Source organism: Bos javanicus, chromosome 10 (genome assembly GCF_032452875.1).
Source record: "Bos javanicus breed banteng chromosome 10, ARS-OSU_banteng_1.0, whole genome shotgun sequence".
Taxonomy (NCBI): Eukaryota; Metazoa; Chordata; class Mammalia; order Artiodactyla; family Bovidae; genus Bos; species Bos javanicus.
Window position 1 is genome coordinate 11,803,974 of NC_083877.1, and position 144,179 is coordinate 11,948,152.

A 144,179-nucleotide genomic window follows, 5' to 3' on the forward strand; every position below is an offset into this window, starting at 1 on the left:
ACTGGTTGGATCTCCTTGCAGTCCAAGGGACTCTCAAGAGTCTTCTCCAACACCACAGTTTAAAAGCATCAATTCTTCGGCGCTCAGCCTTCTTCACAGTCCAACTCTTACATCCATACATGACCACAGGAAAAACCATAGCATTGACTAGACAGACCTTTGTTGGCAAAGTAATGTCTCTGCTTTTCAATATGCTATCTAGGTTGGTCATAACTTTCCTTCCAAGGAGTAAGCGTCTTTTAATTTCATGGCTGCAATCACCATCTGCTGTGATTTTGGAGCCCAAAAAAATAAAGTCTGACACTGTTTCCACTGTTTCCCCATCTATTTGCCATGAAGTGATGGGACTGGATGCCATGATCTTCATTTTCTGAATGTTGAGCTTTAAGCCAACTTTTTCACTCTCCACTTTCACTTTCATCAAGAGGCTCTTTAGTTCTTCTTCACTTTCTGCCATAAGGGTGGTGTCATCTGCATATCGGAGGTTATTGATATTTCTCCCGGCAGTCTTGATTCCAGCTTGTGCTTCTTCCAGTCCAGCGTTTCTCATGATGTACTCTGCATATAAGTTAAATAAACAGGGTGACAATATACAGCCTTGACGAACTCCTTTTCCTATTTGGAACCAGTCTGTTGTTCCATGTCCAGTTCTAACTGTTCCTTCCTGACCTGCATACAAATTTCTCAAGAGGAAGATCAGGTGGTCTGGTATTCCCATCTCTTTCAGAATTTTCCACAGTTTCTTGTGATCCACATAGTCAAAGGCTTTGGCATAGTCAATAAAGCAGAAATAGATGCTTTTCTGGAACTCTCTTGCTTTTTCCATGATCCAGTGGATGTTGGCAATTTGATCTCTGGTTCCTCAGCCTTTTCTAAAGCCAGCTTGAACATCAGGAAGTTCATGGTTCACATATTGCTGAAGCCTGGCTTGGAGAATTTTGAGCATTACTTTACTAGCGTGTGAGATGAGTACAATTGTGCGGTAGTTTGAACATTCTTTGGCATTGCCTTTCTTTGGGATTGGAATGAAAACTGACATTTTCCAGTCCTGTGGCCACTGCTGAGTTTTCCAAATTTGCTGGCATATTGAGTGCAGCACTTTCACAGCATCATCTTTCAGGATTTGGAATAGCTCAACTGGAATTCCATCACTTCCACTAGCTTTGTTCGTAGTGATGCTTTCTAAGGCCCACTTGACTTCACATTCCAGGATGTCTGGCTCTAGGTCAGTGATCGCACCATCGTGATTATCTGGGTCGTGAAGATCTTTTTTGTACAGTTCTTCTGTGTATTCTTGCCATCTCTTCTTAATATCTTCTGCTTCTGTTAGGTCCATACCATTTCTGTCCTTTATCGAGCCCATCTTTGCATGAAATGTTCCTTTGGTACACACCCACAAATACAACAAAAAAGGACTGATTGGAATTGCATGAAATTTATAGATAAATGTGGTGGGACTTGATATCTGTACTTTGAGTCTTCCCACTCATAATATATCTTTACATTTAGTGAGTCTTTTATGTCTCTCAATTAAGTATGATAATTATCTCCATAAAAGTCTTTCACATCTTTTAATAGATTTATTCTGAATTTTGTTGTTCATTTTTTAAAATTATATATAATTTATTTAATATTATATATTTAATTTTTTTAACTCTATTTTCTCTTTGTCATTTTTCTTTGTCTATTGTCAAAGCCTATAGGAATATAGGCTTTTCCAGACTAATCATTTTTTTCCCAGGAAAATTGCTGAACTTTAAAATAATTATTCTAATAATTTGCCTAAAATGCCTGTTGGATTTCCCATATAGGTAATCATTACCTACAAACAATGTGTCTTCCTTTTCAATTCTCATATTTCTTGTTTCTGTTTCTTGTCTAACTACATTGGTCAGGCTTCAAAGCCAATAGAATAGGGTAGTGATAGTACTTCATTCTTGTTCTAGTCAACTAGCTTTGTAGTTATATATATATTTTCCTCTATTTTGAATAATGAAACAACATGTACTGTTCTGGTGATAGCCTGTCCAAACCATGGAGATTAGCAACCTCTCTTACACTATCAGTTCTGTAAAGATCTCTCTAGAACGAGCCTCCATCTGTCTACCACTTGTTTTCCTCGGTTCAAAAGACAGCCCTCTTGGGAAAGTTGATTGGCTCACCCTTACATACTCTGATTATGGTATGAAGTTAAAAATATTCCCAAAGGAAGTCAGAAGCCAAATAAATCTTAATTAGAGTATTATTATTTTAAAGGATCTCTTTTATCAGTGTAGGAATCTAGAGTAGATATAATACCTTTTGTGAGGGGTTTCCCCAGTGGCTCCAAGGTGAAGAATCCACCTGCTATGCAGGAGACATGACAGGAGTCGCCGGTTTGATCCCTGGGTTGGGAAATCTCCCGGAGAAGGCAATGGCAATCGACTCCAGTATCATTGCCTGGAAAAAACTGTGGACAGAGGAGCTTGGCAGGCTACAGTCTATGAGGTCATAAAAGAGTCAAACATGACTTAGGGACTAAACAACAATACCTTTTATGGGGCTCCTACCATCTTCTCAGTGATGTGCATGACATGCAGAAGACCTGTGTGCTCTGGAGCAGCACCTGAGCTTGGCCCAGGATTTGAACAAACTGAATAAGGAAATCCAGCCCTTTGTTGGAGGCACAGTGGGTCCAGCCACTGCTTTTCCATGCCAACAAAGTGAACCGGCAAATCCTCAGCAATTGTGTGACCTGTAATGGTGTCTGACCCAACAGCAACATTCCGAGCTTAAACTTGGCTGCTGCATCACTTCTGCCTTTCATATTTGGCAAAAAATTTTCTTGTGACCAGCCTGACAACAGAGTCGTGAGGAGAAGGGAAACGTGGAAAACACTTGTAGCTTAACTACATTGACAATAAAAAGCCACCACAATATGGGCTTGCTAGGTCATCGAAAAGTATCTTACATATACCACATCATCTGGGCCAAATTTTAAAAATTTTTAATAAAAGTCTATTAAGGTTTCATTTGAAAAATATTTTTTGTGTTCCAACATTGGACATTATCTGTTATTTTTTCCAGAATCCTAAAATCCTTTTTGGAAATACAGTGGATAAAAAAAAAATAAAGTATTCCTACGAGTATGTTTGATTTCCACAGGACTTTCCAAAGAAAAGTCTAAAAAAGAATCCTCTTAACCAACATTTGCATTTCCAGAGAAGAAAGCTCTCAGTGAACACGTCTTATTTACTGATGTTTGGAAACAAGATATACAGTCATAATGATCTCTTCATGAAGAAAACAAGTTACTTTCTTATGTATGCAGTTCCTAATTTTTCTCTCTCTCTCTCTTTTTTTTTTTTTTAGCCAAAGTTAAATGTCCATGTTGATCCTGATTCTTAGTTAACAATTCTTCTCTCAAAACAGTCTGAGTACAAAACAAAACTTTTAGATAAAGATTTAAAGTGGAAGCCCACTAAAAACTTTTTGTATATGGTATCTGGCCTAGTTCATTATTTATGTCACTATTCTGAGATTGAACTCATTTAAGAAATTCAAACCATAGCTTCTAGCTTTAACCCCTGGGGTATTATTGTTCTTTGGCATAAGGAATGCAAATGTTTATCAGATATCAGTTTTATGTTATGCCTTGAGAAAACTTCATATAAAATAATTTGCCAATGCAGGAGACCCCGGTTCAATTCCTGGGTCGGGAAGATCCACTGGAGAAGGGACAGGCTGCCCACCCTAGTATTTTGGGGCTTCCCTCGTGACTCAGCTGGTAAAGAATCCGCCTGCAATGCAGGAGACCTGGGTTTGATCCCTGGGTTGGGAAGATTCTGGAGAAGGGAAAGGCTACCCACTCCAGTATTCTGGCCTGGAGAATTCCATGGACTGTCTAGTCTGTGGGGTCACAAACAGTCAGACACGACTTAGTGAGTTTCACTTTCAGGACATACTCTGAAGATCTTCCTGGAGTATGTAATTTTGAAAGTGAAAGTGAAGTCACTCAGTCGGGTCCGACTCTTTGCGACCCCATAGACTATAGCCTACCAGGCTCCTCCGTCCATGGGATTTTCCAGGCAAGAATACTGGAGTAGGTTGCCATGTAATTTTGAGGGTTCCTTATTTAAAGTTATTGCTGAGTTTGGATTCTCAGAGATTTATCTGTGAGACTGAATTGGGGTTAAGTGTTTTTTGTTTTTTCTCCTCAAACTTGGGTACTGTTTGTAAGATTATTTGCAGGGGAACAAACAACTAGTCTCGGGTATGTTTTTCTATCCGTATTCAGCTTCTTTTACAGATTTGGTTTTGGATCATGATACGATTCCACAGGCAGCAGTGAGATGTATATTACCCTAACTGGGATCTTGCAAACTACAGTTGGGGCTTCCCTGGTGACTCAGTAGTAAAGAATCCACCTGCCAATGCAGGAGACACAGGTTCGATCCCTGGGTCAGGAAGATTCCTTGAGAAAGAAATGGCAACCCAACCCATTCCCAGTATTCTTGCCTGGGAAATCCCATGCAAAAGAGTCAGACATGACTCAGCAAATAAACAACAACAATAAAACTACAATTGATGGAATGTGATGGATTTCTTTTGGTAAATTAAAAGAAAATATTACAAGGCATGCCTTCAGAGGTATATTATAGTTTTAGAGAAAAAGCAGAGGATGGGTTAGTTTTAGTTATTACTGGGTTCGTTTAATTATTACTGGCTTGGTTAGTTATTGACCATTATGTTGAATTAGTTTGATTTTCATTAGTGTCATGATAGGAAGAAGAGGTCAAGAATCCCTTCCTCAGAGACTTCAGGACAGGAAGACAGCAGCGCTGCTGATGGAGGGGACAGGTCAGCCAAGGTAGGGAGAGGAGAAGCTGGAAGTACCTCAGCCCTAGACAGGAGTCAGGGGTTGTGTGAGTAAGAGAAGCAGCAGACCCTGTCCATCCTTGTTTATCCATTAAGGAGCTTGGATCTCACCTTCAGGATGACAGGGAGCCAATGATGTAAGGAAACTGGTGACTTAGGAACGAATTGGTTCTGGACTGTAGTCACAAATTGGACTCCTAGGTCCTACCGTTACGTTGTAGAGTAGGTTCTATTCATGGAAATGTATTTCATGAGAAGAGAAATACCAGCCATGAAAATAAACAGAAAAGAAATAATACAAAAGATATGCTTTTACAAATGTGTGTAAGAACTATGTAGTGAAGGTTACTTTTAGGGGTTTGGGGCTTTGTTTGGTCTTTTTGCATGAATTGTGCTAAAGTTGCCTTCTCTTCTTTGAAACTCTCTGTGTAGCGAGCATGGGAATATTTTATTTTTCCAAAGACCTTTGGCCTCAATTAAAAATTAGGGTTCTTTGTGCCTAAACTGCTAGCTGACAGATTCATTCACTCACTGAAGAAGTATTTATTGAACCCCCTGCTATGTGAGATATTGTTTTAATGATAAAAAAGACAAAAAAATTTCCATCATGGAGTTTTTTTCCTACTTGAAGAGAAAGAAAATAAACACACACACACACACAAACACACACAGTAATGCTAGTTAATGAGAAGGGTGAATAGACTTGTAAAGAAAAATGAATAGACTGTGGGGAGGAGGAAGAGTGAGAGAAATACATTAGAAAGTTATTTTATTTAAGTCCAGAAAGACTTTGCTGTGGAAGTGACATTCGAGCAGAAACCTGAATGAAATGAGCCTGTCTGGGGAAAGGCCTGCGCCAATGCCTCCAAATCTGAGTGTTACGGAAACAGGTGGGGCAGGTGCCCAAGTCACTACTTCTTTGGTGATTCTCTGCTGTGAACACAGATGTAGTTCCAATCAGCTACATCACCTCTGACTTCACTGAACTCTTCAGGGTCCCCAGTGAACCTCAACCTTGTTGGTAACATCTGTCAAAGTCACGAGTGGGCACAGATAAGAGGACGCTGGGTTGGCGTTGGTATTGGTGGCGCTGGCGGTCTGCATGCGGGCGCGCCTCATATGATCAGAAAGCTTTGAACAGCAGAGGGTTGGAACTCAATATTCTATTAATATGGGATCTTAATAAAATGATTATTTAAAAAGTCAGTAATGATAATAATCACCAGCATTTTTTTAAAGCGTGTACCCTGTGTTAGACGTTATCTTAAGTATTTTACGTGACCTATTATTTGATTCTTTCAGAACATCTGTGAGGTGGCAAGTACCTCATGAGAGAGTGAGAAAAGAGACTTAGAAAGTCTTTTAGTAACTTGCTCAAGGTTACACTGTAAGAGGCAAAGGCGGGGTTTGAAATGTGGTCTGTCTCACGTCAAAGCACAAACTTTATACCAACCACTGTGTAATTCAGTCTCCAAGGGCAACGTGCTGGCAGCAGCGTGGAGGGTGGGTAGGCGAGGGTGTGAGTGCTAAGCAGAAGGAGACAGCACTCCTCACTAATTTCCTGACAACCTCTTCCCTCACCTGGGTATCCCGCTACACAGTCCAAGAGTAAACACAGTCCTTCTATACTTTTGAATGGAGATTTGCTATTGACAGGAAAATTGAACACAGATTTCCCACGAGGAGAAGGTCTTGTGGAAATTCATCTTTAAGAATAATTAATATCCATTTGTGCAATTCCAAACCTTATTGCATTTGTGCAGGTTGAATCAAGAAATAAGAAGTATGGAGGGCTACCCTATATATAAGGATAAACTTGTGATCCTTAGGAATCTAGGAAAACACACAAAGTCAGATAATCACAGTATGAAGCTGGACCTCTGATGGATGAACCGTATCTTCTTTGGGGCAGAGTCACTTTCTTCTATGACACTTAAAATTGTCATTAGGTGATGCTGAAATAATTTCATTTTCCTTCCAAATAGCTCATATACATTTAAATAACAACAGTTCACAACTGCATATATATTTGGCTTCTTTTTTCCTAATGGGAACAGGATGATAATTATATACATTCTTTACATCAAACCATTAGCATTATATTACTGTTTAGTCTGACTTGTTGGTGTGCAGGTTGAAAAGGTTAAGATAACAGTTCTTGGAAAGAGCAGCTTTACAGACCACATCAGTCTTCAGCCTGTAAGACAGCTGCCACTAACATTCAGTATCATTAGTCTTCGTTTTGGTTTTCGTTGATAATTACTCACAGCTCAAAAATAGAATATATGAGGAAAAATGAATCAAAGTGATAGAAATTAGATTCTGATTTTAGTTTGCCTTGTTAATGTCTCTCTGTATACAACAAATAGGACAATTTTTTGTTTGTTTTCTTCCTCTTGCAGGGAGTGTGGCTGCTGTTTTAATTTTTTAAATGTTGAAACAACTGTAAGCTCACAGAAACACTGAAAGTATAGTACACATGACCTTTTTCCTCTGAGTTATCTGAGATTAGGTTTTGGAGGTGATGCAGAGTAAATTTTTAAAATAGAAGTAGGCCCTGAAATCTGTAAGATGCCATTCCAAATATATGGGATGTTTGGCCTCCATAAGATACCGTAACATTAGGCCTCAAAACAAAATAGACAACAATCTCTCCCTTCTGGAACTCACATTCTAGTGCAAAAACACAGCCCATGAACGTTATAAATATGCTAACTAGGTATGTTTGAGGTCATTTACACCAGAAAGTGATCGAGGAGGGTAAAGGGAATGGGGAGTATAAGGCGGGGTAGGAGGGACTTTAGGAAGGGGGTCAGTAAAGGCCTCACTGAGAAGCTAGCCCTGGGTTAGCATTCTGAAGGTGAGGAAGAGAAGGGAGTCATGGCTGTCTGGGGGAAGAGCATCTATTCCAGATGGAGACAACAGCCAGGGCAATGAGCCTGAAATGGGAGCCTCTGGTGTGCGCCAGGCACAGTACATGGGCTGCTTGGTTGGAGTTAGCAGGGCAGAGAGGTGGGAAAGGGGCCTCGGGAGGAGGGGGCTGCATCCTACAGAGAGAAGAGCTCATTGATCAGATATCTGCATTCCAATCCCAGCATCACCACTCTTACTAACCTTTCAGGCTGTTGGTTTAAAAAATAGTAATCAGGTTTTTCCCTCATGTTATTTGTGTCTTACTCCAAAATTCCTATTGCAAAGTATTTTTTTAAGGGTCTTTTTTTGTGTGGATCATTTTTAAAGTCTTTATTGAATTTGTTACAATACTGCTTCTGTTTTATGTTTTATTTTTTTGGCCATGAAGCATGTGGGATCGTAGCTCCCAGAGTGGGCATTGAACCTGCACCCCCTGCATTGGAAAGCCAAGTCTTAACTACTGGACAACCAGGGAAGTCCCCTATAGAGCATTTTAAATAGCAATATTTTAACAGGCTCAATGTTTAGATAAACTAAAGGCAGGACATTCTTTTTAAAAGGCTTTAATACTGATAACACAAGCTAATTGTGTTTCCTCAATTTCTTAGCAGCCACTGTGGTTCCCTATAACTTAATCGAGAACACAGAAGAAATTTGTAGAAGGAAGACAGAAATCTGACTCTCCCCACCTTCCTCAGTTTTCCAAACTGGTATTTCACAGGAAGATGTGAACATCTGAGTGTTTCCTGTCAGAAATGGGCCTCTGACTCCCCAGTCGCCATAATTGGTAGTAAATAGAATGAGGATCTCTAGTTTATAGTTAAGCTCTCCTTTTTTCAGAACGCCTACTCACACCAGAAGGATTCATTTTTACGGGTCAAAGAGTAGTACACCACAGTACTCAGCCTGGCGTGTTTTGGTTATTGTGTCTTTCATTTTACAAGTAACACGAGGACATTTATTTTTAAAAGCATAAAAGGTTAATGTTGGGTTTTCATAATCTAGGGCTTTTCGGCTTGTTCCTCTGAGCTCTTTACAATGTGGACATGTTGAGTTTTTTAAGAGCTGAAAGATAATCTCAACTATGTCTTTAAAGGTTTAATTGTGCAGCTTTTGAATTTTTAAATGTTTACTTTATCATGACATATCAGGCACTGAGATGAGCATGAGGACTGAATCTTAGAACTGAGATGAGTATTGACCAGTTAATTCTAGCAAAAATAGCTTTTGAGAACTAAAAGTGTGAGTTCCATTTTCAAGGAAAAAATTCTTTGGCAGCACTGGCAGTTAAGTTCCACATCATCTCAAGGGCCGCATTGTTAACGCAAAAGACAAAGCTCAACCAGTAAGTTCAAAGCTCTCCATCCCTAGTCTACAGAGCCAACCCAAGAACCATAGGCCAGTGACTAACAAGAAACCAAGGACTCTGTGGTTTCAGGCAGCAAGATCAGCACCATAATCACAATTGTAAGGGTGTCTAACAAGGATGTCCTTAGTGAGCAGCTCACTTCCCTCCTGCACACCCACTTTTCCTCTCTGTAAAGTAGAAAGCCAGTACTTCTTCCATTTGTTGAAGGGTATAAAGCTATGACCCAGTTGCTCACAAAGCTTTGTGGTCTCAGTTTGCATTAATGGAAAGATAATGTCCGGATCAAGCCGGCAACTGACATATCAGCACTCAGTGCTGGTAAGGCTGGTTTAGAATTATTTCTTGGTATTTGGTTCTGACCCAACACATCAAGAGGGACATTGGTAACTTGGATATTAGGAGAAGGGCACCAAAATGATGAGCTGTCATGTAAGGGAGAGTTGAAGAAAGCAGGACTGTTTGGCCTAGAGAAGTCTTGGACGCCGGCTTCAGGAACATGAAAGGTCAGCTGTGGCCCAGGGCTGGATCTGGGGATCTTGAGAACGTGATGTGTCAATGAGATCTGCTCTGTTTCCGGTTTGTGACCTCGTTGCGTCCCCCAGCACCTCGAACACCTTGTTTGAGTAGCGGGTCAGGTGCTGTCCCCTCTCGCCTCCTCCCTGGCTGCACTGAGAGGCAGGGGCCATGGTTTGTGTCCTGCTGTCTTTCTGTCTCTCTTGGTCTCTTTTATGCTCACACTTTCCTCATGTGTACCAGCTGCTACTGCATTCTCGGAAATACAAACTCATCCTGCATACATATTATCGTCTTCATTCTTGACAGCTGCCCAGAGTTAATAAACAGATACCATGACCAGCCAAGAATGAGCAATCTAAGTCAGATGTGTGTGAAGAGGTCAGAGGGGACATTCAACCAAGCATCTGAGAAAATGCTAATCCCTAACCTTATTGCACTGTGCTGAATGTCCTGGTTGCACTTACTCATTTAATCCTCAAAATAATTACAATAACTACAGAGATGGATAACTTAATTGGGCTTCCCCAGTGGCTTAGTGGTAAAAAAAAAAAAAAAAAAAAAAAAGTATCCTCCTGCAATGCAGGAGATGCTCAGAAAACTAGGGTTTGACCCCTGGGTCGGGAAGATCCCCTGGAGAAGGACAATCCACTCCAGTATTCTTGCCAAGGAAAATCCCATGGGCTGACAGACTACAGTTCATGTGATCACAAAAGAGTCACATACAACTTTGCAACTAAGCAACAACAATAATTTTATTATCTTTATTTAATAGACGAGGAAACTGAGAATCAGAGAGGTTGAGCTACTTGTCTGAGAAGACCACCAGCAGTCATACCTGTCTAATATGCCCAGATAAATCTAAAGTTTGCTGAAAGGGGAAAGGTTGAATGTGTGCATCAAAGATGACAGGACCCAGTGGAAGGGGGAAAGGGAACAGTCTGCTAGGAAAAGCATGCTCCAGAAGGGGATGGAGGGAGGAGAGTAAAGACAGAATAAAGACAAATCCTGTGATAACAGAAAGGGCAACGTGGACAGATGGCCTTGGGAGCCATGCTTTGTCCAGATTTTTTTCCATTTTATTGAAATTTGCTTTTTTTATATATATTTTTACCAGCATTTTAAACTATGCAGACTTGCTGAATTGTTATATATACTCTTTCTCTATAACAGCTGTGTAGACACATCCCAGCTTATGTTAGGTTTGGGGATATGGCCTACCTTTAGCACTAACTACTGGTATTTTTCTAGATTTTTCTCACCCCTCCACCTCTGGGCTTTCTTAAAAGTAAGCTTCGGTTCCTTTCTAAACCAGTATGTGTGACTATTACCGTTTGTTCTGCTTAAGAAGAGCTATTAGGCTGTACTGCTGTGGCTGGGGAAAGCAGAACAATGCTTCAGCCTGATCTCCTTTCTCTCCTCCAATCATATAAACCTCCTTCAGGCTTGGATAAATGTAAATGCTGAGCCTCAAGGGAGCAGGGCCTAGGACAAGTATTTTGGTGGGGGAATCTACAGGATTTTGCCCCTCTCCATACACTTGGGGCTGATGCCTATTCCCCAGGCTTGCTGGAGGATATCTGTTTGGAGTAGAAGGCAGGAAGAAAGGCTCCCCGTGTTGTGGTTTCAGTTTTGTGTTGGTGTAATTTTATTTTATTTTTTAGTAATTTTTATTGGAGTAGAGTTGCTTTACAGTATCGTGTTAGTTTCTGCTGTACAGCAAAGAGAATCAGCTATGCGTGTGCATTTATCCTGGCTTTTTTTAAAGACGGTTATTTATTTATTTAGCTGGTCCAGGTCTCAGTTGCGGCACAAGGGGTCTTTTCGTGGCAGAGTGTGAACTCTTAGTTGCGGCATGTGGGATCTATTTCTCTGACCGGGGACTGAACCCGGGCCCCCTGCATTGGGAGCGCAGTCTTAGTCCCTGCACCACCAGGGAAGTCCCCAAGTATCCCCTCTTTTTTGGATTTCTTTCCCATTTTGGTTACCACAGAACTGTTGGTGCAATTTTTAAAAGAATGTATTTTTAATCTCCTTACACTGGATATTCCCCATCTGCCTCTAAGCCTACTCTCCCCCTGCACTGTGGCCCTCATGATTTTTACTGTCTGGGTTACACTTGGGTTTGGCCAGTGGGAGGAACAGGCCGAAGAGCAGGAAGATCTTCCAGGAAGGTCCCTTGCTGCTTCTCTCCCTCCCTCCCTCCAGGTGGTTCCCTGGCAGCTGTGCTTCCCTGCTTAAGGACAGCTTCTGTTGGGTGGGACACAGCTGTCACGACTCCTCCCTTGTCCCTTCAGCCCTGGGAGTGGTAGCAGCTTCCAAGGGCTCCTCCACCATCTTTGTTGATTCCTTTAACCCTGCCCTTCCCTCTGTAAATATTTCCTTCAGTCAATAGTCCTCAGTTACTCTTTTGAATGTGCCAGCTGTTTCTGCTGGAATGATCATTTGATCTGTTTGATTTGGCATATTTAAAAGAAAAATGAAACACCCGGATCACAGAGTTAAACCACCCAAATCAATTTTTAATAGTACATACCTTTTATAGGAAATACAAAAATATAATTCAATAAAATTTACTTACAAATAAAAGTCACAAAAGTTACCAGGAAAAAAGTAATTATTCTGAAATAAAAATTAATGCCCAATACATGGCCTTGTTCCATGTATACACAAGACTGTAGCTTCTGTGAATTGCTAAAATGACATTTATTTCCATAATGTGTATTTCAGGTGATCAAACGTTTTGTAAATTTAAAAAGAAAGTCAATGATAATGCTGTTAGTATAATGATTATAGATATGTTTTAAAAGTGCAATCAAAGAGGAATTCCAACAGAGTCATGTCTGATAAAGGCAGAAGATGGCCATCCTGAGCAGGCATGGCAAGTCCACATATAATAAATGTCTACAAAGACTGTTTCTCTGTGAATAATTCAAGTAGGGGCGCTTCTCAAATTCAGAAAACCATTATTTTTGGCTTAAAATATTAGATTTGACTAAGGGAAGTAATGGAGAAGGAAATGGCAACCCACTCCAGTATTCTTGCCTAGAGAATCCCATGGACAGAGGAGCCTGGCAGGCTACAGTCCTTGGGGTCCCAAAGAGTCAGGAATGACTGAGCAACTAAACCAAGGGAAGTAAACAAACCTCTACTTAAATGTGAACTAATTGTCTTCCCCTGCCTTTCAAAGTCATCAAGTTCTGAACTTGAAGATGTTAATTTTTCCTTGGTTCAAAGCAGAGCTGACATTACATTAGCACAAGGGCAATCTGTCTCTGAAAGTGCACTGCTGAGAGCAGGCCAGGGCACCAAGAGCTGAACTGAATCACACTGAGAATGTAGTGATGAGGCTCGGATTTGCCCTCCACCTGCCCAGGACTTGTAGTCTCCGCCAGTATGGCGGTTAGGGGTCGGTGCTCTTTCTGGCTCTGGGTTGTCGTGGGTCCAGACCACTTTGAGAGTCAGGTCTTTCAGAGGCTTTCTATAGTTTCTGAGAAACCACAGGCCTTATTAGGATCTTAGGAAATTCAAGGACACAATTTAGTACCAGAATTTCTCAGTTTTCTCTTGGAAAAGATGATCCAGGGCCACAGTGAAGCGTGCGTGCCAAGTTGTCTCAGACGTGTACGACTCTTTGTGACACCAGGGATTGTAGCCCGCCAGGCTCCTCTGTCCATGGGATTCTCCAGGCAAGAATACTAGAGTGGGTTGCCATGCCCTCCTCCAGGGATCTTCCTGACCCAGGGGATGGAATCCCCATCTCCTGCATTGGCAGGCGGGTTCTTTATCACCAGTGCCACCTGAGAAGCCCCACAGTGAGCCACCCAGTAACAATTCAGCTCAGAACAGAACTGCTTCAGCCCATCCTGTTTCTGGACACCTAAAGTTAGGTGGAGCTGCTTTACAGTATCGTGTTAGTTTCTGCTGTATAGCAAAGGGAATCAGCTATGCATGCGCATTTATCCTGGCTTTTTTTTAAAGACAGTTATTTATTTATTTAGCTGGGCCAGGTCTCAGTTGTGGCATACTGAGTTGAATATCCACAATAGTTTTCCTCTCTTTTCATTCCACTGACTGTCAGGGACAAAGAATAAAATCTAGGTCTTCCTTTATTATAATTCAGTTTTCTGATATACCAGACTAAGTTCTGTGTTTTTTATTTAACTTGAAAATGAGTCAACAAACTTAAACAGGTACGTCTGATATGATTTTTAAAAAAGAAATATTTACATATCCAATATAAGTAATTTTTCTATTACCTTGAAATTTCCATTAATAGTAAGTAATTTACTATTACATAGGATTTTACCTTTCAATTCCTTCTATGTAAATATCAGTGCAAATAAATTTCAGGATTTAGTCATTTAACACAGTTCAAGGAACAGGAATATACTAGGAAACAAAGCTCTGGAAATCTTGGTTCTTAAATGGCTTAAACTCATATTTGGGGACCACAGAGTGAATAATTTTGTTTTCACTAGTGATATTATATCCAAGTTTGTCCTTTTTTTTTTCTTTTTAAATTTCTCAGGCATTATTCAAAAATTTGGGGGGATGATGAGGTAGGGTGAATGATTGTAGGTAACATTTTTATTTGGAGGAAGAAAAGTCATCTGATAAAAGAAATTAATCTTCCAGATCCAGAGTAACTTTAGCATTTTATGTTCAGGAATTACCCATGAGCCTAATTAGTCTTCTTTAGAACAATTTCTTATCTTGGTGGACAGGGAAGCTTTATTTACACATCCAGATTTTAGCTAAGTTAAACTTAGCCTGGTTTGTTTAAATTAGTACAAAAGCAAACCATTCACTTATTCTTTTTAAAATAAGGGATAATTTGATATAGATTCTGTCATAATACACTAATTTCTAAATTGGTTTGGAATCACTCTTAAGTGATCATCTAGTGTGATAACTACTTATAGGAAATAGTTTTGTGTAAGCAATTCAATGAGACTTTGAAAAAACTAATATTCTTTTTTGGTTTTTATTACAGCTATGTTGTAATAACACTCACTGCAAAATATAAAATAAAATAAATAAAGTGTCCACTATATTGAATATCATGCTATAAGGGGAAAAATTTCCTCTAATATCAAGTATTGTACTGAATATCTCAAACTCTAATTTGCAATGCAACCACACTTTAAAAATCTGCTAAATTAAAATTTTAAACTCCACTTTTATCTAATTTTTAAAATTAGTATATCCACACAAACTATAAATTGCTATTTGGGGGGAATTCATCACATACTATTCCATTTTCAAATCTTTTGTTTTATAGCTTATTTTTGTAACATTTCAGATGAGTTTATACTATAACTAAGATTTAATTAAACAGTGCAAATTCACTGAAATATTTTGATGCTGAATTTATACAATGCCAAACATTTAGATTTAGAAATATATTATGGTATGACTCACTGTATGATTTCCTATAGAGCATGAGTCAAGCCATGTTTCCCAGATAAACATACAGACATGAATTTTGCTACAACACCATCACCCTACAAACTGTGTCAGTCACAGCCTCGACATCAGCATTAAAAGAGTTCAGTGTAGCTGAAGAACTGACCAGATTTTTCAGTTTTTAATTCTAATATTTGCCTCAGACGTAGCCACATACACCCTTCCCTGGAAATAAAAAGTAAAATATTAATGAGAATTACTTCTCTTAATAGTCTACTATTTATCGCTGAGAGGAAAATTCCTAAAGTCCTTTTCGTTACCATTAGCTTGACAGATGTTATAAAATAAATAACCTGACACTCTGACACACATCTTCTCATGGATGGTGAAAAAAGCTGACATTAACCAACTGAGCCTACTCTTCTGTGAGTAATACTATCGTGACAAGAGCATGCTCCCACATATACAAACATACAGTACAAAGTACTTATGATTTTCAAACTCATTGTCCAAAGAAAGGGTTTGATAAGCAATCACAAGACACCAGGCTTGGTTGCTTGCCCAAATCCACTTCCTAAAGAACACGTAAGTTTTTATCTGGTTAGACTGTACACTGTTATGTTTATAATGGTACTAGCCTAGAAGATTAAAATGGAAAACACAGTAACTATTTAGGGTTTTAAACAAATTACAAAACTACATGCTTTCTCATTCAACAAGGACGCTTAAATCCAAAGACACGGGATCATAAATACACTCGGTTGTTCCTCAGAAGACCATGAACATGTTCCTTGAGGGTAGGTTTTATAGATCCTTCCGACACCTTGCAAGAAGTGCCTTGTCAGCACATCTATAGCCCAAACCACTCCTGAAATGTTTGTTTGCTCTGTTTCATCAGGGTAACGTCATTGCCTTTATAAATTTTTTTCCATTTCTCTAAGGAACCATTTCAAAATGATCTTCCAGATGGTGGTTAACTAGCACTTCTTAACTACCATCCTCAAAGGTCAATCTGTTTACTGGCATTTGACTGTGTAGAACAGGAAGTTTGTGTTGCTTCTTGTGTTCTTAATGAAACCCGACAGCAGAGGACTGAACGCATTAGTCTCAGAACAGGAGGTCTCAGGATGGCAAAGACCCAAGGGTCAATTATTGAGTTAATTGATAAAAATCTAAGAGCTTGGAGGTCCCACTTTTCTTTCCGGGAAGAGTTTTCATTCATATATGCAAAAATCTGTAAGAAGCAAAAGGGGGGAAAGACGTCAGTTTTATATTGTAGCAGTAGATAGGCTTCGACCATGTGCAATTTCTTAAGGCTGAAAAGCAAAATGTGTTTTGTGTGGTGGCTGTGGTGCTGAGAGGGAAGTTGCAAAATCTCACCCCTCTCACACAAGTTTATGCCTTAGGGACACTCTGAAACAGAAGTATTGTCTCCTTTTGATAGACGGGGAAGTGAGGGAATAACAATGTGTGGCACTGACTTTCAAATACTGAATTATGATAATTCAGTGACAGAGGGCACACAACAGAGCTTATGTTCTGGCCACTGGGCTGCCTGGGTTTGAATCCTGCCTCCAAAAATAGCTCTGGGACCACAGGTAAGAAAACTAACCTTTTTGTGTCTCCCTTTCTACATCTCTAAAATGAATGACAATGATAACAATACCTATTCTTGGGATTGTTGGGAAGATGACAGGAAGTCATCCATGTCAGCTACCGAAAACAGTGCTCCCTTAAAACGTGCCCCACAATGATAATCCTTATTATCTTCATTTTACCAGTGAGGACACCATAGGGCAGAGACAGCAAGGGATTTGTCCAAGTTCCCAGGACTGGTTAGTGGACAACTCAGGACACAAAGGTTGACAAAGGTCCGTCTAGTCAAAGCTATGGTTTTTCCAGTGGTCATGTATGGATGTGAGAGTTGGACCATAAAGAAGGCTGAGTGCCGAAGAATTGATGCTCTTGAACTGTAGTGTTTCAGAAGACCCTAGAGAGTCCCTTGGACTGCAAGGAGATCAAGCCAGTCAATCCTAAAGGAACTCAACCCTAAATATCTATTGAAAGGACTGAAGCTGAAGCTCCAGTAATTTGGCCATCTGATGGGAAGAGCCGACTCATTAGAAAAGACCCTGATGCTGGGAAAGATTAAGGGCAGGAGGAGAAGCGGGTGACAGAGGATGAGATGGTTGGATGGCATCATCAACTCAATGGACGTGAGTTTGAGCAAACACAGGGAGATGATAAAGGACAGGGAAGCCTGGCGTGCTGCAGTCCATGGGGTCACAAAGAGTCGGACATGACTGAGCTACTGAACAACAACAGGACACAAATTCCAAGTCCCTTGACACCGAGCAGTGCTCACTGTTTGCGACATCCAGGTCGCCTATGTAGGCCAAAGGTCTTCAGAAAAGTCTTAAACACTGGAAAGCTGACACATCATTACACCTTGGCCAATGTTCTCAAAGTGGTATACCAGCTCTCATCTGATTCCTTAGGTATTTAGGGAACACTCAACTTTTGGATCAGATTGCAGAGAATGGAACAGCACATACCCGATAAAGATAAAACACTTCCACATAGCTTACAGAAAAGAGTGAAACATGTAAATCACACCCAGTCGTTTGAAGCCAGTTCTTTATAGAGCTCCAGGGCCTTTCTTACCAACTGCAGAGGGTGAGTTAGAGACCTATTTCTTCTTTCCTCCACTCTCCCTCACCAGAAGAAGGAATAGTTTCTCTCCTATCCCCCTAGTACTTAATTCTGCAGGCATCTGGCAACTGCATATACAAAGCAAATTGCAGGGAGGGAAAGAGTAGTCATCTTCGGGTTGCTTATGTTAGGACAATATCGGGAAGGTTTGGCAGCCGTAGGTGTTTATGCCAGAGAATCTTGGCCTAAGGGAATGGAGAAGAGACTTGGCAGATGAGCAAAGGGAAAAAAAAAAAACTGAAGGTGGATGTCCCTGAATACAGAAAGAAGAAAAAAGTTAGGTGGAGATATGCAAGGGAGCAATACTTGTCTTGTCAGCTAAATTATTTTAGATGAGAAATTTACAGTACTTCTATGGTATATTTAAAGAGCAATTTAAATATTGCTCTTTAAATTGTGACTCTTAAAATTGTGCATCTAATTATGGCACAGAATTGACTATAAGGTCTTGAATCCGGCTACAATTCAGTGTGTGTGTGTGTGTGTGTGTATATATATATATATATATATATATATATAGAGAGAGAGAGAGAGAGAGAGAGAGAGAGAGAGAGAGCTTCCCTGGTGGCTCAGATGGTAAAGAATCTGTCTACAATGCAGGAGACCTGGGTTTGACCCCTGAGTCCGGAAGATCTCCTGGAGAAGGAAATGGCAACCCATTCCCATATTCTTGCCTGAAGAATTCCATGGACAGGGAAGCCTGGTGGGCTACAGTCTATGGGGCTGCAAAGAGTAGGACACAACTGAGCGACTTTCACTCACTCAAAGAGCCATTTTGGAGTTTTGGAATTCAGGATGATATTGTACATAAACCTGATAGATTAAAATATATTAGTCACTACACACACATACAACTGAGTGTTGTGTCATAGAAAAAGTTTGTAGCTGGGTTTATGACCTAATCTCACCCAAAAACTATAACACTGGATTGTCTAATGAGCCACATAGAGAGGGCTCAGCATTCCAGTGTCACAGGTCACATGTGCAGATGAGTCAGGTTTTCAGTGGCAAGATCAGACCATAGTTTCTGGTCTCTTTAGAGTGTGACTGACCAATGAGAAGTAAAAAATGGTTTCAGAGGATGAAGCAATTCTGTACTTTATTTCCTTTTCATCCACTATACTGAGTAATTTTTAGAAATGCTTAAAATTTGCATTTTAGGAGGTGACCAGTATGTGCATGCTTGTCTAGGTTGTGTCTGACTCTTTTCGACCCCATGGACTGTAGCCCGCCAGGCTCCTCTGTCCACGGAATTTTCCAGGCAAGAATACTGGAGCAGGTTGCTATTTCCTCCTCCAGGGGATCTTCCCAGCCCAGAGATCAGACCTGCATCTCCCACATTGCAGGCAGATTTTTTTATCCACTGAGCCACCTCTGTACCCATTAAACACTAACTCCTCATTCCCCTCTCCCTTCAGCCAATCCTGGATTTTCATTACAGGCTTACACAATGGATCTAGGTCAATTAATTAATAATGTTTCATTTATATTCTGGAATTCAGTTTCAGAGGCTGGTAGACTGTATACATGTTTTTGTACATGCTACTAATAAATTTGCTATGAGAAAAATATCAAGGACAAATGTAAACCAGTCAAGTGAGTTTTAATTCCTTAGGACAGACTCTCTACAGGGCTTTGCTAAGAACAGAGAGCTTGTGATACCTACAAAGCCGCACCAATGAAAGTTAGTGTCCTTTGGATTTGTCTTCCACTGAATCCCCTCAGCCTCCACGTAAAACTTCATCTTGGCACTGACCTGGCGCTGTTTGTTTTAGCTATTTCCCTACCTTTAATGCAACTACATAGCACGTTCAGAATTTTAGAGCAAATAAGAACCTTATTTGGCTGCTCATTGAAACCACCTGAGGATCATTAAAAATACTCTGATGGAAAAAAATAATAAAGAAATAAAAATATTCTGATGGCTTTCTCCCTCCCTCAGAGACTCTGATTTTATTAGTCTGGGCTATAAGCTGGGTGTCAGGGCTTTTAATGTGCCCCAGGAAACTCTAGGGCTTCCCTGGTTGCTCAGTGGTAAAGAATTTGCCTGTCAGTGCAGGAGACATAAGAGATATGGGATCAATCCTGGGTCAGGAAGATCCCCTGGAGTAGGAAATGGCAACCCACTCCAGTATTCTTGCCTGGAAAATCCCATGGACGGATGAACCTGGAGGGCTACAGTCCATAGGATGGCAAAGAATCAGACGCCACTGAGCATGAATGCATACACAGGTGACACTAACACAGTGCAAAGTTGAGGCCCACTGCTTTAGACCCTTACCCAGTACCTGAAATAGTTTACAAGTATTCATCCATCACACTTAACAACAAAAGACCTACTGAGGCCTGGCCAATTAAACATGACTTGGAGTTTCCAGAGTTCAGTTCCTGATTATTAATATACAATGATTTCTTTTGAAAATGGAATCTTATGGGAAAAGTAGCTAATATTTACTGAATACTTTTGTGTCAGGTCTGGTGCTAAACAATTTGTGTCTTGTTGTATTTAATCCTTCTACAAATCTGTAAAAGTGTTATTAGTCCCATTTTTGTAAGAAAGAGATCAAGGCTTAGAAAATTAGTTACACTGACCCAAATCATACCATGGGTAAGCAGGGAAGCCTTGCAGCCACAGAAGCAGGACCAGACTGTCTTCTTAGCCACTACACACTCTAGCACCATCTGCATAAATACCCTATGATGTGAAGTGTTACATGACATTCACCACTGACTGATTATGGGTTTGTAGGAGATTTCTTTCCAAATGTGTCACAAAGATTTATGGGTATTACTGCTCCTGTTTATAGATTTAAAAACCATGGCTATCTAAGAAGCTCTTGGCTTTCTTTGGGGCTTTTCTTTCCTCCACGCTTTCCACAGCCAAATGGCAGGCAGTGACAATCACCTTGCCCAAGAGGGCAGACATAACACATCACTTCTCTTTAGGGAAATGGCCTGTAGTTCTTGCTGTCTACCTTTTTAAAATTCAGTGTGATCATATCAGTGTTCACAACCACCATTTCATATCATATGCAGAAGGAAAAGGTGTCAAGTGAAAATATTCATGTAGAAAAACTTTCTCTTAAAAGGTAAGGAGTATTACAATTCTTTAACAATCCCCAAACAGGAGAATGGATACATGTACAAGTGTGGCTGCATCATTTCACTATACACCTGACACCATCACAACATTGTTAATCATCTCCAATATAAAGTAAAAAGTTTTTTTAAATCCCCAAATACATCACTGATGATGTTTGAATGATAAAGGGCCTTCTAGGATTGCGTGCGGGAGAAGGCAATGGCACCCTACTCCAGTACTCTTGCCTGGAAAATCCCATGGACGGAGGAGCCTGGTAGGCTGCAATCCATGGGGTCGCAAAGAGTCAGACACGACTGAGCGACTTCACTTTCACTTCTCACTTTCATGCATTGGAGAAGGAAATGGCAACCCACTCCAGTGTTCTTGCCTGGAGAATCCCAGGGACGGGGGAGCCTGGTGGGCTGCCGTCTATGGGGTCACACAGAGTCGAACACGACTGAAGTGACTTAGCAGCAGTTTTGCGTGCATATTAACTCAAAATATCACCAGGCAAAGTTTATCATGGTTATGCATAGAGATTTCTGAATTTCTCTTTCATTACTACTAGAATTCTGATATTGTGCAAGTATGTAATCAACAAATTTCAAATCAGTTTTACAACCCCCTTCATGTTAAATTTTACATAAAGAGTACCAGGAATAAATGAGGGAAATTCCAGTACTGTTTACTTGCATTTGTTCTGTATTTGAAAGATCAGATTTCCACTAATCAGATTTACCTAAAAATTAGAGCCCTAAAGAATTCTAAAGATGAAGAAATTTTTAGAATGAGTCAATGGTTCACTCTTGAAATTTTAGAACCGAATAAAATGCATAAGTACTTTATCCTAATGACATGAGGAAAACAGTTTAAAATGACCAGAGGCTATTAACAGTTATTAGGAAAGTAGTGAGAAAGTGGCTAAATATAGGTTGGAAATTTAGAGACAAACAGTATCTGAGTCAAGAATGGACGTCTGATGTGTTTCCTGTGTCCTGTCTCATTTCAGGAAGAAAGAAAGTTTCCCTCTATCTCTGTGAAATGATAATAACATGTGTTTAATATGAGGAATTTATTAATTTATACAATATTCCTTTAATGCAAAAACCATATGGAATATGTTATCGGTCCTATGCATGATTTTATATTGGATAGCCAAAATAATGCTTTTTTAAAAGATCAATTAAGAAATGTTTAACAACAAAACTTTATGTGAGGAGTAATCAGATTATTTCTTAATTTAGACCAGTATTTACACTAGTGAATCTTCTAAAATCTCAGACTCAGCCTTTTAATGCATAGGTCTGTGCAGAAGCAAAAAGAAACTGCACCCTCGGTCCCAGCTCAGGCCCCTTGATCTGCTATGGAGAAAAAGGTCTTTGCCACTGTATTTTTACAGCTAAAAGTCGAGATTAAGAGACAAAGTGGTGCAGATATTTATAACATCTTCACAACTCTCTTATAAATCTTGGGTTGATCTTTTCATGGGCTTCCCTGATAGCTTAGTGGGCAAAAAATCCATCTGCAACCCAGAAGACACAGAAGATACAGGTTCAATCCCAGGGTTGGGAAGATCCCCTGGAGGAGGAAATGGCAACCCATTACAGCATTCTTGCCTGAAAAATCCTATGGACAGAGTAGCCTCGTGGCCTGTAATCCAAAAGGTTACAGAATCAGACATGACCGATTAACTAATCACAAGAACACAATCTTCTCATATGTTACCCCCGAATAAGTATTTTCTCTCTGATGGTATTGTGGTTAAAAGCATAGGCTCTGTGTTTAAACTGCCTGCCTTTGAATGCTGGCTCCAGTATTCACTAGCTTGGGACCCAGGGTAAGTTATTTGCCTCATTTGTAAAATGAGAATAAAAATGCTACCTCTATGACAGATTGTTGTGAAGGTGATGGGTTAATATATGTAAAAATTAGCACTCAAAAATGTTAGCAATTTTGATGATGGTAATAATGACCTGAACTTCATTACAGCGTACCGAGCATTTTACATTCTGAGTTTCACTTCCCAAGCTTCGGAAGTCCTAGGCTGGCATTCTTGGAGGAAGCAGTAATTGTAACTTGCCCATACTTTGGGACAATGGTTGACATCAGCAGTTCAGGTTTCCTCAATGTCCTACCCCTCTTTCCTCATTCCTGGGTTGCTGAGCAGGCTGGAGTCCCACTGGGTACACAGCTATGAGTTCTCCTTGTCGGGCCAATGGTGTGGCCCACTTCTTGTGTGTTGAGTTAGTTGCTCAGTCATGTCCAACTCTTTGTGGCCCCATGGATTGTAGCCCACCAGGGAAGACCTGTGGCCCACTTTGAGGGCCCAGAAAGCAGTTCTGTTATCTCAAGGAAGAAAGAGGCAGAGAGAGGGCAGATTGCTAGCATTTTCTGGAACACAGGAAATTAGTTAGAATAGTTCATTAATAATTATTTTACATTGATTCCATTTTTCACTGATGCTATTTGGGTATGTTGGGTTAAATAAAATATTTTAGTTAATAATTAATTTCATCTTTTTTTTAAGCTTTTTGTTATGTGGCTACTAGAAAATTAGAGAAACGCTGGACTGGATGAAACACAAGCTGGAATCAAGATTGCCGGGAGAAATATCAATAACCTCAGATATGCAGATGACACCACCCTTATGGCAGAAAGTGAAGAAGACCTAAAGAGCCTCTTGATGAAAGTGAAAGAGGAGAGTGAAAAAGTTGGCTTAAAACTCAACAGTCAGAAAAATAAGATCATGGCATCTGGTCCCATCACTTCATGGCAAATAGATGGGGAAACAGTAGAAACAGTGACAGACTTTATTTGGGGGGGCTCCAAAATCACTGCAGATGGTGATTGCAGCCATGAAATTAAAAGACATTTGCCCCTTGGAAGAAGAGCTATGACCAACCCAGACAGCATATTAAAAAGCAGAGACATTACCAACAAAGGTCCGTCTAGTCAAAGCTATGGTTTTTCCAGTGGTCATGTATGGATGTGAGAGTTCGACTATAAATAAAGCTGAGCGCTGAAGAATTGATGCTTTTGAACTGTGGTGTTGGAGAAGACTCTTGAGGGTCCCTTGGACTGTAAGGAGATTCAACCAGTCCATCCTAAAGGAAATCAGTCCTGAATATTCATTGGAAGGACTGACGCTGAAGCTGAAACTCCAATACTTTGGCCACCTGATGCAAAGAACTGACTCACTAGAAAAGACCCTGATATTGAGAAAGATTGAAGGTGGGGGGAGAAGGGGACAACAGAGGATGAGATGGTTGAATGGCATCACCGACTCATGGACATGAGTTTGAGTAAACTCCGGGAGTTGCTGATGGACAAGGAGGCCTGGCGTGCTGCAGTCCACGGGGTCGCAGAGTTAGACACAACTGATCAACTGAACTGAACTGAGAAAACTGGAGATTCCTTCTGTGGCTGGCATTTGTGGCTCACGGGGTATTTCTGTTGGGCTGTGCATGCTCTCTTAGAAAAACAGGAGAATTTCTGGAGGCAACCAGAGGCCTTTGCCTTGTCCACCAGAGCCCTGGTTAGGATGTGTGGAAATGATTCCTGCCTTGGGTGGGAGATTGTTGTAGGCCATTTCTTTTTCTATTATTAATTAATTACTTTTTCATTGTGGCAAAAAAGCATATAACATAAAATTCACCCTCTCAACAGTTTCTAAGTGTATAATTAAATACTGTTACCCAATGCACATTGTTGTGCAAAAGATTCCCCAGAACCTCTCAGCCCAATCCTACATGGCTGAAACTACATCTGCAAAACAACTCCTCCTACCCCTCCCCCAGCCCCTGGCGTGCACTGTTCAATTTTCTGTTTCTATGAGTTTGACTACTTCAGGTACCTTCTCTAAGTGGCATCATACAGTATTTGTCCTTCTGTGACTGGGTGTAGGCCGTTTCTGAGCACAATTTTCATGTACACCAAGTAGAATAAAAGGACACGGGGGAAAGCACCCCCAGAGACCCATGCCAAGCATTCTGAAATAGCAGAATGTAAAGCACCATTCTGTAGCCTTGACTTTTGAATTGTCAGATAAGCCTTCCAAGAAATAAATTAATTCTGGACAGTGTAGCATTTCATAACGTTTAAAGCACTGTATAAATGAAAGTTACAAGTACCAATAATCCATAGATAAAATAAAATTAGTTAATGGTGCATGTAAATGTCCTTATTAAGAGATGACTTGATACTTCCCGTTTAAGGTACAGTTCAAATATCTGTTTTGTGACAGGCATCATCTCTTTCTTTTCACCAAGACTGTGGCAGGTTAAGAGTCAACTGTTTATTCCCTGTAGGAGCAATCCTGTGCTTCTGAAGATTAGGAAGTGGAGATGCTAAAACTCAGAGTTCTCATTTCTCTGTAAGAGGTCAGCACTTGCTCAGATACATCCCAGGCTCTGCTACCCATGTTACATCTTAGGAGGTTCAAACTTACAGCATCATGGAACTAACTGCTGGTATTGCCTCCAACCAGGGCAGCACCCAGCCCAGAACCTAGGCAAGGGGTTTCTCCAAGCAACCAGTCTTTCCTCTACTTATTATCATGAACATATTATGAATTTTAATGGCAACCAAGAGTTATACTTCCAATATACATGTAATTTGGGAATCCTGTAAACTAGATTTTGTTGAACAAGACAATGAATGTTCTGGATTTCTGCAATGTGGACCCTTCTCACCTGGGACCGTTCTTAATGGCAGCTGGAATGCTACTGGTTGGGCATCACATTTTGCTTTGAGAGAAACAGAAGGCAGAGCCTAGAGAACTGGCACCAGCTGATTGGGGTGGCCTGGAGGACTGGCCTGGAGGTGAACTACAGCTCAGGGAAGTCAGATTGTAACTGACAACTATCCAAAGGTAGATGGGAACTGCTTCTTCCTCAGATAGGAAGCCATTCTAGCCTTGTAGACTGGAACTGGCTCTAAGATGGGGTCTGGGCTGGCTTAGTGGAGGACCAAGACTCCCTTTCAGGGGTGCTGTGTCACCGTATGAGAAACACTAGCATGCTGCTGCTGCTGCTGCTAAGTCACTTCAGTCGTGTCCGACTCTGTGCGACCCCATAGACGGCAGCCCATCAGGCTCCACCGTCCCTGGGATTCTCCAGGCAAGAACATTGGAGTGGGTTGAAACACTAGCATAGAGATGCCCATTTGCTGGGGTTAGGGAAGCAGGAAGTGGAGTAAAGGTGAGACTTGAGAGGGGAAGGCAATAGACCTTTACAAATTAGGTCATATTTTTACAAGTTGTGAAAATCTGTGTGGTGGTGGAAAGGGTGGGAGTAAGAGGAAAGCGTTTAAGAAGGCTGCACCGAGCTCGGCTGTAGAAACCAAGTGAGTGCCTTACCGTGAAAGGCAAGGAGCAGACGGCGAAGGTGATGGTCATGATAGCCAGGAGAATAAGATGGTCCGTCTCCTCCGCCATGGATACCCTTTCCGCTCTCCTGTGGCTGCTGCCCAAGGAGGGTCCGCAGCGGCTTCTCCTGCCCCGGCGGTGCATGTGGATGAGGTTGACGATGACACTGAAGTTGCAGGCCAGCACGGCGATGATGAGCAACAGCAGCAGAGTGGCGTAAAGCCGCAGGTACGTGGTCTGCTTGTGTCCGATGAAGCACCACGTCCCCGGGTTGTACTGGGCATACTTCCAATGATCCAGCAGCGGCAGGGAGCAAAAGAGCAGGGAGACTATGTAGATAGTGGGCAGCACAGCCAGCCCACTGCGGCGGGTGACTCGGCGCTGGTAGAAGTAGGGGTGTCCGATGGCTAGGTAGCGCTCCAGGGCCATGGCGAAGAGCATGAGCATCGTGGCCAGGCTGAAGAAGGTCATGGAAAAGGCAAAGTAGGTGCACACGCGCCTCTCCGGCCCCAGGGCCACCAGAGTCCGGTTCTGCGCATACGAAGCCAGCACCACGGGGCTGATGAGGCAGGTCCCAAGCAGGTCGGTGAGAACCAGCTCTGTCACCAACACGTGGAACAGCGAGATGGAGTTTCCGCGGCCCTCGCTACGCCCTGAGTCCCCCCGCCAGCGGCGCACCAGGAGCGCCAGCGCAATGAGGTTCCCCAGCACCCCGGCCGTGAACATCACGGAGCTGATGGCCGGGCTTTCTCCAGAGGGGAGCCACAGTGGCTCTTCGCGGTTCTCGGACTGGGAGTCGTTGGAAGTATTGCCCATGGTGGGGTGCCGGGAGGAGAGACGCGTCCTTTCCTCCCGCCGGCGCGCACCTGGCGGGAGGTGGGGTCTGAGAGCCCAACTGCTACGAGACTCTGAGCGAAGGGGAGGGATCCAAATCCAGAGCCCCCTGCCGGTCCCCGGCGCTCACCGAGGGCGGCCTCGGCCCGGGTCTCCTGCGGCTCCCGGAGAGGCCGCGCGGCTGTCGCATCCTACGGTGCCCCGGGCGCCTCGGGGGACCCGCCGGCGCCTCCTCCGCGTCTCCCGGGGTGGCGGCGGTCCAGGGGCGAGAGCCGACGAGTTGCCAGGAGGTGGACGCGTCACGCTACGAGTCTCTCCGGGCGCGCGGGGGCGGAGACCGGCCAGGCGAGGGGCGTGGGTGGCCGGTGAGAGCAGCGGCCCTGGTCCCTAGCTCAGGCGGCTGCTCGATGCCCACAGGCTGGCTGACCACCGCCGGGACGGTAGTCCTTTAGCCCTGGCCGAGGGCCTGGTGGGAGTGCGGGGCACAGTGTGGGGTACTGTGTCGGCACAGCGTTCACGGAAGGCAACGCCAGGGAGAGCAAAGCGACTCAGCAAGCAATAGAGAAGTTGGGAGGACCCAGTACCGTGAGACGTGAAAAAGGGAGCAACAGACACTAAAGACTGCTGACAGTAAGACCAATGTGTTTGTTTGTTTGTTTGTTTTTAACATTCTCAGGAAGACACATCAGGAAGGCGGGGCCAAAATTAGGAGGAAGTGAAAAGCAAGCCCGCGCATTCGAGCAACCGAGCCATGAGTGCACGCCAAGCTGTCTGTTGCACCGTCGCTTTGATTCGGTTCCCAGCATTTCTCCTTTTTCTATGTCAACACGGTAACGGATAACCACTTGTTTAAGCAACCATTTTTTTTAAGTTCTTTGTAATTGTGTACAATTTGTGGGTACAGCTTAAAACCACATTGTTCTCTACCCAAGCTCAGCTGCGAAAGAGAAATGTTGTTCAGCCATATATATATATATATATATATATATATATATATATATAAAATAAGTCCCACGACCCATGCCTGGTAGAGTTTATTGGTTGATGACAGTTTCAGAGACTGGAGATGACAAATTTGGTTTGGTAGTTTCTTACTGCCTACTGTCATTTATTCAGTCATGAAAAAGACCTGATGTTAAAAACAAACATCAGTTTGACAGCCAACATGTGCTGTGCTGTATTTAGTTGCTCAATCCTGTCCAACTCTTTGCCACCCCATGGACTGTAGCCCGCCAGGCTCCTCTGTCCGTGGGAATTCTCCAGGCAGGAATACTGGAGTGGGTTGCCGTGTCCTCCTCCAGGGGAATCTTCCCAACCCAGGTCTCCTGCATTGCAGACGGATTCTTTACCTTCTGAGCCACCAGGGAAGCCCGCATGGATAATTACATTCTGTAAGGAGGGTCATAGGCAATCTTTCCTTTACTCCCACAGAATGGCTTCCCATCCCTGTCCAACCCAACCCACCCCCCACCCCCGACTCGGCCAGTTCCCTAGGCAGATCCATCCCCCTCCCAGGCCTCCTCCCTTCCCCAAGTGCAAGGATATGCACTCAATGTCCTACCATTGAGAACTGGTCTAATAGATTTTGATACACCTATGCAACACAATAAAAAATCATTAGAAAGGATGAGGTGTATCTGTATTTACTGATAATGTGGAGTTAAAAGCATGTAAATCATTCCATTCATATAAAATTATATGCATAAGTATTTGTACAGAGCAGCATCTAGAAGGATGTTCAGCAAAATATTAATGGTAATTTCTCTGGGTAGTACTTTTTTCTTTATGCCTTTCTGTCTTGGTGAATTTTTCTATGTATTACCTTTATATCAGGAAATGCAAGGAAGCTGCTTTTTATTTAGAAAAAAATTAATTATTGGAGGACTCTTCTACTTGGTGGAAGGCAGGGGGTTAAATGCTAATGTTTTCAATTCTCTTTCCATTCTGTTCCTTAATGAATGGGAAGGTCTTATCAGTTTCTTAAAACTGATCAAGAAGATTGTCCTTATTTGAAAATTGGAAATCATCACACATTAGGCAGCATTTCTAATGACATGGAGCCCTGCCCCACTTAAAGTGACTGCTTTGACAATAGACTCTTGGTGTCTGTCAGCTAGTGTCATTGCTAGCTCAATTCTGACACTACCATTACCAGGAAGTCATAAACACGTAGCAAAAAGTCAACTAAAGGATCAAAAAAAAAAATTAAGTGAACAGAAACTAACTTCAAGACTGATTCACAACATTAAGGAAAATTGTGAGGGGGCAGGTGGAGAATCTCAATAGAGAAATGGAAACTATAAAAACAAAAAAAGAACAAAATGGAAATTCTAGAACTAAAACTTACAGCAGCTTGAGGTTGACAGATTAAAGGGTGAAACCTGAAGACTAATCAAACCTTCCTTTTCTGTCATCATGACTTTTGTGCTCCTGGGAAATATTCTCACTTTTTCCATACCACATACCACAAGGCTTAGAGAACACTCGTTTCCTGCTGCTTGCCCTGTTTTTACCCAAGAAGTGAAGCATGGGTTTCCTATGCTCTCAGATCCCTCAAATCTCTAAGAGGTACAGAGCAACCTTATCCAGGAAACCCCGTGTTAACATCTAAGCTTCCCCAGTTCTCCTAAACTTCACCTTCCCTCATTCATATCCCATGAAACTACTAGGGGAGAAGTGGTGAAACTCTGCTCTTCCTTATCTCCTCTCATCTAGGTCTTGACTTTTAAAAGTCATAAGCTAAGAATTTATGCCTGTGTTCTGCTAAGACTGTCCTTTCTCTGAGGCAGTCAGCATAGAACTCCCTGCTGCTGCTGCTGCTGCTGCTGCTAAGTCGCTTCAGTCATGTCCGACTCTGTGCGACCCCATAGACGGCAGCCCACCAGGCTCCCCCGTCCCTGGGATTCTCCAGGCAAGAACACCAGAATGGGTTGCCATTTCCTTCTCCAATGCATGAAAGTGAAAAGTGAAAGTGAAGTCGCTCAGTCATGTCCGACTCTTCGAGACGCCATGGACTGCAGCCTTCCAGGCTCCTCCGTCCATGGGATTTTCCAGGCAAGAGTACTGGAGTGGGGTGCCATTGCCTTCTCCAAATTTTCAACAGAGGAATGGGTAAAGAAGATGTGGTACATATGTACAATGGAATATTGAGTTCAGTTCAGTCGCTCAGTCGTGTCAGACTGTTTGTGACCCCATGAATCGCAGAACCCCAGGCCTCCCTGTCCATCACCAACTCCCGGAGTTCACTCAAACTCACGTCCCATCGAGTCAGTGATGCCATCCAGCCATCTCATCCTCTGTCGTTCCCTTCTCCTCCTGCCCCCAATCCCTGCCAGCATCAGTCTTTTCCAATGAGTCAACTCTTCGCATGAGGTGGCCAAAGTACTGGAGTTTCACCTTTAGCATCATTCCTTCCAAAGAACACCCAGGACTGATCTCCTTTAGAATGGACTGGTTGGATCTCCTTGCAGTCCAAGGGACTCTCAAGAGTCTTCTCCAACACCACAGTTCAAAAGCATCAATTCTTCGGCACTCAGCTTTCTTCTCAGTCCAACTCTCACATCCATACATGACCACTGGAAACACCATAGCCTTGACTACCGACCTTTGTTGGCAAAGTAATGTCTCTGCTTTTGAATATGCTGTCTAGGTTGGTCATAACTTTCCTTCCAAGGAGTAAGCATCTTTTAATTTCATGGCTACAATCACCATCTGCTGTGATTTTGGAGCCCAAAAAAATAAAGTCTGACACTGTTTCCACTGTTTCCCCATCTATTTGCCATGAAGTGATGGGACCAGATGCCATGATCTTAGTTTTCTGAATGTTGAGCTTTAAGCCAACTTTTTCATTCTCCTCTTTCACTCTCATCAAGAGGCTTTTGAGTTCCTCTTCACTTTCTGCCATAAGGGTGGTGTCATCTGCATATCGGAGGCTATTGATATTTCTCCTGGCAATCTTGATTCCAGCTTGTGCTTCATCCAGCCCAGCGTTTCTCATGATGTACTCTGCATAGAAGTTAAATAAGCAGGGTGACAATATACAGCCTTGACGTACTCCTTTTCCTATTTGGAACCAGTCTGTTGTTCCATGTCCAGTTCTAACTGTTGCTTCCTGACCTGCATATAGATTTCTCAAGAGGCAGGTCAGGAGGTCTGGTATTCCCATCTCTTTCAGAGTTTTCCACAGTTTCTTGTGATCCACACAGTCAAGGGCTTTGGTATAGTCAATAAAGCAGAAATAGATGTTTTTCTGGAACTCTCTTGCTTTTTCCATGATCCAGCAGATGTTGGCAATTTGATCTCTGGTTCCTCTGCCTTTTCTAAAACCAGCTATATTACTCAGCTATAAAAAGGAATGAAATTGGGTCATTTGTGGAGATGTGGATGGACCTAGAGACTGTCAGACAGAGTGAAGTTTAAGTCAGAAAGAGAAAAACAAATATTGTACATAGACGCACACATGTGGAATCTGAAAAAACTGATATAGATGATCTTATTTACAAAGCAGAAATAGAGATATGGATGTAGAGAACAAATGTATGGATACCAAGGGGAAAAGGGAAGTGGGATGAATTGAGAGATAGGGGTTGACACATATACACTCTTGATACTACGTATAAAAGAGATTAGTAAAAGAACCTATTGTACAGCACAGAGAACTCTACTCAGTGCTCTGTGGTGACTTAAATGGGAAGGAAATCCAAAAAGAGGGAATATATGTATACATATAGCTGATCCAGTCTGCTGTACAGTAGAAACTAATACAATATTGTAAAGCAACTATAGTCCAATAAATTTTTTAAAGTATAATGAATACCTTATACTGAAATATGTATTCAGTTCAGTTCAGTCGCTCAATCATGTCCAACTCTTTGCAACCCCATGGACTGCAGCACTCCAGGCTTCCCCGTCTGTCACCAACTCCCAGAGCTTGCTCAAACTCATGTCCATTGAGTTGGTGATGCCATCCAACCATCTCATCCTGTCGTCCCCTTCTCCTCCTGCCTTCAATCCTTCTCAGCATCAGGGTCTTTTACAATATGTCAGTTCTTCACATCAGGTGGGCAAAGTATTGAAGCTTCAGCTTCAGCATCAGTCCTTCCAATGAATATTCAGGACTGATTTCCTTTAGCATTGACTGGTTTGATCTCCTTGCTGTCCAAGGGACTCTGAAGAGTCTTCTCTAACACCACAGTTCAAAACCATCAATTCTATGGCACTTAGCCACCAGGGAGGCCCAAGGGCTTATTATATTCCTTAAACTGTTAAAGACTTAGTACACATTACCTCATTACTTTTTCTATCAATTCTATAAGAAAGGTCAGAGATATACTCCTCTTCATATGACCAAACTGAAAGGATAAATGCTTGAAGTTCTATGTCTAAGGAAGTTCCTTTCATTATTATTTGTATGTTTTTCTTAGGAACTAGCCTAAATGTCTGGAGAAGGAAATGGCAACCTACTCCAGTGTTCTTGCCTAGAGAATCCCAGGGACGGGGGAGCCTGGTGTGCTGCTGTCTATGGGGTTGCACAGAGTCGGACACGACTGAAGTGACTTAGCAGCAGCAGCAGCAGCCTAAATGTCAAGGAAAAGAGACATATAAATATGTTAGATGTATCTGTTCAATGGAATATTTTGCAACTAAAACAAATTAAGACCTTGTAAATCCCCACCACCCCTGCCCCTGAGTTTCTACTTTTTATTCTCTCCAGTATCATATCAAATCCAAGAGAAGTAGGAGGGGGAAGAGTATTGACTTAAGAAAGACAGCAGATAAAAATGTGGTTAATTTTATCATGTGGGCATATATAGATATATCCTACAATTTGATTTGATATTATTAAATTTTTTGTTACATAGGGTGTGTTTTGTTATGATGATATCTGTGTGTCAAAGGGGAATTCCACAGGCCATGGCTGAGTTCTGTGGTTTCTCTTCTCCATAGCCCTACTGCCTTGTAACACACCATGTGATTTTGTTATTTTTTGTCATTTGCTTGTTGACTATCTCCCTCTGAAAGAATTTCAGTTCCTAGAAGGAAGGGATCTTGGTCACTTTAATTCAGTGATGTATCATCCCAGGAACTAGAACAGTGCCTGCCAGAGAGTAGTGAAAGTGAAAGTCGCTCAGTCTTGTCTGACTCTTTTCGACTCCATGTATTATACAGTCCATGGAATTCTCCAGGCCAGAATACTGGGGTGGATTGCCTATCCTTTCTCCAGGGGGTCTTCCCAACCCAAGGATCGAACCCAGGTCTCCCACATTGCAAGTGGATTCTTTACCATCTGAGCCACCAGAGAAGCCCAATAATACTGGAGTGGGTAGCCTATCCCTTCTCTAGCGGATCTTCCCGACCCAGGAATCGAACCAGGGTCTCCTGCATTGCAGGCCGATTCTTACCAAGCGCTTGATAAACATGTGTTGAATGAACAGAGTGGAGCAATGGGCTGAGCCGGTGCTGCTGAGGGTTTAACCTGATGGATGCAGAGAAGTGGTCACTGACTTTTGCAGAAGGTACTCCATTGGTGACCCTGCTAAGAGCTCTTTTGGCAGAATTGATGGAGAGGAGAAGGAGGTTGTCCAAGAGAAAAGGAAGAAGGGATGTGGGCAATTTCAAATAGAAACAGTGCATAATTACTTCCAGGAGTTGGAAAGTACGTTAACTGGGAAATTGTGGCCTTTTAGATCCAAATTAAGACAATCTGCCATGGAGCTTGGCATTTATAAAGGCAGGCATGTTTCAGTAAAAACTACATTTTATTGTGATTCACATATACTGTGGTTTTTGTTTTTGGGGGTTTTTTGTTTGTTTTTTTAACAAATCAAAGTTTTATGGCAACCCTGAATCAAGCAAGTCTACTGGCACTGTTTTCCCCACGGCATTTGATCTGTACCACATTTTGGTGATGCTCATAGTATTTCAAGCTTTTTTGTTGTTATTTTATTTGTTATGGTGATCTGTGATCACTGATCTTTGCTGTTACTATTGTCATTGTTTGGGGTTGGTCCGAACTGCTCCCATATAAGACAGTGAACTAAGTGGATCAAATGTATATGTTTGGACTGCTCTACTGACAGGCTGGTACCTTATCTCTCTCCTTCTCCTCGGGCCTCCCATTCTGAGACACAGCATTATTGATGTTAGGCCAGTTAATAGCAATGGCCTGTCATGGCCTGTAAGTGTTCAAGTGAAAGGAAGAGCTGCAATTCTCTCAGTTTAAACAAAGCTTAGTGAGGAAGACATGTCAAAAGCTGAGATAGGCTAAAGCTAGGTCTCTTGAGCCAAACAGCCAAGTTGTGAAGGAAAAGGAAAACTTCTTAAGGAAGTTAAAAGTGCTACTTCAGTAAACACATGAACAATAAAAAGCCAAACAGCATTATTTGCTGATATGGAGACATTTTACTGCCTAAAATAGAAAATCAAAGCAGCCACAACATTCTCTTAAGCCAAAGCCTAGTCCAGAAAAAGGCCCTAATTCTCTTCCATTCTGTGAAGGTTGAGAGAGGTGAGGAAACTGCAGAAGAAAAGTCTGAAGCTAACAGGGGTTGATTCAGGAGATTTAAGGAAAGAAGCATCTCTATAACATAAAAGTACAAAATAAAGCAGATCTAGCTAAGGTCTCGGAGAAAGCAATGGCACCCCACTCCAGTACTCTTGCCTGGGAAATCCCATGGACGCAGGAGCCTAGTGGGCTGCTGTCTATGGGGTTGCACAGAGTCGGACACGACTGAAGCGACTTAGCAGCAGCAGCAGCTAAGATCTGATAGAAGATCTAGCTAAGATCATTAATGAAGGTGGCTACACTAAACAGTGATTTTCAGCGTAGACAAAATAGCCTTATATTGAAGGAAGATGCCATCCAGGACATTCACAGATGGAGAGAAGTCAATGCCTGGTTTCAAAGCTTCAAAGGACAGGCTGTATTTTTAGGAATTCATGCCTGAATTCATGCCACTGGTGACTTTTGGTTGAAGTTAGTGCTCATTTATCATTCCAGAAATACTAGGGATTTTTCTTAAGAATTTCCATAAGAATTCTTAAGAATCCATAATAATTGTGTACTATGCCTGTGCTCTATAAATGGAACAATAAATCATCAAAGCAGCACATCTGTTTGCAACATGGTTTATTTTAAGAACATTCGTGATTCATGGGAAGAGGTCAAATTATCAACCTTAATAGAAGTTTGGAAGAAATTGATTCCAACCCTCATGGATGATTTTGAGGAAAGCTTCAGTGGAGGAAGTGACTACAGATGTGGAGAAATAGCAAGAGAACTAGAATTGGAAGTGGAGCCTGAAGATGTGACTGAACTGCTGCAATCTCATGATAATAACCAACAAGGACCCAGTGTATAGCACGGGGAACACCGCTCAATACTTTGTAACAGACTAAATGGGAAACGAATTTGAAAAAGAATAGATGCATGTATATGTATAGCTGAATCACTTTGCTATACACCTGAAACTAACACAATATTGTTAATCAACTATGTGCTGCTGTGCTTAAGCGGTCAGTCATGTCCAACTCTTTGTGACCCCATGGACTGCAGCCCCCCAGGCTCCTCTGTCCATGGGATTCTCCAGGCAAGAATACTGGAGTGGGTTGCCATTCCCTTCTCTAGGGAATCTTCCCAATCCAGGGATCAAACCCAGGTCTCCCGCATTTCAGGTGGATTTTTACTCTCTGAGCTACCACTATTCCCAATATAAAATAAAAAGGTAAAAAAAAAAAAAAAAAACCAAAACACCTGAATGGATAAGGAGTTGCTTCTTATGAATGAACAAAGAAAATGGTTTCTTGAGATGTAATCTGCTCTTGGTAAAGATGGTGTGAAGATAGTTGAAATGATAACAAAGGATGTAGAATATTGCCTAACTTTAGTTAATAAAGTTGCAGCAGAGTCTGAGAGAATTGATTCCAGTTTCGAAAGAAATTCTACGGTGAATAAAATGCTATCAGCCCTGCATACTACAGAGAAGTCATTTGTGAAAAGAAGAGTCCATCAGTATGGCAAACTTCACTGTTGTCTTATTTTAAAAAATGCCACAGCCAACCCAACCTCAGCAACCACTGCCATGATCAGTCATGAGCCATCAACATCAGGTAGAGATCCTCTAACAGCAAAACAGTATGACTTGCTGAAGCCTCAGGTGATGGCTAGCACTTTTTTTTTTTTAGCAGTAATGTAGTTTTAAATAAAGGTATGTACACTTTTTTAGACATAATACTATTTCACATTTAATAGAGTATAAAATAGTATAGACATAACTTTTATCTGCACTGGGAAATAAAAAAAACTATGTAACTAGCTTGAATGACTGTAGGTTAGGAGTCTTCTCACAGGTTTTCCAGACTCTAGCTCTGTTCACCTCTGTTCAGTTATTTATATTATGGCCTGAGTGATCCTTGCAAAAAGGAGACGTGATCATGATGCTCCCCTGTTTATAACTAGTCACTGTTTCCCCACTGCCTTCAGATTAAAGTCTAAATTCTTCCACTTTGCATAGAAGACCTATCATTCCCTGGCTCCTGACTACCCTCTGTGAAGACAATGACAGTGGGAGGGATAAAAACAATAAAAGTTTAAAAACTGGAAAAAAAAAAAAAAGCAAACAACAAACTACTTATTTGGTAGGCCAGGGATAAATACTTTTTATGGTCATGAATTAAGTTGAAAATTAAAAGGCAAGAAGTTGTTTATATTAGACAAAAACACATGGAAATATGTATAATAAAGATTTCACCTAAATTGATGATAGAAAAGAACATTAGCAAAAAATTATTAAGCACAAATTAAGGCATGGGATGGTGTCCAGAGGCGGGAACATTATCTGTAAATCTAAGTTCAAAAAATAGGGAATCCAGCCACTGCCCAAAGTTGAAACAATTTGAACAAAAAAAAAAAAAAAAAAAAGGAAAATATTTAGTAGATTTGAATCAAACTGAATTATAAAAATTCATGTGTCTATATAAAGATCAAGATAGAAAGAACTCATAAGTCACCATTGAGATGGCTTGTAAATTGACTTTTTACTTTGACAATTGGTAGCTAAAGAGAAACAGTAAGCATTTATACACTCTTCCTATAAGCAATAGATCAACTGGGGCTATTTGGCTATGTAGTCAATAAGGGAAAGTGCTTGAGCTTCCCTGATGGCTTAGACTGTAAAGAATCCGCCTGCAATGCGGGAGACCTGGGTTCGATACCTGGGTTGGGAAGATCCCCTGGAGGAGAGCATGGCAACCCACTCCAGTATTCTTGCCTGGAGAATCCCATGGACAGTGAAGACTGGCGGGCTATGGTCCGTGGGGTCGCAAAGAGTTGGACATGACTGGGCGACTAAGTTGCTTGCAATTCCAAGACTACAGCGAGCTAGATGGGTTTGGAGAGAATGTATTTCAAGTACTTCTGCTCCCTCTAGAGGAGAAATGTAAATAAATCAGGTCTGTCAGATTTTGTTAAGAGTTTTGAAGTTAAATTTTTGTGTCATTTAAAAGAACTCATTTGGAAGTAGTGAGGAAAATCTAGCTTTAATTAATTATAATTTTTTAATTTAAAAGTAATAATTTTCCATAATCATATCACTTTAATATGACTCCTGTTTCTAATCTGAAATATGTCCTTCCAGTTTAGTCTGCTGTGCAGTATTACACGGGGCTTCCCAGGTGGCGCTAGTGGTAAAGAACCCACCTGCCAATACAGGAGACATAAGACACAGGATCGACCCTGGGTTGGGAAGATCCCTTGGAGGAGGGCATGGCAACACACTCCAGTATTCTTGTCTGGAGAATTCCACGGACAGAGGATCCTGGGGAGCTACAGTCCATGGGTCACAAAGAGTCAGACACGAATAATAGAGATTATTAACCCTTGGAGATTTTTTCCCCAGGACTGTCTACTCTCATATTTTAACTTTTTTTTTTTTTTACATAGAGAGCTGCATATAAACTGTAACTGTAAATACTTTACAAAGCCAAACACATACCTTGGGTTTTAATTTGGTCATATGATGGCCATTGGAGATAATAAAAAGATAAGACATGCTTGGTTTTCTCTAAAGACTAATTAGGGCTTAGATTAGTGTGTTCCAAATTGTTAAACAGTTATCCTACATTCTATTTTGATTAATCTTTCTCTTCCTCATTGATTTGAGATGCATTCTTTGTCATGTATATAGTAAGATCTATTTTGGGGGTTTTCATTAATTGAGGGTTTTCTTTGTCATACATCACATTGTTTTAATTACCATATCTTTATATGATTAAAATAGAATAGAATTGATCCTCTCACAACTAATTTTTGTTCAGTACTTTCTTCCTTTTTTATTCTCCAAGTGAACTTTACGATCATTTTGTCAATGTGGGCAAAAATTACTGTTCTTTTAAAGAAGTAATTCAGAGCGGTAGACATTTTGATTAAACCTATAAATTAGTTCTTTTCATATTCAGTCTTTCTAACTAGGAATATAACTAGGAAAATTAACTGGTCACTTTTCCAAGTCTTACTTTATATTTTTAATATAATATGCATTTTTTTCTTCATAACATCACTATGTACCTTGTTAAGACTATTTCCAGGCTGTATGCATGTTATTGCAAACAGGACCTTTATTTGGCTTGTTTTTGTAGAGCTTCTGGTACATAAAAATGTTGTTGACTTATATTGCTTTTATTTTAAGCCATACTTGTAAACTTTTATTCGTTTTAATAGTTTATCGGATTATTCTTTTATATTTTATGTATATACAATATCAGTTTAGAATGATGCTTCTCTTTCATCTTAGAAAAGTTGTGTGTAGAAAAGAGCTAACAAAACAGGCCTGAGCCTGCTATTATTACACAGACCTGCTTGCATAGCTGGCCCTTGGCTGGTTTCTGGAAACTTGGACTTTGGGAGGGTTTCCATCATTCTCTAAGTGATAAGGGTGGTATAATATTTTTAGACTGTGCAAAAATATGGCTTCCTGAGGAGACCAGGAAAGCCGTTTTGCACCCGGCAGAATCAAAGTATAGATTATTTTACTTCAGAGTTCCTTCAGTATATTTTGGGAAATTGTGGATCATCATGTTCCCATGCATGCATTACCTGAAGAGATCCAAAAGATCTTGTCTTTAAGATATCTAGGCTCGATGTTTTAAAGCAGAGACATGGGAGAGAACAAGATGGCAAAGGAGTAGGTGGATGTGGAGTACATCTTTCTCCATGGATACATCAGGAATACACTTTCAGACACAGAAGTGCATGCAGAACACCAGCTGAGAGCAGACAGGAGAACCTGACCCATGGAAAAGAATATATAGAACCACGCAAAACTCGGTAGAAAAAAGCAACTAGGGGGAAAAACAGGAGTGTTAGTAGGACCGGACCTGCCCTGGGCGGGTGGGGAACTGAAGCAGGGGTCCAATCCCCACATGGGGCAATTGTCTGAGTCAAAGGAGAAACATTTAAGGCTGAGAGTGAAACAGCTCATCTGTGGCAGCCTAAATGGAATGAGAATCAGACAGTCCTTGCAGCAGCCATACATTCACCGGGGTGAGGTGGGGCAGGGGGATGTGGGTCTCCTGGAAGGGGCAGTGGCTGGGAGTTGGAGTTTAGGAATTGTGGAGCAATTCCTGGGTGAGGGCTGCTGTTGAACGCAGCGGGACAGATCAAGGGGATGTGAGGGAGGAAATCGTCTTGGGAAATGGCAGTGGAGGAAAACCAGGCAGCCATGGAAGCAAGGAGATACTGCTGAGTCACACGTAAGGGGTGGAGCCAACACCATAGCCTCTCTCTCTCCACATGCCAGCATCAACAATAGAGAGGCTGGCCCATCAAACACCTGACCACTGAACTACAGACTAGGACTCCACCTAAGGTGCCCCTTTCAGTGCCTGACACGCCGATCTACAGAGTAGGACCCCAGTCAGGGGGGTCCCTCCACGTGCCTGACACACTGAACAACTGAGACGGACCCCAGGCAAGGGAGCCCTGTAAGTGCCTAAACGGGTGGGGCTACGAAGAAAGACTGGCCAAAGAGGCTTTCTGATCACCAGCTACAAGAGGCTCGAAAAAAGCCTCTGATAGGGCCATAACTCCTGCGGCAGAGGCAGTCCATGTCCCTGCACACTTGGCGCCGCCAGGGTCCCCGCAAGCCAAGCAGTTGCACCACCTTAATGCTTAACTCTCACAGGGGCAAAACTGCCACAGGCAAAAAAATAAAAAATCTCATGTCTCTGGGCGCAGAGTCACTGCAGGCCTTGTCTGACTCTGCGACTCTGTAGACTGTGGCCTGCAGGCTTCTGTCTCAGAGAGGGGGTTCCCCAGGCAAGAATACTGGAGCGTATTGGCCAATACTGGTTGTCATACCCTTCTAGAGCACTATATTTGCTACTACCCTAGCTGCCAACCCTCCTGAGTACCTGGTGCTGCCAGAACCCCTGTGACCCAAGCAGTTGCACCATCTCCACACCTGGCCCTTACAGGGGCAAACCCAAGCCCTCTAGGGCAGCCTCAGGAGCTAAACCCCAGTGGATGACCCACATGTAGAGGTGGAAATAAAACCACCCCTGAAACCCAAGGGCAGTATAGCTAAGGAAGAAGACCCAAAACCTTCTCACCAGTTGTACAAGCTGCAGATTAAAACCACACGATCAACTAAGCAGACTCTGTGTCTATGGAAAATATAAAAGGTCATTGAGAGCTCCCACAAAAGAAAATGCACTAGCTCTGACAGCTGTGGACATTGGAGGCAAGAACACACAGGAGTAGGACCAGATTAGAACCTGAGCTGTCCCCACAGTGGGTCCAGAGATCAGCAGTGTTGGAGGGCATCCTAGGGAGGTAAGGTGGACTGTGACTCCCAGTGCGGGAAAGTACTCTGACAGAAGTGACTCAAGACAAACATTTATTCTTATATTTTGACTTGTTCTGTAGATTCTTTTGGATTTTTTTTTTCTTTTTCTTCCCCCCTCTGTTGTAGTTGTCAATTTTATTGGCACTAAGAAATCCAGTTAAGCTTTATTTTTTTCCCCCCTCGGTCACATTTTTCATTATTGTCATAAACTTCTGCCCCTGCGTTAAGCTTTTGCAGTTCTGTGGAGTTTTCCTCTTTTTTTCCTTTTCTCTTTTCTTAACTTTAATTTTTAATTTTTTAAGCCTATTATTTTTTTTACATTTATTCCTTTGTTTGCTTTTCCTACCGTTGTTTTCCCTTTGCAGTTAATCTTTAACGTATATAAATCTTCATCTACCTCTATTTAACTCTGCATATCTATTCTTTCTTTCTTTTCTTTCCCTCCTTGCCTCTCAACATATTTGTTAGTTTCATTTTCATTGCTTCATTCCCCAATTGGCACTTTGCTTTAGTTTTGTTTTTCAGTTTGTGCTTTAATTAGTTTTGTTCTGGTAGATATAATTTTTGGTTTCCTTTGTTCCCCAGGTCAATCTATAGTACTTAATTTTTGTTGGACTGTTTTGATTTTGCTTATGGGTGTATATGTATATATGTATATTCAGTCACACTTCTACTGTTGTCACAAACCTCTGCCTCGACATTGGGCTTTTGCAGTTCTGTGGAGTTTTCCTTTTCCCCCCCCTTTTTTCTTTTTTCTTCTGGTTTTTTCTCTTTTCTCTTTTTTATAATTTTAATTTTTAAAACCTATTATATTTTCCCTACATTTATTCCTTTGCCTTTCCTACTCTTCTTTTCCCCTTGCAGTTAATCTTTAACGTATATAAATCTTCTTCATCTACCTCTCTTTAACTTTGCATATCTATTCTTTCTTTCCTTTCCTCTGAACATATTTGTTAGTTTTGTTTTCATTACTTTGTTCCTCACTTGTTTTAATTTTGTTTTCCAGTTTGTGCTTAAGTTAGTTTTGCCCATAACTGATAAATATAATTTTTTATTTCCTTTGTTCACTGGCGCAATCTACTGTACTTTATTTTTGTTGGACTGTTTTCACTTTGCTCATGGGGGTATATGTATACATTCCATTATTTTAATTATTATTTGCCTGATTTTGTAACTGCCATTTGTCTGTGGTTCATCTTTGGTTTCTCATTTGCTTTACTTTCCATTAATGCCATAGCAAGCCACTTGTGGAATCTTCACTTCTGGCCAGAGATCAAGCCCTGAGCCTTTGGAATGGGAGCACTGACTCCAATACCCTAGACTGCCAGAGAACTAACCCTCCAGTTCCAGTTCAGTCGCTCAGTCATGTCCAACTCTTTGCGATCCCATGAATCACAGCACGCCAGGCCTCCCTGTCCATCACCACTCCCAGAGTTTACTCAAACTCATGTCCATCGAGTCAGTGATGCCATCCAGCCATCTCATCCTCTGTCGTCCCCTTCTCCTCCTGCCCCCAATCCCTCCCAGCATCGGGGTCTTTTCCAATGAGTCAACTCTTCGCATGAGGTGGCCAAAAGTTTCAGCTTTAGCATCAGTCCTTCCAGTGAACACCCAGGATTGATCTCCTTTAGAATGGACTGGTTGGATCTCCTTGCAGTCCAAGGGACTCTCAAGAATCTTCTCCAACACCACGGTTCAAAGCATCAATTCTTCGGCGCTCCGCCTTCTTCACAGTCCAACTCTCACATCCACACATGACCACAGGAAAAACCATAGCCTTGACTAGGTGGACCTTTGTTGGCAAAGTAATGTCTCTGCTTTTGAATATGCTGTCTAGGTTGGTCATAACTTTCCTTCCAAGGAGTACGCGTCTTTTAATTTCATGGCTGCACTCGCCATCTGCAGTGATTTTGGAACCCAGAAAAATAAAGTCTGACACTGTTTCCACTGTTTCCCCATCTATTTCCCATGAAGTGATGGAACCAGATGCCAAGATCTTAGTTTTCTGAATGTTGAGCTTTAAGCCAACTTTTTCACTCTCATCTTTCATTTTCATCAAGAGGCTCTTTAGTTCTTCTTCACTTTCTGCCATAAGGGTGGTGTCATCTGCATATCCGAGGTTATTGATATTTCTCCTGGCAATCTTGGTTCCAGCTTGTGCTTCTTCCAGCCCTAGGGAGTATCAAATAGTGAGAACTCACACAAAGGAAAAACTTGAATACAAGACCCAGCATAACCCAGCCACCAGTAGCACCCTGTGGAGGACATTTCATCTAAACAGCAAACAAAACAAAAATACAAACCCAATCATCAGCAGACAGGAGTACCACCTTACTCAGCCTCGCCCATCAGAGGAAAAACAAACAAACAAACAAAAACTCAGCACAAATCTCACCCTATAGGAAGCTCACACAAACCACTGGACCAACCTTAGGAGGGCAGAAACCAAAAGGAAGAAAGAATTCAACCTTCTTCAAGGAAAGAAATCAATTTTCCTTGAAGCCTGGGAAAAGAAAACCTTTTAAAAAGGCAGAGAAATACTGCACAAATGAAGAAACAAACTAGAAACACAGAAGTCCAAATAAATAAAGAGGAAATAGGAAAATTACCTGAAAAAGAATTCAGAATAATGATAGTAAAGATGATCAAAAACCTTGAAAACAAAATGGAGGAAATGCAAGAATCAATTAACAAAGACCTAGAAGAATTAAAGAATAAGCATACACAGACAAAACAACACAATTACTGAGATTAAAAATACTCTAGAAGGAATCAAAAGCAGAATATCTGAAGCAGAATAACGAATTAGTGAGCTGGAAGATAAAATGTTGGAAATAATTTCTGAAGAGCAGAATAAAGTAAAAAGAATGAAAAGAGCTGAGGAAAGTCTCAGAGACCTCTGAGACTTTGATATTTGACCATATCAAATGCACCAACATTTGAATTATAGGGGTCCCAGAAGAAGAAGAGAAAAAGGAAGGATATGAGAAAATTTTTAAAGAGATTATAGTTGAAAATTTCCCCAACGTGGAAAAGAAAAAGCCAATCACGTCCAAGAGGCACAAAGAGTCCCATACAGGATAAACCCAAGGAGAAACATGCCAAGACACATACTAATCAAACTAACAAAGACTAAACACAAAGAAAGAATATTAAAAGCAGCAAGGGAGAAGCAACAAGTAACATACAAGGGAAACCCCATGTGCTTAACAGATGATCTTTCAGCAGAAACTCTGCAGGTCAGAAGGAAATGGCAATATATATTTAAAGTACTGAAAGGGAAAATCTACAACCAAGATTACTGTAACTGGCAAGGATCTCAAAATTGATGGAGAAATCAAAAGCTTTTCAGACAAGCAAAAGTTAAGAGAATTCAGAACCACCAAACCAGCTTTATAACAAATGTTAAATGGACTTATATAGTCAAGAAATACAACAGAAGAAAAAAGATCTACAAAATCAACCCCAAACAATTATAAAATGGCAATAGGAACATAAATATCAATAATTACTTTAAATGAAATGGAGTAAATATTCCAACAAAAAGACATAGACTGGCTGAATGGATACAAAAACAAAACCCATATATATGCTGTCTACAAGAAACCCACTTCAGACCTCAAGACACATATAGACTGAAACTGAGAGGATGGAAAAATATATTCCATGCAAATGGGAAGCAAAAGAAAGCTGGAGTAGCAAACTTCATATCAGACAAAATAGACCTTAAAGAAGATTAGAAGATATAAGGAAGGACACTACATAATGATCAAGGGATCAATCCAAGAGGAAGACCTAACAATTGTAAATATCTATGCACCCAACATAGGAGCATCTCAATACATAAGACAAACACTAACAGACATAAAAGGAGAAGTTAAAAGTAACACAATAATAGTAGGTGACTTTAACACCCCATTCACACAAATGGACAGATCATCAAAACAGAAAATTAATAAGGAAACACAAATCTTAAATGATACATTAGATAAGATGGATCTCATTGATATCTTCAGGACATTCCATCCAAATGCAGAAGAATACACCTTCTTCTCAAGTGCACATGGAACATTCTCCAGGATAGACCACATCTTGGTTCACAAATCAAACCTCAGTAAATTTAAGAAAATTGAAATCATATCAAGCATCTTCTCTGACCACAACGCTATGAAACTAGATATCAGTTACAAGGAAAAAAAAAAAAAAACTGTAAGAAACACAAACACATGGAGATTAAACAACATGTTTCTAAAAACAAATGACAATGAAAACATGACAACTCAAAACCCATGGGATGCAGAAAAAGCAGTCCTAAGAGGGAAGTTTATAGCAGTACAATCCTACCTCAAGAAACAAGAAAAACATCAAATAGACAACCTAACTTTATACCTAAACCAACTGGAAAAAGAAGAAGAACAACAACAACAAAAAAAACAAACAAACAGCCCTTCTCCCCGGCGGTTAGTGCTGAGAGTGCGGAGTGTGTGCTCCGGGCTCGGAACACACATTAAAAAAACAAACAAACAAACAAACAAACAAAAAATTGGTAGAAGGAAAGAAATCATAAAGATCCAAGCAGAAACAAATGAAAAAGAAATGAATGAAACAATAGTAAAGATTAATAAAACTAAAAGCTGGTCCTTTGAGGAGATAAACAAAATTGACAAATCCTTAGCCAGACTCATCAAGAAAAAAGAGAGAAGAATCAAATCAACAAAATTAGAAATGAAAAAGGAGAGGTTACAACAGACAATGCAGAAGTACAAAGGATTATGAAACAATTATGAACAACTATATGGCAATAAAATAGATAACCTGGAAGAAATGGTCAGTTTCTTAGAAAAATTCAATCTTCCAAGACTGAACCAGGAAGAAATAGAAATTATGAGCAACCCAACTACAAGCACGAAATTGAAGCTATGATCAAAAATCTCCCAAAAAACAAAAGCCCAGGACCAGATGGCTTCACAGAATTCTATCAAACATTTAGAGAGGAGCTAATGCTTATCCTTCTAAAACTCTTTCCAAAAACTGCAGAGAAAGGAACACTTCCAGATTCATTCTACAAGGCCACCATCACCCTGATACCAAAATCAGACAAAGAGAATACACACACAAAAAAACTACAGGCCAATATCACTGATGATCAGATCAGATCAGATCAGTCGCTCAGTCGTGTCCAACTCTTTGCGACCCCATGAATCGCAGCATGCCAGGCCTCACTGATGAACATAGATGCAAAAATCCTCAACAAAATTTTAGTGAACAGAATTCAGCAACACATCAAAAAGCTCATACACCATGATTAAGTTGGGTTTATTCCAGGGATGCAAGGATTCTTCAATATGTGGAAATCAACCAATGTGATACACCATATTAACAAATTGAAAGATAAAAACCATATGGCCATCTCAATAGATACAGAAAAAGCCTTTGACAAAATTCAACACCCATTTATGATTAAAATTATTCAAAAAATGGGCAAAGAAGGAACCTACCTCAACATAGTAAAGGCCATATATGATAAGCCTACAGTAAACATTATTCTCAATGGTGAAAAACTGAAAGTATTCCCCATAAGATCAGGAACAAGAAAAGGGTGTCCACTTTCACCACTATTATCCAACATAGTTCTGGAAGTCCTAGCTATAGCAGTCAGAGAAGAAAAATAAAGGAATCCAGATCAGAAAAGAAGAAGTAAAGCTCTCACTGTTTGCAGATGACATGATACTGTACATAGAAAACCCTAAAGAGAGTATCAGAAAGTTACTACAGCTAATCAGTGAATTTAGCAAAGTTGCAGAATACAAAATCAATACACAGAAATCACTTGCATTTCTATATACTAACAATGAAAAAATCAGAAAGAGAAATTAAGGAATCAATCCCATTCACCATTGCAACAAAAATACTTAAATATCTAGGAATAAACTTACCTAAGGAGATGAAAGAACTGTACACAGAAAATTATAAGACAGTAATGAAAGAAATCAAAGACAACATAAATAGATGGAGAGATATTACATGTTCCTGGGTAGGAAGAATCAATATTGTGAAAATGACTATACTACCAAATGCAATCTACAGATTCAATGCAATCCCTATCAAATTACCAATAGCATTTTTCACAGAACTAGAACAAAAAATTTCACAATTTATATGGAAACACAATAGACCCCAAATAGCCAAAGCAGTCTTGAGAAAGAAGAATGGAGCTGGAAGAATCAACCTTCCTGACTTCAGGTTATACTACAAAGCTACAGTCATTAAGACAGTATGGTACTGGCACAAAAACAGAAATATAGATCAATGGAACAAGATAGAAAGCCCAGAAATAAATGCATGCACCTATGGTTCCTTATTTTTGACAAAGGAGGCAAGAATATACAATGGGGCAAAGGCAATCTCTTCAATAAATGGTGCTGGGAAAACTGGACAGCTACATGTGAAAGAATGAAATTAGAACACTTCCTAACACCACACACAAGGATAAACTCAAAATGGATTAAAGACCTAAATGTAAGACCAGAAACTATAAAACTTGTAGAGGAAAACACAAGCAAAACACTTGATGACATAAATCAAAGCAAGATCCTCTATGACCCACCTCCTAGAGTAATGGAAATAAAAACTGAAGTAAACAAGTGGGACCTGATTAAACTTAAAAGCTTTTGCACAGCAAAGGAAACTATAAACAAGGTGAAAAGACAACCCTCAGAATGGGAGAAAATAATAGCAAATGAAACAACTGACAAAGGATTAATTTCCAAAATTAATTTCCAAGCAGCTTATACAACTCAATGCCAGAAAAACAATCCAATGAAAAAGTGGGGAAAAGACCTAAACAGACATTTCTCCAAAGAAGATATACAGATGGCTAACAAACACATGAAAAGATGCTCAACATAGCTCATTATTAGAGGAATGCAAATCAAAACTACAATGAAATATGACCTCACACTGGTCAGAATGGCCCTCATCAAAAAGTCTGCAAACAATAAATGCTGGAAAGGGTGTGGAGAAAAGGGAACACTCGTACTGTTGGTGGGAATGTAAATTGATACAGCCGCTATGGAGATTGCTTTAAAAACTAGGAATAAAACCATATGACCCAGCAATCCCACTCTGAGGCATATACCCCAAGGAAACCAAAACTGAAAGAGACACATGTATCCCATTGTTCACTGCAGCACTATTTACAATAGCTAGAACATGCAAGCAACCTAGATGTCCACTGACAGATGAATGGATAAAGAAATTGTGGTACATATACACAATGGAATATTACTCAACCATAAAAAGGAATGCATTTGAGTCAGTTATAATGAGGTGGATGAACCTAGAACCTATGATACAGAGTGAAGTGAGTCAGAAAGAGAAATACTGTATTCTAACGCATGTATACAGATTGTAGAAAAATGGTACTGAACAAATTTATTTACAGGGCAGCAATGGAGAAACAGACATAGAGAATAGACTTATGGACATGGGGAGAGGTGGGGAGAGGGTGAGATATATGGAAAGAGTAACATGGAAACTTACATTACCATATGTAAAATAGATAGCCAACGGAAATTTGCTGTATGGCTCAGGAAACTTGAACAGGTGCTCTGTATCAATCTAGAGGGGTGGGATGGGGAGGGAGATGGGAAGGAGTTTCAGAAGGGAGGAGACATATGTATGTATATATATGTATAAAGTAAAGTCACTCAGTTGTGTCTGACTCTTAGCAACCCCATGGACTGTAGCCTACCAGGCTCCTCCGTCCATGGGATTTTCCAGGCAAGAGTACTGGAGTGGGTTGCCATTTCCTTCTCAAAGGGATCTTCCGGACACAGGGATTGAACCCAAGTCTCCCGCATTGTAGGCAGATGCTTTTACTGTCTGAGCCACCATACCTGTGGCTGATTCATGTCAAACTTTTCTGTTGAGGCTTGACAGAAAACAGCAACATTTTGTAAAGCAATTATCTTTCAATAAAAAATAAATTTTAAAAATATATGACTTCCTGTTTTCTTTCTAAAATTCTGAAATTTTGTTACGTGCCAGGCAGATGCTGCTTATGTGACCAACTCCAACAAAAACTTTGGGCACTACAACCCTAATGAGCATCCATGTGGACCACCTTTCACAGGTGCCCTCACAACTCATTGCTGGAGAAATTAAGCACATCTGTGTGACTCCACTGGCAAGGACTCTAGGAAGCTTGTGCCTGGTTTTTTCTGCACTTCACCCCATATGCTTATTCCCAATGCTGACTGTGCTTTGTAGCCTCCCACTCTAACAAACCATAGCCACAAGTACAACTATGTGTGAATCTTGTGAGTTCTTCTAGAGAATCCTTGAAACTGGTAACAATTTGTATCTTTTCTGTGTGGTAGTTTTTATCAAGTTTAACAATGGCACCCCACTCCAGTACTCTTGCCTGGAAAATCCCATGGATGGAGGAGCCTGGTTGGCTGCAGTCCATGGGATCGCTAGGAGTCGGACACGACTGAGCGACTTCACTTTCACTTTTCACTTTCATGCACTGGAGAAGGAAATGGCAACCCACTCCAGTGTTCTTGCCTGGAGAATCCCAGGGACGGGGGAGCCTGGTGGGCTGCCATCTATGGGGTCGAGCAGAGTCGGACAGGACTGAAGCGACTTGGCAGCAGCAGCAGCAGCAGGTATCGTCTGCTGTGAATGACACAGATGGAGAGAGGTTTGGATGCCCTACGTGTGTGCATGCTAAGTCACTTCAGTTGTGTCTGACTCTTTGCAACCCAGAGACTGTAGTCCACCAGGTTTCTCTGTCCATGGGATTCTCCAGGCAAGAATACTGGAGTAGGTTGCTATGCCCTCCTCCAGGGGATCTTCCCGACTCAGGGATCTAACCGGAGTCTCTTAGATCTCCTGCATTGGCAGGCGGGGTTTTTACCACTAGCGCCACCTGGGAGGCCCCTTTGGCCCCCTAACTGATCTGATTTCTTCTCCTGTATCCTCCCTCCCTGGGACTCTGGAAAGTGGATTATGGAAACTACTGGTGCCTAGTATCTTTCTACAACTGCAAATATTTATCGGTGTCATATCTCTGTGATCTTTAATTTCATTCCATGTTATTTTTCCAGTTAGTTAAATTTATCTCTCCTACCTCTCCTCCTTCCCCAAACAGTCAGCTTTTCGCTCACTTATATTTCTTATCATACTTTCATTTGTTTATCTTTATCATTTTAAATCCCATTTTGCTTAGGAATTGTGTTCTTTTTATTAAATTGTAAATAATGTAATTTCTTTTCATAATAAAAAAAACTTGCTGTTATAGCTTTCCCTCTAAAATACAGGCTCCTATACTCTTTTTTACATTCATTCAGTTCAGTTCAGTCGGAGTCATGTCCAACTCTTTGCAACCCCATGAATTGCAGCACGCCAGGCCTCCCTGTCCTTCACCAACTCCCAGAGTTCACTCAAACTCACATCCATTGAGTCGGTGATGCCATCCAGCCACCTCATCCTCTGTTGTCCCCTTTTCCTCCTGCCCCCAATCCCTCCCAGCATCAGAGTCTTTTCCAATGAGTCAACTCTTCACATGAGGTGGCCAAAGTACTGGAGTTTCAGCTTTAGCATCATTCCTTCCAAAGAACACCCAGGACTAATCTCCTTCAGAATGGACTGGTTGGATCTCCTTGCAGTCCAAGGCACTCTCAAGAGTCTTCTCCAATACCACAGTTCAAAAGCATCAATTCTTCGGCACTCAGCTTTCTTCACAGTCCAACTCTCACATCCATACATGACCACAGGAAAAACCATAGCCTTGACTAGACAGACCTTTGTTGGCAAAGTAATGTCTGTGCTTTTGAACATGCTATCCAGGTTGGTCATAACTTTCCTTCCAAGGAGTAAGCGTCTTTTAATTTCATGGCTGCAGTCACCATCTGCAGTGATTTTGGAGCCCCAAAAATAAAGTCTGACACTGTTTCCCCATCTATTTGCCATGAAGTGATGGGACCAGATGCCATGATCTTAGTTTTCTGAATGTTGAGCTTTAAGCCAACTTTTTCACTCTCCTCCTTTACTTTCATCAAGAGGCTTTCATTGGTTTGCTTTAATTATTTACCAAAACAATTTTAGTTATTTCATTTAAGGGATTCCCTCCCTGTTCCAATGATTGTTTGATAGTCTGAAAACTTAAAAGAAGTCATATTTTGAGTAACGTAGCAGACTAGACTGTTTAGACTAACTCTCCAGATGAAAGCAACTAAAAAATGTTGTTCAAAGATTTCAAGTCTGAAAAACATAAAAATGATAAGATAGTTGGGATTTATCAGGCCAAAATCTGAATGAAAAGGGAATTTGGAGGGAAAGTAGAACACTGATGTTGCTTTTGCCTCAAAAGACATCTGCCAATTAAGGAAACTTGGTTGTTACTGTTTAAGTCTTCTGACGGCCCTTGAGTTTAGAAATTAAAGGTTTAGTTGTGCAAAACTGGAGAGCATAAGAGGAAGCCTTCCCCACTAAGTCTAGGATCCCAAAGGGTTATTTCCTCAGGTTAAGAATGAACCAGAAGAAAACCTACTCTCACTATCTAATCCTCATCCCCAAGAGACACAGGGAAAATAAAGTCCTTTGATGCCGAACAGTGCAGAGGGAGTAAAGAAAACAAAAACCCTGCCCCCAGGAAGTTAAAACCATGAGCTGGTAGAGATTGCGAGTTTGTAACCCCGATTCACATTTCCTGGTTTGTCCAAAAAAGTGTTATGCTGTGAACTTGTCTAAAGTAGTCCTGGACTGACTAGGTGCCCGGCAAATACAAATCCTCTCTGGAGGAAGGCACCATCATCCTAGGAAAGGATGAATTTTTTTTGATAACAGTTCAACTGGAGACAACTGGTTATTTACATGGTAAAAATACAAAATTGACTATATCACACCATACACAAAATAAATTATAGGTGGGCTAAAACCCAAGAGCGAAGGCAAAACTATAAAGCTTTTATAAAATAATGTGGAATAATATTTCAGGTTAGGGAAAAAATCAGGACATAAAAAGCTTAACCATAAAATAAAAGCTTAATAAATTAGATTCCAATAAATACAACTTCTATTCATTAAAAGTCACCATAAAGAGACTGAAAAGACAGATTACAGAATGGGAAAATATTTTTGCAACACATATAACTAACAGTAACAGTGGATAGGACATTTACAAATCAGTAAGAAAAGGCATCACGTGGCAAACCTAGGCAAAAGACTTGAACAAAAATTTTATAAAAAGAGAATTTCCAAACTGCCAATAAATATATGGAAAGGCATCAGATCAGATCAGATCAGATCAGTCGATCAGTCGTGTCCGATTCTTTGCGACCCCATGAATCGCAGAACTCCAGGCCTCCCTGTCCATCACCAACTCCTGGAGTTCACTGAGACTCACGTCCATCGAGTCAGCGATGCCGTCCAGCCATCTCATCCTCTGTCGTCCCCTTCTCCTCCTGCCCCCAATCCCTCCCAGCATCAGAGTCTTTTCCAATGAGTCAACTCTTCGCGTGAGGTGGCCAAAGTACTGGAGTTTCAGCTTTAGCATCATTCCTTCCAAAGAACACCCAGGACTAATCTCCTTCAGAATGGACTGGTTGGATCTCCTTGCAGTCCAAGGGACTCTCAAGAGTCTTCTCCAACACCACAGTTCAAAAGCATCAATTCTTCGGCACTCAGCCTTCTTCACAGTCCAACTCTCACGGCATCATTAATAACAAGGAAAACACATTATAAACCTCAGTGAGATATCGTTACAAAGGTACCAGAATGGCCAAAATAAAAAGTCCAAAATTACAAATGGAGTGATAGGAGCTACCAAACAGTGCTGATGGTGGTGTAAATTGGAAAACAATTTTTATAATATAATAAAATAGATGATGCACATACTCTACAATCCCAAAATTCTACTCCTAGGCATATGCCTTAGATATACTCTTTTCATGTCTGATGTGTCTGAGATTGACAGCATATGATATATTCACACAATAGGACATTATTTGGCATAGATATCATATGAACTGCAGCTATACAGTGAGGTGAATCTCAAACATAATATGTAGTGGAAGCTCCCCAGATTTTCCTTTCCAGGCCAGGGCACCCACTGGCCTCTGCTCTGGAAAATTGCCCCCTCTTTAAAAAAAATAAATAAATAAAATTATGTATTTATTTATGGCTGTGCTGCGTCTTCATTGCTGTACAGGCTTTTCTCTAGTTGTGTGAATAGGGGCTACTTTCTACTTGCAGTGCTCAGGCTTCTCATTTTGATGGCTTCGCTTGTTGCAGAGCACAGGCTCTATCTAGGGCACATGGGCTTCAGCAGTTGCCACATTTGGGCTCAGGATTTGCAGCTCCCGGGCTCTAGAGCACAGGCTCAATAGCTGTGGTGCATGGTCTTAGTTGCCCCGTGGCATGTGGGATCTTCCCAGATTAGAGATTGAACCCGTGTCTCCTGCATTGGCAGGCAGGTTCTTTACCACTGAGCCACCAGAGAAGCCCCTGGAAAATTGCCCTTGACCTGAAGGTCCCCCTCCCCCAGTAGACCCTGGCCAAAGACTGCTTATGACATGTGGGCCCAGCACAGTGGTGTTTTCCAGGCTCCAGGGTTGTGCAGGGAGCAGGCTGCCTCTGAGACAACATCTTTGCTTGGAGCTTGGAGCTGCCCTGTCCTGGCTTCCTTGACTGCCTTACTTCTGAGAGCACAAGCTTTACAAATCACACACACTGAACCTTTGTCTCTTGTTTGCGTGGGAGGAATCTGATCTTAGATGTAGTACTAAGCTAGGGAGAAAGATACAAGAGTACTCATTTCATGATATACATTTAAGTGGTAAAATAACAAAAAGTGAAAGCATGGTTATCCAAACATCAGGATAACGTTCACCTCTGGTTCTGTTTCTTGACCTGCATGGCATTTACTTGAATGTTCACTTTATTATTTAAACAATATATGCACATTTTATGCACCATTTTAGTGTGAATGATACACACAAAAAAGTTAACATTTCCAAGCAATTGGAGAGTCTTGGTTTCTTCTTAAATATGAATGTGTTTCCTAATCAGAGAAAATGAGCTATTGGATTTCTGCCTGCTTACCTTTATTGAGATTTCCCTTGTAGCCTAATACACCATTGTAAGTGTTTCATGTATCACATGTGTGTGTTAGGTGCTCAGTCATGTCTGACTCTTTGCAACCCATGGACTGTAGTCTGCCAGGCCCCAGGCTCCTCTGTCCATGGAATTTTCCAGGCAAGACTACTGGAATGGGTTGTTATTCCCTTCTCCAGGTGATCTTTCCAACCCACGGATCAAACCTGGGTCTCCCGCATTGCAGGAAGATTCTTTAAACATTTATCAACAAAGTATGCTATGGATTTGTGTGTGATTTGTATGTCCATTAATTTAATAGTCACGATTGCATTAATTACCTATGACTGCAGAGAAAATCACCCCTAAATTTAGTGACTTGAAACATTTCTCCCGCGTTTCTGGGTGAGTCTGGGTCTGCTTAGCCACGTTCTCTGGGTCTCTCTCAAGGTCACATGAATTAGTCATTATAAGGTCCTATAAGAAGAACTAAAGAACCTCTTGATGAAAGTGAGAGTGAAAAAGTTGGCTTAAAACTCAACATTCAGGAAACTAAGATCATGGCATCTGGTCCCATCACTTCATGGGAAATAGATGGGGAAACAGTGGAAACAATGATAGACTTTATTTTGGGAGGCTCCAAAATCACTGCAGATGGTGACTGCAGCCATGACATTAAGACGCTTGCTCCTTGGAAGAAAAGTTATGAACAACCTAGACAGAATATTAAAAAACAGAGACATTACTTTGCCAACAAAGGTCTGTCTTGTCAAGGCTATGGTTTTTCCAGTAGTCATGTATGGATGTGAGAGTTGGACTATAAAGATAGCTGAGCGCCGAAGAATTGATGCTTTTGAACTGTGGTGTTGGAGTAGACTCTTGAGAGTCCCTTGGACTGCAAGGAGATCCAACCAGTCAATCCTAAAGGAAATCAGTCCTGAATATTCATTGGAAGGACTGATGCTGAAGCTGAAACTCTAATACTTTGGCCACCTGATGTGAAGAACCGACTCATTGGAAAAGACCCTGATGCTGGGAAAGGTTGAAGGCAGGAGGAAAAGGGGACGACAGAGGATGAGATGGTTGGATGGCATCACTGACTCAATGGACATGAGTTTGAGTAAACTCCAGGAGTTGGCGATGCACAGGGAGACCTGGAGTGCTGCAGTCCATGGGTCACAAAGAGTCGGACACGACTGAGCAACTGAACTGAACTGATAAGGTCCTATGAGCTTGAATAAAAATATACTTTCTATAAGATTTGACTTGACTGTGCTCTATTATTCTCACTGGTTTTAGGATTTAAATAGCAAAAAGTAAAAGCAAAAAACAACCAAGTTCATTCCTTCTCTTTATATTTGATTTCATTTTTCTATAACCAGAGCATGGATGGATACACTGCAAAATTTTTAAGGCTGGACTGACTTCTGAGTTCATGTAGTTTGTTTTCTCTTTTAATTGTCTGGCAGATTGGAAATTTCACCTCATTGTTATCAGCTGAGATCTAATGACTTGTTTCAATAAGTTAGGCAGCTGTGAAGAGGCAAGGAAAGCAAGCCCTGATCACATATCACTTCATACTGTAAGCTCAGATTTCCTCCACCCAGAGGCTGTACTTGGAATCCCCAGATGGGCAATAGCAGCCTCATTCCTGAGAGGAATTATAAGAGAAGGCACCAATCTTTTCACCAAACTGTGTCAGTAAGACAAAGTTGTCTTTACAACTTTTAAATTGCCTAATAAACTTTTCACATTGTTCAGTTCAGTTTAGTCACTCAGTCTTGTCCAACTCTTTGTGACCCCATGAATCACAGCACGCCAGGCCTCGCTGTCCATCACCAACTCCCAGAGTTCACTCAGACTCATGTCCATCGAGTCAGTGATGCCATCCAGCCATCTCATCCTCTGTCGTCCCCTTTTCCTCCTGCCCCCAATCCCTCCCAGCATCAGAGTCTTTTCCAATGAGTCAACTCTTCACGTGAGGTGGCCAAAGTACTGGAGTTTCAGCTTTAGCATCATTCCTTCCAAAGAAATCCCAGGGCTGATCTCCTTGTTAATTTTTGAATTTCTATTTTCTGGATAAAACTAAAATGTTAATTTCCACAACATCTATGACAATAGGAAAAATATAGAACAAAAATACTTCCTCCTCCATTTTATTATTTTCACCTTTGGGTAGCCTAAGAAAAAAGTCTTTTTTTGTTGAAGTAAGAGTATTCCTCTCAGATATAGAGGAATCTCTGACCAAGTTATAGCAGCCTCTTATTGAGTATACATATGTTTTTGGGAAATCGTGGAGGAGAGAACCTTTTATTTAATGCATGTTTATAATCTACTTTTGCCCTTCCACTCTTTATGGTATTATGGGAAAAGACCAAAAAAAAAAAAGGTGAATATCTATTCCTCAAACATTTTGAAGCCTAGAAAGGAAGATGAAAAATAGAATGTATTTCTAAAAATATATAAAAGTTCAAATTAAAAAAGCTTAAAAATAGCTTTACATATTTGAATGGAGATTACTATTCTATAGAAAGCTAGAAAGATAATTAATTCCCTAACGAAAGCTTCCCTGTAGACATAATCTCTGGTAATGCTAGTCTGGGAATGAATGCCCTTTGGTTGGCTTTCTTTCACAACAAAACAACTGTCAGGCTGAGGCCCAGTAAGCATCTGCACGAGCATAGAGAAGCAGCTCATCTCGGGGAGCATCTTCCCCTCGTGGGCCAAAGGCTCCTCACTGCCATCAACACTCTGAGCACATGAAACAGAGACCCGTGATGGCTGTCTGAACAGAAGTGTAACTGCCTTGAGAACATTACAGATAACATGCTTTGGGGAATTAGATGTCAGGGATTATGCTACAACTGAAAAGATCTGAGAATCAGAGGTCAGAGAAACATTATGAATGGAGGTTTTTTTGGCATATTTTTTGGTCATTTGGCCGGTATTTTCTTTCTTTTTTGTTTTTTTGGTGTCCTCTGTCGTCCCCTTCTCCTCCTGCCTTCAATCTTTCCCAGCATCAGGGTCTTTTCTAATGAGTCAGCTCTTTGCATCGGGTGGCCAAAGTATTGGAGCTTCAGCTTCAGTATCAGTCCTTCCAATGAATATTCAGGGTTGATTTCCTTTAGGATTGACTCATCAGTTTTAGAGTCTGACTATCCAGGTTAGATAGAATCCCCTCACTGACTGTGACACTTCAGGCGAGTTACTCCATTTCCTTATCTATATTATGGAGACAATTGCACCTATCTTCCAAGACTGTCACGAAATTTGAAAGAGATATAATGAGTAAAACCTTGAGAACAGGTCCTTGCATAGAATAATAATTCAGAAATTAAGTAGTATTATTATTTCATCAATTAGAAGTTAATCCTTTCCTTTTCTAAATTCTCTTCTGGCCTTAGTCACTCCCTGTCACCCCCAGGATTATAGCTTTGTGGGCAAATGTGATGCTTTTCTCACTTTATTTCCCCACGATGAATTATAACGCCTGGAATGTTGTAGGTTCCAAATCCGAGATGAATGAATAAATGGATAATAGCAGGGATCTTCCCTGTTGGGTCGGGAAGATCCCACCCATGTCTCCTGCACTGGCAGGCAGTCTCTTTACCACTGAGCCACCAGGGAAGGCCTCACAATGCATTTCCTTATATATAACATGCATGCTACACACCTCACAGTGTGTATAGATGCAGGATTTTTAAATTATTATTATTGCCTTAAATGACTATCTTTAAAATAAAATATGGAGAAGGAAATGGCAACCCACTCCAGTATTCTTGCCTGGAGAATCCCAGGGACAGCAGAGCCTAGTGGGCTGCCATCTATGGGGTCACAGAGTTAGACACGACTGAAGTAACTTAGCAGCAGCAGCAGCAGCAAAATAAAATATTTAGATGAAGAGAAGGGTCTCTTTATATTTACCAAACAATATTTACCATTTCGGGCTTCCAGGTGGCTGCCAGGTGGATTCTTAGCCACTGGACCCCCAGGGAAGTCCAGCTGCCAGGATTTTGTTGGCCATAGTGGACATGTCTGACAGCCCGCAGACAGCTCCCATCTGAAGGATGTCCCTAGGTTATCCGCCACAGGATCTGAGCCAATAGTGTAGGGGTGAGAGAAGGACCCTCAGAAGGCACCCTGTGAAGATACCCAGATTCAAGTCTAGTCCTGGCTTAGCCTTAGAGAGAATCTCAGTGTTTCTGGGAAATCCAGTAGCTGTCAAGATAATATTTGCTATCAACACAGAATGAGCCACAGTGTTCTAGAATGAAGGAGTTGAGGTCTTAGGTATAAGAGGAAAGCAGGGTTCTGAATAGTGGGATCTTCTAGTTAAGCAGATCCACTCCATATTACTTATCTATTTTGGGGAACAAATCATCCTAAAATGTAATGGCTTAAAGTAACAGTGATTTATTATTTTTTATAACATATATTTTTATATTTTTTTCCTCTGGCCTTGCCTAGGCTCACTTATGAGAACACAGTCTCACATGTCTGGGGCCTCTGCAGGGAGGAGGAATGTCAGGAATGGTATGTCTCCAGGTGGTAGCTGATATTCACAGAAACTTCCTTCTCTGACCACCTCCCTCCCTCTTCGCCCACTAATAGGATATCAAAAAAGCAAGAGTGGAAGTCCCAAGGTTTCTTAAGATATTACTTCCGCCCTGTTCTACTGGTTAAAGTCCATCACAGGGTCAGCCTTATTTCAGGGGGAGGAAAATACCAGATTCCTCCTCTTGATGAGAAGAGTAGCACAATCATGTTGCTTAATCTTGTGACAGTTTCTCAGAATGTCTTGTTTTTCATGACCTTGCCTCTTTTGACAAGTACTGGTCAAGCATTTTGTAGAATATCTTTCAATTTGGCTTTGTCTAATGTTTTTCTCATGATTAAATTGGGTTTATGGAATTTGGGGAAGAAGACCACAGACAGAGGTCAAATGTCCTTCTCATCACCTCCTATCAGAAAGCATTTGATACCATTGTGATTTGTTACTGGTGATGTTCTCTTGAGCCAGTTCTAACACCAATTCTGATGTGTGTTTTTTCACCCAGCAGTTAACTCAATTCCCTGTGGACATTGACCGGGAGTTCACAAATTTAGTTCTGTTCTGACACTACCTGGAAATAGTGTCAGATTCTGCAGGTTAAGGGCTCAGTCCTACAGGACTGCCCCCACTTTATTTGTTTATTTATTTTGACTGCACTGTGCAGCATGCAGGGTCCTGGTTCCCCAACCAGGGATTGAACCTGCGTCCCCCCACCCCGTACCCACTGCATTGGAAGATGATGTCTTAACCACTGGATTTCCAAGGAAGTCCTAGGACTGCCCCCACTTTAGATAGCAATCACAAGTGCAGATGGTTGCCTGGCTATATGATAGCCTATAAATCAGAAGTTCCCTTGACCTCCTCTCTGCTGCTGCTAAGTTGCTTCAGTCGTGTCCGACTCCTAGTAACCCCATGGACAGCAGCCTACCAGGCTCCTCCGTCCATGGGATTTTCCAGGCAAGAGTACTGGATTGGGGTGCTAGGGCCTTCTCTGGACCTCCTCTCTAGGTTCAATTAATTTGCTAGAGCAGTTCTCAGAACTCAGGTAACCATTGACTTACTTTATAACTGGTTTATTACAAAGGATATTAAAGATATGAATCATAAATGGCCAGATGAAGTGATGCATAGGGCAAGGTCCCAAAAGCAGGTGCTTCTGTCCCCATGGAGTTTGGGACCTGGCCCATGGATGTGACCTGGTTCACCCACCTGGAAATTCTCCAAGCCCTGTCCTTTTGGGTTTTTATGGAGGCTTCATTATATAGACTCAATAGATTAAATTCTCAGCCCTTGGTCACTGACAACCTCCTTCCCCTCCCCTCTTCCCAGAGGTGGGGAGGTGGAACTGGAAGTTCCACCTCTAATCACCATTGGTCCCCTGGGCAGCCAGCTTCCATCCTTAGGTTACATAGGGGCTTCTGCTGCTGCTGCTGCTAAGTCGCTTCAGTCGTGTCCGACTCTGTGCGACCCCAGAGACGGCAGACCACCAGTCTCCCCCGTCCCTGGGATTCTCCAGGCAAGAACATGGAGTGGGTTGCCATTTCCTTCTCCAGTGCATGAAAGTGAAAAGTGAAAGTGAAATCGCTCAGTCGTGTCCGACTCCTAGCGACCCCATGGACTGTAGCCTACCAGGCTCCTCCGTCCATTGGATTTTCCAGGCAAGAGTACTGGAGTGGGGTGCCATTGCCTTCTCCGATAGGGGCTTCAGGTCACCTCATTAACATCATAAAAGACATTTTTTATCACTCTGGCCATTTAGGAAATTCCTAGGGTTTTTGGAGCTCTGTGCCAGGAACCAGAATGAAGATCAAATATATATATATTTTTGTAAATCATAATATCAAGCTTGAGCACTTGGTTAAAATGGTGCCAGCTTTCTCCACTGGAATGTTAATATTTTTCCCTTTCGTATTCTACTGTTAGAAACTCTTTGTGGTTTTAATTTCAATGAAGACTAACAACTTCAGATATTTTTTCATGTGCTTACTTGTCATTCCTATACGTTATTTGGTGTGCAAATTATTTTTTAATTGGGATAATTTATTATTGATGAGTTTTTAGAGTTTTTTTTTAATACATTTTGGATGCATTTCAAAATAAATTGCAGACATCAGGGTACCTCCCTCTAAACACATCAGCATATTATTAACTAGAGTTCAAATTCTTTGTATACAATGAAATACACACTGAGATTTAACAAATGCTACTTCCCTGTGACCCAAATCACTGTCAAGATGTAGAAGACTGTACTATTGATTTTTATGACCCATTGATGGTTGCAATCTATTTCAAAAACATGCTTCAGACAATCTAGTGGTAATGCAAGACCAGGGTAGAAGCTCTGGGCTATAAACATAGGATCTGCAAACCTCCCTCATCCCTCACTTAAATATTACTTCCAGGGCTAAGAGACCTTCAATAAAGTGAAACACAATAAGCCTGTATTATCCTAATTTGACCTACTAGGAGTTCGGAGAGGTACAGGTAACATGCCCAAGACAACATAGCTGATAAATGCAGGACCTGGGATGTGAACTCTGGCATCCTGCCCCGCACCAGCCCCTGTGAGGCTAAGTGGGTGCTGTGGTTGTCCCAGCGGCTCATCCCCATTTTCAGCGTGGTTTCCTTTGGAAAGCTGTTCCGATCACAAATATTCACTGTTTGGGAGATAGCCAGTGTGTGAGCAGGGCCTCCCTTCACAGACTACAGAGACCCTCTGGGCTTGTTTCGGGCTGGCCTGACCTCACTGCAATTCGCAGTCACAAAAGGCCATGTGCCAGCGCTGCCGTTCATAATGGAGGACCCAGAGGGCGTGGCGCCTGACCTGAACAGGGCGAGTGTGGCCACAAGGCTGTGTGTCCTTCCCCTGGACCTGGGATTCCTGCAGCAGGGCCCTCCTGTACATTCCTTGAGTGCATCTTTTGAGCCATGGGTAGTGCAGACTGGACCCTGCCTCAAGGAGCTGCTTGTCTAGAAGGGGCTTTAGGGCACAGGTGAGCAGGACACCAGCAGAAATGGTCAGTTCCCTCAGAGAGACTCTGACAAGAACTAGACATATCAGAGAAGGGAGCCTCTGCTTTCTGCTTCCTGGAGGATGTGGCATTTGATGGATGTACCAGATCATGTCAGTAAGATTAGAAAGTAGGGGACATTCTAAATGCAGGAGAGACCATTGCTAGAGTTTTTGAGGTAGAAAAGGGCCTTTTGGTAGAAAAGGGCAGGTGGATTGAAATCTTGGGAGTGAAACCCTGAGAGGTTCTTGGGGGCTTTTGTGAAGATCTCAGGCCCCAGCCTCAGAAACGGGTCCTTCATTGAACTGTCAGCAAGGAGCCACAGGAAGATTTCAGTGGGGGAGGGGCCCTCCCAAGTGGGGTGTTGCTGGGAAGTTGGGTCTGGGCTTTCCAGGCAGGATGTGTAGGGCAAGGGGAGGGGAGAGTGTCTGGGGCACTGCAAGCCCAGAGTGGCTGGGGAAACTGAGGGCAGGGCAAGAAAGGTTCACTTTCTTCTCCCTGGCCAGCTAGGAAGAGCTGCGTTTCACTGGGCTGCAGAGCACAGGCAGCTGGATGCTCTGGACCTCTCCGTGGGCTCTGGCTGTGGCCACAGTGTCAAAGACAAGGAATTGTGACCATGGGTCCCAGGGCAGGGCCAGGCTCTGGGCTCCTGAGCAGGGTGGTCACTGGCAGCTCACCTGTGTCTACTTCTGACTCTAGTGTGCTGCAGGGCCTGATGGCCCAAAGACCAGCGCATGTCTGGTTTTCATCTAGCCGGCACTTTTTGAACCCTGTGCTATGGGTGAAGAGCACAGATGCCCAAGACACAGTTTCTTACTCAAGGAATTCAACACCACAATCCTAGTACAGAACTGTGACCAAATGTGGGGATCCAGGATGGCAATCTGATTGGTTGGTGGTGATGCCTGAGGTGGGTTTGAGCAGGGCTGTGATTCACTGGGGATGTCTGTCGCTGCAGGGAATGGGGAAGAGTGAGGGGCATGGTAGCCACACATCTGCTGGTTATTTGCTTTCTTTGTTGTTTTAGTAATCTACTATGATTATGGCAAAAGAGGGATAAGAGCACTGAGGAGGGAGCAGTTTATTCAGGGTAGAGCTTACAACGGAGAAGGCAATGGCACCCCACTCCAGTACTCTTGCCCGGAAAATCCATGGATGGAGGAGCCTGGTAGGCTGCAGTCCATGGGGTCGCTAAGAGTCGGACACGACTGAAGTGACTTAGCAGCAGTAGCAGTAGCAGAGCTTACAAGCAGAATTTTACCAACCTGAGAAGCGATGAGGGGTGGGGACCTAAGGTGACCACTCTGCAGATGACTTGTATCAATGGACCATTGTGAATCAATAGGCAAATACATTGCCGCAAATTCTAAACAGTGCTTCCAACAAAGGGAGGAATTCCATTGTTAATTTTCTGATAAATATGCTTGGCCAGGATACAAGGAGTCCTATTTATAAGCCAGTGACAAAGCTCACAGACCAATGGACCACAGGATCTTAGAGCTGGAAGATGTCCTTGAAGGGCCTGTTCAACCTTCTCATTTTACTGATGAGGCCCAGAGAGGGGGATACTTTAACCAAGGTCACACAGCAAAACTAGAGTCAAGCTGGGGTTTGCAACCAGCATCCTGATGCCTGCCCCTGTGCTTCTCCCTCTCTCCATGCTGCCTCCTGGGGCCCTGAGCCCTGGGGATCTGCATCAGATTTGTCTGCCCACACTCATCTTTCTAGGATAAAAAGGCCAAGTCAGATTCCAAGATTCAGGTCAGGCAGATGTACTTCATTTCAGAAATATGGGCTGTGCTCTGGGCTAGGCCCTGAGCCAGGAAGGTGGAATACAGAGAACAGTAAAGGACAACTCTTGCCAGGACACATCTACCCAGGAAGCCAAAAAAAAAATGTTTTCAGGGCCCCAGGAGAGCAGGAACACCAAAACCAGAAAGCAAGAAAAATTCAGCTTTGATGAATTTACACAGAATCTTGCAATCAGAAATTCTAGAAAACAGCTTTTAAAATTGCATGCCCTGTTAAGGGTAGGGCTTCCCAGGTGGCGCTAGTGGTAAAGAACCCGCCTGCCAATGCAGGAGACATAAGAGACATGGGTTCAATCCCTGTGCCGGGAAGATCCCCTGGAGGAGGGCATAGCGACCCACTCCAGTGTTCTTGCCTAGAGAATCCCATGGACAGAGGAGCCTGGTGGGCTACAGTCCATGGGGATCACTAAGAGTCAGATACGACTGAGCATGCATGCACGTTAAGTGTTGTATTAATATTTTCCACTGAGGAGTGCTCTCATTTTGAATTTCATTGGGGGAGAGGGCACAGTCAGCTTTTCAAGACTTTGAGCCCCTGGAGGTCTGACTCCTGCTACAACCCCCGACCCCCACCCCCAGCCTGCATAGCAGGACAGACCTGTTAGAACGGATGACAATGCAAGTCACACTGCAGGTGCTGTGGCAGAGAGGTTTTGGGAGCCCAGAGACAGTGACTAATTCCCTGGGAAACAGCAAGGAGATGCTAACAGGGCCCCATAGAGGAGGAGAGGCTGGACGTCCCCTCAGCGGGAGGGGAGAGTTCAGGCCCAAGGCCATGGCCTCCTTCCGCCCAGCTCCCTGCCCTGCCTGGGCAGAGGGTGAGGCCCTGTTAGGGGTTCCCTGCCACCTGTAGCTTCAAAGGACAGGAAGTAGATATTTATAATCCAGAAGGAAGAGGGAAGCCCTGGCCTGTCTCCACAGGGCACATACCGGGCCCCCACAGTTCACCCACTTCCTTCCTGCCTCTTTGAACACAGAGGCTTCACACTGCGGCTACATCACCCACAGCCTGGTCCTCGCCTGCGGCAGCAAGTGGGAAAGAAGTAGAACCAAGTGGTCAGGGGATTTTCTAAAATTAGTTTTACATATTAGTATAATCTGATGACGATCATAAAGGAAATGTAAATGTTTCATCTTTGACCCCGTAAGATAGTTTGTGTATGTGTGGATCTATCATGGGGGTGGGGGATGGCTTAACTACTTTAAGTCCGTGTTCACATCTTCACTGGGTCCTTAAAAGATCTGTGCCTAAACTGAATGTCTGTTTTTGTGTGTCTTTTTTTTCCTGTTGGCTGATTTGGGTCTTCGTTGCAGTGCGTGGGCTTCTCTGGTTGTGGTGCATGGGCTCCAGAGTGTGTGGGCTCGGTAGTTATGCCACTTGGGCTTAATGGCCCCATGGCATGTGGGATCTTAGTTCTTCAACCAGGAATCGAGTCCTCTGTATTGGAAGAAGGCAGGTTCTTAACCATTGGACCACCAGAGAAGTCCCTAAATTGACTTCCTTCCTGGGGCCAGGGCAGAGGGGAGCCCTTGAGCCAAAAGGCCCCCTTAACTGGTTCAGCTCAATTGTTCTCACCGCCTCCTGGACATGATGAATGGCTGAAGCTGAGTCTTCCCTTTGGGATGCTTTTGTCTGTGACTCCAGGGTCTTTGCCCTGGCTCCCTCTGTGGCTCCCCTGTAGGGACATACCATGTCCCGGGCTGCCTCCTCTTCCCTGGGGCCTCTTACCCTCCTGAAGCAAGATCTCTCTAAGGATGACCCCCAGCAGTCTGCCCTCAGTGAGGCCACTTCCCACACAAGGGACACTGTGTCCTTTGCCCGCCCAGTGGAGTCATCTGCCACGGCTCTGTCACTGTCACCTTGAGACTTCTCAAGGGTGAGGCTGCTCTCAAGTTCCAGGAGACACAGGTCAGGTTCTGCGTGTCCGTTATTTACTATTGAACAAACATCTACAGAACAAATATCTCCCGTGTGCCCCAGGCCCTAATCTAGGAACTTGGGAAAACTTTAGAGAATAAAATAAGACAGAAATCCTTGCCTTTGTGGCACTTCTGTTCCAGCCAAGAGGTTCAGACAATAAACAATAAATATAATATACAAGTAGCTGGTAGAGGGTGTTAGGTGGTCAGCGCTATGGGGGGAAAGGAACAGTGGAGCAGGATAAGGGGATCAGGAGGAAGGTGCAATTTTCAATCGCATGGTCAGGGTGGGCTGTGCTATTCAGTAAGAAGCTAACATCTAGAACAGATGTAGGAGGTGAGAGATTGGGCCATGCGGCCGCCAGGCACAGCCTGAGTACAAGGAGAATCTCTGGGGCTATGGCCTGATTAGAGGAAAGGCATAGATCTGGGCTCACTGAGTTGGGACCAGCTTTAACCTGGAGAATGGAAAATAGGGATTTGTTGTTGTTGTTTTTTAAAGTAATGTGTCTATCTTAAACTGTGAAAAAAGAGATGAGAACCTGGTCCTTGAAAATGCCCCTGGTTTTTGGTAGTTTGGGGCACAGCTCTCCGAGCAGAGTGGCATTGGTCCAGCAGAGCTATAGCTTGTCACAGACCTGCTCCGTCACGCTGGACGTGTCACCCCTCTCTGGACCTCCGCTCCAACGGGTCCCCAGGACCTGCCAGTGTGGTGATCCCACCAACCCTTCAGGAGCCCCTCTCCTTACAGTAGGGCAACACAGCCCTTCACCTGGCCGCCCACCTGGCTGTGCTGCAGTGACTCGTGGCCGTCAGGCTGGACCTGAAGGAGCAGAATGCGGTGAGTCACCACCTGGCAGAGGCAGAGATGTGTGACGTTGACTTGTCCCCTGCCTTTCAGGAGCCCACAGCCCATGGTGCTGTCTGATTTCTCCCGGCGGGGGCCTTGGAACCAAGAACAAGGACATGTTCTCAGACTAACAGCCCGCCTGGAAAAGATGAGTGGCAGCACAAAGCTCCAGGCTCAGAGAAAAACTGGGCATCAGGGATTATGGAGAAGTCCTTATAACCCTGTGTGTTTAAAGGAGCGAGAGGTCACATGACCAGGGTGGAGCAGGGGGGAACAGAGACAGGAGGGTGAGGAGACACGAGCAGAGCCGTGGGGGAGGGACTGAGTGCACCAAATGCCCCTCCAGGTGAGAATCGGGCGTGGGGCTCAGGACGCCATGGATAACCAGGCCATCATCTGCTGGAGCAGAGAGGCGAGAGCTCAAAGAGCCCGGCAGCCCCAGCAAGAGTGGTGAGCTCTGCCTCGGCCTCCCGCCGCCCTCCCACCACTCCTCTGTTTCAGGAAGGTCTGACCGCCCTTAACGCAGCTGCCGAAGGGATCCACCTCCCCTGTGTGCAGCTCCCCCTAGGGGTGGGGACACCCTCACCCAGGTAGCTGCGCCCCCTCAGGACAAGCGTGGTCCTCAGCTGCCGAGCTGTGACTGTGTCGGCTGTGACTGTAGCAGCCACAATAATTCCTGAACGTGGTGTGAGGCACCTGCTGCTATGAGGCAGCAGGCTCAGGTCCTGGACTTGGCTTCTCTCCTGCTGAACTCTGTGACCTTGGGCAGGTTACTCAACCTCTCTGAGCCTCTTTTCCAAGCTATAAATAGAAGATGATATATACTTGTGTGTGTGTGTTAATTGCTCATTGTGTCTGACTCTTTGCAACCTATGGGCTGTAGCCTGCCAGGCTCCTCTGTCCATGCAATTCTCCAGGCAAGAATACTGGAGTGGGTAGTCATTCCCTTCTCCAGGGGATCTTCCTGACCCGGGGATCGAACTTATGTCCCCTGCGTTGCAGGCAGATTCTTTGAGCCACCAGGGAAGCCCATAATATATACTTACTTTTTTACGTTGCCGTGAGGGCTAAATACCTAGTGTAGTGCCTGGAACTTAATAGGAGCTCAGTACCCATTAGAGTCTTATTGTTGGATAGTTGATAGTTCACAAAGCCCTTTTATAATGATTGAATATTATCTCAGAAAAATTTCCCCCATTTTACAGATGAGAAAGGTTCACTGACTTTCCCAGGGCACAAGCTGCTGCTGCTACTGCTGCTAAGTCGCTTCAGTCGTGTCCGACTCTATTCGACCCCATAGACGGCAGCCCACCACTTCCCCGTCCCTGGGATTCTCCAGGCAAGAACATGGAGTGGGTTGCCATTTCCTTCTCCAATGCAGGAAAGTGAAAAGTGAAAGTGAAGTCGCTCAGTCGTGTCCGACTCTTAGCGACCCCATGGACTGCAGCCCACCAGGCTCCTCCGCCCATGGGATTTTCCAGGCAAGAGTACTGGAGTGCGGTGCCACTAGTAAGGAGCAAAGCTGAGTCTGAGAAGCCTATTTCTCTGATTCCAGAGCTCGAGGCCTGACAGGTTTGCCTTGCCCAGTGTGGGTGGGGTGGGGGTGTGTCTCCAGCTGTGCCTGCCCACCCCAGCAATCAAAGCTGAGGCCTGGGTGTGACTCTGGAAAGTGAAAGTGAAGTCGCTCAGTCGTGTCCGACTCTTTGCAACCCCATGGACTGCAGCCTATCAGGCTCCTCCGTCCGTGGGATTTTCCAGGCAAAAGTACTGGAGTGGGGTGCCATCGCCTTCTAACTGCCCTCAAATGTAAATAATGCTTTATTATTAGTATTAGTATTATTTTGGCCATGCCACGTGGTCCGCCGGATCCCAGTTCTCCAACTAGAAACTGAAGCACAGCCCTGGCAGTGAAAGCAGTCTTTCACGTATTGGACCACCAAGGAATTCCCTTTCTGGGGGGCCAATAATGCTTTTATAAGCCACAAAACATTTAATTTGCAAAACGCCCCTGGCAAGTTTGGAGACTACTATCCCTGGGGTGTCGGAGGGAGCAGGACAACCCTGAGAAGGAACCTGGCTGCCCCCAGGCACCCAATTATGGTCATCCATTAGCAAGGCCCTCTCTCTGTGCCCAGCAGTAGGCACTGGGAGGAGCAAGGATGCTACATGCCATGGCGCCTCCCCAGCAGTAACAGCACAGGAGTTTAAGAGGCTTGGGAGGTCAAGTCCAGCTGGTGGTCATTGGTGGTTAGAGGTGCCCACCTCCCTGGGCCTCGTGCGTGATTCATCCCAACATTCCTGCCCAGCCCCCCACCTCCTCCATTCCCCAGCCCCCCACTCCCCTACCCCCGCCTCGCAAGGTCATGTAGCAGAGTCTCAGAGGAGCAGCCAACCCAAAGGGCTTGCATTTCCCACCAGGAGGTGGATGGGTTCCCACCCACCGTGTGCACTCGCTTAGACAAGACTTTGGCAGGGTGACCAACTCATCCTGGTTTGCCTCATACTGTCCCGATTTTAAAACAGAGAGTCTCACATTCTAGGAAGCCTTCAGTCCAGAGCAACCTGGGACAGCTGGTCGCTTAGCGGGACCTTCTGAGATGAAGGCCCATGAAAGCCCTCGCTCTGGCCCTGCCAATCTCCTCTGTGGACCCGCTGACACCAGCTCCAGCTGGATAGTACATGCTGGGTGGGGTTTGCCTTGTACTGCAGATCTTGTCAGTCCCCCTCTTTGAAAACCATCTTCTCAGAGTCTTTTCTCTGCACTGGCTCAGGAATTGTGAAGGCTTTTGGCTTTTGTTCCAGAGTCTGTGACTGGAGGCAAGGAAAATCCTGAGACCATAGCGTGGTCCTTTTACTAGTCGCCAGGCCTGGGCAAGTCACTGATTTCTCCCTCCTTTGGGTTTAATGGGGATAATAGTCCCGGGATGGGGGGTTGTGAGTTGTGAATGGAATAATGAATCCCAGAGTGCATTGTAAACCCCACTGTGAGGGGTCCTGGGGATGCTGCACTGATGCCTGTTTCCTTCTAGAAAAAAGCAGAGCTGCCTCCACTATGCAGCCCTCGGTGGCTCCAAGGACACAGTCATCCAGGCAGGAGGCAGTGGTAACGTGGCTGATCACGTAAGTGTGGGGTGTGGATGAAAGCGGGGCACACTGAAGAGTCTCCCATGACTTGCTGCTCAAAACAGACATGGAGAACAGATTAGTGATTGCTAAGGGTGGGACAGGGGCAGAGGAGGGAGGAGGGTGTGGTTAGAAAAGGAGAACACAGGCGACCCATGTGGTGATGGAATGCTGCTGTATCTTGACTATGTAACGGATACATGAACCTACATGTGTATCCATTAATGAAAAAATTGCATAAAATACACATGTATACAAATGACTGGGAGTGAAACTGGGGAGATCTGAGTAAGACGGGTATTATCAATGTGAGTATTCTGGTTAGTGTATTGTACAGTGGCTTTATAAGATGTTACTATGGGAGTGGGGAGAACCGAGCAGATGGATGTGGTGGGATAATGGTGGGAAGAAGGCATCTCACTAGATCCTTTTGTTCTTTTTGGTTCTTTTGGTTTTTATAAATAATGTGTAAGACAATGAAAAGCAATACCGATCTCTTGCCACTCCCTTTTTCGACCACAAGCCCTCGCACCTGTTTCTAGGAGGATGAAGGCCGTAAACAGCCTCCTTGGTTACTCTATCTCTGTGGTCTGCTGCTTCCTGGAAAGCCACCATTATAGCTCCACTAGGTTTCCCAGATCATCTGAATAGTTCTTTGAGCCAGTTTCCCATGTCTTCCCATTCACTCACACAGCAGACCTTCTTTTGACCTTATTTTAATTTCACAGTTATTTAGCAATGATCTGTTGAAATTCTGTGGCAGTTTTTCCTGGGTTTTTAAATTTTTTTCTAGATGCGTTTTAGAATACTGTGATGTGCTAAGTCGCTTCAGTCGTGTCCGACTCTTTTGCAACCCTATGGACCATAGCCCGCCAGGCTCCTCTGTACATGGGATTCTCCAGGCAAGAACGCTGGAGTAGGTTGCCATGCCTTCCTCCAGGGGATCTTCCTGACCCAGAGATCAAACCCACGTCTCTTACATCTCCTCATTGGTAGGCGGGTTCTTTACCACTAGTGCCACCTGGGAAGCCCATTTTAGAATACTTTTTGGCATTTATTTGCAGTTTGGGTTTGGGATTACACTAAGTCTGTAAATAATATAAGCTAAAATGGTCATCTTTGCGATATTTTATTTTTTCACTAGGAACATGTCTTGCCATTTCCTTTATGTCTGTTTTATATCTTTCAGTGGTGTCTTATGGTTTTTCATTTGACTTTGTAATAGTCATTTCCAATTATACTCTTCTTAGGTACTTTATATATTTTGACTGTCATTGTGAATAGACTATCTTTTTAAAACATGTCATTTCTTGTAGGGATTCAATATAGGAATGTTATTGATTCTGGTATTTTTATCTTCTGTATGACTTTTCATTAATTTTGCTAGAGGTTTTTTTTTTTTTTTTGCTTGAGGTATAGTAGCTATTTTAACACATCTAAATATACAATCACATTGCCTACAAATAATCATATAGGTTAAATCTTCTGATATCCATAAACTGCTTTTTTCCTGGCCAAAACTAGTAATGGTAGTTGTGAGTATTTTTGTTGTGTGTGTGTGTGTTCTGTTCTATAACCTTTGATTGCTCATTATGTGAGGGTGTTTTCCACAGTTATTAATAGTATCGATCTATACCACTGATTTTTCTGGTTTTGTCCTGTCCCACTATATGTGCGTCACTGTACACCTAGACAGCAGGGTGCTGTGGCAGTGTCCCCACTTCGTCATGGAGTCAGTGTTCACAGGGAGCCACTGGGGATGGAATCCTCCAGACCTGAGTGAGGCCTTGGGTGCCTGTTGGGCTTGGAGTGAGACCTATGTTCTGGTCCTGGATGGCTCTCTCATTCATTGATTACATACATAAATAGTTGTTCGGCACCTACCTAGACGCTGGGGGTAGAAAGTCCAATAACACAAGGTCTCTATTAGTTATGTGTCCTTGGGTGAGTCATGTTAGTTTTATGAACTCAGTAAGTGTTCTCATTTGTGAGATTAAAGTACTAAATAAGAATACCATTCCTGTATGTTTGCTAGGTTCCTGGAAAGTAAATGAGTTATCAGAGAATTTTAAGGTGGCGTTCCTAGAAAGGACCTTGCTGCTCGTTGCAGCAGGTGTCACTTGCCGGATGAAGAGTAGCAGAGAAGCAGGGTGACTTGCCCAAAGTTGCGTGGTGAATGCTTGGTACATCAAGGTCTTTCGGGCTCCCTCCCACCCTGAGATCAGCAGTGGGCCCCAGGAATTCAGGCTTTGGGCTGTAAATGCTTTAGGCCACTCATGTTGCCTGAGAAGCGAGAGAGGCCATACTCAGAAGCACTGTCTGCACTCCTCCTAACTCCCATCTTCTAGCACCAGCCTGCAGCTGGGCAGTCCTGGGAGGGACCCATCAATTGGTCTGTGTCTCCCCCCGCAGCAGGGCGCCACTCCTGTGCACCTCGCTGAGGCACGTCACTGGCCTGCGGCAGGTCCTTATGGACGCCGCTGTGATCTGGACGCTGTTGACAATGTAAGTGGCTACAGAAACCATCCGGGCCCCATGGCATCTCTGGGCACCCTCCCAGGCTGGCTGAGTTTGGCTGTGGTCTACCAGCCAGGCCCAGAGTTGAGGAATTGCTTTCTTAGCTTGTAAAAAGCTGTTTGAATATTTGTTGAAGGTAGCAACATTTTATTAACCATTCCTCTATGTTGAGCATTTGGGTGTTCCCAAGTTTTTGTCATGATATATAGAACACTAAAGTAAACATCTTCCTATATTTAGCCTTTTCCTTTCATGGATTTTTGTTTTCCCCCACTTAGGGGAAATTACCAGGGCAGCAGTGACTGGGTTCGTCTTGGATAACAAAAGGCCTCTGAGTCCTGAAGTTGTGATCGGTCAGAATCGTTTTAAAACCCCCATCCCCACAATCTACCCTCTAATCACACAATCCTCAGGGCCACCATCCACAACCACTAGTAGTGGAAAGCAATTTGACAGAATATAACATGTATCTTTATTTTTTTTTTTTTAATATTATTATTTTTTAATTAAAAAAAGAATACCATACACTGCCTGGTTTATAAACAACAGAAATTGGTTTCTCACAATTCTGGAGGCAGAAGTCCAAGATTAGGATGCCAACATGGTTCTGGTGAGAATCCTCTTCCAGGCTGCAGACAACCATTTTCTTATATCCTTACATGGCAGAGAAAGCAAGAGAGGCAAAGAATTCTCTGGATTTCTTTTTATAAAGGAAATGTCAATCACATTCATGAGGACACTGCCCTCATGACCTAATCACCCCTAGGCCCCACCTCCTAATACTATTACATGGGAGTTTGAATTTCAACATATGAATTTTAGGTGACACAAACATTCAGTCCGTAACAGTTGGTAAGTTGTTGAGTAAAATGAGATAAAAAAATATTGCAATTGGCAACCTAGAGTTCACAGTGACCATGCCAAGTGCAATTTCACTGGATGGTGGGGACCAACTCACAATGGGTTGAAGAGAAAGGAACGTGACATCAGGTCAAAATCCCACTTGACACCATCTGAGTTCAGTGCATATTAACCAAGATCTTTGTTTCTTCTTAGAGGAAGTGTAAAATACCATACATGTTAAGGATATACTTTAGAGTCAGACTGCATAGTTCTAGTTCTGACTTAATCACTTACTAGTAATGTGACCTTGGGCAAATAATTTTCCTTCTTTGTGCCTCAATTTCCTCACTTCTGAAGTGACGATATGTTGTTGTGAGATATATAAAAATTAATCTGTATGACATAGAATAGTGTCTGGCACCTAAATGCTAATAAAAACGATAGATCTATTTCATTTCACCTTTCAGAGAAATCTCTGTGTTGGGATCCTGGAGACCAGGTTTCCTTCAGCCTGCTTCTGCTACAGATGCCTGGTAGCCACCTAAAAAATAAACAAATTAAAATAAAGATTCCTAGAAATTCAGGGACATGGAATAAGTTCTAGCCTATCTCAATGGCAACCTACAGCAAATTAAGGATGGGTGAAATCATGATATCTTATACATACATTCACAGGACCACTGAAATTTGAAGGCAAGAAACAAACTCATTAGCTGCTGAATGTAATGTGACATCAAGTAGAGGCAGCAGAGTGCAATGAAACGAGAACTGAGCTGGAAGCAAGTGAAGGAAGAAACAATCAGAACCATAATTTTTTAAAATTGTCTCTCAGAACAACCAGGCATTTCACAGCAAGTACGATCAAGTGGTCAAGTACGATTCTCATTTCACAGGCGTGAAAACAGGCTCAGAGAGGTAAGTACTGGATTGGCTAAAGTTGGGTTTTCCATATGGAAAAATAGATCATGGTTCTACACTATTATGTAGAAAGATCAAATTTGAACTCTGCTATTCTGATTCAAAACTGTCTGCTTTTCTACCACTAAGGTAGCCACAGTGTTCTGTGATCCATAACTTAGGTTTTGGAGGAGAAAGCTAGATTTGATTCTGACTCTGACATTTACCAGCTGTGTGACCTGGGCAAGCCACTCCATTTCTCTGAGCTTTTCTTTCTCCATTAGTAAAACAGTGATGATAATGAGTATCTAATTTTCACAGGGCTGCTGTAAGGATTAAACACAGTAATATAAGTGAAACACTTATCGCATAGCAAGTGATATGTAAGTGGTAGCTCGTAATCATACAATATTATACTACTCAAGGTCTAGATTTAGTTTTAGTAACCAATTTTTCCCAGAGAATTTACTATACCTCCCTAGGTTCCAGTTTTTACCTCATCTCTAAGGTCCCTTTATGTTCATTTAAAACAATAGCCTATATGTATTGAGCTACTGGTTTTATTTCGTCTTAATTTTAAGTATCTTTAAAACAGTATTTGCACAGTTGAAAATTGAGCCTCAAGAAATATACTGAGCTCACGCACCAAGATATTCATTGTAACACTGTATCAGTTTTCATTTCAAAAAGGGCCCAAATACTTAATAAGAGAGAAGCGATTGGGTAAATTATGGTGGTAGTGGTTTTGTTGCTAGGTTGTGTCCGACTTTTGTGACCCCATAGACTGTACACTGCCAGATTCCTCTGTCCATGGGATCCTCCAGGCAAGAATACTAGAGTGGGTTGCCATTTCCTTCTCCCAGGGATCTTCCCAATCCAGGAATCGAACCTGCGTCTCCTGCATAAAATTATGGTACAGACATAGATTGGCTTTTATGGAGCTATGAAAAATGGTGTGTATTGAGTTTGTAATATACAGAAAGTTATACAGATACAAAATGTAATATGGAATGATCTCAAATATGTAAAGCCATAAAACTAAAAATAACTGCATTAAACAAAAGACTGGAAGAAATGTGCTAAGACTGTAACAGAGGTTGACCTGGGTGGGCTGCTACTGCTGCTGCTGCTGCTAAGTCGCTTCACTCGTGGGTGGGCTAGTGAGTGGTATTTTTTTTTGTTGTTCTATTTTTTTTTTAACTAAGTTTTCTCTCCTGAGTAGTATGTTTATGATTAAACCCAGTTTATCCTTCCTTATAACTTCTTAGAGAGAAATTCTGTTAAGACCCAGTTGGGAGTGGACCCCCGCTCCACCTTGGTCCTGTCCCAGCTTTAAGCTACACACCATGCCTACATTCTTTTCTACATTCTTTTCTGCTCTTTGTTCCCTTGGCTTCTTCTCCAGAGGAAGCAGACACCCCTCCAACTTGCCTGGTGGGACATAGCAGAGATGCTCCTCATCACTGGGGTTAACTTAAACCTAAGAGATAAGGTGGAGAAGGCAATGGCACCCCACTCCAGTACTCTTGCCTGGAAAATCCCATGGATGGAGGAGCCTGGTGGGCTGCAGTCCATGGGGTCGCTAAGAGTCAGACACGACATAGCGACTTCACTTTAACTTTCCACTTTCATGCATTGGAGAAGGAAATGGCAACCCACTCCAGTGTTCTTGCCTGGAGAATCCCAGGGACGGGGGAGCCTGGTGGGCTGCCGTCTATGGGGTCACACAGAGTCAGACACGACCGAAGCGACTTAGCAGCAGCAGCTCACAACCAGCCTCCCTTTCCAGCTTTCACAACTTCACCTTGGGCAATTGCCTCCTGCTTCCAGAGTGTTCATATCACTGTTACATATCAGCTCAAAGGCCACCTCCTCCAGGCAGTCTTCCTGCCCCGCCATCACCCTCCCCTGCCTCCTCTGAGGGCTCTCAGCACTTGGGCCACCCCTCTTTTGGTCCTTGTCTGTGATACAGTTGTCTTCTGTTTCATGGGCTCCATCGGACTTTGAGCTCCTTGAATTGTCTGCTGGGGAGAGGGGGAGAAGACTAGAGGGACAGTTCATCATCACCCCACAAGTCCCTACATGTGAAACAAGGTTGCAGAAGCTTCTGGGGTCATGGTGCCTCTGGGGTGGCCAACTCCTCAGGTGGCCAGAGATTCAAGAAGACCTGAAGACTTGGTATGAGGCTGAGGAGATCACGGGCTCACGAGGGCAAAGGCCCTTGCACACATGGCCCAGCCCTTGGGATGGTGTGGGAAAGAGGTGGGGGCAGGGAACAAGCCCAGAGGCTAGACCTGGGCAGGGCTTCCTGCTTTGAGCTGGGCCCCAAGACAGCTGGCCAAGCTCAAAGAAGAGCTTCCCATCTTTCCAAGGTCCCCGGAGGTGGTTGAGGCCAGCTTTGTGCCACAGGCCTAGAGCCAAGGGCTGGGAGACTGAGGGGAGGAAGCAAATATGACATAGGGGCCCAGGCCCCTTCTCTGGGTTCTGGTTTTGTTACCAACAAAGGCTATTGGCCTTTCCCAGTGGATAGAAATTGATTAGAGGCCAGACAAGAAATTCAGACAAGGCTAGATTGGGGCCCTTGCTACAGCAGGGGTAAGTGAGGTGGGGCAAGTTTGTTCTATTTATACAGGTTGAGGGCAGGGGTGTGTCCAGAGGTCGGGCTGGAGGGTAGCTTAGGTATTTGGCTCACCGCTTAGCTGGTGCTGTGTGCAGGGGGCATGTGCAGTACCCTGCTTTCCCTCCTAACCCTCTGTTTTAGCTCCACACTCCTCAAAAGTGGTAGCTGGGCTTTTTGTTCTCTTTTGATCTTTGGGGTCCAGAATTTGCCCCAACTGTCCCTGCATGTAGTTATTTTTAGTCTCATGTAATTTCTTTGTATTTTGTTGCTTGAGGAGTGGTATGTCCAGGTGCAAGCGTTGCAGCAAAGTCTTCCAGGTCCCAGGCCTGTCTCAGTTTCATCTGAGAAATGGGGCTGGTAACATGATCTCACAGACAACCTTGAAGAGTTATGTAGGCTGGGTGTTGTTTTTTTTTAATTTATTTATTTTTAATTGAAGGATAATTGCTTTACAATATTGTGTTGGTTTCTGCCATACATCAACATGAACCATAGGCTGAGTTTTTAAGCTCTAAGGCCTCCTATTCTAAAGGAACACAAGGGGTGGTTGCTAGAATTATTATTATTGCCTTAGTCTACTGTGACTGTCCATACCTGGAGTTTCTCCCAGAAAACGTTTCTGTCCTCCAGTGTAGACTGCTGGAAACCATTTGCTTTGGACAGGAAGGTTTGTTGTCAGAGCTAGAGACCACCACACACCCTCGAGTACAGACTCTGGCTTCCCGTCTCCTTTCTCACCTGCAGCAAGGAGAAACTGCCCTGTCAGTGGCTGCCCACAGCAACCACAGCAGCCTGGTGGACAGGATCCTAAAAGCCGATCACTTCTACAGATGGGAGAAGGTCCTGAGACCCCGTGCTTGGTCTCTCTGTGTTGGAAATGTGTAGCCCTGGCTTCAGGTGGAGCTGGCTTTGAACTTCAGCCCTGACCAATTCAGGAACCCCTTGGTTTCCAAGGGAATGATAATTGCTGTCTTACCTAACGCTAGGGTTCTTTGAGATTATAAAGAGATGGGTGAGCACCCAAACCACCTGAAATAAGGCTGACTGAGGTCCATACCAGTGTGGAGATACTGGTAGACGCTGCTCTAGCTCCTCGTTGATGGATGAATGCATACACGCCTGAATAAAGAAATGACAGTTTGGTTCCAGCTCACTGTCAGCTCCAGGGGATTGGAACTGTGGGTTGGGGTGTTCTATTCAAGCAACTTTCTGAGCCCAGAGACCAAGTGTGCTGGGATTCGTTATGGATCTCTGCTCTGGAGTTGGGAAAGAGTAGTAGCAAATGTAAGGTGAGGCATTTGCAGTTCCAGCATCAACAAATGGGGGTGGGTGGAGAGTTTTTTGTTTACCTTTGGTGGTTGTTTTTATATACAGAAAATAAAAGTTTGCATTTATTTCAGTTTTGAAATTAATACTATTTTTTTTTACAAAATTTAAATCTTAGTTTTCCTTAAACTTTTAAATTTATTTTTACATTCTTATTATTGTATTTATACAACTAATAAATTTTAACAGTCACTTTTGAGAAAGACATTTTTTTAAATGGCTGCATCACACAGCATGTGGGATCTAGCTCCCTGACCAGGGATCAAGCCCACACTCCCTGTATTGGAAGTATGGGGTCTTAACTACTGGACAGCTAGGGAAGTCCCTCAAGAAAGCCTTTTGTTTAAAGTTTGGTCCTGTGTTTAAACTTAATTAAACTACCTTAAACATATTAAACTGAATTAATACATTTAATAGAATAGGTTCTCTTTTTAAGCACTTCAAATGCTTCCTAAATTCTTAAATTATTCCATTAAATCCAGTAAATTAAACCTATAAAGTGAATCTTAAATGTCATAGACATTCTGATATTGTATCATTGTTGTTGTTTAGTCAATAAGTTGTGTCCCCTTCTTTGTGACCCCATGGACTGTGGCCTGCCAGGCTCCTCTGTCCATGGGATTTCCCAGGCAAGAATACTGGAGTGGGTTGCCATTTCCTTCTCCAGGGGATCTTCCTGACCCAGGGATCAAACCTGCGTCTCCTGCACTGGTAGGCAGACTCTTAACTGCTGAGCCACCTGGGGAGCCCTCCGATATTGTATACAAACAGTAAAATTCTCTTGCACTTCTCAAAAAAATAACTGTCCCAAAACCAATCAATCAATAACAAATTTCCATAGGAATCAGAAGATTTTTCTCTTTCACATCTCGTAAACATTACAACTTTTTTACATACAACGGATTACTCCCAAATATTAATACAAATGATTAAATGAACTGATTCATCTCTATGCCTAATCTTAATCCACCTCAGGCTTTAAAAGTTCTCAACACTAAGGCAGTGGTGCAGTTAGAATCACAAATCCCTCCTTTCTGCCCCTAAACCAGTTCAACTAGAATCTTGAGGTAAAAGCCTAGCTTCTGTGGTTCTTAAAGGTCTCAGATGATTCCAATTTAAGATGCAGCTGAGAACACTGTTCTATAGAAACAATTCTTACCACCCCACGTGGGAGAAAAGCTCCCAGGTCATCACCTCCCAGACACTGTTACCAGGATGTGAGGTTCAAAGCTGCGGATGCCAGGACTCACCTGAGCTTTTCAGCAGCCAGATCTAAGTATCCACATTTTTCAAGGGGCTTTTTTTGGCTTCAGTCTAGCTTTTGTGGGTTTAACTTATGCTACTACATAATTTTGGCAGCCTCATTTTATCACCTGCTTTGCATGGAAAGAATTCTGTAACCTGCCCTTCTCTACTTGTTGGCATTCAGCAAGTTTAGTTAGTGCCTGATTCTTGGCTTGCCTAGTTTTAGCCACAATTGCTGAGGTGTTCTACTGACACTCCTCCTATAAGAACACAAATGAAAAATTGGGAAGGCTTCTTGGAAGAGGTGGCACACAGGTGCTCTTTTGACTATGGCAATGAGATTGAGAGACAGGAAGGTAAGGAAAGGAATTCTGGATGGAAAAATATGTAAGCAGCTCAGGTTCCAGCACTCAAAGCTAGGCATAGAGTCAAAACCCAGAGTAATGGACACTAAGCCCCAGGTCTGTGATGATGCCAGTTCTGGGTCCAGGCTCATGGAACAAGTGAGAGCCCAGCAGGGATTTCCCAGAATGGCTGCTGTACTTCTGGGATGTGCGCCCCAGGACCGCCTCTTGTGTAGGGACATCTGTAACCCCTCTGGGAAGAGTTTGACTATTAAGTAGGGTCATCAGCGGGAAATGCAGCCTCTCTGCTCAGTGCTGTGGCAACTGGCTTCCCAGTACCTGCGGCCCCACAAGTGGAAGAAGCTGGCGTGCTGCTGGGAGTTCACCAAGGCCCACATCCACGCCATAGAGCAACAGTGGACAGGTACCACCTTACCTCGGTGCCCCAGAGCAGCCCAGGAGGAGGGGTGGGGGCACATGGGGTGTGTTCAGTTTCCTGTGCTTCTAGGGGAAAATCCTCACCAAGTCACATGCTATTTCCAACATGCCGTGTGCTCCTTCCCTCCCCAGGCCTTTGCACGGGCTGAGCCCTCTGCCCCTCCCTCCACAACTGACCTGTGAACTTCACATGCCTCAGGAGTCAGCTTGAGCTGATACCCATCGTTCACCTACAAAGCTAAAGGCACTTCCTTTACTTCCTGTAAAAAGGAAAGGAACTGTTGTTGCCACTATTATTTAACATCTGTTTGGAAATTTTGGCCCTGGTATTGAGGTATGAAACAGAAATAGAAATAAAGAGTGTAAATATTGAAAAGGAAGAGAGATTTATTAATTTCAGATGCTATAATTATATACATAGGAAGTCCAGAAGAGTCAACAGAAAAATTCTTAGAAAAAAATAATTCAATGAAAGGGCTAAATATGATTAAATATATAAACACCATAGTATTCCTCCATACCATCAAGAAGTGGACAAAATATATAGAGGTATTTTTAAAAATATACCACTTACAGTAGTGTGTTTCTAAAATATGAGTGACATGAGTAAGACAAATTATTTGACATGAGTAAGACAATACAAATTATTTGAAAGAAGACTTGGTAAGTGGTACAACATTCCTGTGTTTCCAGCTAAAAAAGTGTCATGTAGATATCAATTTCCCCCCAACTAAAGCTTTGATCCAATTTTATTTTACTTGGTATTATTAATATTCATTTATTTGGCTGTACTGGGTCTTAATTGTGGCATGTGGGATCTAGCTCCCCAACCAGGGACAAAACCTGGCCCCCCTGCAAGAGGAGCATGGAGTCTTAGCCACTGGACCACCAGAGAAGTCCCTCATTCAATTTTAATCAAATCAAGATAGGACGTTTTTGAAATTTGACTAAAGGATTCTACATGTGTGTGTGCTAAGTCACTTCAGTCGTGTCCAACTCTGTGACCCCACAGAGAGCAGCCTGCCAGGCTCCTCTGCCCATGGGATTCTCCAGGCAAGAATACTGGAGTGGGTCCATTTCCTTCTCCAGGGGAAATCTTCGCAAACCTGGGGCTGAACCCACATCTCTTAGTTCTCCCGCATTGGGGCGGGTTATTTACCACTAGCGCCACCTGGGGATTCTACAGTTCATCTGAAAGAAGAGACAGGGAATATATAAACACATACTCTGGGAAAAAAGGCAAAAAGGGTCTAACTCAACTTAGAAAGCTAAAAATTTAACACAGAGATTCCTGACATACACATGTGTAAATCGGGTAGTGGATAGAGTAGTGAGTCCAAAAGTGAAAATGAAAGGTGCGTCCAGCTCTTTGCAACGCCATGGACTGTATAGTCCATGGAATTCTCCAGGCCAGAATACTGGAGTGGATAACCTTTTCCTTCTCCAGGGGATCTTCCCAGCCCAGGGATCGAACCCAGGTCTCCCGCATTGCAGGTGGATTCTTTACCAGCTGAGCCACAGGGGAAGCCCAAGAATACTGCAGTGGGTAGCCCATCCTTTCTCCAGCGGATCTTCCTGACCCAGGAATTGAACCAGGGTCTCCTGCATTGCAGGCGGATTCTTTACCAACTGAGCTATCAGGGAAGCGGGAGTCCAAAAGTAAACTCTGTTACAGATGCAGATTTCTTAGACAATTAAAGAGCACTGATGAATTACAAGGCTGGTGACAAAGGCTAGTGAATAAATGGGTCAATGAAACATACCATGGGCATATCACTGGCAACACCAGGAGGAGGTGCCTGCTGGGGGCCCACAGACACCAGAACATCAGGGATGCAGTGGATGACTGACTTGGACATGATGACTGTGCCCCCAGGGCTGTGCCAAAGCCTCTGTCCCCACCTGGGAGCGCTGACCTGGTCACAGTTTAATAACAAGTTAATGCTACCACAGGCACTGAAGAGAGTAGGCACTTATTTTCCAAACACTGGAATCACCTAGGAAGCCTTAGCACCGCTCAGTGCCTAGGCGCACCCATTCCCAAGTACAAAGGAATCTCAGCGATGGAGAGGAGCCCAGGTGTGAGTGTTTGCTGAGGGCTCCAGGTGTTTCCAGTGAGCACCAATGGCTGAGAACCACGGGCGCAGGGTGAAGAACGGCGTGCGGAGCAGAGGTGGTTGTGAGCAGAGAGACGCACTCTACAGTGCATCTTGGTGCCACCGTGAATGCTAGTTCTTTCCCTTTTCCCAGTGACACCAATAGGATACACAATGGATGATCAGGAGAAAGTCTAGGGCTGGGGAGGTCCTCATGTCTCAGACCCAAAACCCCACCCCCATACCATCTGAGGCTGCTGCTCCTCCCCTCCCTATCTCTGGGCTGAGCTCTGCAGAAATCTGGAGAAGGGCCTGGTGTTCTGGTGGAAGTTAGGGTGGGCTCAGACCTGGCTCTGGTAAAGCAGACAGGGTGGGCACCTTTTCTCTCTCTCCCTCCCTCCCTGGTCCTCAGGAACCAGGAGCTACGGGGAACATGAGCACCGCATGCTGCTCATCTGGCCACACGGTGTGGTGAGAACCCCACCAGAGCACTATTCAAGGGCCTCGTGGCCATTGGCAGGAGGGACCTGGCTGGTAAGTGTCTCCTTCTTGCCTGCTTCCTGCTCAGGGCAGCTCTGGGCCCCAGCAAGGCCCTGCTGGAATGCAGCAAGGCCCTCCAAGGCTGCTCAGACCACAGTGCCATAGCACTGGCTCTGAACCTTCCAGATTGCTGGTCGTAGCCCTTCCTCCTCCTGGAACCCAGGCAGAGCCTCAGGCAACTGACAGTCCCTCTGGGCCCCAGGCTCCCCGTCTGTGCAAAGAGGGTGTCCCAGCTGGTCCCTGTGACCTTCACAGCCCCAAGGTCACTGAAGCTACAATCTCTTCCTATCCAGCTGTCTATACTGCTTTGATCCCATGTCCCACCCCACCCCCACCCCTCGCCCAGTTTGGGGTAAGGCGAGAAGAGCCTACAGGGGTGTTTTTCACAAACATTAAGACGTATGGGCCAAAACTGGTTTAAGATGAGCTGAACTACTAAGATCTGATCAAATAAAATTTCTAAGGGCATCACAACCTATTTGAGTCTGTCAATCCCAAAAGTTTTTTTGGGGGTTTGGGATTCAAGGCACCATGTGGAACCATCAGACAAGCAGCAAAACAGGTTCTAGTAATGATCCCTCATTAATCACAAAATCAGCTCATGATGAAAAGGCTTCAACTCTGTAATGTCTGTTGGCCTGGTGCATTTTATATATATACAGGGCAACCACAGGATGGGGTACTAGGCATTCATCCATAGTAATGGAGGAGCATGGCAACAGGAAAAGCATTCATAGCATACTGTCGAGGGCCAAAGGGAAAGTCCCCTGCATGGTGGGTCTTCACCAGCTGCCACATGCAACGTGGGAAACCAGTCATTTCAGAGGGGAAGAATTAGAGATGACTTGGTTCTTTTTCCAACATATTCTTAAATATTATTGTTGTATCTTCTTTTAACACAAGCTCTGGCAGACAATTAAAACATCAAACCAGCCTTGTGAGGCAGCAGTTAGGCAACAAGAGGCAGGGGCAATAGGATTCTTGTCTTCTGCAGAAAGCTTCAGGAAGAAAACAAATGAGGACCCTAGGTGCACAGCCATGTAACTGGAAGGAACATGCGATCGCAGAGTGAGGGCCGCTGAACAGGGGAAGACCACTCCCTAAGGGCTAAAAATAATCACTGTTAAGAAACCTCCAGCTGCTTCTACTTAAACCCACAGTCATGCAGGACCAGCAGGCAAATGTCTGTCATCTTTTTCACAGGATTGGTTCACAGGCCAGTCTGAGGTTTTGTAGGTAGTCTCTTCCCACAGGTATAGTCCTTGGCCGCTCTTAGCTCAATTTCATCTCCTGCATCTCATTGGAGCCTTGCAACAGCCCCCTGAGATGCAAGGGATGTCTTTTCGAGAAGACGCTGGGCTCAGGGTGGATAAGCAGCTAATCAAGAGGTCTGGAGTCAAATTCACCATCTGTCTCCCCTATCTGATGAAAGTCTCCATCCATCCCTTATGAAAGGACTGCCCTTAATTCAGTCCCTGGCTTTTATGAAAGGTGTGCTTACTACACAGCTGTTTCCATTCATGGCTTACTTGTATATTTTGATGGTTCCCAGAGGCACACAGTCTCATTTTCCCCTCTTTTTTTAAAAGAATTTTTTAAAGTTGTCAACTCTTAGTTTTGAAATCATTTCAGACTTATAAAAATGTTGCAGATATAGTACAGAGAATTTCCAAATCTCTTCACTCAGCTTCCCCAAATATTAACCAACCAGGAAATTAACACTGAAAGGATATTATTAACTCACCTTCACACCTTATTCAAATTTTGTCATTTGGGCCTTTCATGTCATTTTACTGGACCAAGATCTGGTCCAAGATTATACCTTGCATTTGGTTGTCATCGTTCCCATTTGGGGCCATACAAAGGGTCACCTCTCTGGACCAGCACTATATAATAGAACTTTCTTCCATGGAGGGAATGTTTCAGATCTGCGCTGTCCAATATGGTTGCCACTTGAAATGTGGCTAGTGGAATGAAGAACTGAGCTTTTGATTTAATTTTAAATTTAAAGAGCACCTGTGGCAAATAGCAACCATATGGGGCTGGTCTGAAGCCATTTAGGTGCCTTGACTGCAAAGGTCATTGCATAGCTCAGCCGCACCAGATGGAAAGCATGGTTCTTGGGAAATATGACTCTGGAAATTCCACATGTGAAGAGGATCTGTGCTTGGGTTGCCTGAAAGTGCTGCCTGAAAGCTGTTTCTGTCTACGCCCATATCTTAGAAAAACTTCCCACAAAGGTACCCACTGGACCTGAGTCCTGGGAAGGAGATAGAATAAGAACTGCTACAGCTGAAAGGGGTTCCAGTTCTCACACATGGCTGGTGGGAGTTCACAGTGGTACAGTCCTCTGAAAGGCAGTTTGTCATTTTTCACCAAAATTACAAATACATTTACCCTTTTACTAAGCAATCCCACATCTATGAATTTATCCTACAGAGAAACTTGCAAACATACTAACACGAATGCCAAGTGAACATAGCGGAAACTATGCCCTGAGAAGGGTGTATGGAAACTCTGTACTATCTGTTCAGTTTTTTAAAAACTGTTTTTAAAAAACTAGTCTATTTTTTAAAATAACTGAAACTAAAACATACAAAAAGAAAGAAAAAGAGGTTTTGAAACCAACTCATCAGGCTGATGATCTGAGAGGTGTGTTTTGCCCGAGGCCCCACAGTTTGCAGTGGGATTCGGCCCTCTGCACAGCACACAGCCTCCCTCCCCTGTGGCACCCGTCATTACACATGCTGTGTTGAGATAGAGAACACTCCTCCACCATCTATTCCATATGAGAAAGGCATTTCATAGGACTTGGATCACTTACCTGGATGAATTTTTATTTTTTTGAGACAAAAAAGCAAGCCCTTAAATAAAGTTTAAATGTTGATCTCTCGAATTCAATACTTTCATTTGTTTGGGAGATCAATGGGAAATTTTCAAACAATTTGTTGTGGGTTGGTTCTTTTCCTTTAGAAAAGATTAACAAGAATGATTTATAGAGTTCCCATGAGTGATTTGTTGCCTACTCAATCAATCTGTGGGATTCCCTGGTGGCTCAGAGGGTGAAGCGTCTGCCCGCAATGCCGGAGACCCAGGTTCAATCCCTGGGTCAGGAAAATCCCCTGGAGAAGGAAATGGCAACCCACTCCAGTATTCTTGCCTGGGAAATCCCATGGACAGAGGAAGCTAGTGGGCTACAGTCAATGGGGTTACAAAGAGTCAGACACGACTGAGCGAATTCACTTTTCACTTTCAATCAATCTGTAAACAATTAAAAAAAATTTTTTTAATGTTTTTCTAAACCTATGAAAATAGTTATATCAATAATTTTTATTGAATCATAGTTGATTTATAGCATGGTCTTAGCCTAAAGTGTACATCTTTTTATTCAGTTTTTTTCTGATTATATGCTATTATAGGTATTTATTAGACACTAAATAAATAATAGATAAATAAATAATAAATAAATATTAGATACTAAATAAATTAGGTGTTTATTAGATACTAAATTAGATACTGTATACAGTAAATCTTTGTTGCTTATCTATTTTATGTATAGTAGTTTATATTTGTTAGGGCTTCCCTGAAAGCTCAATTGGTAAAGAATCTGCCTGCAATGCAGGAGATCCCGGTTAGATTCCTGGGTCAGGAAGATCCCCTGGAGAAGGGATAGGCTACCCACTCCAGTATTCTTAGGCTTCCTTTATGGCTCAGTTAATAAAGAATCTGCCCACAATGCAGGAGACCTGGGTTCAATACCTGGGTTGGGAAGATCCCCTGGAGAAGGGAAAGGCTACCCACTTCAGTATTCTGGCCTGGAGAATTCTATGAACTGTATAGTCCATGGAGTCACAAAAGTCAGACATGACTGAGCAACTTTCACTTATATCTATTAATGCCATAATCTTAATTTGCCCTTCCCTTCCGCCTTCACCCCTCTGGTAACCACAGGTTTATTTTCTATGTCTGTGAGTCTATTTCTGTTTTGTAAACAAGTTCATTTGTACTGTTTTTCAGATTCCCCATTTAAGTGATATTCAATTCAGTCGCTTAGTCGTTTCTGACTCTTTGCAACCCCATGAATCGCCGCATGCCAGGCCTCCCTGTCCATCACCAACTCCCGGAGTTTACCCAAATTCATGTCCATCGAGTTGGTGATGCCATCCAGCCATCTCATCCTCTGTCGTCCCCTTCTCCTCCTGCCCCCAATCCCTCCCAGAATCAGTCTTTTCCAATGAGTCAACTCTTCACATGAGGTGGCCAAAGTATTGGAGTTTCATTATGTTGCTGCAGATGGCAATATTTCATTCTTTTTTATGGCTGAATAATGTTCCATAGTATATACATTTATATACCCCGACTTCTTAAGCTACTCATCTGTTAATGGGCACTTGAGTTACTTCCGTGTTCTGGCTATTGTAAATAGTGCTGCTGTGAACATTGGGGTTCAGTTCAGTTCAGTCGCTCAGTCGCGTCCGACTCTTTGCGACCCCATGAACCACAACACACCAGGCCTCCCTGTCCATAACCAACTCCCGGAGTTTACCCAAACTCATGTCCATTGAATTGGTGATGCCATCTAACCATCTCATCCTCTGTTGTCCCCTTCTCCTCCTGCCTTCAATCTTTCCCAGCATCAGGGTCTTTTCAAATGAGTCAGCTCTTCGCATCAGGTGGCCAAAATATTGGAGTTTCAGCTTCAACATCAGTCCTTCCAATGAACACTCAGGACTGATCTCCTTTAGGATGGACTGTTTGGATCTCCTTGCAGTCCAAGGGACTCTCAAAGTCTTCTCCAACACCACAGTTCAAAAGCATCAATTCTTCTGCACTCAGCTTTCTTTATAGTCCAACTCTCGCATCCATACATGACTACTGGAAAAACCATAGCCTTGACTAGACAGACCTTTGTTGGCAAAGTAATGTCTCTGCTTTTTTAATATGCTGTCTAGATTGGTCATAACTTTCCTTCCAAGGAGTAAGCGTCTTTTAATTTCATGGCTGCAATCACCATCTGCAGTGATTTTGGAGCCCCCCAAAATAAAGTCAGCCACTGTTTCCACTGTTTCCCCATCTATTTGCCGTGAAGTGATGGGACCGGATGCCATGATCTTAGTTTTCTGAATGTTGAGCTTTAAGCCAACTTTTTCACTCTCCTCTTTCACTTTCATCAAGAGGCCCTTTAGTTCTTCACTTTTTGCCATAAGGGTGGTGTCATCTACATATCTGAGATTATTGATATTTCTCCCAGCAATCTTGATTCCAGCTTGTGCTTCTTCCAGCCCAGCGTTTCTCATGATGTACTCTCCATATAAGTTAAATAAGCAGGGTGACAATATACAGCCTTGACATACTCCTTTTCCTATTTGGAACCAGTCTGTTGTTCCATGTCCAGTTCTAACTGTTGCTTCCTGACCTGCATACCGGTTTCTCAAGAGGCAGGTCAAGTGGTCTGGTATTCCCACCTCTTTTTGAATTTTCCACAGTTTATTGTGATGCCACACAGTCAAAGGCTTTGGCATAGTCAATAAAGCAGAAATAGATGTTTTTCTGGAACTCTCTTGCTTTTTCAGTGATGCAGAGAATGTTGGCAATTTGGTTCCTCTGCCTTTTCTAAAACCAGCTTGAACATCTGGAAGTTCACAGTTCACATATTGCTGAAGCCTGGCTTGGAGAATTTGGGGGACACATTGGGGTTCATGTGTCTTCAAATTAGAGTTTTCAACTTTTTTGTATACACACCCAGGAGTGGAATTGCTGGATCACATAGCAGCTTTATTTTTAGTTTTTTAAGGAAACTCCATACTGTTTTCCATAGTGGCTGAACAATTTACATTCCCCCCAACAGTATACTGGGGTTCCCTTTTCTCCACATCCTTTCCAACATTTATTATTTGTAGACTTTTTGATGATAGCTATTATAACAGGTGTAAAGCAATATCTCTGGAGAAGGCAATGGCACCCTACTCCAGTACTCTTGCCTGGAAAATCCCATGGACGGAGGAGCCTGGTAGGCTACAGTCCACGGGGTTGCTAAGAGTCGGACACGGCTGAGCAACTTCAGTTTCACTTTTCACTTTCATGCATTGGAGAAGGAAATGGCAACCCACTCCAGTATTCTTGTCTGGAGAATTCCAGGGTTGGGGGAGCCTGGTGGGTTGCCATCTATGGGGTCGCACAGAGTCGGACATGACTGAAGTGACTTAGCAGCAGCAGCAGCAAGGTGATATCTCATTGTAGTTTTGATTTGCATTTCTCTAATCATTATGTTGAGCATCTTTTCATGTGCTTGTTGGTCATCTGCATGTCTTCTTTAGAAAAATGTCTATTCAGGTCTTCTGCCCATTTTTCAATTGTGTTTTTTGATATTGAGCTGTATGAGCTCTGTTCTTCTTTGTCAAGATTGTTTTGGCTTTTGGGGGTCTTTTTGTGTTTCCATATAGATTTTAAAATCATTCTAGTTCCATGAAAAATGCCCTGGTATTTTGATAGGGTTTGCATTGAATCTGTAGATTGCTTGCAGAGTTTGGTCATTTTAACAGTATTAATTCTTCTAATACATGAATATAGTCTGTCTTTCCATCTGTTTGTGTCATCTTCAGGTTCTTTCATCCATATCTTATAGTTTTATGAGTATAGTTCCTTTACCCTCTTAGGTAGGTTTATTCCTATTTACTCTGTTTGATGTGATGGTAAATGATATTGTTTCCTTAATATCCTTTCTAATAGTTTGTTCTTACTGTATAGAAATGCAACAGATTTCTGAATATTAATTTTGCATCCTCAAATTTCAGCAAATTCATTGATGAGCCCTGGTAGTTTCCTGGTGGCATCTTTAGGATTTTCAATGTATAGTATCATGTTTTCTACAAACAGTGTCAGTTTTACTTCTTCCTTTCCGATTTGGATTATTGTTATTTTCTTTTCTAGTCTGACTGCTATGGCTAGGACTTCGAATTCTATATTGAATAAAAGTGATGAGAGTGGGCATGCCTGTGTTATTCCTGATCTTAGAGGAAATACTTTCAGCTTCTCACTGTTGAGCATGATATTAGTAGTGGGCTTGTCATATATGGCCTTTATTATGTTGAGGTACGTTTCCCTCTCTACCCACTTTCTGGAGAGTTTTTTTAAATCATAAATGGATATTGCATTTTTATCAAAAACTTTTTCTGAATCTATTGAGATGACCTATAGTTTTTAGTCTTCAATTTGTTAATGTGCTGTCTCACGTTGATTTGTGAGTAGTGAAAAATTTTTGCAGCCCTGGGATAAATCCCACTTGATCATGTTGTATGATTCTTTATATGTATCATTGGAATTGGTTTGCTAATATTTTGTTGAGGATTTTCGTATTTATATTCACCAGTGATACTGTCCTATAATTTTCCTTTTTTGTGTGTGGCATCTTTGTCTGGTTTTGATATCAGGGTGAGGTTGGGTCACAGGATGAGTTTGGAAGTGTTCCTCCCTCTGTGATTTTTTTGGAATAGTTTCAGAAGGATAGGTGTTAACTCTTCTCAAAATCTTTGGTAGAATTCTCCTGTGAAGCCACCTGATCCTGGAATTTATTTGTTGGGGTTTTTAAAAAATTCCTGATTGAATTTCATTATGGATAATTTATCTGTTCATATTTTCTGTTTATTCTTGGTTCAGTCTTGGGACATTGTATATTTCTAGAAATTTGTCCATTTTTTCCAGGTTGTTCATTTTATTAGCATTCAGTTATTTGTATGATCATTTGTATGTCTGTGGTATCTGTTGCAACTTCTCCTTTTCATTTCTGATTTTATTGCTGTGGGTCTTGTCTCTTTTTTTCTAGATTAGTTTGGGTAAAAGTTTATCAGGGCTTCCCAGGTGGCACAGTGGTAAAGACCCCACCTGCCAATGCAAGAGACACAAGAGATTGAGTTGGATCCCTGGGTTGGGAAGATCCTCAGGAGTAGAAAATGGCAACCCACTGCAGTATTCTTGCCTGGAAAGCTCCATGAACAAAGGAGCCTGGTGGGCTACAGTCCATAGGGTTGCAAAGAGTTGGACACAACTGAGCACACACATACACATACACACACACACACACACACACACACACACACACACACACACAGAGGTTTATCAATATTATCCCTTTCAAAGAACCAGGTCTTAATTTCATTGATTTTTTGGTCTCTATTTCATTTATTTCTGCTCTGATCTTTACAATTCCTTTCCTTCGATTGACTTTGGGTTTTGTTTGCTGTTCCTTTAGGTGTAAAGTCAGGCTGAGATTTCCCTTATTTCCTGAGGTAAGCTTGTATTGCTGTCAACTTAGAGTTGCTTTTGCTCCATCCCATAGACTTCTGGATAGTTGTGCTTTCATTTTGTCTCTAGGTATTTTATTTCCTCTTTGATTTATTCTGTGATCTATTGATTGTTTAGTAGCATTTTGTTTAGCCTCCACATTTTCTTTTTTGGCAAGTTTTTTTTTTCCTTGATTTCTAGTGTCATAGCATTGTAGTCAGAGAAGATGCTTGATACAATTTCAGTATCCTTAGGTTTACCAAGGATTGTTTTCTGGTCTAGCACATGATCTACCCTCAAGAATGTTCCATTTACACTTGAAAAGAATGTGTATTCTGTTTTTGTATGGGATATTCTGTACATATACCTACTAAGTTCATTTTGCCTAACATGTCAACCAATGTTTCCTAATTGATTCTCTGGATGTTCTATCCATTGATGTAAGTGTGGTAAGGTCTCCTATTATTATTCTGTTACTATCAATTTCTCCCTTTATGTCCATTTATATTTGTTTTATGTATTTAGGTGCTCCTATATTGGGTGCATTGTTATATCTTTTTCTTGAATTGATTCCTTGATCATTATGTAATGTCCTTCTTTATTTCTTGTAAGAGTCTTTATTTTAGTCTATTTTGTCTGATATGACTATTGCTACCTTGGCTTTCTTTTGATTTTCATTTGCAGGAATATCTTTTTCCATCCCCTCACTTTCTGTCTGTGTGTGTTGTTGGGTCTGAAGTAAGTCTCTTATAGGCAGCATATATATGGGTCTTTTTTTTTTTAATCCATTCAGCTACTCTGCCTTTTGATTGGAGTATTAAGTCCATTTACATTTCAAGTAATTACCGATACACATGTTCTTATGCCATTTTGGTAACTGTTCTGGGTTGTTTATATAGTTCTTTCTTGTTCCTTTCTTTTGTCCTCTTGTGATTTGATGACTAGTGTTATGTTCTGAATTCCTTTTTCTTGTGTATCTATTATAGATTTTTTAAAAAATATGTATTTTTGGCTGTGTTGGGTCTTTGGCTTTTCCTGAGCTGCAGGGAGCAGGGGCTACTCTCTAGTTAGGGCTGCAGGCTTCTCATTCAGTGGCTTCTCTTGTTGCGTGCACTGGCTCTAGGGCATGCAGGCTTCAGGAGGTGCAGCATGTGGGCTCAGCAGTTGCAGCTCCTGGGCTCTAGAGCACAGGCTCAGTAGTTGTGGCACACCAGCTTAGCTGCTCCATGGCATGTGGGATCTTCCCAGATCAGGGATCAAACCTGTGTCTCCTGCATTGGCAGGTGGATTCCTTACCACTGAGCTACCAGGGAAGCCCTATTATAGATTTCATATGTGACTACCATGAGGATTTTATATAGCAATTATTATACATATATATACACACACACACATATATATATATATGTATGTATGTATATACACACACACATACACACACACATATATATGATTGTTATAAGGTGAAAGGGTTAGTCACTCAGATGTATCTGACTCTTTGCAACCCCAGGGACTGTGGCTCACCAGGCTTCCCTGTCTATGGAATTCTCCAGGCAAGAATACTAGAGTGGGTAGCCATTCCCTTCTCCAGGGGATCAGATTCTTTATAACCTGAGCCACCAGGAAAGCCCTGTTTTAAGTTGCTGATCTCTTAATTTCAGTGCCTTTTAACAACTCTGCATTTGTACTCTCCTCTCATTTATTGTTTTTGATATCATGTTTATATCTAATTTTTCTGTGTATCCCTTTACAGCTTTATTGTGGATGTAGATGATTTTACTACTTTTGTGATTTAACCTTCCTACTAGCTTTCTGTGAGGATGAGTTCCTACTTCTACCATTTGCCTTTACTGATGAGATTTTTCCTTTCATAATTTTTGTGTTTCTTGTTGTGGTCTTTTCTTTTTTGCTTAGAGAAGTTCCTTTAACACTTCTTGTAAAGGTGGTTTGGTGGTATAAACTCTTTTTGCTTTTATTTTCTGTAAGGCTTTTATCTCTCCATCAAATCTAAATGACAGCATTGCTGGGTAGAGTATTCTTGGTTGTGGTAGGTTTTCCCTTTTCATCACTTTTAAGTATATTATGCCACTCTCTTCTGGCCTGTGAAGTTTCTGCTGAAAAGTTAGCTGATAGCTTTATAGGACTTCCTTTTATTTTTCGCTTGCTGCTTTTAACACATTACAGACCAGAGACATATTATAGCCCCCGGTATAAGTTTCTGCAAAAATCCTCCAGTCAGTAATGGGTTAATATTCTAATTTCTGCCATTTTGACTACAATGTGTCTTAGTGTGTTTCTCTTTGGGTTAATCCCGTAAGGACTCTGCAATTCCTAGATTGGTTGGTTGTTTCATTTCCTAGGTTAGGGACTTTTTCAGCTTTTATGCCTTCAAGTATGTTCTCAGCTCTCTTTTCTCCTTCTTGAACCTCTATAATGTGAATATTAGTGAACTCGATGTTGCTGCAGAGGTCTCTTTGTCTTTTCATTATTTTTCTGTTTGGTTTCAGTGATTCCCACTTCTTCATCTTCCAGCTCATTGATCCATTCCTCTGTAGCATTAACTCTACTGTTGATTTCTTCTAGTATATTTTTCAACTCTTGGCCTGAGGCATCCCAGCAGTGATGCATGCAGGCTGCTGAGCCAGAGCCAGGCTAGAGGGAGGATTCCATGATGGCACTTGCCAGTGCCAGTGTCCACATGGTAGAATGAGCTCCCAAGATTGGCTGCCAGCAGTGTCTATACCCTTGGCGTGAGCTGCAGTTGCCTCCTGACTCTCCAGGAAACTTTAAAACGCAGGTAGGTCTGACCCAGGCTCCTATCAAATTACTGCTCCTGCCCTGAAACCCAGAACATGTGATGTTTTGTGTGCACCCTTTGAGAGAGGAGTGTCTACCTCCCCCAGCTCTCTGGGACTCCTGAAAGTAAGCCCTGCTTGCTTTTCAAAGCCAAATGCTCTGGGGGCTCATCTTGCCAGTGCAGGACCTTTGGGCTGGGGAGCCTGACTTGGGGCTCGGAACCCTCTTTGGGAAAACCTCTGCAATTATAATTCTCCTGTATGTGGGTCCCCAACCTGGGGGTATGGGACTTGGCTACATTGTAACTGTGCCCCTCCTATCCATCTGGTTGTGATTTCTTCTTAATATCTTTTGTCATGGAGGATCTTTTTGGTCGGTTCTGGTCCTTCCAAAGTGTGAACTTTGGAAGCTAAGTAGAACACGTCAACTGTAAAAAGATAATTTATGAGAGAATCACAAATAGGAACACTGACTGGATATTAGTATGAAAGAATTATTGCTGAATTTTTTAAAGTGTGATAATGGCATTATCTCTTGGAGGTACATAGAAAAATATTTACAGATGAAATAAGATATCAGAAATTGCCTTAAAATAACCCAGTGATATGAGTATGTGTAGAAAAAGTGAGGGTGGAGTAAGAGATGATGCAACACCATCAATGAGGTGATAATTTTTGAAGCTGATGGGGATTTAGTTCATTATACTATTTTCTCTATGTGTGTTTAAATTTTTCCACTGAGGTGGTGAAAAGCAGGTATGAAAAGTACCTTGCCAGCGCAGCCGCTCAGTAAATCACTGTTTTTGTAATCTAACAATGAGCCAAGTGTGCTTTAGAGAGATTAAGTCACTTACCAAAAGTCACACAGGTTTGGCAAACACCATGCTCTGCTTCTCAGAGTCCTATGTGTAGGCAGCCCATTTGGCAGCTGCGATAATCATAAAAGCCAAAAAAATCATAAAATCATAAAATTCAACTCATTGAAATTGAATTTTTATTCCAAAGACTGTAATGGGTAGAAAGACAACAGCCAAAATTAAAAACAACTGGCTTAACTGGAAATTAGAAGTAGTTGATTTGCAGGAGAGCAAACAGTGGGTGACGGCCTTGGCACTCTAATAACTGTTATAACCAAGAGAGCATAAAAAAACAAATGTGCTATACATAACGTGGCTATGCAGCATTTACAGCAAATAACTGGAAGAAAGGAAGACAGAAAGAAAAGGAAAAAATCTACAAAACCCCCAAACTAAGAAATTAATAATTAAGAACATAGTGGGTAAATACTTTCGGTAGCAAAATTTTCACAGTTCTTAAAATGGGAGTCTCCAAAAGTACTTAAGTTCAAAAGCTAAAAAAACTGAAGAGGAAATAGTTACACTGGCTTAGAAGAGCTGCTGCCTGTCACGAAGATGACCATCAGTCCTAGTTCCAAACACAGTGATAACCGGTGAACCTGACCAACCGAAGAGAGGCCGACTGGCGGGCACTGACGTCACTGATTGTACAAACACGCTGGACCATTCGTCACTAACAGCTACTGCTCCTCCTGACTGATGCCAAGGCTGCCTTTCTGCACCTCGAGTTCCTCGGCACTGACCATCGATGGGTCAATAGCTGCGTATTTGGTTCCATGGAATTGAAGCAAATGTATCTGCAGAAATGCAGAATGATTATTTTAAACATCACTGTCGCATATTAATAATTTCTACTTCTAAATTATAGAGTACTCAGGGAAGGAGCAAGATGGGGGTACGGGGTTAAAAGGTAAAAACTACCACGTATAAAATAGGCCACAAGGAGATACTGTACATCACAGGGTATATAGCCAATATCTTACAATAACTTTAAATGGAACATAATCTCTAATCTAAAAATGTTGAATCACTACGTAGAACACGTGAAACTAACATTATAAACCAACTACGTATGTGTTAGTCGCTCAGTTGTGTCTGACTGAGACTCTGTGGACGATAGCCTGCCAGGCTCTTCTGTCCATGTAATTCTCCAGGGAATAATACTGGAGTGGGTTGCTATTCCCTTTTCTAGGGAATCGTCAAGACCCAGGGATTGAACCTGGGTCTCCTGCATTGCAGGCAGATGCTTTACCGTCTAAGCCACCAGGGAAGCCCAAAAAACCAATTATACCTCAATAAAACTAAACATACAAACACTAAAAAACTAGAGTAATATATACTAACTAGAGGAAAATTAGAAAACAAAAAGTCAAAAATCTTTATGTAACCAGTCTTTCTGGGCAACTACATTTTCTTACTAACATTTTAAATTGCAGCACGCTGCTTCTCAAGCAGGTGTTTACCCTTCTCCTCTGCTGCTATGAATCAGGTCCTTCCCATCCTCTGCTGTTCTAATATCATAATGACTGTCTCTGGGAATCAGACAGGATCAAAGAACATGATTGGTTTTTTAAGTCATGACACTATTTGCCAAACTGCAAAGCAGCCATTTCTCACACTATTCTAATATCAGTTTAGGCAGGTGTTTGAAGAGGTGGTGTGTGTTAGATTGTGTGTACGTTTTAATGCATTAAAATTCGACCAAGAAGTCACTTCATGGGACTCAGACTGACTCCATTTAAGTCTGGTGTCCTGACTGAATTCCTTGAATCTGGGAGCCAAGGTTCCATGGTACCAAATGGCTCCTCAGTGTGTGAGTTCAGGCCTGTGGTTCATAGAGAAGGGAGAGTGGGCAGACAGGCACCCAGGTGTCTCTACTATGCTTGAATTCTATAAATTACTCATGGAGACCACCTTTATCAAGTTAGTGCTTCATTCCTACAGAGAATTTTATAGTTCTCTCTCTCCACCACCAAAAAGCTTTATGTTTCAAACGATAGACTCTGGGTTCCATCCAAGGGCCTACCTGTACATAGAGATTCACCTCTGCACTTCTGCACAGGTATGGGAAATTGCCTCCTGTTTTAAGGTGAGCCCTCCGGGCATTAGGATACAGTTTGTACATTTCTTCTTTAGCTTCAGTTGAAAGTGCACTCTGGTCAAACACCTTTAGAAGAATATGAGGACAAAACTGTTATTTCAATGTGTTCTTTTCACATTAAGCAAAGTGTCCCCCCAAGCACTCCTTACAGGAGACATGGTTGAACCTTTCTGAAGCCTGGGCCACCACCTTCTGCTCATCCCTAGTGACTCTAACTCCAAAGTAAAACACACAGATTTTACTGCCAAATGTCTTTTGCATTGTTTAGGGGAAAAAAACTATACCATGAATTTCATTTGTCCTCAAAGATAGTTAATTAAATTAACAGAACATTAATAGCAAGCAATCACTGAAAACACCAATTTCAAAAAGATCATGAAACCCCAAAAGAACTTAGTATTTTAAAAGCAGTTATATGTGTGATATACTCTGTGAAAATAATTATCTAAAAAATTAAGAATATTAGATAAAAAGTCCAGGCCCTTTCCTGGGGGAGCCACTGTTGAACGTTTACAATATATGACTCAAGAATCATAATACTCACACAAATTTATGTTCAAACTCATGCAAAAATTATTCAAATAATATAAAAGACAAAAAAAAAAAAAAACCATGAAAATAAAGACAGGTGCGTCTCCACCTTGCTAAAACTTCTAGACATTTTAAGTGACCATGTACTTAAGTGGTGACCATAACTTTGAAAGTGCAGGCAGAGCAAATGCACTGTGAGGACCATATATTTCTTTGAGAGTATTGACAAGCTTACTCTGTGTCGTGGTAAATGTTGGAATGTAGCAATTACAATAGAAAATAGTAAGTTATTGTACATGTTCATAATAACCTGATAAAAATCAGTTTTTAATTTAAATACCATATTACTTGCATTTAGGAATAAATCTATTGTGAGACAGAACAGTTATATGATTAAAATAAAAAGTCAAAGCCACAGTGAAATACCACTTCACATCCATTAGGGTGGCCACTATTAGAAAAAAATAAAGAAAATAACAAGGATACTGGTGACGATATGGAGAAATTGGAGACCTTATGCACTGCTAATGGGAATGTAAAATGGTATGGCCCCTGTGGAAGACGGTAAGGCAGTCCCTCTAGGAGTTAAACAGAATTATCAAATGATTCAGCAATTCCACTTCTAGGTATGCACCACCCAAAAGAACTGAAAATAGAACCTTGAATGTGTATTTGCACACCAACATTTACAGCAGCATTATTCACAGTAGCCAAAAGGTGGAAACAACTCAAATGTCTATCCACAGATGAAAGGATAAGCAAACTGCGGTATATACATACAACGCAATATTATCCAACCGTAAAAGGGAATGATTTTTAAAATTTTAAATTTATTTTTAATTGGAGGATAATTGGATATTTTTAACATATGCTTTAACATGGATAAAGCTTAGAAATATGCTAAGCGAAACAAGCCAGATACATATGGATATTTATGATTCCACTTACATGAGGTACCTAGAACAGGTAAATTCATAGAGACAAAAAGCAGGACAAAGGTTACTAGGGTCTCTAGGGGTAACGGTGAAGGAAGAGTTATTGTTTAATGGGTACAGAGTTTCAGTTTGGGATGATGGAAAGTTCTGGAGATGGCTAACAGTAGCAGTTGGACCACACTATAAATATACTTAATGGTACTGAACTGTACACTTAAAAGTAGTTTAAATTTTGTTATGTGAATTTTGTTATGTGTATTTTACTATAATTAAAAAAACATGTAAGAAGCAAGCTTTTGTGTTAACTGGACTTTATGGGATTCTGGCACCTTCGTTTTGCTGCCCAGATTTGTAACAGCTTAAAAAGAACAGCAAAGCAAACCAAAATGGGTAAGGACTACCATGTTTGTTTAAATTTATTTTTATTTCAATGGTGTCATTCCTTCCAGGAAAAATACAGGATAAGCAATAAAAGATTTTTTTTGAAATTGAGAAAGCTGTGTTGGGGGCAGGTGGTAAAAACAAATTCAATGCAGTGTTTGAAGCAACACTGAAAAATCGTAAAATGATTTGTAAGGTGGATCTTGACATATACATATAAAAAAGGTAAAGCATCTGTTTTACTTAAAGAAAACTCACATCCATAATGGTTACAGGGATATCCCGAATTTTATGAGGTTCCACGTAAGAATTTTGACAATTCAGGGTAAGTCTTGAAGCCAGTTCACTCTGACCCAAACTTTCCAGCTGCAGGAAAAAAACACAGGTAAAGATTTTTCAAAAAAATTTTTTTCACATTTACATTAGATCCACAGATAATATCCCATTTATAAAGGTGGCATTATGTGTGGTGGGGCCAGTAAGTTAACCACTGAGGAGACACAATATATTTGAGACCATAACTGGGCCCTGGAAGTGGTGATACTTTTCTGTTCTGGGCACCTGGCCTTCCACAACCCTCAACCTGAGCTGCCTCTTCAACCAGGTGCCTGTGGGCAGCAAGCCCATTCCAGAAGCTTAATGAAGACAGAGAAACATTTCAGTGATCTTAGAGCTGGAAGAGGCCTCAGAAAAAATCATCTATCCAGTAGTTTCTACCTGCACATCTACAAACCTGCTCCATCACACTGACCTTGGGAGGCAGAAGTGGAGGAGTGAGGTAAAAACAGATTCCCAGAGCCCTCGGCCAGGGATTCCAGTTCAAGGCCTAGTGTGAGGCCTTCGAGTCTGTGTTTTTTAAATTTCCCCAAATGATTCTGATAAATTATTCAGCAGCCGTAATATCCATCTAGATGTATTAAAGTTAATATGGAAAAATACTTAACAAACACCTCTAACACACACTGAATGAGACAGGTATTTCTCAGGAACCAAGAAGACATGAAAATTCCCAGGTCAAGGTGTCCCCTCCCCAAGGTCATGATCCTTACCCTGTCTACCATGAAATCAATGGCATCAGCCATCATAGGGTCCACTGGGCCAGAGGAAAAGTTCCCAAGAACTATTTTTTTAAGCATAAATGATGGCATCAGCCAAAAGCTGTAAAAAACAAACAAACAAAAAAACTGACATTTAAACTTACAAGACAATACATGAGTGGCAAGTATTCATTCAATATTGAAGCTCTGTATAGCTAGGCATTTGGGATTTAGAGATTTAAAAAACCTAGTCTCTTCCTTCAAAGAGCTAGTTTTGAAGCATCCAGTTTTTATAAATGCTTTCTCAAGTTCCCAAAGAGTTATGGTTTCATATGATCAAACCTTTGAGGATTGGGAATAATTATAAGCAATATTTCAAAATGTCTTTATTGAGATAAACATTCTGATAATTCCAAGATTTTATTTTCTAGTTGGCCTTATTTTCAATGGCTTAAGCTACTTGTGGAAAACTGAACACTTACCATATCAATCTTAAGGTTTATATCACCTTTTGATTAACATTAAAGGATAGATTTCAAAATAGTAAAATCACAGAGTTATTATACCTACTATTGCTACTAGGGGATTCTTGGGCTAATTCAAAGCAATTCAATCTTCATGTATTTCTATATGTGATCTTTAGTTAGAGTTTACTCCATTAATTACATTGGGAGCCCTTATATAGGGTAAACATGAATTTTTTTAAACCTATGCTGAAAATGACTTATAAAAGGTACAGACCACCTTCTGATATACATTCTCAGTAAATGTCCCTTATAAAGGACCAGTTAGCCATCTTCAGTCACCTTCAATGATCTAAGTTCTCTACTCCAAACCATCCCAACAGCTTCTTAACTTCTAAAGGGGATGCTGCCGGGGTGCTTTCTGTGTGTGAATGAGGGGCGGGGGGTCATCCTCTTGGCTCTGTTCACCCCTGAAGCCTCTGTGTGACACATAGTAAGTATTCAGACATTTGATAAAAAATTACTGATGTGCAAGAGCACCAAGTAGGGGAAGTCTTGACTTCTGACAATCAAAACAACATGAAAAAATCATCAAAAAGATGATGCATCTTTGGTGCATCATCTGGACATGAAGTATCTGTCTAATGCATACAAGAAATTGCTGCACAAATGCTGAGTAAATAAGTGAGAAAACATCAGGAAACATTTTTTAAAAAATCAGAATGCAATAGTAAATAGTTGTGAAAACCATGAAAACAATGTTTACCTAGAACATTTTGTGAAAACCAATCTGATCACTCAGGTAAGTTAAGTCAATAGGCTACTTTTGGGGGGTAGAGCCTAGCCTTGTTAGCAATGAAAGAAATATAGTGAAGTCAGTTTTAAGGTACCATTAGACATCTATAAAACTAATTCAAATGATAAAATCAACGAAGGGATGGCTCCAATAAAGCAGGTACCCCACTGGTTGCCTTGCAAAGCATTATGCCCTCTCCATCTTTCTAAAAAGCAGACTAATGTTGTAAAAGTGCCAGCGAACTAAACAGTCTCTCCATTTCGGGGAACCTATCTCAAGGAAATAACCCAGAAAGAGAGGAACAAAAGTAATTTACACACAAAGATTTACAGTAGAACCTGATGAAAAATTGAGAGAAGCCGAAGGCCTTAAAAAAACTGTAACAGTCATTACACAGGACTCTGTACACAAAATACTAAGTGGAGCAAGCAGAATACAGTATCAGTGAGATATGCACTGAAGGGAAACCGTAAAGGCATGTGAACTATAATAAAGCCAGACAATGATTTAAAGTAATGGGAAACACTGAAGTTAGAATTCTCTCAATTCTTTTCCTTTGCAAGGATGACTGTTTCTAATGCTAAAAGCCAGGATGGTTTCAGAAGACAAAAGTATATATGGCCCCTCCCTCTCTAATGCTTCAAAAAAACCAAACATCAACATTTTCAATTCCACTAAAAATAACAAAACTGTTGGTCACATGTTTACATTCTTACCTGCTTGCGGTCCATGTTTGGTTGAAGATAGAGGTGTCACTGAAGGAATTGCAAAGGATGAGGGAATGGACTCGGGGAGATTTGTGAGTGTATTCAGCAAACTTTTGGGCCAAAAAGCCTCCCAAAGAAGCCCCAAAGAGATGAACCTAATTAGAAACAAACACAAGGATCCTAAAAACAATGACTAATCTTGAAGTATCAAAAAACTGTTTTAATTATCACCAACCACAGAATATAATGTTATCACCAGTCATTAGACTGAAATATTTACAGCAGTTAGAAGTTTAGGAAATACTGTATTTAAATGCAATGTCTATACCCTGTCAAGAAAAAATACAGTGGTGTATATGTTATATTAGTTAAAAAATGTTATTCACAGATTATATTAGAAAATGAATCTACTTTACAGTTTCTGTTTAAGAAAACAGAAATTTTAATTCAGTAATTCAGTATTTCCACTCCTAGACATGTACTCAAGAGAACTGAAAACGAAATTTGTGTAAGAATGTTCATAGCAACATCACTCATAATAACTAACCAGTGGAAACAAATCAAGTGATGAATGGGTAAATAAAATGTGTTTCATCCATACAATGGGATTTTATTTAACAATTAAAAGAAATGAGTTATTGATAGAATTTGCAACATCGATGAACCTTGAAAATCTCGTGCGAAGTGAAAAAAGCCAGTCACAAAAGACCACAAATTACATTTTTATATTTATATAAAATATCCATAACAGGCAAATCCACAGACAGGGCTCCAGGGAGGAAGAAGGGTGGTGACTGCTAAGTATGGGGTTTCTTTTTGGGGTGGAAAAAATGTTCGAAAATTGACTGTTGTGATGGTTGCACATATCTCTGAATATATTAAAAAACAGTGAATTATACACTTTAAAAGGGTAAACTGTATGGTATGTGATTCTAGCTCTAAAGAGCTGTTATTAAAAAAAAAAGACAACACCAGACAATGACGTAAATGTTGCATTAAAATCACATGTGAGTAACTAGTTTCAAGGTACTCACTTTATCCAATTGTAAATGGTCTAAAAGTTTTCTGAATCCATCACAGAATTCAAGGTGGTCCCAATAAACTGGATACTGCAACTAGAATATAACAAGTTTTAAATTTATTTTAAAAATTGTAAAAGTAAAATAAAACTCATATGTATCTGAAAAATTTAGGGCTCTCACAACAGTGTTTCTCATTTGCTCAATCTCTGCTCCTTTTTCAAAACATAGGAAAATAAGCTCTCATCTTATCCTAGACTTCAAAATTCCAATTTTATCTAACAGAACAATTAAAAAAATAAAAATAAAAACCACACTCTAGTGATACTACGTATACAACAATTTCAATTCACATCAATTTCCTTTCCAAATAGCTTAGAAACTCTGAGGTTCAAGGGTGAACAGAGCAGAACCTATTCAAGTAAGAAAATTTTGTTTTCCCCTTAAACCAATTTCATTCTGAATTATGGCTCAGAACTAGAAATCCTTCTAAGGAGAGTTTCCTCTCTTTTTGGTAGCATTTCTTTAAGGGAGTATTCAATAAAATTGTTCCTCTACGTTTACTGACTTAGTCATTCTATCTGACTTCTTGTAGTACTTTTGTTTGTGATTAAACATTTCAGGTGCTTGACCCCAGGTAACCCCTTAACGTTGACAATAATGAAGAAAAAGAAACACAAGTCACTAATTCCTTTCTAGGGGACTCAGGTTTGTCACCTAAGGGTGCCCTTTAATACACGTAAGATTCATCTTAAAGGCTTGCTGTTTTAAGCACTTAGATTTATTTGGCTAATGACAAATCATTGGGATAGATTACCACCATGTAAATTATGGGATAATTTCAGATATGATGTAATATGTTAGTTTTACTATTAAAATTCCATTCGTGGATACGATTCCACTTTTCTGAGGCAGGATGGAGAACAGACTCTTCCTAGCAAAAATTTGAGAGTTTGAGTCAGATGATAGCCTAAAAGAAAGGAGATGACATTTTTATGAATCCTTTAATTTAAAAATGTCTGTGCCCTAAGGAGTGTCCCAGAGCTGAGGTGTCTGGCCTAAAGTGCCAGGTGGAAGGCCTCTGCATCTGACACTCTGAGCAAGAGAGACTATAAGCAAAGGGGAAAAAAAAAAAAGCTGGAGACAAGATGGTGGAGTAGAAGGACTTGAGCTTACCCTCCTCTCATGAAAACACCAAAATCACAACTAATTGCTGAACAACCATAACAAAAAAGGCTTAAGCCTACCAAAAAAAAAAAGCCTATACCCAAAGAAGAAATCATAATGAGACACCTGAGGAACAGAGGCCACAAACACAGAAAACTAGACAAAATGATATGCAAAGAAATGTGTTCCAAGATAAAACCCGAGAAGAACAAATGAAGTGGAGACAGGCACTCTACCTGAAAAAGAATTCGGAGTAATGATGCTACTCCAGGCCCAAAGGGAGTGGCACAATATATTTCAAGTGATGACAGGCAAAAACCTACGACCAAGAATACTCAGCAAGGTTCCATTCAGCGCCACCAAACCAGCTTTACATGAATGCTAAAAGAATTTCTCTAGACAAAAAAGAAAGGCCGCATCTAGAAACAAGAAAATTACAAATGAGAAAGCTCACTAGTAAAGGCAAATATACAGTAAAAGGTAGGAAATCATCCACACACAAATATGATATCAAACTCAGCAATCATGAGAAGAGGAGAGTACGAATGCAAGACATTAGAAATACATTTGAAATTAAGAGACCAGCACTTAGAACAATCGTGTGGGTGTGGGTGTGTGTGTGTGTATAGAAAGAGAGAGAGAGAGAGACAGAGAGAGCACGCTATATCAAAACCTCATGGTAACTGCAAACCAAAAATCTGCAATAGATACACATAGAAAAGAAAAACTGATCCAAACAAAACACTAAAGATAGTCATCAAATTGCAAGTGAAAGTATGTTAGCCACTTGGTCATGTCCGACTCTTTGTGACTGTAGCCCCAGACATCTCTGTCTATGGAATTCTCCAGGCAAGAATACTGGAGTGGTTAGAAGAGAAAAAAAGAGGAAGAGGAAAAAATGACCTATAAAACCAAATCCAAAACAATTAACAAAACAGCAATTAAGAACATACATATTGATAATTACCTTAAATGTAAATGGATTAAATGCTCCACCCAAAAGACACTGACTAGCTGAATGGATCAAAAAACAAGATCTAGGGCTTCCCTGGTGGCTCGGTGGTAAAGAATCCACAAGAAGAACTACCATAATCAGCAGCCCATGAACCACAACTAGAGAGGACCCCCTGCTTGCTGCAACTACAGAAAAGCCCACGCAGCAATGAAGACCCAGCACAGCCCCAAATAAACAAGTTAATAATAATAAATACCCATATATTTGAGAGTCCCTTGGACTGCAAGGAGATCCAACCAGTCCACTCTGAAGGAGATCAGCCCTGGGATTTCTTTGGAGGGAATGATGCTGAAGCTGAAACTCCAGTACTTTGGCCACCTCATGCGAAGAGTTGACTCATTGGAAAAGACTCTGATGCTGGGAGGGATTGGGGGCAGGAGGAGAAGGGGACGACAGAGGAGGAGATGGCTGGATGGCATCACTGACTCGATGGACATGAGTCTGAGTGAACTCCGGGAATTGGTGATGGACAGGGAGGCCTGGCGTGCTGCGATTCATGGGGTCGCAAAGAGTCGGACACGACTGAGCGACTGAACTGAACTGAACTGAACGCTCTCTATAAGAGATACACCCACATCTAGGGACACATACAGACTGCAACTAAAAGGATGGAAAAAGGTATTCCAAGCAAATGGAAATCAAAGAAATCTGGAGGAGCGATATTCTTATCAGACAAAATAGACTTGAAAATACTGTTACAAGAGACAAAGAAGGACACTACACAATGATCGAGGAGTTAATCCAAGAAGATATAACAATTGTAAATAAATATGCACCCAATGTAAGAGCACCTCAATATACAGGCAATTGCTTAAAGGAGAAATCAATAGGAACACGCACCATGAAGAAATAGAAAACATGAATAGACCTATTACAAGAGATTGAAACTATGATTTAGAAACTTCTAACAAACAATAGTCCAGGATCAGAGGGCTTCACAGGTGATTCTATCAAGCATTTAAAGAAGAGTTAACACCTATCCTTTTAAAACTATTCCAAAAAATTGCAGAGGAAGGAACACTCTCAAACTCATTCTATGAGGCCCCCATCACCCTGATACCAAAACCATACAAAGATTTCACAAAATAAGAAAATTACAGGCCAATATCACGGATAAACATAGATGCAAAAATCCTCAAAATACTACTGAATCCAACAATATAGTAAAAGATCATCTACCATGATCAAGTGGGGTTTATCTCAGGGGTTCAAGGATTTTTCTATATTCACAAATCAATCAGTGTGATACCTCATATTAACAAATTGAAGAAAAACTGCATGATCACCTCAACAGATGCAGAAAAATCTCTTGACAAAATGAGTATGAGTAAAACTGGAAATGTGAACAAGGTTGGTGGATTATATTAACATCAATGTTGGCTGTGATATTCTACTACAGTTTTATAAAACGTTACTATTGGGAGAAAATGGGCAAAGTATATAAGGGGTATCTATTATTTCTTACAACTGCATGTGAATCTATAATTATTTCAATAAAAATGTAAATGAAAAAAGGACCCATGCATTTTTAACTGCTGGATACTAACAGATGTCTAGTAAAATTTCAGAAATCTCCTGGCACTTTGATCAAATCTTAAGGACAAAGTGATTTTGAAGACACTGCTGTCTTTTTCCTTGATTCTTTATCTAGCTAAGAAATAGGGAATGCCCACATCAGGAAGCTTGAGGGCAAGAAGAAATATCCAGGCAAAAGGCAAGGCTGTGTGCCCTGTCAGTTTAGAACCAAAAACATGCTGTCTGCTTTGAAGAACGCTCAAAAGTGAGACAGACAGCTGGGGGGCTGCTCAGTTTCCCCTTTCCTGGCTGACCAACAGCGATCACCTAGACAGAAAGTGTCACCACTTCAGCTGCAAAGGACTAGGACGAGGGCGGCCACCACCCTCCTCTCCTGGAATGCTGTGCAGAGAGGGATTACTGAAAACCCAGAACAAGGGAGGATTGCATGGCAGGGCTTCCAACACACCATATGAGGAATGGTTAAAGACTCTGGAGAGATCTACCTGGAGAAGACAAGACCTGGGGGGAAAGTAGGCGGCCGAAAGTAACGAGTTTTTCCAAGAAAAAGCAGGGCTGTCAAGAGGAAGAGGAACTGCATTTGTCTTGTGTGACCCCAGTTGGTGGTAGCCCCAGTGGAATTTTCAGTTTCCTTCTAAGAGAAGAGCCCTGGTCCACATTTTCTCTCCTCTAGGCAGTAAATAAAATGTATACTAACAGCAGTACTCCCATGAGGAGTACCATTTACATGTTAACATTCTAGGTCCCAGAAAACAACCGCCAACTCCAAAGCCAGGGCCTCTGCTTCAGGGAAGTTAGGAAACCGAAGTCCACCATCCTGACCTAGTCAAGGTGTGCCGAACACTCTATGGTGAGCAACGGCGCCTTCCCGCCTACGCCCTCCTCCCAGAGAGGGAGATTAAAGAATGACCGATGCAAAACTAGATTTAGACCAAACTCAGCAATAACACGGAGAAGGCAATGGCACCCCACTCCAGTACTCTTGCCTGGAAAATCCCATGGACAGAGGAGCCTGGTAGGCTGCAGTCCATGGGGGCGCGAAGAGTTGGACACGACTGAGCGACTTCACTTTCATTTTTCACTTTCATGCATTGGAGAAGGCAATGGCAACCCACACCAGCGTTCTTGCCTGGAGAATCCCAGGGACTGGGGAGCCTGTTGGGCTGCCATCTCTGGGGTCACACAGAGTTGGACACGACTGAAGCGACTTAGCAGAAGCAGCAGCAGCAGCAGTGATAACAATTAGAAACAACAAACTTTTTAACCAAATGTGAAGGATATGAGCTAATTAATGAACCTCACCTCACCTGTCAAAGACTCACAGTAAAGCAAGCTTTCAGTCCCCTTTGCTGCTCACAAGCAGTGACGGAATAAAAGGGGGGAGGAAATGGGGTCAGAAGATTGAGCTGGGTTCTCCCTCTGCTGCCTACTGGCTGTGTGACCCTCAGCCACCTCTAAAATGTCCAGACCTCAGCCTCATCTATAAACAACAATGCTTCCTACCGGTCAGACTTATTCAGGAAATGCACGTTCAAGCTGAGGGTAGAGAAAGCTTCGATAAAGGTTTGTCTCCTCTGCGCCTCCGTTTGTTTTCAAACCATACCACCTTCATCAAAAAACTCCCTTTCACATTTTAAAAATGAAAAACAGTATTTTACAATAAGAAACATGCCTATTACTATACTCAGAAACAGAAACACACACACACACACAAAATCAGAAAATGTGGACCTGCACTGTTATCCTAAATCAACAATACTTACAGCTATAACCCGGTAACCCCATCCAGTCAAAGCCAAAATCTGCCGGAAAAATACATCCGCAGTTCCGCTGACGGGAGGGAGAAATATGAGAGGACACCTGATATTTCTGGGGCCTGCATCGTAGAGCGACCAGATCTTACTATCATCATCATCCACAATAATCTGGAGGGAAAGTTATAAGAAGAAAATGAAAAATCTCATGGATTTGATTTTACATGTTAATAGTTATTTTGACACCGTAACTTCGCTGACAATTTTAATACCACTGTCTTGGTGGTTTACACACTAACGTGGGGATCACACCAGACCAGTACATATAATAAACAGCTTTGTCTCCTTTTCCTTCTTCAGAACTGACACAGTCCATGGAACTGCTTTATACTTTTCCCGAGAGCTTCTTTTTCTCTCAGCTTGGAATTTTCCTCTCCAGTCATGACTATTTGAAGTTTATTTTGTTTACCATTAAACAGTAAACTCTGCATATGGCATCTTAACTCTTCCCCGTATTTCTGCTGTGTGTGTGCATGCGCGCACGTAGGAGGAGGACAATTTGCAGAGTCATTCTCCAGTGCTGGCCCAGAGGGCTGGCTGGGATCAGCAGGGTTAGTGTGTGAAAGGGGAGACGAGAGATAGAAAAGACTCCGGGCTCTGGGGAGAAGCTGGGTAGAGATGGGACCATGAGTGAGATGCTTCAGGAACCTGATCTAGCCCAAGCCTCTGAGACAGAGACCTCTGCTAGAGAGGAGGGATGAGGCAGGTATAGGTGTCACTGTCCCCAGAGAGTATTTCAAACCATTCGGTCAGGTGTGGGGAATGGGCTCAGGGAGAAACTGGATTTTGGGGGAAAGGGGGATGAGAAGGAGGAAGGTCATCAGAAACCTTCCTCATTTAGTGGCTTTTGACCCAGTAAGGGAAAAAGATGAGCATTACATGAGCTGAGACAAATCAGGTGTTCAGCACAGAGTCTGGCAGATACTGAGTGTTCAATAGTGGCAAAAATGTTCGCTACAGTATGCACTGCATGATAGGTGATTTTCGTTCTCTTTGGCTGACTTTTTGGTGCTATTTGGAAAAGTACATTAACTGCTTGAACTTACGCCAATGCAAATCAATACTTATCCTACTTTTATATTAAAAGGTTCAAGGTTCTATTTTTTTCTTCTTTGGCCATGCCATGTGGCATGCTGGATCTTATTTTCCCCTGCATTAGGAGCACGGAGTCTTAACCACTGGACCACCAGGGAAGCCCCAAGTTCCATCTTCTGAGAGCTCCAAGTTGGCAGTGCTGTGGGGCCTATGGTGTCAGTGTGGGTGGCAGCATGCTAACCGGAGTCACTTAGCAGATGAACAGGGCAGGGCAAAGTCTAGAGGGCCCTATCCAATACTTTCCGGACTTCCACAAGTGACGGTATATCTCATGATTATGTTTTTGCCCTTTGGATTCTGCCACTCACATTTTTGCTTTTCATGTTTCTTTTTGCTGTGATTGTAGTGAAAAATCTTAGTGACCATTGATAGTGCATCCAGTAAATTCCAACCTTCTAATAATAAAACATGAGATATGATATTCAGATTTCTAAAATTAAAATCTAGCACTATGAAATTTCAAGCAAACTCTTCATCACTTACGGACCAAACTGACCAAAGGAGAACACTATATCAGTGAAACTACTTCCTACAACTACTTCCAAGTATATTTCGGTAAGTTTGTGTTGCTTTGGGTCTAGTGATTAGCTTGCTGAGTGAGTTCATCAAGAGGAGCCCATGTTAATTACTTGAGGGGATGGGACAAGGCAGAGGGACTCCAGTGGCAATTCTTCTAGCACAGACAGTAGTTCCTGGGGTAGCAAGAAGAAAGGCAGGTTCCCTTTGCCAAGCTGCTTTGAAGCCAGATAATTTGATTTTAACCCAAACTCTACTAGACTATGTGACTTTAACATGTTAACCTCCATGAACCTTGGTTTTCTCATCTGTAAAATGGGCACACCACTACCCACTTTGTTAAACTGTATTTGGGGACTTCCTACAATAGTGGAAGGTATTCTGTCTCTATGTAGAAACTGTACCTCAAATTTCTATAGGAAGAGTAACTCTGTTATTAATTCAAACTTGCATGCTACTTCCACAGCTATCTACCCTGACAAAATAATTTTAACAGCAACATAGATGATCTTCAGATCATAGTACTCTAATACTTCTGCAAGGGGATCAGTAAAGATTTTATTCTGACACAACTTTTGTCAGTGTGATCCCAAGCATTTGGGATTAATTTGAGACTCACAGTCAACAGACTTCAACATAAGTGTTTAGGGTTTTTGGACAACCCAGGCAAATAAAGTTTCTAAAAGATGACTATGACAGAATGAGTACAGATTATGGCAAACAGAGGATCTATAATGTAAATCTTCAATCTTGAAGAACAGGAAAATGGTTTCTAACAGAATCTAACTGCACTTACTGTACAGGTGCTGTTGCTTACACTTTCCACCAAACTATACAGAGGAGTACACATATTCCTGCTTGCTTGAATATGTAAAAACAACTGCAAAATAATGAGTACAGTTATTCTGACTTTTACTCTTGAATGAGTCTCAAAAGTTGATTATACTTGACAGGGAAGGGGTTGAACATTATGTTCTGCAATCCAGTCGTGATATTTGGCAATAACCTTTATTCTCAAACACTACTAAGACATAATGTCTAAATCACACATGAAAAACAATACAAGATTTTGCAAATAAGAGGTGTAGTAAAACCATACATACCTTTTTAAGGGGGACTGTACTTCTAAACCAGTTATAATCAGGAGAGACTTTAATCTCTCCCATGGTTAGCTGAAATGGAGGTTAACCCTGAAATAAAAGCATGTGATGTTTCATGTCAAGAATTCATGTTTACATCAGAACTAAATGTAGAATCTGGTCTGGTTCTACCAACAATACTTTAAAAGGTAAAACTGAGGAAATGGGCTGTTTTACCTTGTCAACAGAAAACAATTGGTGAAATCCTATAATCATGGAGCAAGCAAGAAGTACCCTGAGAGAGAATTATTCCAACCCCCTTAGTTCCTCCAAAAGAGGAATCTGGTCTAGAAAATGTTAATGACTTACCCAAGATCCCATGGCTATTGCAAAACCAGGACCACAGGACAGTCTTTTCTGACCCCTGACTGCCTGTCCTAGTTACATGACTCCAAATGCAGTAGAACAGCCTGTCTTTCAACAAAACCTTAAGAATCTATGTTAATAAAGATGTTCCTGTCTGACAGAATTCTAGGGAACAGTCCACACTAGAAAAAGGAGTTCATGTAAGCCTGCTGCTGCTGCTAAGTCTGCTTCCTCAAAAATTCATAAAATGCCATAAATCTAACTCTAGGAGAAGACAGCTTCAGAAACACACGTAGATTTTAATGCAAAATACAGGAAAAACTTGCTGTTCATATGGATGTGGTAAAAGTGATATAATGCACGCTGAAGATCCATGATAAAGTACCAGAACATTCCTGAAGGCACAATAACTAGCAAAAAAATAAAACATGTGGCCTTTAAAAAACAGGTGGTCTTCTATTGTGAGATTAATGATTTCCAGCTTTTATAGTTCTATGACCTGGGAAAAGTCACTGACCCTTTGGGGGCTTGTTTTCTCATCTAGGATTGTTTCACTACTCTCTCCCTAAAGTGCAGCATAGTGCTTCGTACACAGCAGGCATTATCTGTCGACTAAATGAAATGACTGCATCCTAAGCAGGCCGAACTAGTCAATCCTAGAATCCCTTTTAACCTGGGTACCTATTAGTGTTACATTGGCTGGGCATCCTCAACTTAAAGCTGCCCCTGTTTGCTTAAAAATCTATGTTGTTTCATAACAGGAACTTGAAAATTATAGTTCCTTGTTGCAGATTCTTATTGCCAAATGACGAAATTCTACCCATTGGTTTGGAAGGACTCAAATGCTCCTTTGCATCATGTCCTCTACTGCAGCACAAGCCTGGACTTTCCTAGCAGGGCTAGGATGAGTTTGAGACCCTAGGACTTAAGTCTTAGGCTTGACTGTGAACTGAGAAACTTAGAGGGGCTTTTCTGGGCTGGTCAGGTGCCAGGGATTCTTAAGCCAATGAATCTTCCTCTTTGGCCCTCCACATCTGCTCCCTCAAAAAAAAAGGGCACTCAGCAATCTCAACTGTTACCTCTAGCCTTGGGGGCTACTAAACTGAACCCCAAGGAGATGGTAAATGTAGACATCCAATATTAAACTAGGTTTACAACCTTAACACTGTAATAACTGGCCTTTTCTTTCAAGGCTGGGATGGTTCTTAGAAAAGTTTATTGAAATCTTCAGTGGTTCTAAAATATGAAGAAAATCATCAGCCAGTATTATACAGACAATCAATGTGCATGGATGTAGTTCTTATTCATACTGAAATTAAGAAAATCATTCTTTGCATATCCATTTTCTCTTAACAAATATTAACATGTTAAAAAACTGAAGCCATTTGAACTATAGCCTTTCTCTAAGCTGGTCAGTGCTTTTAACTGAAAGCAACTGCTAAGTATAGTTAATTCTGGAAAACTTTCTACCTGGACAGACTTGAACTATTCCTATGTCATCTAACTATTGCCTAATCAAGACATTTTCTAGTATACCATTACTATAAACAATCACTATTCTACAGGAGGAAATATCAAAAACATGTTTAGAAAAAAATCCCTACTCAACAGATCAGAACAAAACACCTACTCAAAACACTTTGACTAAAGTCAGTAATTTTGCTTCTATATTCACCAAACTTGGGATAAAATAAATGATTCATAGTTTGGAATCAGTTGCAACATCCAAACCAAACTATCATACAAATATACACACACACATTGTACACAGGCTCACACACTCACTGTCATTCACTTCTTCCCTCAGGAGTAAGTAGAACGAGGTTCCTTACCACAGTCTTCAGTATTATCCACAACCACTCAATATTATAACATTTATTTTATAACTAATCTCACTGGTTGGAGATTCCACTGAACGGTGACTACATTTTTATAGAAGCAAGTGATGTGAACACTTGTGCTAGTTTGGCAGTACATGAAACGTAAGATAGATACCAAATGTTGCATATGACCAACTGATATTTAAGAGGGGAAAAAACTGCTGCAAAGGGAAAGCGGCTGTGAGTGGTATGAAAAGGAATTTTGTTCTCCTAGCTCTCTTTCATCCACTACAAGGGAATACTTTTCCAAGTCACAAGGGGAACATTCTGCATATGGCAAAAAAAAAAAAAAAAAAGGTTCACTGAGACTGTGATCCAACTGATCGGTATTAAATAAGAAAGAATGTGGACCAGGAGCTCAACGCTGATTTGATCTCTCACAATTCTTCACAAAAACAAAAGCACCTGTTCATGCTGCTGGGAAATGGGTGGCAGGAATTTTCCCTTCGTCTTGCTTAGGGAAACCCCCTTCTCAGAGAGTGCTCTAGACACCCAGTCCTCTCTGGCCCTTGTGCTGCTCCAGGATAAAACTGCCAGTTTTGAGTGTGCAAGAATTACATGCACTTCTCCATCAAGGTTTCACCAAAACCAGCCACTTTACAGTCCACTTATCCCTCAGGATTTCAACAGACCCTGCCAATTCACAGCCAATGAAATCGCCTTTACAAATGTTTAAGTCATCTAACCAGTTCAACTAGTCAGAGATTTTCTGATCCTTTTCCTCAATCATATGCTCTACATACAGACAATCTATGATTCTTACTGACACAAGCAATAGCAAAATATTAGAACCTAAGGGTCTCTGGAGGATGCCCTTGGCTTTTTAATGCAAGTCTCCATACCTCACCACATCAGTACAGAGCTATTCTTTTTTTAGGTTTCCTGGGGGGAAGATTTATCCTTATCTTCAGAAACTTACTCTATTATCTTCTAAACCTCATGGGAGGAAAAGCTGACTACTTGACATTTTGACGGTCACATCTCATCTTGTACCCTGTCTTAGTATTAAAGCTTTTGGAAATTTGCACACAGCTATTCAATTACCCCTCAGTCTCTTGAAGCTCGGTGCCAAAAGGAGCTGGAACATTGTAGGTGGAGACAAACAAGCAGCATAAATGCAGAATTTAGGACTCCCGAGGACAAGGAGAAGAGGAAAGTGAGACAGCTTAGCCCTGCCACTTTCCTCACACCTGGCCCGTGCTCAGCAATGACAAAGGCATTTATCACTTTCAGGCTGAGATGCAATCTCCAAAATAACTAGTTTGCTCAGAGTTCTTCAAAGTTTACAGGAAAAATGCGTTCCTGGGCTGCAGCAGTGTAGCCCCAATATGGGATTACAGGAGTATGTCCAGGTCAAGTACCCGACCCCCCACCCGAGGCGAAACACACACAGATCTCCACCTTCTTCCAGTCCCACTGGTGACAGCCACACAAAGGCAGGGTCACAGGCACACCGATCACCCCCATGAACTCAAGACACGACCTTAGACACACACACAGGGACGTGCAATCACGTGCATGGTCACATGAGCCGACCCACTCAGGGCCACACTCACAAAGTCACACCGACAGAGGCAGCCGTAATCACTACAAACCACTCTCACCTGCGGCCACAAACACATCATACATCCACATCCCAGGATTCCCAGGACCCCTCCCACCCCTCACCTGCCGTGGCCGCCCCCAGGTCCCTGTCCCTCCTCCCAAGGCGGCTCTTCCCTCCAGAAAGGGGGCCGGCCTCGGAGGCTGCTGGGGCCCGGGTTGGGGCTGGAGGCCTGAGCGCTCAGAATCCGTAAGCGCTGCTAGCCGTGGGGGCGCGCTGGAGGGCCGGCCTCCGAGGGGCGGGGCGCGCGACCGAGCGAGACCGGACCGCCGCCCTCCCTCCTCCGGAATTGTTCGCGCAGCGGGCGCGAGCCGCGAGCTTCCGGGTTCGGAGGGGTGGGGCCACGTCGCGAGGAAGGGGTGGAGCTGCGTGACTCCGGCGGTCACCATGGCGACGGGGCGGGTTGGACCACAGAGTGAGAGAGACTCCGGCTTTCTCCGTACATCCTGCCGGCTGCAGAGTTGGCATCCGCTCTGGCGGGGGCGGGGGCGCCGGGAGGAGGCCCAGAGAGACTCAAGGGTCAGTTCTAGGTCACTCATATGACGTGAGCACCGAGGGAAAGGTTGTGGGACTGGAAGAAAGGGGCGCCTGACCCTTGGGACCTGCCTCGCCTGCAGTTCTCGGCATAAAGCTTTGAGGGAACTCCTTTGGGTTACAGGCTTTGATGAACAAGTCTTTGTATACTGTCTTTTCTTGACAAGATTTTTCTTTCCTTTGGCACGGCCACAAATGCCCCCCATAATCCTCTACCATAACACTTCCACCTCCCTTTCCAGACTTGTGCTGAGGTCAGCTCCCGCTGACCGGCCAGCTCCTTCATCACTTTCCCTTATAGGAATAGAGAATGTTCATATATTTATTAACATTATTAACACGGTTCAACAGTACGTGAACGGTGAAATTCCAGATGTTCAAGCTAGATTTAGAAAAGGCAAAGGAACCAGAGATCAAATTGCCAACAACTGCTGGATCATGGGAAAAGCGAGAGAATTCCACAAAAACATCTACTTCTGATTTATTGACTATGCCAAAGCCTTTGAATGTGTGGATCACAACAAACAGGAAAATTCTTAAAGAGATGGGAATAGTAGACCACCTTACCTACAGAAATCTTACCTACAGATTTCTTGAGAAGTCTGTATGCAGGTCAAGAAGCAACAGTTAGAACTGAACATGGAACAACAGACTGGTTCCAAATCAGGAAAGGAGTAGGTCAAGGCTGTATATTGTCACCCTGCTTATTTAACTTACATGCAGAGTACATCATGTGAAATGCCAGGCTGGATGAAGCAGAAGCTGGAATCAAGATTGCCAGGAGAAATATCAATAACCTCAGATATGCAGATGACACCACCCTTATGGCAGAAAGTGAAGAAGAACTAAAGAGCCTCTTAATGAAAGTGAAAGAGGAGAGTGAAAAAGTTGGCTTAAGACTCAACAGTCAGAAAACTAAGATCATGGCTTCCAGTCCCAGCACTTCCTGGCAAATAGATGGGGAAACAATGGAAACAGTGAGAGACCTTACTTTTTGGGGCTCCAAAATCACTGCAGATGGTGACTGCAACCATGAAATTAAAAAATGCTTGCTCCTTGGAAGAAAAGTTATGCCCAACCTAGACAGCATATTAAAAACCAGAGACATTACTTCACCAACAAAGATCCATCCCAGTAGTCATGTATGGATGTGAGAGTTGGACCATAAAGAAAGCTGAGAGCCAGAGAATTGATGCTTTTGAACTGTGGTGCTGGACAAGACTCTTGAGAGTTACTTGAACTGCAAGGAGATACAACCAATCCATAGTAAAGGAAATCAGTCCTGAATGTTCATTGGAAAGACTGATGCTGAAGCTGAAACTCTAATACTTTGGCCACCTGATGCAAAGAACTAACTCATTTGAAAAGACCCTGATACTGGGAAAGACTGAAGGCGGGAGAAGGGGACAACAGAGGATGAGATGGTTGGACAGCATCACCCATGTGATGGACATGAATTTGAGTAAACTCTGGGAGTTGGTGATGGACAGGGAGGCCTGGCGTGCTGCAGTCCATGGAGTCACAAAGAGTCAGACACAACTGAGCGACTGAACTGAACTGAATATATTTATAATCACTTATGTAAGATTTTGCAAAGTACATGACTCTCCTTTTCATTAAAATATTTGGAGGTATGAAAATGCTGAATAACATATAAAGCTCCTTGTTTGAAGCTTTTTAGTAGTCTCGCAGTAAGATCCTGCTGAAAAAAAACCTCTACCTAATCTGTTTCAGGGAAAACTTGTACCTGATTAAAGGCCTTTGCCTTTATCCTGGCAAATGTTTTTTGGGGATTAGGGGCAGGAAAGAATCAGAGTAAACTGCATCCTAAGTAATGAGCTCTGCCTTCCTGCTTAGGAGCCTTGGATCCCAGTCTAGGATTGGGACAAATCCCAGATACATTTCCCAAGAACACAGTAACATATCCACCCCCCTAAACCCCTGCCAAATCACCTGTTCAGAATTGCAAATCAGTAACAGAAAGTGGGCTTTCCAAGTGGCACAGTGGTTAAAAAATCTGCCTGCCAATGCAGAAGACACAAGAGACCATTCCTGGGATGGGAAGATCCCCTGGAGAAGGAAATGGCAACGCACTCCAATATTCTTGACTGGAAAATTCCATGGACAGAGAAGCCTGGTGGGCTACAGTCCATGGGGTCACAAAGAGTCAGACTCGACTGAGTATACAACAACAGAAAGTGGTCTTCTGTTTTTTGCACCACATAGGTTCTGAATGTTTTTGTGGAAGAATTTTAACCTTGGATGTTTTTCTTAAAAATTTAGAGAAGTTTAATGAATAGAATAACTGGCAAATCACTGGTTGTATGTAAAACCCATTATAGGTACTCATTACATTGTTTATCTGTCTCCTGCAATGGGTTGGGAGTTTTAATTTAGAAAATCAAACAGTGATTTAACCAGTGCATTAATTATTATGACCTGGTTCATAATAAGCACTAAATGTGTATTGAATGAATTAATTAGTGAATAAATAAATCTATCTGCTTGTATTCCTAAAGCTGTATTGCTTATATCCCACACTCCCAGACCTCACTTGAGTATCTACACTAAAGAGACATGAATTATGGATTTGCTCCAATGTATTAAAAATCCTTATTCTGGTAATAAGGATATTCTGGTTACTTTGGTAATAATAACTTTTAATTTGACTGTTGATAAAGGAAAGCCATTTTATTAAATAGATACATTTTGTTATATTTATACTTTTGTTAAAAGATCAAACCCCAAATCATGAATCTTTTGTTTCCCTTAGAAAAGGAACTCATGGTCATATTTGGACCTTCAGTTGTTCCATAACACATGGCAAGCACATTGTCCTTTCCCTAATCTGTGAACAAGGAACAGTTAATATCTGTGGATTCCAGCTGCCCTACAATCGCACAAGTGCAGGAAGCAAACTCTGGACCCAGGGCGAGCCAAGGGGCAAGCAGGCCTGGTGGGTGTGGCTGGAGGGTTTGCAGCTGTCATGGTTGGGGTCTGCCAGATGGTTCCCACAGCACCAGTCCCTGTGTGAGAATCTCACTTACAAACTGGAATGTTCACAAAATACTCTGTGAACACCAAGCAAAGTAAACAGGTGGCCAGCTGCTTCTCAAAACTGCCCAAAGCCAAGCTCTTTTCCTCAAATTGATTTTTTCGACAGCATAATATTTGTTTTAAAACACATGTGCAAAATAATCCTAGCTATATCTCATATGCATGTATACACACCAGAGTGGTGGTTACCTCTGAGGGGAGACTGGAAATACAAGGAGAACTTGGCTTTAGACGTAGCATATGAATTCACACAACAATCCATACGTTATTGTGATTAAAAAAAAAATACTTAAAAGCAACTATATTCATGCTTTAAATGCTGCTCTAAATCCTTCAATAGCTCCTCGTTGCCTTCAAGTTAAAATACAAGCTGTATGGACTACAGCGGGGTCTGACTTTCTCACGGGGTCTCAAACCTGCCCCACCCCACTTTACCCACCAGACTGAATTTCCCTTATTTTGCCCCTGGGAAGCATGTGTGAAAAAGTAAAAGAGGAGCAAAACAATACCAATTCTTGGAATACCATCCTTTCAAGTTTTTCAGGGTACAACTGACTGCAGCGTTATATATCAAATTATGCTGAGAACCAAGTTTGAAAAAGAATACTGTTTCCTCATTGCCAGATCCAGTCTGTGACATACATATTTTATACTGGATTACAGGGATTGGCCACAGAGTGGGGGAGTTAAGAAACCCGAGTTCTGTCTTTGGGAAAGACACTTCCTCTCTCTGGGTGCTGTTTTCTTCTCTGTAGAATGAGTCCAAAGTTAGAATAAATCATCTCTAAGTGAAGTCACTCAGTTGTGTCCAACTCTTTGGGACCCCATGGACTGTAGCCCACCAGGCTCCTCCCTCCATGGGATTCTCCAAGCAAGAGTACTGGTGTGGGTTGCCATTTCCTTCTCCAGGGGATCTTCCCAACCCAGGGATCGAACCCGGGTCTCCTGCATTCCAGGCAGACGCTTTAACCTCTGAGCCACCAGGGAAGCCCTAAATGATCTCCAAGTTCTTTCCAATTCTAAGATTTTAGATTCCATGTAATTATGAGAGCCATATTATAGAATCTTCACAATAGCCTTTCCTCAAAGCTGCTCTTCTCTGATAACTGCCCCCACCATTACTTCCCTTCAATCAAACTTTTAAAAAAGTACGCTGCACACAAAACTGCTCTTTATGGAAACAGTATTTCGACTTCTCAGACAAGTTAGTGTTTGGTCATTACTACGCCAAAGCCTTTGACTGTGTGGATCACAACAAATTGGAAAATTATTAGAGACGGGAATACCAGACCACCTTATCTGCCTCCTGATAAATCTGTATGCAGGTCAAGAAGCAACAGTTAGAACTGGACATGGAACAACAGACTGGTTCCAAATAGGAAAAGGAGTACATCAAGGCTGTATATTGTCACCCTGCTTATTTAACTTATATGCAGAGTACATCATGAGAAACGCTAGGCTGGAAGAAGCACAAGCTGGAATCAAGATTGCCGCAAGAAATATCAATAACTTCAGATATGCAGATGACACCACTCTCATGGCAGAAAGTGAAGAACTAAAGAGCCTCTTGATGAAAGTGAAAGAGGAGAGTGAAAAAGTTGGCTTAAAGCTCAACATTCAGAAAACTAAGATCATGGCATCTGGTCCCATCACTTCATGGCAAATAGATGGGGAAACAATGGAAACAGTGAGACCTTATTTTGGGGGGCTCCAAAATCACTGCAGATGGTGACTGCAGCCATGAAATTACAAGACGCTTGCTCCTTGGAAAAAAACCAATGACCAACCTAGACAGCATATTAAAAAGCAGAGACATTACTTTGCTGACAAAGGTCCATCTAGTCAAAGCTATGGTTTTTCCAATGGTCATGTATGGATGTGAGAGTTGAACTGTAAAGAAAGCTGAGTGCTGAAGAATTGATGTTTTTGAACTGTGGTGTTGGAGAAGATTTTTGAGAGTCCCTTGGACTGCAAGGAGATCCAACCAGTCTATCCTAAAGGAAATCAGTCCTGGGTGTTCATTGGAAGGACTGATGCAGAAGCTGGAACTCCAATATTTTGGCCACCTGATGCGAAGAACTGACTCATTTGAAAAGACCCTGATGCTGAGAAAGACTGAAGGCGGGAGGAGAAGGGGACAACAGAGGATGAGATGGTTGGATGGCATCACCAACACGACGGACATGAGTTGAGTAGGCTATGGGAGTTGGTGATGGACAGGGAGGCCTGGCATGCTGCAGTCCATTGGGTCGCAAAGAGTCGTACACTACTGAGCAACTGAACTGAACTGAACTGAAGCAAAGGTACCACATATCTTGTATCATCTGTCAACCTAGCATCTCATTAGTGTTTCTTCCATAAATAACCATGTGATAACCTACCTTCTGGAAGGAGAGCTGCAGTTAAAAAACCCTGGGAAACAAGAGCTGCACTATTATAATTCAAAATAAAGCAGCTTCTATCTGTAGGGTTCTAGAAAATTTCATGAATTTTTAGAGGTGATAAAGACAGTGATTAAATAGTAACTAAATTGAAAAAAATTTGAAAAAAAAATAGTAACTAAAATGGGAAATTCTTTTTGAAATGTCTAGCCTAGTGCCTGCATATGACAGCCAATTTAACATGTGCTCCTACTTCTTAATTTCTGAGCTCCAAGGCCTAGTACATTAATTCCTTGATCACAGATAGAAAACATTTGTAATAGAGGCAGGGAAGTAAAGTGGTCAGTCCCACAGTCTGGTGTCAGACTACTCAAGTATGAATTCTAGCTCTACCGCTTATTAGCTATCTAACAGTATGGAAAAAGGAGGATCAATAACACTATCCACCTCATAGGGTTATTGTAAAGATAAAATGAGAAAGCTCAGGTTGGGTCCTTAGAAAGGAGACTAGCAATCAGTAAGTGTGGGCTGATAAGAACGGTACTGTGAACCTGCAGTGTTCCAAGCACTGTGCTAGGTGCATTTCATAGACTATTTTTATTCCTCATGCAAATCCTTGCACAGTAGGTACATTTTTCATTTCGTAGATAAGGGAACAGATTCAGAAAGGATGAGTAATCATTCTAGGCTTAAGGTCAGTGGCAGGACTCATGCCACCTTGGTTGAATTTCAAAATCGTATCTCTTTATCTTGAAATTGCTTGATAAAGAAAAACTGGAAATATGTTGTATCACCTTTAAAACAGTTTAAAAGCAATAAGCATTCTTTCAGCAGCCTTTCTCAAGAGTTCAATTTTGTGCTCAGAAACATTTCTTTCATTCCTCAAATCAAGCCAAGAATAAAATCTTTTTTTTAATAGAAGCTACTGTAGGCTTCAGTTTCTAATATTGTCACTAGCTAGCTTGCTGGATCACCATTTCATCATTTCCAAACTGAATTTTGAGTACTAAAACATAGAGCCTTTCCCACTCTAAAATTCTTTTCCTTCTGTTAGTCTAAAAGCATCTCAGCAAGCTGTTGCTGCCATCCAGAGGAGAAAATATTGTTGCAGGCCCAAGGAGGCATCCTAGCAGTGTTAGACTGCAGTGACAAAAATAACTACCTTTTATTCCCTACTATGTGCCATGTGCTTCCCTGGGCATATTCTATATATATTTGTATTCTGCAATGTAGGTATTACCCATGTTTTTAAACTGAGAAATCAGAATTAAATTTTTGTTTTTTGGACCATTGAGAAGTATGTGGTCCAACCAGGGATCAAACCCATGCCCCCTGGAATGGAAGCATGGAGTCCTAACCACTGGACCACCAGGACATTCCCAGAATTTAAACTTTTCAACATTTGTCCTGGGACACCCATCTACCAACAAGTAACTGAATTCTGTTGAGTCTGATGTGTTTTCAGCAATGACAAGAATCAAAGAAGTATCTTGCATAAGGAGGCAATGTGTTTGCAAATTCACCCTTTCGTCCAGAATGCAGAATAGGCTGTGTTCCACCCGTTCTGGGAGGACCCCAGATCTAAGGCCCTGCATGTGGCTCCATGTGTACCTCTTAAGCTAGTTACAGCTGCGACTGCTCTAGCATACAAATTATTTGTCAAGTTGTAATAAAATGCAGAGTCCCATATCCAGAGATTCTGATTCAAGCTCTGGAGTAAGGCCCAGGAATCTCCATTTTAAACAAGTATTCCAAGTGATTCTGCTTCAGATGAGAAACTGCTCAATCATACTGGGTTGCGGTCTCTATCGGAGGTTGAAAGAATGGGTCATCTCCTTTCCTGAAGGCTACCTGGGATATGCACCATTTAATTTTTCAAAGAATGGGCTGTCAACATAGAGCTGGCATTCTAAACCTGGGGTTTGTTCTCCAGTCCCATGATGGGCTTGAGGTTCCCTGGATGGGAAACTGCCCTCAGTGAGATGGGCCCTGAACTCATGCCTTAAGATTTCATGTGTAAAAGGTATTCCATATTGTCCTAAGTCTCTGGGAGATAGTGAAGGACAGGGGAGCCTGGCATGCTGCAGTCCATGGGGTTGCAAAGAGTCGGCTGAACAACAAAATTGTCCTAAATATGGCAACCATGTCAATCACAATGGCCAGTTTCCCTGTCCAGCTCACGTGGCCTCACCCACAGCACACTACTTGGTGTTAGGTTGTACTGTTTATGCAGATGAACTCACTGGACTGGGGTGGGCCTTGCCTCATGGGCTAGAGATGGTCTGGCACAAAAGATTACCAGCAAGGGCAATGGTAATAGGCAAAACAAGCAGACAGGCTTCACCCAGAATGCAGAGTGGTGGACCTGAGACCACTCACCACCATGTAGTAAGAGATTAGAACTTATAAGAATAAATCTGTGCCCTCAGTAAGGCTCCCCACTCCCCACGGCAATGTCTGAGTGGGTACCTCTTGAGATCTGCTGCAAAAATCACCAATAATGCTTGCCCATAAGCCCCCAAAGGACAGTGATTCTCTTTCTCACTGAATTCCATAACATGAGCTTAGCATCTAGAGGGAGAAGTTCTCAATACATGTTAACTGGAAAACAACAAAAAGGCTCTTTCACAGTCACTGATTCTCAAACTATTTTGAGTATGGGATTAACAGATATTAAATGAAAGTCACTTAGTCATGTGTGACTCTTTGTGATCCCATGGACTATACAGTCCATGGAATTCTCCAGGCCAGAATACTGGAGTGGGTAGCCTTTCCCTTCTCCAGAGGATCTTCCCAACCCAGGGATCGAACCCAGATCGTCCACATTGCAGGCAGAAAGATTCTTTACCAGCTGAGCCACAAAGAAAGCTCGGGTGAAGCCCAAACTCTATAAAACACCCAACTGATAACCCGAGTTCTTACTTCTACAGCAAAAATCTTTTAAACCATTTCACCCACCGCCACTAACTGCTGCCATAGTGTAGATCATGTTTGTAACCTCCTAACACATCTTCCTGCACCAGGTTTTACCTCCAATCTACCTTTCACGCCACCACAGTTAACTTACCAAAATGCAAGCCTGTAGTTGTGTCACTTCCTTGACTGTCTATTGCATACAAGACAAAGGTCCAGATTCTCATGGTCTTCAAGTCCTCCATGATCTGGTTTCTCCAGTCTCATCTCCATCATTCTACTCCACTTGTATCAATTCTTCCAGTTCCTTTAAAACACTTTCTTCCTGCCATTTGTTTAACATGCCGTTTGTTTCTCTTCCATGATCCACCATTAGCTCTCTCCCAGCCAGCTATATACACACATATGTAAATATAACTAGCTCATACACTTAAGAGTGTGCATAGCAAATTTATAAAGAATGATAATAAAAGGCAATCGTGTTCCCATCACTCAGCTTAAGAACGTTCCCAAACCCCCTGTAAGATAGTGTTCTCTTTATGTCTCTGTTCCTCTGCACACAGTAGAATGTTCTTCCAGGTCTTTGTCTGCGTAATGAACTCATCATTCGGAAGCTCAGATTCAGCTTTGCCTCCACTGACTCCCTTGAGGGGAGACTTAGTGCTTCCACAATATCTCCATTATGGCATTTAAACAGTATTCTATTTGCTTATGCTTGTGTCCCCAATAGATTAAACATATATTTAATCTCTTAGTCTCCAGTAATCAGCATAAAATCTAGCTTACACTGCAAGCGTTCAATAAAGAGGGTGTTTAAGGACTTCTCTGTCAGTCTAGTGGTTAGGACTTCACCTTCCAATCAGGAAGCGTGAGTTCAATCCCTGATTGGAGAGCTAAGATCCCACATGCCTCGTGGCCAAAAAAACCAAAACGTAACACAGAAGCAATACTATAACAAATTCAATAAAAACTTTAAAAATGGTTCACGTTTTTAAAAAACTCTTTAAAAACTACAATGTTTATACAACCTGGTTTGCTTCGGAGAGTCCTGTTGATACCTGTCATCCAGGGGTAACTAAGTGCTTCCTTTTAGTTATAAACATGTCCTAATAGAGATGACCAATTATCTGATCATGCTATCATTAAGTATTGCTGAATTAATGACTGCAGAAGAATTTTAACTGATAGAATCTAGGCAGGAAAAGCTGATAATATAAAGGCTTAAAAAAATTCAACAGCTGGCCACCTCACCTCCCTTCCTCCAGAGAAGTGCCTGACTCTCCTGGACACAGAGAAGATGAGTCTGCACAGGCCAGCTGATCAACAACTTTTACTGCACAAGCATGTTGAAGAATGTTACTATATTCCCACTTTAAGGAAATCTAGGTGTAAAATGTGAATTTACAGAGATTATAACATATTATGAATGTTAATGAGTTGGTAGGAACTAGATGGTAGATAAATGTAAAGATCTGACTTTACTCCCTGTTAAAAATCCGAAATGTAGACTGAATACTGCTGAAATGCTAACACGGTCAGAGGGGACATATGATTTTAAAAATTTAATAGATGCACTTTTTCAAAAGAAACTCTCTTCAGTATATACACATACCAGTTAGTCATACTCACTGTCAGGTAAAGATACAGTCTGATGAGTCTGATATTATAAATAAAAATTTAATTTAAAACTTCTCTTTTTATTCAAACAGAAAAAGCTATTTTTAACTGTTAGACGGAAAATGCAAAGTGAGGTAATTCATCTTTTTGACAATAATCTTCCCTTTCAACGGCATCAAATTCTTTGAAAGTCAAGATAATTCCTTGTAAATAAGGCTTCTAACAAATTACAAGTATATAGTAGGTTCTTGTCCATCTTCTTCCAAAGTACTTGGTGCACTATTGCATAGCAACAATTTTTTTTTTCTGCTTCTTCTTTGGTGGAAGTCTGAGAGTCTGAAATCTGCATTGGCTTGGTTGAGCCTGGGAATTTTTCTGGTACCAGGGGTGCAAATATCCATTGTAGAAGTCAGTAGCTGTTAGTGTTTTCTTGAGCATCACTGATCGAACACCAATCCAGTCATCCTAAAGGGCAAAAGGCAAACAGTGAAAATGCAGTGCTGGCAAAACTGGTGGTAAATTTTGACTTATAAAACTTTTAACACACACACAAAAAACAAACAAACAAATCTTTCAACATCCAGGCTGCAAATGGCACTAAATAACATAAATGATGGGCTTTCCTGGTGGCTCAGTGGTAAAGAATCCACCTGCCAATGCAGGAGATGCTGTTCCATCCCTGGGTTGGGAAGATCCCCTGGAGAAGGAAATGGCAACCCACTCCAGTATTCTTGCCTGGGAAATCCCATGGACAGAGGAGCCTGGCAGGCTCTAGTCCATGGGGTTGCAAAAGAGTTGGACACAACTTAGCAACTAAACAACAACAAAGTTACTGAATCATTTTTCATTGTCTGAGCAATAGTAACACCTTGGTAAAACTTCATCACAATCTGATGGACAGTCAGTTGAGTGATGACCCAACCAAAAATGACAAATGATATAAACTATAAACTCAATAAAAGAAGTGTAATAACGTGAAACTAAAGGAAAGTGTACCTTGCAACAAACCAGCAGTATTTGTGACTGTTTGTGGTATATTACTGATCCTGGAATAACAGCTTGTCCTGTTAATTTTGAATCTAAAGAAAGAGAAGGAGGAAAACAGGGATATGAGAGAGAGAATAAATAATTACACAACTTCATAGTGCTTCTTAAAAATCAAAGGAAACATTCTGCAAGACAGTACTAATACTGGAGAGCACACATCTGCTGATGCCCTGACTGTAACCCAAAACTTACAAGAGAGTCATGGTGCTCTGTGTGTATCTTGAACCCAACGGGAACCTTTCCATACACATAAGCAGCTATTAGTCCTTTACTCAGTGTCCCGGAGATCAACCTAAAATGTTGAACCTAGAAGTTTTGACCATTTGGGTGAAATAACTAGTTTGCAGTGGAGAGATATACAAGGAAACTTAGGATCTAAGCTGGGCCCTCTATCCATGACCAAACAAATCTCAATTCCTAGATCCCTGGGTAACTCTGACACCCTCTGAACTACACCAGCTCCCTCTGTGGCTCACATTCCTTCAGTCTACCAGGATGGTAGGACACGAATGGGCCTCTGAATGGACCAGATCATGAAATGCTCCACCCTGGCCTAAGATTCTCACCGAGCTGCCCAGAGATTTTCATTATGATATTCATCAGAATGAAATTAACCTAATCATTCTGCATTCCCTGAAAACCTTAAGAGAGGAAATCACAGAGCTTAATATGGGATAGTAACACTGGTATCTACTTCTCAATTTCTTACAATGGTTAAGAGAGGAAATACATGTGAATGGACACTGCAAAGAATAACATTACAAATGAATGTAAAGTATTACAATTACTGAGCTGAAACAAACTGAAAGAATCCTTATTTTTAGTAAATGTGACTCATGGTAAAACAGACACATTTTCAAACAGACTATACTGAAAACATTTTCCATGACAGCTATTCAAAAGTAAGTACCACTGAGGACTGAATTATCAACTTCTACCAAATCCAGAAGTTTAATGGTATTATCCATCCAGAGTGTCTGCAACGGAATCTGCAAATAAAATGAAAGAAGAATAAAAAAAAAAACACTCAATCCCCAACATTTTTCAATTATTATTTTGTGTTAATCTGGCCTGACTTCTCTCCCAATTACAGTGGAACTGGGAACTCAGTCTCTAAACCTTATGAAACAGAACATAACATGACCCTCTGCATCAGCCCTAGGGATTTACAAGATCTTAAAATTAAACACCATTTTTAATCAATGTATATCTTTATTAATATTTCTAGTTAAAAATCATGCTCATTATAAAAATGCAAGCATTACAACCATTAATGTTAAAAAATTAGAAAATGAATAATTTTCTTAAGCATCACTGATCGAACACCAATCCAGTCATCCTACAAGGCAAAAGAAAAACAGTGAAAATGCAGTGCTGGCAAAACTGGTGGTAAATTTTTGCTTATAAAACTTTTATCACAGGAAAAAAAATTTTTTTCACTAAATCCAGGCTGCAAATGGCACCTAGTAACATAAATGATGAGCAGTTCAGTCTCATCGGGTTTTTCAAGGACTGACTGCAGTTCAGTCCTCGCATTCATAGACAAGGAAAGTGAGGCCCAGAGGTTACCTCCCATCCCGAGAGGTAACCACAGTTAGTAGCCTGATGTGTATGTCCTTGTATTTTTTCTACACATATAATTATCACAAAAATCTAAAACATAGTGTTTGACAAGGATTTTTTTTTTCTACTTAACCATAAACTGGACAAATTTTCATCAGTACACACTTATCTATTTCACTCTTTTATCTGCTGGACAATATTCCATTTTATAAAATGTACCATAATTTATGCAACCAATGCCTTTATGATAGACATTTCATAACATATTACAAAATTACAAAAAAACTTTAAATGTGATAAGTAGCCTGGCATATATATCTTTGAGGACTTTTATATTTCTGGAGAATAGTCTGTTGTTGTTGTTTAATATATTTATTCATTTGGCTGCACTGGGTCTGTAGTTGTAGCATATGAACTCTTAGTTGCGGCATGTGGGAGCTAGTTCCCCGAGCAGGGTTTGAGCCCAGGGCTCCCACTAGACCACCAGGGAAGTCCCAATAGCTGTTTTTTTAAGTGGACCACTTAAAAAACATCAACATTTTACTGTTAAACAATCTTCATAAGAGAAAAACATGACAGTCTATTTCTGTTTATTATTAATGAGCCTAAGGAGTAGTGCATATCTACTTGCACTTGCACATTTTATTTCTTAGGCCTGTTTATGCCCTTTGCTCATTAAAAAAAAAACTGAGTTGTTCATCTCATTAATTCATTAAACACTTTTATATTTTTAGGAAATTAGCTCTTTAGTTCTCAGATGTATTATGAATATTTTTCTAGTTTGTTGACTGTTAATATTGGGTAATTTTTCCCATGCATAAGTTTTTTATTTTATTAAGTTGTATTTATTAGCCTTTTCTCTCATGACTTCATTGGTACATATCATTCTTAAAAAGGCCTATCCACATTTATCAAATATTACAAAATTATCCAACTATGCTTTTTCCCAGTTCTTGTTGGTTTCATTTTGATCCATTTAGATTTTATTCTGGTTTTAAAAGATGAGACTTGAAGGCTCCCTTTCTTTTGGCTAACCAGCCATCCCAACACTATATATTGGATAATCCATCTTGCCTTTCCCCACAGTGAGATGCTACTTTTATTAGACTTTGATTTAAATAGGCTAACAGAAATTAACATACACCAGGAAAATAAGTTCTTTCTAATTTCTGAAGTAAATAAACTAATTTGCAGACTGCAGTTCAGTCCTCTATTTCATAGATGAGGAAAGTGAGGCCCAGAGAAATGCACCCGTTTCCCCACGTTTAGACACAGTTGGTTAATGGCAGAGCCAAGGACCAGAATCTACATTTTCTCATTCTCAGCTCAGGGCTCTTTTCATGGCCACCTCAACAGGACATTTAACTTTCAGAATAAGATAGGCTGTTTCAAAGATGTGAACAGTTAAATCAGAGAATTAAACACATTTGAAGAAAAGTATTCACAACTTTATCTATGTCATATTTTGGTATAATATCCTCTTCTGTAATTTGCTGACTGATTCTTCTTTTACCAGCTTCCAGTAAGTCATGAAATGATTTTCATGTGTGTAACCTTTTCTCTTTCAAAGAACTCTATAAAGACTTCTGAAACACGTTTACTGACTGAAAATCATTTATATTTACAGAGGGCTACAAATACAATATAAGTACAGAATTAGAATATACAGTACTTGTTCTTGGGGAGGTAAAGCTCATCTTGACCTTAGCATCAGAGCACTACAGAAAGGAAAGGGATAGTAAGAATACAGCATTTCTGTGTTCACTATCATTACTGTCAAAATCATACGTTGGCATGGATTTAAATTGACAGTTTATCTCCTTTCATCTTGACAGCTGTGGACCTGCTCATTAATCTCATTTTACAGGTAAAATGCAGAAGCTCAGAGAAGTTAAGAATCTTGTTCTTCATTAATACACAGCAGCTCTAGGAATCAAATTTCACTTTCTGGTTGCAAGATAAGCATTCCTTCTGTTATAGGGAGGAAAGGTCAATTGCAGAAGATAAGCATTATTATGTAGTGTTTAACTGTTTTAACTTTTGGGGGAGCTGTCAAACTGTTCTCTAAAGCAGCTGCCCCATTTTACATTTCCACCAACAATGAATGAGGGTTCCAAATTTCTCCACATCCTCATCAACCCTGATTATGTTTGTTTTTTTTTTTTTAATTACAGCAATTCTAGTAAGTGTGAAGTGGTGTCTCAGTATAGTTTTGATTTGCATTTCCCTAATGACTAATGACATTGACTATCTCTTCATATGCTTAGTGGCCAATTATATATTTTCTTAGGATAAATGTCTATGTAAATCCTTTGCTGATTTTCTTATCACGTTATTAGATCTTTGCTAATAATCTTAACCTTTTTGCTATGAGAGTTCTTTGTTCTTTATATATACTGGTTACTAGACTCTCATCAGATATATGATTTGCACATATTTTCTTTTATTATGTAGGTTGTCTTTTCATTTTCTTGTTAGTGTTCTTTTAAATTTTGAAATCCAATTTCTGTTTTTAGTTTGTTGCTTATTCTTCAGGCATTATATCTAAGAACCACTGCATACTTCAAGGTCATGAAGATATACTAATATATCTTCTTCTAAGAGTTTTCATAGTTTAGCTCTTACATTTAGGTTTCTGATCCATACTGAGCTCATTTTTATATGTAGTGTGAGGTAGGGATCCAAATCCATTTTATTCTGAATATCCAGTTGTCCAAGCACCATGTGGTAAAAAGACTATTCTTTCCCCATCAAATTGTCTTGGAATCCTTATCACAAATCACGTGACCATATATGTATGGGTTTATTTCTAGACTCTCAATTCTATCCCATTGAGCTTTATGTCTATCTTTTTCAGTATCACATTGCCTTGATTTTTGTAGCTTTGTAGTAAGTTGTAAAATCAGGAACTATTAGTCCTTCAATTTTGTTCTTTTTCAAGATTTTCTGTCTATTCTGGACCTCTTGGGATTCCATATGAGTTTTAGGATAAACTTGTCCATTTTTGCAAAGAAGTCAAGTAGGATTTCTATAGGAAATGTGTTGAGTTTGTAGATCAATTTGGGCAACAGTGCCATCTTAACAATATTAAATCTTCTTATTCGCAAACACAGAGGTCTTTCCATTTACTTAGGAATTCCTTGCTGTTTATTAGCTCTGTTTTGGAGGGGGGTTGTTTGCTGCTGCTGCTGCTGCTAAGTCACTTCGGTCGTGTCCGACTCTGTGCAACCCCATAGACAGCAGCCCACCAGGCTCCCCCGTCCCTGGGATTCTCCAGGCAAGAACACTGGAGTGGGTTGCCATTTCCTTCTCCAATGCATGAAAGTGAAAAGTGAAGTCACACTCAGGTGTCTGACTCCCACAACCCCATGGACTGCAGCCTACCAGGCTCCTCTGTCCATGGGATTTTCCAGGCAAAAGTACTGGAGTGGGTTGCCACTGCCTTCTCCGTTGGAGGGCAGAGTCTTTATAATTTTCTATATATAATATTATAGACATAGTTTTACATTGTTCCTTTTTTTTCTTGTCTAATTACTCTGGCTATAACCTCCAGTACAATATTGAATACAAGTGGTGAGTTGTTGTAAGGCAGAAACCAACACAACACTGTAAAGCAATTATCCTCCAATTAAAAACAAAAATTTTTTAAAAAGCAGTGAGAGTGGAGATCTTTATCTTGTTCCTGATCTTAGAGGGAACAATTTCAATCTTCTGCCATTAAATATGATGTTGACTTTGGGTTGTTTTTTTTTGGTAGATATTCTTTACCAGTTTGAGGAAGTTCCTACTTATTCTTAGTCTGTTGAATATTTTTATCATGAAAAGATATTGGATTTTTCAAATGCCTTTTCTATATCTACACAGACAGTTACGTGGTTTTTGTCCTTTATTAATATGGTGTATTACGTTGATTTTTCTATGCTGAACCGACCTTGTATTCCTGGGCTACATTGCACGTAACCAAGGTGTATAATCCTTTTCTACATGTTGTTTGACTCAGTTGGTTAATTCTATCAAGGATTTTTGCCTCTATGTTAATAAGGGCTATTGATCTGTAGTTTTCTTTTTTGGTAAATCTTTATCTGATTTTGCTTACTTGAGTTTTGTATTAGCTGCTCCCTCTGCCTGGAACGCTCTTTTCCTGATCTGGGCATGACTTTCTCCTTATTGTCTTTCAGACCTCAGCTTAAATGTCAGTTCAGAGTGGCCTTCCCCAAACAGATATCCAATCTAAAATAGCCACCAGTGAATCTATCACATTATCTTCCATTAATTTTCACTGAAGAGCTTATCACACTATCTGATATTATCCTTATTTATTTGCTTATTTGTTTTTGCTTTCCCACATCACCTCTAACACCTAGAACAATGCCTGGCACATAATAGGATTTCAATAAATTTTTTTTTAATGAATGAATAATAGTAGGTATCAGATACTGTACTAGATGCTTTATATACAATATGTCATTCTAATTTTCAAATGAACTAACTAAATCTCAGAAGTTAAATAACTTTCTCAAGTCTACAAAGCTAGGAAGTAGCAGAGAGAAGCTGGAATCCAGCTCTGTCTGGTTCTAAAGTCAATGTTCCTTTCCCTAATGCCATTCTATTACAGCGGGAAAAGTACAGGGTTTGAAGTCAGGCAGATCTGACTTCAGTTCAAAACCTGACTCTCACTAACAATGTGACCGTCAGCAACACTCAATAGCCATTCATTGAGCATCTACTTTAAGCCTCAATTTGTCAACTTAAAATGGGATAATACCCATAACATAAGGTTGTAATCCTCACTGAAGAACTGGGCATGTTACAGATATTCAAAGGAGTTCTCCATTTTAACCAACAAAAGTAGTCCATTAAAAACCCCAAACTTGGGACTTCCCTGGTGGTCCAGTGGTTGAGAATCTGCTTGCCAATGCAGGAGACACAGGTTCAATCCCTGGTCCAGGAAGATCCCACACGCTCCAGGGCAACTAGCCCCATGCCCCGTAACTATGGAGCCCACTCTCCAGAGCCCAGGACCTGGGACTACTGAGCCTGAGTGTAGCAACTCCTGAAGTCCACGTGCCCTAGAGCCTATACCATGCAACAAGAGAAGCCACCACAATGAGAAGCCTCAACTGGAGAGGAGACCCTGTTCGCCTCAAGTAAGAAAGCCCATGCACAGCAACAAAGACTCAGTGAAGCCAAAAAATAAACTAAAAAATAAAAAAGTTAAAAAAGATTCTATTAAAAAATGAATGTCGGATATACAAAAGAATTAAAATAGGGACTCAAACAGATATTTGTACATCCACAATCATACCTGCATTATTCACATTAGCTAAAACGTGGAAACAAATGGCCATCAAGAGACGAATGGATAAACAAAACGTGCTACATATATATACAATGGAATGTTATTCAGCCCTAAAAAGAATGACATTTCGATACATGGTACAACATGAATGAAACAACATAATGAAAACATTATGCTAAGTGAGATAAGCCAGGCACAAACGGACACATATTGTATGATTCTACTTATATGAGGTGCCTATGATAGGCATCGGAGAACGCAATGGCACCCCACTCCAGTACTCTTGCCTGGAAAATCCCATGGATGGAGGAGCCTGGTAGGCTGCAGTCCATGGGGTTGCGAAGAGTTGGACACGACTGAGCGACTTCACTTTCACTTTTCACTTTCATGCACTGGAGAAGGAAATGGCAACCCACTCCACTGTTCTTGCCTGGAGAATCCCAGGGACGGGGGAGCCTGGTGGGCTGCCGTCTATGGGGTCACAAAGACAGCACGGACACGACTATGGACATGACTGAAGCGACTTAGCAGCAGCAGCAGCAGCATGATAGGCATATTCACAAACAGAAAGTGGAATAGTGATTACCAGGGATGGCGGGATGGGTAGAATGGGGAGTTGTTATTTAATGGTTATAGAGTTTCAGTTTGAGATGAAGAAAAAGTTCATTTAGAAATTAATTTCAGGGACCTCCCTGGTAGTCCAGTGATTAAAAATCTGCCTGCCAATGCAGGGGACACAGGTTCCATCCCCGGTCCAGGAAGATCCCACACGCTGAGGAGCAGCTGAGCCTGCAAGCCGCAACTACCAAGCTCACATGCTTCAACTACTTTAGTCCGTGCACCTAGAGCCCAAGCTCTACAACGAGAGAAGCCACTGCGATGAGAAGCCCATGCAGTCAAAAATAAAATACTTAATTAAATGAAAAAATGAATTTCAGGATCCTTAGGTTTTGTTTATGAGATTTATTCCTAAATATAAATACTTTAAAAGTGAATTACAACACACACACACATATACACACACAATTAGGTAAAACTGCAATTTGACTTCCAACTTACTATATTTCCAACAGCACGATAAAGTCTGAATATCTGCTCTGAAGTTTGTTCCTCCCATTTTATACAGCTGGTAGCAGCAGAAATCTTAGGGGCTGTGAGAGAAAACCAATGGCAAGAATGAATATCAGGTCAATGACCATAAATTGGTAATTATTGATACAGAATGACAGAGAGAATGATCTGAATGATAGAAAATTCATCATATTATTTTCTCAACTTCTGTATGTTTTACATTTTCCACATATATACACATACATATGTGTATATATATACATACACGTATATACATAATAAATAAAAGTACTAGAAGAAAACATTCCCTGGGTTGGGAAGATTCCCTGGAGGAAAGCATGGCAACCCACTCCAGTATTCTTATCTGGAGAATCCCCATGGACAGATGAACCTAGCAGGCTACAGTCCATGGGGTGGCAAAGAGTTGGACCCAACCGAGTGACTAAGCACAGAAGAAAGCATGGGTAAATTTCTTTATAACGTAGGAACAGAAAAAGTTCTTTTATGATTCAAAGTCCAGAAGCAATTAAAGAATGATAAATGTGACTACATAAAAAACTTTTGTAAGACAAAATGAAATGCCACAAATAAAGCCAGGAGACAAATGACAAACAAGGTATTTGCAATTTATATCACAGTATTTTATATTTACATATATTGAATGAGAGATGTATCTATTTAATAAATATAAGTATTTACATATAAGTATTATATATATATGTGTTACTTATATTTAAATTATATTTAGGAGTACTTTGTATCTATTATATAGATTTATTTCTATCTATTACACAAAGTACTCCTAAAAACTGAGACAAAAGAAACCAAAAATTGGATTGAAAAATGGCAAAAGATATAATAGACTCTTCTCAGAAAAAAAAAAAAATGCAAATAGTCCTTAAACACGAAAAGTTCCTCAACCTTACTCAAGGAGTAATGTGAATTAAAACTACTCCAAGACACAATTTCTTATCTCTTAGATTAGGAGGTAACTATGCATAAAGTTATTCATAGTAGCATTACTGGAAATAGCAAATGATTAAAAATAATCCAAATGTCCACCAATAAGGGGGTCTGTTGATTACACTATAGTTTTTCCAAACAAATGAGAACTATACGGCCATAAAAAACACGAAAACTTCTTATTGATAGATGATCACCAGCATACACTGTAAAGTGAAAAAAAGAAAGAATCAGAAGAGTGTATATTTTAAGCCATCCTTTGTGGAATAAAAAAGAAAAAAAATCAGTTTTAAAGTATGTGTTTTTGCTTATTTTTATAAAGGAAACAACTAACAGGCTAAATCAGAAACTAACAGTTCTAGAGGGAGAGAAACAGGATCCAAGGAGATAGGAATGGGATGGAAGACTTCTCTGTGTAACCTTTCCAAATGCTTTTAACTCTGAATCATGTAAATGTTTCAAATATTCAAAACTAAGATTTGTTGTAAAAAGGAAAAAGGCAACCCTGAAAAATAAAACCAAACTGAAACAAAGAAACTTAACTATATAATCTAATATCAACCTAGATAACAAAGCCACATGGAAAAAATAATTATCTCCAGTAAGTTTTGAACCCAGTACTCTGACTATATACTTTAGAAGGATATATTTTAAAGACCGAAAAAAAAAAAAAAATTGTAGATCTTAACTCTTACTTAGTACTTAAAATTTTTCACAGTAATATTGTTGCGATTTTGAAATTATTTTATGCACGGCAAATAAAAAATGGTACAGAATTGATTTTAAAAGTTTTTTTGTGTGTAAGAGAAAATACAAGAATAATCCTGTACTTTAAAATTTGAATTAGAAACAGTATCAACTCAAATATTTTAAAAAATATATAACACCTAGCCTTTTCTGATACCTCATTTTGGAACACATCATGGTATCAGATGGCTTCTAAATACTGCTCCCCAGCTAAAATGAACAAGGGAGAGATGGCTGATTCCAACATGGGGCACAGAATTTATAAGGTGAGCCTGGGGCATCTTGTGAAAAAACAAGGAAGCACTCAAAAACTATTTTGAGGGTGGGGAGTTATCAAAAGGATGCAGGAGCCAACTTTAAGAGGCTACCATTGGCCAAATTTGGGACAGCTTGAGCAGCACAAAGCATTAGGAATGTGATTAACTATAAAACACAATAAATAAAAATCCACAAATCAAATGATACAAAAATTTACTTGCCATCATAACTGAAGGTGATTATGGTGCCAACTCCCTATTTTAAAAATTGATAATTACAGAAAGAATTAAGAAATTATCCTGCCCTTCTAGGATGAATTAAAATTCACCCCCAATTAATGAGGAAAAGCTCTTTACAGAATAATGCCAACCATTAAATATAAAAGGAACTGGAAAATAACCATTTTGGTTTTCATTGAAATAATTCATTGAAGGAAGGCGCATCAATCCCTGCTGAAATTGTGAAAGGTTGTTGCTGTTTAGTTGCTCATTCACGTTCAACTTGTTGCAACCCCATGTACTGCAGCCTGCCAAGCTCCTCTGTCCACGGAATTTTCCAGGCAAGAATACAGGAGTGGTTTACCATTTTCTCCTCCAGGGGATCTTCCTGACCCAGGGATCGAACCCGTGTCTCTGCATCTCCTGCACTGTAGGCAGATTCTTTACTGCTGAGCCTCTAGGAAACCAGATATCTGCACGGTTATCAAAGTATTACCCCACAGATTACCTGTCATTTGCAAAGGGAGAAACATGGCTGTACAGTAGAAAGATCTGGTGGTCACTATCTCAACCAAGTGATCAAACTTAGCTTCACTAGCTTTGATGCAACCTAGTATTCGACACGCTACAACTGCAGCGACAGAGGCAGAGACTTCCCCACGTGCATGTATGTGCTCAGTCATGTTCAATTCCAGAGACTTCCCCAAGTACATCCTCCAAACAGTTTTAAATTCTGAGTCATGAAAATGTCTCACATATTCAAGAAATAAAATTAAATCACAAGCTAAAATAAAAAGCAACACAAGGTTAAAAACAAACTGAAACAAATATCACTGGAACACAGTATCATCTATGAAATTCTCTTTCCATAACTTTAAGCCTGAATCTAATCAAGTGTTGAGAACTTCTGATTTACAGGAACTTTCAGGGCTAGAAAAACTAAACACTGAACTAAATCCTGAAAGGAAACAGACAACTGGCCTGGTATCTTCAAAAATTAATGACATAGAAAAAAAGCAGTGGAGGAATTACTCTAAAGAAACTAAAGAGACACACAACTCACCGTAACTGGATCCTAGTCTGAAAAAAATACAGCTATAAAATATGTTTTTAGACAGAAAAATTTAAATATGGATTGGCTATGTTCACTTTTCCTAGGAGATGTATGTTAAAATATTGAGGGATGAAAAGTTATAATGCATACGTCCAAATGGTATGTGCTAAGTCGCTTCAGTCATGTCCAACTCTTCGTGACCCTATGGACCACAGCCAACCAGGCTCCTCTGTCCATGGGGCTCTTCAGGCAAGAATACTGGAGTGGGTTGCCATACCCTCCTCCAGGGGATCTTCCCAACCCAGGGATCGAACCCATGTTTTTTCACTTCTCCTACTTTGGCAGGCAGGTTCTTTACCACCAGTGCCACCTGGGAAGACCCCAAATGGTATAGCAGAAATTAAAATATATATACTATATAAACATATACACATATATATGAAGAAAATATGACGAGAGACAGAGACTTTACAAGGTGAACAAACATTAGTAATTGTTGACTCTGGGTTAAACAGGTATTCACTGTCTTTCAACTTACCTTTATGTTTGGTACTTTTCAATAAAAAGAATAGAAGAAATTGTTTTAATCTTTCATAAGGCAACCAGTAACGCTGAAGAAGCTGAAGTTGAACGGTTCTATGAAGACCTACAAGACCTTTTAGAACTAACACCCAAAAAACATGTCCTTTTCATTATAGGGGACTGGAATGCAAAAGTAGGAAGTCAAGAAACACCTGGGGTAACAGGCAAATTTGGCCTTGGAGTATGGAATGAAGCAGGACAAAGGCTAATGGAGTTTTGCCAAGAGAACACACTGGTCATAGCAAACACCCTCTTGCAACAACACAAGAGAAGACTCTACACATGGACATCAGCAGATGGTCAACAGTGAAATCAGACTGATTATATTCTTTGCAGCCAAAGATGGAGAAGCCCTATACAGTCAGCAAAAACAAGACCGGGAGCTGACTGTGGCTCAGATCCTGAAATCCTTATTGCCATATTGCCAAATTCAGACTGAAATTGAAGAAAGTAGGGAAAACCACTAGACCATTCAAGTATGATCTAAATCAAATCCCTTATGATTATACAGTGGAAGTGAGAAATAGATTTAAGGGACTAGATCTGATAGAGTGCCTGATGAACTATGGACTGAGGTTCATGACATTGTACAGGAGACAGGGATCAAGATCATCCCCATGGAAAAGAAATGCAAAAAAGCAAAATGGCTGTATGGGGAGCCCTTACAAATAGCTGTGAAAAGAAGAAGAGTGAAAAGCAAAGGAGAAGGAAAGATATAAGCATCTGAATGCAGAGTTCCAAAGAACAGCAAGAAGAGATAAGAAAGCCTTCCTCAGCGATCAATGCAAAGAAATAGAGGAAAACAACAGAATGGGAAAGACTAGAGATCTCTTCAAGAAAATTAGAGATACCAAGGGAACATTTCATGCAAAGATGGGCTCGATAAAGGACAGAAATGGTATGGACCTAACAGAAGCAGAAGATATTAAGAAGAGGTGGCAAGAATACACAGAAGAACTGTACAAAAAAGATCTTCACAACCCAGATAATCACAATGGTATGATCTAGAGCCAGACATCCTGGAATGTGAAGTCAAGTGGGCCTTAGAAAGCATCACTACGAACAAAGCTAGTGAAGGTGATGGAATTCCAGTTGAGCTATTTCAAATCCTGAAAGATGATGCTATGAAAGTGCTGTACTCAATATGCCAGCAAATTTGGAAAACTCAGCAGTGGCCACAGGACTGGAAAAGGTCAGTTTTCATTCCAATCCCAAAGAAAGGCAATGCCAAAGAATGCTCAAACTACTACACAATTGCACTCATCTCACACGCTAGTAAAGTAATGCCTAAAATTCTCCAAGCCAGGCTTCAGCAATATGTGAACTATAAACTTCCAGATGTTCAAGCTGGTTTTAAACAAGGTAGAGGAACCAGAGATCAAATTGCCAACATCTGCTGGATCATCGAAAAAGCAAGAGAGTTCCAGAAAAACATCTATTTCTGCTTTATTGACTATACCAAAGCCTTTGACTGTGTGGATCACAAGAAACTGTGGAAAATTCTGAAAGAAACAGGAATACCAGACCACCTGACCTGCCTCTTGAGAAACCTATATGCAGGTCAGGAAGCAACAGTTAGAACTGGACATGGAACAACAGACTGGTTCCAAATAGGAAAAGGAGTACGTCAGGGCTGTATATTGTCACCCTGCTTATTTAACTTATATGCAGAGTACATCATGAGAAACGCTGGGCTGGAAGAAGCACAAGCTGGAATCAAGATTGCCGGGAGAAATATCAATAACCTCAGATATGCAGATGACACTGCCCTAATGGCAGAAAGTGAAGAGGAACTAAAAAGCCTCTTGATGAGAGTGAAAGAGGAGAGTGAAAAAGTTGGCTTAAAGCTCAACATTCAGAAAACTAAGATCATGGCATCTGGTCCCATCACTTCATGGCAAATAGATGGGGAAACAGTGGAAACAGTGTCAGACTTTATTTTGGGGGGCTCCAAAATCACTGCAAATGGTGACTGCAGCCATGAAATTAAAAGACGCTTACTCCTTGGAAGGAAAGTTATGACCAACCTAGATAGCATATTCAAAAGCAGAGACATTACTTTGCCAACAAAGGTCCATCTAATCAAGGCTATGGTTTTTCCAGTGGTCGTGTATGGATGTGAGAGTTGGACTATGAAGAAAGCTGAGCACTGAAGAACTGATGCTTTTGAACTGTGGTGTTGGAGAAGACTCTTGAGAGTCCCTTGGACTGCAAGGAGATCCAACCAGTCCATCCTAAAGGAGATCAGTCCTGGGTGTTCATTGGAAGGACTGATACTATAGCTGAAACTCCAATACTTTGGCCACCTCATGCGAAGAGTTGACTCATTGGAAAAGACTCTGATGCTGGGAGGGATTGGGGGCAGGAGGAGAAGGGGACGACAGACGATGAGATGGCTGGATGGCATCACCGACTCAATGGACATGAGTTTGGGTCAACTCTGGGAGTTGGTGATGGACAGGGAGGCCTGGCGTGCTCTAGTCCATGGGGTCGCAAAGAGTCGGACACTGAGAGACTGAACTGAACTGAAGGCTACATGTGAAGAGGGAGAAAGATCCCTTACCGATCATTCTCTGGAAACAGACCTGCCAGTGGTCACTTGATCTTAGTCAAATTAAGGGAAATGTACAGTGAGGAAGTCAGAGGGCTCAGATGCCAATCACGACAAGCAAAACCTCAGGAAATATGTAAGAGTCTGGGCCATCTGCACTTACCATGTGTCACCCCCTCGGCTGGCTGCTGTCTTCCATTATTCAAACTTTCAGGCAAATTTTTCAAAACTGAAATAAGCTTTAAAAAAAAGAGAGAGAAATATATTCAAGATGAAAAGAACAAAAACAGAAATACATTACAACTCAGTACCATGAAATTGGGGTCAGGCAATAAATTGGCTTAAGCCGTGACGAGCCATCTACTTGGTGGGGTCTCAGTGGAGCTCTTGCTTCTCTGCAGGCTACAGGCCACCTATTTCCTTTCTGAGAATGCTGAGCCCTGACCGGCCATTAGAACAGCCTGAGCTCAGCTAACCACACTCCCACTCTATATGAAGGAAAGCTGTGGAGATTTAAACAGAGTGTACTCTGGAGTCACATAGTTCTGGATTCAAATCCCAGTTTCACGGCCTACTAGCTGTGTCTCTGTGGAAAAACTGTTTCACGTGTCTCTGACCTTCAAGGTCATCATCTATAAAACAGTTGAAAAAGGTTTGTTGGAAAGGTAAAAAAAAAAAAAAAGGACATAAGAGCATCTATAATAGTATACAACAACAGTATCTAATACAGTCCTTGGCACACAAGCCAGTGCTCCATAAATGACAGACACTACCATAACAGCATTTCCGAGGGGAGTGCCTAGAATGGAGAGCACCATCTATAAACCAGGGGAGAACGTTTTCCTCTACAGAAAGTTTAGTTCAGATGAAAATCACTAATTGGGTCATTAAGCAGTTACTCAGACAGATTGAATGAAAAAGTCCCAGAGTTCATTTACAGCAAGGGGGTCAGCAGAATTCCAAAACACATGGATGCAGATGACTGGAACATAGGTACAAAAGTGGGAGGAAAGCTGTGACTCACTTAGGAAATGCTCCTGGTCCAGTTTGACAGGGATGAATGGTATGTCCCTGAGACTAAGAGTGAAACTGGAAGAATAGTCTAAAAGCCTCTCCATGGAATGCGGTAGATCATATAAAATCACATATTTCATTCAAAAGCCTTGATTAAGTACCTCCTTTGTGTAAATGTTCAAAGACTTCTAAGCTGATTTTTAGGAAGCCAGGGATAAAAATCATTTTTTTTAAATAAGTCTAAAATTATATATCATAAAAGTGTTCTTTTCATCATAAACACTTTGGAAACAAGCAGGGGGATATTGTGTACCATGTTGGCACCCAGTCTTGACAGCACTGCTTCCAATTCCTTTGAGGTGCTCTTGGGTGGCACAGGAACCGTCTCCTGTTTGAGGATTGGACCTACATCAAACCTACCAAGAAAATCAAAAGCAAATAGTAACATGATCACTGACTATTTCTTAAGATCAATATGTCTATCTACATGACTGTTTACATACCACAAGGATAGTTTTTGTTTATTTTTTAGGCCACATGTATGACTTGTGGGATCTTAGTTCCCTGACCAGGGACTGAACCTGGGCCCCCTGTGGTGGAAGCGCAGAACCCTAACCACTGGACTGCCAGGGAAGTAGTTTAACCATGGCCATGAATATGACTGTTAGCCATCGGCAAGGGAGAAATGTGAGTTTGAAAGAAGGGTGAGCAACATTAGCATGTTACTAATATCGCTTGAGTTTATTATTAACTAGAGAGTTTAAGCCTATTAACTTTTCACCATTTTCTGTGTTTTCATCTGTTTTACTCTTAAGTACCATTTTCTGGTCATATAGGCCATATATGGAGTCAATATTTGAGCTTAACAAAATTAAATTCTAATACAGTCATTTTACTAAACTATTAAAATCCATAAAATTAAAAAAGAAAGAAAGAAGGGAGAGCAAATCTGGCCTATATTTAGATTTTATTTTTTCCCAAAGGAAAAAAGTATCAAGTTGCACATCAGGGATTTAATTAAAACCACAAATAATTCTACCATTAGTAATAAATAGTATGAGAAAGTCTCTATTTATATAATGAAAGCACAAAGCAAAGAATTTATTTTCCAAGGAAGTATAATTAAGGAATTTATAATCATTCCTTTCAATATTTCCTTTCTCAAAGGACAGGAGTTTTGCCTGAATTATAATCAATAGTGATTACAAGTGGGTGCAAATGTATTTGCATTGCCACAAGTCTTGAATTTTATATCAAGCTCTGCAAATATTGGCTATCAACTTCTATTAGAAATATATTTTGTTTTAAATATGTAACTCTCTGGTCTGTTAAACTCTCTTTTACCTATAAGCTTTAGTAAAATGCTTATTATGAAAAGTTACAAACATTCCAAAAACAGAATGAAGAGTCTAAGGAAATCCCCATACACACCATCACTCAGATTTGAGAACTACCAAAGTTTCACAGCTCTTGTTTCATCTGACCCTTCCCTCTTTTTTTTTTTTTTTGGAAGTTAAAGCAAATCCCAGATATTGACTTATTCTTGTGAACTTGTGAATTTTTCTTTTCTCTGAAGACATTAGGTGATAACAGGCAGAGTATTAAGATACTCTCCTGGTACAATTTAAAATAACTGTTTTTTAGATTGTAGGTATGATTTAAGAAATTAAATATTAAAGACAATTATATAACACATTAGTATACAACGTATTACTTCAGATTCCAAAAAAATTTTGACCATAAAAACCAAGGTCAGCAGAAAACCAAGATTGTGACAACCAATATGCAAAAATCCATCTTTCGCTTATAAACGTTATTTACAGAAATCCAGCTGTTAATAACATTATTTCATTAACAAGTATAAAGAGACACTGTGTAAATTCTAAAACACATATGTTTTATGTTACAAACCAGGAAGAAACAGAAGAAAAAAGCATCCTGGAGTTAGAGAAATTAGTGATTAGCACCCACTTATCCACCTCCCCTTTCCCTCAGGCAGAATGACATCAACATTCAAAACTCACAAAAAGTCTCAGGACAAGAAAATATGCTCTACCTTCTGGGTTTAATTTGCATAATCGTTACTCCAGCAATTGTGTCTCCATGCAGGATGGTGTGGATTATAGGGGCTGGACCACGCCACCTCGGAAGGCAACTGGGATGGACATTCAAGATGCCGCTGAGTTAGAAAAGACAGAAATTAGTGTGAAAGTGGGCTTTTTCACCATTTAGTTTACTGCTGCATATATGTGGGCTCAATCGCTTCAGTGTTTCGGACTCTGTGAGACCCCGTGGACTATAGCCCATCAGGCTCCTCTGTCCATGGGATTCTCCACATAAGAATACTGGAGTGGGTTGCTGTGCCCTCCTCCAGGGGATCTTCCCGACCCAGGGATCAAACCTGCAGCTTCTGCACTGCAGGCGAATTCTTTACCGCTGGGCCACCGGGGAAGCCCCTTAGTTTACTGCTACCTAAACTAATATGCTATTTTTCATCATTAAACGTTGCCAGAAAATTTGAAAAACAGTTAAATCTAGTCTCAAACCAACTAAAGCAGGAGTCAGAGCTAAGTACACTCTCTTGCCATAAGAGACCCATGAAACTCAATAACAGAGCAAGAACTATTCATTGTTCCAAAGATGTTCCACAACAGCTTGTGACATCTGGGAGTTTTTAAATAAACATATATAATGTGTTTTCTTACTATATGAGAAGAACCACTCAAACCAGCTGTTCATCTCATGGACAATGTAAAATTATATTTTTAGTCAAATTACATAATTACCCTCAATTTACTAAAATTTTATATAGAGTTCCTAAAACAAGCTTCTTAGATCCCCACTGAATGATTTATTCACCATTGGTGTGTATCCCAATACGCTTTTCACCCATAAATAAGCAATTTTAATAATTTACTAATCTGCCATTAGTTTGGAGAAGGCAATGGCACCCCACTCCCGTACTCTTGCCTGGAAAATGCCATGGATGGAGGAGCCTGGTAGGCTGCAGTCCATGGGGTCTCTAAGAGTCAGACACGACTGAGCGACTTCACTTTGACTTTTCACTTTCATGCATTGGAGAAGGAAATGGCAACCCACTCCACTGTTCTTGCCTGGAGAATCCCAGGGACGGGGAGCCTGTTGGGCTGCCATCTATGGGGTCGCACAGAGTCGGACACGACTGAAGCAACTTAGCAGCAGCAGCAGCAG

General features: G+C 41.5%; 4 protein-coding genes and 1 non-coding gene across 6 annotated transcripts in view; 1 reads left to right on the plus strand and 4 right to left on the minus strand.

Moving 5' to 3' along the window:
* Window positions 1-12,145: 12,145 nt before the first annotated feature.
* On the minus strand, window positions 12,146-27,733 carry PTGER2 (prostaglandin E receptor 2). The gene is made up of 2 exons (XM_061430080.1): window positions 26,212-27,733; window positions 12,146-16,295 (listed from the first exon to the last, which is right to left on the minus strand). The coding sequence occupies exons 1-2, from the start codon at window positions 27,034-27,036 to the stop codon at window positions 16,062-16,064; spliced, it is 1,059 nt and encodes a 352-aa protein (XP_061286064.1). The 5' UTR covers window positions 27,037-27,733; the 3' UTR covers window positions 12,146-16,061.
* On the plus strand, window positions 27,035-82,452 carry ANKDD1A (ankyrin repeat and death domain containing 1A). Its single transcript, XM_061429879.1, is given in 12 exon segments — window positions 27,035-27,096; window positions 27,158-27,419; window positions 61,964-62,176; window positions 66,042-66,209; window positions 66,484-66,587; window positions 71,673-71,765; window positions 73,453-73,493; window positions 74,855-75,009; window positions 76,882-76,977; window positions 79,272-79,476; window positions 81,999-82,052; window positions 82,055-82,452. Coding segments are annotated over 12 exon segments (1,665 nt in total). The 3' UTR covers window positions 82,267-82,452.
* An 11,720-nt stretch (window positions 82,453-94,172) lies between these two features.
* Window positions 94,173-114,504, minus strand: SPG21 (SPG21 abhydrolase domain containing, maspardin). Of its 2 annotated transcripts, XM_061430082.1 has the most exons (9): window positions 114,166-114,256; window positions 110,276-110,362; window positions 107,511-107,672; window positions 102,045-102,125; window positions 101,020-101,165; window positions 99,056-99,164; window positions 98,265-98,372; window positions 96,085-96,225; window positions 94,173-94,855 (listed from the first exon to the last, which is right to left on the minus strand). In XM_061430082.1, the coding sequence occupies exons 2-9, from the start codon at window positions 110,336-110,338 to the stop codon at window positions 94,739-94,741; spliced, it is 927 nt and encodes a 308-aa protein (XP_061286066.1). In that variant the 5' UTR covers window positions 110,339-110,362; window positions 114,166-114,256; the 3' UTR covers window positions 94,173-94,738. The 2 variants fall into 2 exon arrangements, with proteins under 2 accessions (XP_061286066.1, XP_061286065.1); XM_061430081.1 differs by lacking the exon at window positions 110,276-110,362 and having other exon boundaries at window positions 114,166-114,504.
* A 4,102-nt stretch (window positions 114,505-118,606) lies between these two features.
* Window positions 118,607-118,678, minus strand: TRNAS-GGA (transfer RNA serine (anticodon GGA)). The gene has a single exon. It is a non-coding gene; the product is annotated as a tRNA-Ser (tRNA).
* A 5,970-nt stretch (window positions 118,679-124,648) lies between these two features.
* Window positions 124,649-144,179, minus strand: part of MTFMT (mitochondrial methionyl-tRNA formyltransferase) — a 24,949-nt gene continuing 5,418 nt past the window's right edge. The window contains exons 3-9 of the mRNA XM_061430083.1: window positions 143,026-143,148; window positions 141,283-141,385; window positions 140,119-140,194; window positions 133,571-133,662; window positions 126,560-126,638; window positions 125,599-125,681; window positions 124,649-125,067 (exon numbers count right to left, since the gene is read on the minus strand). Coding sequence (XP_061286067.1) covers window positions 124,882-125,067; window positions 125,599-125,681; window positions 126,560-126,638; window positions 133,571-133,662; window positions 140,119-140,194; window positions 141,283-141,385; window positions 143,026-143,148 — 742 coding nt within the window. The 3' untranslated portion in view covers window positions 124,649-124,881. The remainder of the gene's footprint in view (window positions 125,068-125,598; window positions 125,682-126,559; window positions 126,639-133,570; window positions 133,663-140,118; window positions 140,195-141,282; window positions 141,386-143,025; window positions 143,149-144,179) is intronic.

Coding starts and splice junctions, on each gene's coding strand:
- PTGER2 (XM_061430080.1), bottom strand. CDS start 27,036: ATGGGCAATACTTCCAACGACTCCCAGTCCGAGAACCGCGAAGAGCCA. Junction 16,296..26,211: donor TCTGCTCCTTGCCTTTCACG/GTAAGGCACTCA, acceptor TGCTTCTTACAG/ATTTTTGCATATATGAATGA.
- SPG21 (XM_061430081.1), bottom strand. CDS start 114,489: ATGGTGACCGCCGGAGTCACGCAGCTCCACCCCTTCCTCGCGACGTGG. Junction 102,126..107,510: donor GGGGTTACCGGGTTATAGCT/GTAAGTATTGTT, acceptor GTTATATTCTAG/TTGCAGTATCCAGTTTATTG. Junction 98,373..99,055: donor TTGATTTCATGGTAGACAGG/GTAAGGATCATG, acceptor TTTTTCCTGCAG/CTGGAAAGTTTGGGTCAGAG.